General features: G+C 37.4%; 1 protein-coding gene across 1 annotated transcript; it reads left to right on the top strand.

The window, feature by feature from the left end:
• Window positions 1-45,405: 45,405 nt before the first annotated feature.
• On the top strand, window positions 45,406-128,286 carry LOC131060749 (uncharacterized). The gene is made up of 2 exons (XM_057994122.2): window positions 45,406-45,662; window positions 127,651-128,286. Exons 1-2 carry the CDS (start codon window positions 45,604-45,606, stop codon window positions 127,880-127,882), a joined length of 291 nt encoding a protein of 96 aa, XP_057850105.1. The 5' UTR covers window positions 45,406-45,603; the 3' UTR covers window positions 127,883-128,286.
• Window positions 128,287-144,179: the final 15,893 nt, after the last annotated feature.

Here is a 144,179-nt window from a genome sequence, read left to right as displayed (position 1 = left end):
AATATAATTGGAGATTAGCAACAAGACAAGAGATTTGCAGGAACTTCAACTGGTTTTATTACCCAAACTGCAAATTCTTCAGAAGTGCTTTCTAAATCTAGAAGCTTTAACAACAACCCAAGAGATGAGTACAATTGATGCCATGGAAGAATAGGTATCACAGATGCAGACAAAAAGTGAGGTGGCTACCTCATTACTTAAGTCATGGTCATTATCCATGAAGACTTTTATGCAGGATTTTAAATCAGTTTTTGATAAGTTTTACTCATTATTGTCATAAACACTTATTTATTTTAATGATAATGAGAAACATGGGTTATTCTGTAGTACTTTGTCATTGTTGGAAAAGGGGGATTAGTATCAAAATTTTGGTGAATGTTATGTATACTTTCATGTTATTTCTTTAAGGGAGTAGTTTACGTTGTATTTTCTGCAAAAAGGAATAGTGTATATTCTTAGGGGGACTAATTTTGATTAGGGCATATTTTTGTTGTAAAACACTTAGATGTCAAAATTTTCCTAAGTGTTGCCATCAATGCCAAAGGGGGAGATTTTTGGCATTTTGATGATGTTATGATTGTCATTGATGGACACACACTTGTTTTATGATCACTTCCCTATGTATGAGTTATGCTCAATCGGTAGTTGTTCCAGCCGGTATTATGTATTATAGTATTTAGACTATCGGTGTTTTGCAGAAGGTGTTTACTGGTCAAAAACTAACTGAAGACGCAAAGCGGTATGAAGACCTCAAGCGGTTCGAGGATCCCAAAGTGGTTTGAAGGAACAAAGCGGTAGTTAACATTTTTCCAGTCTTCATTTTGACAACCAGTAATTGGTAAAATGTATGAACCGGTAATCGGTAATGAACTGGTACTACTTTGTGATGAGTTACCAACCGATATTTCTGTGATGAGTTATCATCCACCGACACTTTGGCGGTGATTTTGTGCCATGTTACCAAATGTGTCTAGATGCACTGAACCTAGGAACTTGCAATGTAATCCTATTAGACCGACATGAAATCAAATTCCTTTATAAGGACATCATGTCTAGGGTTTTAGTTGATGAGGGTTTTGTATGTGCGATCATAGAAGAGAAGATTAGGTGTGTGTGAAGAAACAAAGTGTGGAGATACTGAAGACTGAAGTAATGCTAAATGGGCATTAACAACGAGATATCAAGGATCTAACCAAGCATATTGTGCTAGTATCTAGTTCACTCACTTGTTGATTACTCGCATCTTCGACAAGTCTGAAACCTTTAACCAGGTAGGCCTAGCAAAGCCTTTGTAAATCCTCTAACAAGGTGATTCACAACTGTGAATATGAAATCCTCTCACAAGGTAGTCTTTAACAGGACTTATCTCCTAACAGAGATCTAGATTCCTAATAGGATTTGTTCTGGTGAAGAACATTGTATGACCTTAACCGATCTGGTTACTATTCTGCAGATAGTTACTTGTGAGTTTCTGCTCACCGTGGTTTTTCCCATTTGGGTTTCCACGTCAAAACCTCTTGTGTTATGGTGATTTTACACTTGTGGGTGAATGCTTTATTTTCTATTTGGTTTGCATTTGTCTTAACTAGTTTGTTAGTAAATCTATTATACCAGTTAACTGCTAAATTGTTTAAGAGTTTAAGTTCAGTAATTTTTGGTATACTAATTCACCCCCCCCTCTTAGTATTCATCAGTGGGGTAGTCCTTAGGGACGAATGGGGTAAATGCAAAATTATAAAATGCATACCCATAGGAAATCAGACAAATCATGTAGCTGAGGCTATGGCTGCATACCATGGGATGGTCCTTGCTAAGGAAGCCAACTGCACCAAAGTTTGGTGTGAAGGAGATTCATTGAATATAATCAATTGTTTGAATAAGAAGTTCCCACCTTCTTGGTCAATAAGCAATGCTATGAAAGCGACTAAGAAAATTAGTGAGGAATTTGAAATGTGTGTTTTCACACATGTGTATAGGGAAGCAAACTCATGCACAGACTAGGCAGCCAACCTGGCATGCCAAACGAAAGATATCATTACTACTTATGGTGAGAGTGAGCTTGCATGTGAAGTGAAATCCCTGCTCGATCTAGATCGTATCCAAACGAGGCAATGTGGCACTATCAACTATAATTTCTAAATGCCTCTTCCTTTTATTTCGAAGCAAGATTATTACAGAGGTAATGAGTATTCATTTACGTGTCTTTTCATAATTATTTGGCACGGATTCTGGGATTTTTTTTCAGGGCATCCACAAAAACGAGAGAAGAAGATTTGGAGCCAAGAGAAGGAAACTCAGGGATAGTGAAGGAAAAATGGGAGGAAATAAAAAAAGGTTTGAACCTACCTCTTTCTCAGAATGGAGGAAGAACAAGGAAGTGTGGGATATCCTTCAGGAGGGGGGTCTGAGTTTGTTTATGGGGAGGCTTAGTGGGAAAGATCTTACGGTTACCAAACATTTTATTAAGAACTGGAAGAATGGAAAGATCTTGGCCGGATCCCAGATGATGACTGTAGATGAGGAGATTATTGCTAAAGCTACGGGGATGATGATTGAGGGCATGAAATTTTATAGGGACCGCAACATTTTTGATAAAGCAACGGACAAATTCCCTGTCATGGATGATGAGAGGAAGAAGATGGTGAAAGTCAACAATTCCTATCATTCCCCAAAACGGATATGCAGGCCATGGAGGTTTGTTTTAATCACTACTATCACCTATATTACTTTGGATGGTAGGTTTACTAGAGCCTATGGACACCACTTTGCTTTGCTCAACCATTTCTGCCATGGGGAAAAGGTGAGCCTGCCATATTATCTAGCTTGCTCCATGGACCATACTATCAAGGAGATTCAGAAAGATCCCAAAGGTGACCATGCCCTTCACCAGGGTCTTATGGATTTTGTCTATAAAGTGCTTAAAGGGAGATGCATTGAAAAATCTATTAAAGATAAATATGCAAGAGATAAGGACATGAAGAGTGAAGCCGATGGCTTTAACTTTGATTCGGAGACTAAGGGCGACTCGGAGGAGACTAGTAAAAAAGGTAGGAACAAGGCTAAGAGGAAAAGGATAGTGATGGATTCAGATATTTCAGAGTCTGAGGTTGAATCCTTTGAGGGGAAATTCATTAAAAAAAAGAAAGGGAAAGTTACAGGAAAGAAAATGCAGAGGAAGAAGACCAGCAAGGTAAGCAATAAAGATATTAGCCAAATTCTGATTGACTCTGATGAGGAGGCAGAGGAGAATAAAAATGATGAGGGATACGATAAGGAGGGGGAGGAGAATCTGGTTATAGGCAACATTAAGGGTTTGAACACCCAAGGTATGCAGAAAGAGGATCAAGAGGACAAAAGTGGTAAGTTTAGTGGCTGTGTTGGTGAAAATGTGACTATAAAGGGTTTTTGTGCGACCTTCGGTACAATGGTGAAGGATATAAAAAGCTTGAAGAAACATATGATGGTTGTCAAAAGAGCAACGATGGGTGAGAAACCCCTGACGAAAAATGTTAAAGAATTGGCAATTGCAATTAATAATGCAGAAGCCATTGAAAGTATGGTGGGTAAAATTATTGGCACTGAAAAAAAGGTTAAAGAGATGGAAGAAAATAAGAAGGTGAAAGGGATGGAAACTGCTATGAACAATCTGGGTAGCAGAATTGTGAAGATGGAACTCACTGTTAATAAAATTGCAAAACAAAACTTCCAGATCCTCAAAGCATTGGTGGATAACATGAACATCTTGATCAATAGATTTGAGAACAACACAGAGAAGGATGGTGACAAGGAACAGCAAGACAAAAAGGTCATGAGAAGAGGACTAGAGCCAATACTAGGATCAAGGGCGACATCAAAGGTCGTGAGTTGGAGGAGTTAAAGACATTGGCAGAAAAAATGAAGCAGATGGTTGTCCATGCTGAGGATATCATGAAAAGTATCTATCTATCTCTGTCTCTGTCTTGGCAGGGGTCTTTTTGCTGTCGTTTTGCTTTCTGAAAGCTATCTTTTTCTGGTTTTTTGCTCGGTATGGATCTGTTTTAGTTTTTGAAGTGATCAAGCACAGATCTTTCTAGTTCTTATGATATCTTTTGCTTTGTAAAAGGTTCGGGTTCCTTTCAAAAACCTGCTTTTACTTAATCAAAACATTAGAAAATGGTTTAAATGATTAAATGAAGATATAATTAAAAATAGAATAATTAGTAAGATGATGAAAAAATATGAATTTAGAAGAATACGATTAATTATCTTAATTAAATAATTAATGAATAGACGAATAATTAGTACATGACCAATGAGACATTTTTAGGTGTCTTCACTTCTAATGCCTTCTTTAGTTATGCAATCTATCCAAATATCCTCTATGAGATGCACATGAGTGTAGCTCTTTTTCAACTTATTCTTCATCTCCCTATAATCAAAATCTTTTCTGGCTCTGAATAACTTCATCATGACTCTTCTCATTTCTTCGTTCATTGCCTTGGCTTTGTAGATAGAAGAAATATAATATCTTCCAATGGTGAAGGTGAATTTGAAACCAGGCTTGTGAGAACCTGATTTCCATTTATGAATTGTAACCATCTATCAAGCTAACTCCGTGAGAATGATTTTATCATAAGGATATCTTGGAAGCATGGAGGGTTGATCATCAAAACACTCTACCCTAAGGTAGGTGAAAGTAGCAAACTATATGAACATGCATCCATACTAGTTGACCACATTCCAAGCTTCATCTGATACTCTTTTCTTTTGAAGATCTTTGTCAAGCATACATATGTAATGATAAAAGAAAGCATCATTGACTCTCCTAAAATCATGCAAGCTGTTATTTAGAACAAGCTTTGAGTAATATTCATGAATTGGAACTTGCCTTATGTCTCCCTCTATGGACAAACCTAGAAAGTGCCTCATTGAAGCTGCAACATACACCAAGTATGAAGTCATATAAAAATTTAGAGTAGTAGGTGTATACACCTAAAAATGGTCTGAAGATAATTAATTAAATAAGCAATTATTTAATTATTCCCCCTTCCCAATTTAATTGAATTCACTAATCAATTTGATTAAATTCCCCCTTTCATCTACTTATTAATAAATCTAAGGATTTATTTTATAGCTTCATTTCAATAATCCCCTTTAATTAATTAATTCCCCCCATCAAATTCATTTCTTCTAAAATCCCCTAATTAATTAAAACAAATCAATTTATGAGTTGTTGAAATTAATTAGCCTTATTTGAATTTTTAAATTCAAATTCTCCTAACTTTTAACCACCTAACCCATTCCATCCTAACCACCATGTCCCCTTTCCTTGAACACTTTACCCTCTCATGAGCCAAGCTTTGTGACACTTGTCACTAAGTGTTCCCTTTCATCCAACCTCTTCTAGAAGCTTCTTGACACTTGTCACTAATAGAGATGACAATGTCCCCTTTCATCCAACCCCTTCTCCTACCTACCACCAATTGTCCCCTTTCATCCAACCTCTTCTCAACCCACCTCCAATTCAACCATTGATATCTTTAGATCAAATCTTGACCGTTGATTCCTGCCACCTCACCCCTAGCCTTGGGAAATCCTATAAATAGACCCCATTTTGGAGCAATAATCATCCCATCTCATTTGCATTTAAGCATTGTTATTATAGGCATATTCAATCTTAGTTTATCATTTTAGCATTGTTATCATGTTCAATTTTAGCTTAATTGCATCTTCATTCTATCTTATTTTCTAGAATAATCATGAAATCATGTAGCTTAATCATGCTATCATTGCTAGATCATGCATCTTCATCATTTAAATCCTCCATTTAAGTGTAGTCAAGTCGTTGGAATTTGTATAACTAGATCTGAGAGCAAAATTCATACTCGCATCTACTAGGAGGCAATATATCGATTAGCTATGGTTTTATCTTTCGTTGATTAATTTTCTAACCATTGCTTGTAATGATTTATTGAATGTTTTGTGTTTTAGCTGTAGGTATAACAAGTACACACTTCATAGGCATGACATTTTGGCGCCCACCATGGGGCCGAAATCATCATTTTTGGCCTCTCAAGCTTCAACAAAACTTCTTTCTTGCCGGATCTGATTCAAAATATCATACGAATTGATTTTCCAACTCGTACGAACTTCCTTTTAGGCTGGGACGAAACCTAATTCTATGTCGTACGAATTTTTAGCTGGTAAATTCCTGACTCATATCAAGTGAATATTGTGTCGTACGAAAGCTAAGTTCATGTCGTACAAAAGCTAAGTTCATGTCGTACAAATTTATGGCTGGTAAATTCTATGTCGTACAAGTCTATTTTGGCTTATGTCAAAAATTTAAATCTTTGTCGTTTTATCTCATAAATAATGTCATACGAATCTCTACATCTGTGTCTTCAAACAGACTATGATTTTTTAGGATTTTCATGTTGAATTTGATCATTTACTAATGCTAACTTTGTTCTGTTTATGATATTTTTGGCAGCCTAACAAGTTTTACAAGACGTTGTCAAAGATACGCTTGTCAAAGACTAAATTCAAAAAACAATCAATGAATACTAACGGATTTATTTTGCAGGTTGCCTATGAATTCAACTAAACTTTGTGTATTCATATAAGTTTTCTAGGCACACTTCAATTTTCCTAAAGGAAATGAACTATCATGTCTTATGTGATTTTGATGATAGGCGAGTATGCTCTCACCTTTCTTAGGTGATCAGAAAGCTAGACTCATCTTCTACTTTTATTAGTGCATATCTTTAGCAGGCCTTCCCTCTGGAGGAGCTTAAAAACTCTTAAAGCCAACCTAAGTGGGAACGGCCTAAGTGGGAATGGCTAATGCCAAGTAATCCAACCCACTATAAAATAAACGTGATTTGATGAAAATCAAGTGAATGGCAGTGCTCAGGAATAGCTCTCCTTCATACCTTCAAGTATATCAAACCTTGGTTTTCAAGGCTAGGAGACCTCTTAATTGAGTTTATACCCCGACGCGCCGAACGGATCCCTTACTAGTGCCGGTTAAAATAGAAGCTACCTGATTCACCTCCGAAAGGGTGATAATCTTTGTGCTAGAGAGATAGTAACTCTCCCAAGACACTTGCCATATCGTGCCCCCATTAGCATTTGGAGTCCGATAATACAGCTTTGAGAATCCATTGTGTGAGACTCAGCAACTGTATTTTGATTAGCTATTGGGTGTGTACCTAAGTCAGCAAGCAAAGGTTTTCATTCTCAACCAACTTCCATAGGGTTTAGCATGCTTGGAGTCACTTATCACATCATGTGTTTGTTGTGTATTCATCCCTAAATTGAAAAATCAGACAGCTAAAACTGAAAAACAAAAGCAAAACATCAGACTTCAAAGATCAAAATTTGAACAAACAAACATTTTTTATCTTTGCTCTATTATCTGTCGTACGAGTCAAGTTCCCTATCGTACGAGTCAGGTTCCCTGTCGTACAAGTTAGGTTCCCTATCGTACGAGTCAGGTTCCCTGTATCGTATGGCCTAGCAAAATGTGTCGTACAAAATATCTGTTTTGTCGTATGGTTCAAAAAATATTGTCGTACGAGTCTCTGTGTTTTACATGAAAACTTTTGCTTTGTCGTATGGGCTCATATCTATTGTCATTCTAAGATGCATAATATGTCATACAAAACTTTGTGTTTACCAGTCCAAAACTGGTGCTTTGCATGACTTTTTTAGGTCTGTCATTTTGCTTGATCAATTTGCAGTATTCATAAACATCTGTTATCTGTTGTCCTGTGCTTAAATTGTCTTCTTGGTTTTCTTGGTCAAGTTATCATCCATTAAAATCAAACTCTAGAACATAAACACCTTAAGATTTTCAAAGTGCTCACCCTTAACAAGTTCAAGATCTAAACATCTCAAAGTGCATTATCACCCTCTTTGATAAACCAATCACTCAAACATAGTTTCTCGTCAGGATCAATCATCCTTTATCACGAAACTAAATGGTTGGTTAGGATAATCTTGTCCCACATCGTAGGATATATCGTTCCTACTAGACTTGGTTCTTATCAAATCATCATCAATGCACTCCTAAACCAAAAATCAGAAAACTTACAAACCTTTAAACACTTGAATCATCTTTTCGTGTCCTACCATTCTAGCGTATATACCTTGACAATTGATCACTTACCCAAAACAACCTTTTGGACAATCAAATTATAGCACAATATCTAACACACGTGTATGCCCATTCTAACTAAAGCTTAGAAATGAAGAATCGCAGAGACTAAAATCGAAACATTGGAAACAACTATAATCATGGAACATGAAGATGCAATACAAGTTGAAGGAGAAATAACATAACAAAATATCAAAGACATCAAGAAAGATCCTCAATTCGACAAATTTATGCAGAAATTATTAGAGGAAGAAAAAGAAAAATACTTCCTGATGTTAGCCAAATCTGGGGCTACACTCCCCCAAGATTTTGATGTGAACAAATTGACACAAAAGAAAAGTGATCCTCCCCCTAATAACGAACAATATGAGGATATTTTTGGTTTCCTCATGAATGACACATCAATTCCTAATAACACCAGAACCAATGAAGAAACTTACATACCCAAAAGAGATGAAGTAGAAATTCTGAATAATATTCAATCAAATGAAGATACAAGAAGGACTAGAGATGACACCAGAAGAGATCCAGATCATCCTAGAATACAAAATCATGGTCATGCAAGAACAAATCATGTTGATAATCCTATCACAACTCTCGCACAACAACTAAAAGCAATGCAAACACAAATTCAAGATATGCAAAGAGGAAATATTAGACGATACTCACTATAAGAAATTTGTCCTTATCCATTCGACAAAAACTTAAACATGATACCATTTCCTATAGGTTTTGAAACTCCTAGATATGAAAAATATGATGGAAGCACTAATCCTCAAAATCATATACGATAATTTTACACAATGAGTATGGAGTTTGCACATGAGGATACCTACTTGATGAGATTATTTCTGAAAAGCTTAACTAGACTAGCTATGGAATGGTTCACCAAACTTCCACCTGGAATCAAATCATTTTTAGAATTGGTAGATAAGTTTGTTTCACAATACTCTTACAATATATAGTATGAAGTAACAATGCTAGACCTATGTAATGCCAAACAAAAGAGTGGAGAACCTTTCATGATATTTTTACAATGATGGAGATTGTTAGCTTCATAATATCAATCTTATTCATGCACCAGCACATGAATTGCAGCCATTCACAACATCCTGGCCCTTTTTCCAGTGGGGACTAGACTTAGTCGACAAAATACATCCTTCATCTTCAAATGGACACAAGTTCATTATCACTACAACATAATACTTTACCAAGTGGATTGAAGCGATCCCCATGACCACAGTGATTGGGAAACAAATCGCCTCTTTTATCCTTAATTATCTGACCTGTAGATATGGCATTCCAAGTTCTATCATCACAGATAATGGACGACCTTTCAAGAACCAAGATGTGTGAGAACTATGTGAAAAATTCAAAATCCAACATCGTTTCTCTACACCTTACTACCCACAGGGGAATGGTCAAGCAGAAGCATCCAACAAAACAATATTGAAAATCTTAAAGAAAATAGTGAATGATGCAGGCAAAGATTGGCATGTACAACTAAATCCAACACTTTGGGCATACGAAACTAGAATCCTCACACCTACAGGAGCTACACCATATTCATCAGTATACGGATCAAAAGCAATTTTACCATTGGAGGTAGAAATTTCATCTCTCAGAGTCTCTTTGAAAGGCCTAATTCCAAATGAAGAGTATCGAGTCAACTGAGTACAAGAGCTAGAACTTCTAGATGAAAGACACCAACGTGCCTACACTCACCTCAAAGCATATCAGCAACGCATGTGCAGAAGCTTCAACCACAAGCTCATTCCTCAAATTTTAAAATTGGTGATTTAGTACTCAAGGAAAATCCTAGAAATCAGCAAGATCGGGAAAAGAAAGGGAAATTTGAACCTAACTGGTTAGGTCCCTATGTCATCATATCAGCCTATGGATTTGGTGCTTATCAGCTAACAACTTCAGAAGGAGATTTGCTCGACGAACCAACTAACAACATTCATCTGAAGAAATACTACACTTGAGCAGTCTAATGCACGGAAAAGTAAAAAATATAAAAAAATATATATATCAAAACAAAATTAAAAAAAAAAAAGCAAAAGCAAAGGTACAATAAAAGCAACTGGTTAAAACCTGGCAACAGGCGCTATTGTGAGAGGACAACTCCTCTATCTACTTTTACTACCATGTCGTAATATCCACAGTCAAGCACTATCAGCCATTGCCCGACATTTTTATCACATTATCCACGACATATTTAGCGTAGTCACTATTCTGGTTTATCCAAGTATCATTTCATCATATCCCACCATGGCTTGGTAATTACTGTACAAATCCAGAGGAAAACTCAGCTAGGGGTAGCATTGATCAGAACTTGTAGCAAACTCAAAACATCATATCCAGCAAACAACTCAACAATCACAAAACCAAAAATTGATCACTTAACAGGATTCACACAACATGATGGATGATTTTCTGAACTATCAAATGTATGCATCTTGCGTGAAGTTTTGACTATCTTTGCGCTTAAACTTTTTGAACTATTGAATCCTCTACATTTTCTCAAAAATGCATCGAGCTAGAGAAAGTCACGAGGACTCCAATATTTTTTTTAGTTTTCTATCTGTGAGGTGATCACTTGTACTATGCAAATACTTGTCTCGAGACATGATTCACGACATATCACTAAAGACATGATTCCACTTTGCACATACAACTATTTTAATCTTATCTGTTTATACGCAATCTGCACTCAGGTCATCCTGCTTCAATTATACCTTGACGCTTGTGTGCTATCTTGCAAAATAAAAAATCATGTAAATTTTTCTTAGGTCATTATGGTTCAATTATACCATTCTGCTTATATAAATTTTCAACATATCCCAACAAATCAATGCTCAATGATGATATCTACAAAGAAAGCAAAATAACATGTGGCTATACAGAGATGACAAACACAGAATGAGGATGCTCAAAATAGTTGCATTTCATCTTACAATTAGTTGCATTTCATTTTACAATTAATTGCATATCATTTTACAAATAGTTGCATATCATTTTACAATTAGTTGCATATAACATTAATCATACATTAGTATCATTATCATACATCTCATTTTCAAGATACATCTCACAGCATATCATTATCATACATCTCATTCTCAAGATACATCTCACAACACATCATATCATACATCTCATTTTCAAGATACCTCTCACAACATATCATATCATACATCTCATTTTCAAAATACATCTCACAACATATCATTTTCATACATCTCATTTTCAAGATACAACTCATAAACATCATGCATTAACACATCATATTCATCAAATCTCAACACACATACATCTAAGCATTGCATCATCATCATAGAATAATCAAAATCATATAGAAAGCATCATCCATAACACATCACACAAGGATAAAGGAAAATGGTGTCATATATATCTCAAAAATGATCAATATACAAAATATGTCATGTTTGTGCCAATACAACAAAATGATCAAAATACAATGGAGACAACCTCTCTCAGGTATGACTATCTCCTGAAGGGGATGGTCTCATTGCAGATGTCCCAACACCTGGATCTCTAGGTGGATCCTATCTAGGAGGCCCTGTCATGCCTCTACTCTCTATCCTCAACCCAGTCTCTCAAGATCGACTCGATCTCGAAGTTGTAAAACTTTGCACTCGGCGCTCCCTGGGCACCGCATCCTCATAATGCCTCCTATAGTACTCCGCCTCATTGGCTCTCAAAGCCAACTCTCTCAAAGTGTCTCTCATCGGGCCACCCATTGCCGCTCTCTCCAAAGCCTCAGCTCGACCCAACCGCTCCAAAACTATATCCCGCTCTGTGGTCAGCTGTATAATCTATCGTTGATGCGCCAATAGCTGTGTCTGCATGTGTTGCACTGATAACTATAGTGACCTAATCTGCGCATCCTCCCAGTGCATTGGAATCCGCATCTGGATGGGTACCTATGAAGTGGTACCCCTTATGCCTCTCCCTGTCCTCGTTGCTGGTGGGGATAACACATCAGCTCTCCTCCTCTGAGCCAGCTATCTAAACTCGTCAGTCCCTCCCACCGCTACTATCACCTCTTCTACTCTCTCCTCGCCGCCATCTCCAATAGCCAAACCTCCTCTCCCTCTATCCACCACAAATCACCGCACAACTCTCTCCACCTGAATCCCTCTGGCACAACCATCTCCACCCCGCTCTCCTCTCCTAGCCTGATGTCCTCTCCTCCCTCTATCCCCTCGCCGACCTCAACCACCTCCTCTACCATCTCCACCATCATCCCCTCCACCATCCCCACCTCCCACATCCAGCTCCTCTCCATCCTCTCTCTGTCTCCCTAGCCTCTCAAGCTGCTCGTCATCCTCATCATCATCAAAGGAATCATCTCCATTGGATCAGATATCCTGGCAACTACATGTGCCACAAATAGTGTGGCGAACTCCTCTGTCATCCCTGCGTCCACTGCCCCATAGGCGTAGTCCCATATCTGGTCGGCTAAGTGAAAGAACTCCTCAACTGTCACCGCGCTATCAATAGTAGGCCCCCACTCTAGTATATCCTGTCTCCGTGGAGCATACAAGCATGCTCCTTGTAGAACCCCCTACTGATGACCATACTTCCGCAACACCTGGCTATGCAAGAATCTCTCAATAATAAAGGGCTCCGCCCTATCAAAAATCGGGTCATATAAACATAGGGCATCTTCATCCCATCCTCTGCCCATACCTCGCACTCCATGTACAATCTCCAGACGACCGTATCAATATCATCTAAAACTCTCCTCCAATGCTCTAGTTTGCCCAGCTTACGCTGGACAACTATCCCTTGATATCCGTATGCATAAGCACACCCAGCAGGCCTATCTATGTCTGCTAGTGCCTTGGCTGCGGGAATATGCTCCCATGCCCATACTTGTAGTAGTGTCACTCCAGCGGATAGACTGCTATAACCCAAGTACACCACCTAATGCAAATCCCTGTATAAGTGGGCCAGCATAGCCGACCCCCATGCAAATCAAAGACCCTATGTCACCATGTCCTCCAGAACCAACCCCCATCCTACTTCCAGTCCCTTCGACCTACGGTTGGGACATAAGAAACCACCTATGAACCCTGCCAGTACTGATGGTAGAGGAGCATAATCCAAATCTATGAACTCCTGCTAGGGGATCTCATATCCATAAACTGTATCATCCTATAGAATCCAATGAAGTGCCTCTGTCCCGCCCTCCTCTATCTGCTCATATGGTAACAATGCACCTACCATAGGAATCCGCAGAATCCGGTAGCAATCCTTTCGTGTCACTGTGATCTCCCCTATCGCTAAATGGAAGGTGTTGGTGTCACTATGCCACCTCTCAGCCAACACTGTCAATAAACCCCAGTTAATGATGAATCAGGGCTTTTGTAACAAAGAGGATAGGCCACACCTCTCAATGATATCCCTGTCAGCCTGTGTCAAGCGTGGTATCAATGACCACGGCCTCAAAAATCACTCTCGCGACTGAACAACTCCAATGCACTCCTTTCAAAAAGCAAAACAAGTCTAATATCAGTTTCCTCATCAAATCAATTCTCATCAAATCAAATTCATACCAACTTGAAACATTGAAAATCTAATCAAGTTCCACATCATATCAATCCATTTCCATATCAAATCATATCAACTTGTAACACAACTCAAGTTTCACATTCATATCAACTTGTAAAACAACTCAAGTTTCACATTCATATCAACTTGTAAAACAACTCAAGTTTCAAATTCATATCAGCTTGTAAAACAGCTCAAGTTCCACAACCATATCAGCTTGTAAAACAACTCAAGTTCCACATATATATCAACTTGAAACAATGCAAATCAAATCAAGTTCATATCAAACATCCATATCATAATCCACATCATATCAAATCAACATCAAATCAATATCAACTTGAAACATTGAAAATCAAATCAAGTTATATCAGAACTCATATTGGACAACTTATTAAAACAATGACAACAGACACGCAGACTGACAATTCGCACCCATCCCAGCAAAACTAGCAAAAACTTACCTATATTTCTTCATCCAAAATCCTACTTTACCTAGTTTTTTCCCTCATGCGCTAAACAATCTTATCTATGCGTTAAACTATTGGTTATGTGCTACCCTGTCCTCTCAACGTGCTACACCATTCACCCTATGCGCTACCCTATCCTATTTATGTGTCACCTAAACTACCCTAAGCGCTACAAATCCCTATGCGCTATCTTATCCTAGCCCTGCACTGCAAGCCTAACCCTATGCGCTAGGGTATACCTACGTGTTATCCTACACTACCCTTGCGAACCCTGACTAATCTTATGCGCTAGGTCTCTCCTATGCGCTACCCATTTTCTAATATGCGCTACCCTGTGCCCCCGACACGCTAACCTATCTTTATGCACCAATTAAACCTACCAATGTGTTGTCCTAATCTACCCAGACGCTACCCTACTTTGTTAAACCTTACGAGCTACGAAGCCTATCATATGTGCTACAGTTTGACCCCGATGCGCTAAACCGTTAAATTCACGTGAAAAAATTCAAAAACATGATAAAAAATGACAAAACAAAAATCCAAAAGGGGTAAAAAAGGATGACTTACCGGTGGTCCATACGTGGTGGGCCTTCGATACCTCCAAACATGCTTGAATCAATGAGAAGCAAAGGGAACCGACATTTTGTCTTTCTCTCCAAGTGTCACTTTCTCCAAAGTCAACAAGCACAAATGAGACAAAATAATCACTTTTTACCTTTTTATAGGGTAAATGAAAATTAGGGTTGCGTGGATGAACATGTAAATTGCTCGTAGGATCATTTTTAACCCTCGCAAACATCATTATCGGGAGATGAATCAATTTATCGCATTCAACATAGACAAAAATTTAAAATGCAATCAAATTTATCAAAGCAAATCAAATTTTCAAATTTTTGATTCATCTCCCGAGGGGGCATTATCAACATCATTTGTCAAATCTGGGGCATCATTTATCAAATCTCGGGCACAACATGAACATCTTGGCACGACATCACATTGATCATAACCAAATCATGACGACACATCATTTTCTTTGAATCAACATGTGCACACACGTCACTTCAAAGAGGGGCAAAATGTAGACGTATAAAAATGACCATATTCCTAAATGAATATTCAATGTTCATTTTATTCTCATTCCTCTATTTAGTTAAATCTAATTTAATTAAATCACCCACATTCTTCTATTTAATTAAATAAATTATTCAATTTATTTAGTTAACTTCACTTAAGCCCTTTATGTCATTTAATTGAATAAATCATTTTATTTAATTAAATCATTTCTCTCTACTTTTTAATTAAATTTACATTTAATTAAATAAGTTTACCCCAATTAAATAAATCTAATGTATTTAATTTCCCAACTTGCAACCAAATTAAAATAAAGCAATTTATTTTAATTAATCCTATTATTCCTCATCCACTTGCATTTTCCTACATCTCCCACTTGCATCCTAATCCCCTTCCTAAATTCTTCTAGAATCCATCTAATCCTAATCAATTAACCCAAACCCATCAATTATCCCCTTTCCCTAAATTTGAGGAGGTCACTTCTCAAATTTGGAGTAAAGCCTTCAAAAGGCATTAAAGCCTTTATGCCTTCAACAAGCCAACTTGTTGAATACCCCCAAATTTGGAAGGACTCTTACAAATTTGTCCCCAAAGTCTTCAAACCATTAATGGTTAACTAACCCTTAGTGGCATGGTTAGAGACTTTTTGCCTAACTTAACCCTCATCTAACCCAGGGGTCTCATCAAGCATTTATTGCTTTGACCATGGTTATCCATTTAACCTTTGCACAAGAATTTATCATTTGGGTAAAAGCTTTATCCATTGGATAACCCTAACCTAACCTTAACCCTTACCTTCTAAGGTAACCATGAGGTCTTCTCAAGCATTTAATGCTTCTTACCTCTCCTCTCAAGCAGTCTTATGTTCAATTGTCACCATTTCATTAGTGAAAATTGTAAACATGGATTGATAACTTTCAATCCTGACCCTTGATTAACTCCTCCAATCTTGACCATCCATTGCCCTATTTTCACTATAAATAGAGCTCTCATTCCTCCATTTTAAGGATCCATCCAAGCTTTTAGTATCTCGTTTATGCTCAAATTTATCATACATCTAGCTTCTCTTTGTAATAGGAATTAATCTAATAAACATTTTAGAGTATTTCCTTTATCATTAGCTTATATCATTAACTAGTATATCATGTTAGGATAGTATTGCTACTAACCTTGTCATCTTAGAATCTAGTTTAACTCATTTGTAGAATCATGCATAGATAGGATGCATTTCATGGTAAAATTAATCTAAAGCATCCCTCATTCTTGCATTCGTCATCCCTAAGTCACTTTGCTCAGTGATCTGAGAGCAAAGGTATTGGCTTGAGGGACCTTGTGAGATAGAGAACCATGGAACCTACCTTGGGAAGTTGAGTCATTCCTCATGACTCCATAACTTGCACCAAGAAGTCCTATGGGTGTGTGGACAAGTCCCTTTGAACATATTTTTCACATTTTAAGTTTCATAGCCCCGCTTTTCCCACACACAACTACCCATCAGAGTGGGACCTTTGCAGAAGGACACAGCATGCCAAGTTCTAGACTTGGACTTATCATATAATGTACTCTTGGGAAAACCCTGGATACATGACTTGCAAGCTGTCCCATAAACATACCACCAATATGTAAAATTTACCTACAATGGGCAAGAAATCACAATATTTGCAAATTCAAATCCATTTCAATACTGCAACAATCTAAAAATGTCCTAAGAAGTCATTGTTCCTCATAATAGAGAGGCAACATCTTCGAGCACACAATCCAAGGAACAATAATTTGCCTCTATTCTGTCAAGTATGGAAAAACAAATGCAGGTAAGTGATAGAGGGAATGGAGAATATTCAATATCACAATTACCACTTTCTCCTAAATCCTTTGGAAAACCATCATACTCTAAACAACATCCAATTGTGAAACATCTTCTGATATTTGATGGAGCATTTGTTAGTGCTAGAACCTTATCAAAGGAGATAGAAGACAAAGATGTGCTATAGTGGCTATACAAAGATGAAGAAGTTCAACAAAAGATCAACAATGTCAGAATACCTATAGAAAAACATGGAAAAGGATTTAACATTCTTAGAAGAATGGGGTATACCGGAACAGGTCCTATAGGAAAAAGAAAAGAAGGTATCTCATAACCTATTCAACCTTACACTTAGCAGACTACAGACAAAACAGGCTTAGGGTATGGACAAGTTACTTTACCAGAAGACACATCTTTTAGTCAACAACAAGAGGAATATGAAAATAGACAAGAACAACTAGCAATTGAAAGGGAAGAAAAATCAGCTAAGCAACAAGCACAAGCAAACACGAAATGGCAAAAGAAGAAAGCTTCAAATCAACAAGAGAAACAAACTAAAAGCATTTCTTAAGAAACATTAAATCTAAATCAAAACGAGAAAGAAGCTAATATAAATCTAGGAGAGATCATAGTAAAGTTGACAGAACTTGATATCAGCCCTGAAGAAGTTGAATATGAAAGAAGAAAAGATATAGCCAGAAAAGCAGAAGAAATGCTATATGACCAAATCTGTAGATTGCAAGCTGCAAGTGATACAGATTCTAATGAATGAGAATGGGATTCCTATCACTCTAAAGAATCAGCTGAATAAAATTGCTTTGAAGGAGATATAGAAGTCAATATAGTTCACATGTATGTAGGACAAACGTCAGGAACTAGCCTACTTGAATCAGAATCACATTCGATTGACTTGGACTTAACCAAGGACAATCAGGAATTTCTTATGCGAGGTCATTCTGACATTTATATTGAAAACTTTGATACATCTATCATGATCCTTGAAACCCTTGAAACATCCCAACCTGAAGATCCCTTACCTCTAATCCACCCTGAGCTTATTGATTGGGAAAATGAAGGACACACCACTATTGATACCTTTCCAAATGACCATGCCATATTTATATATCTTAACGCAATTGAACCCGTAACAACTCTCACCAAGGATATCAGCAACGTATCTTCTAATCAAGTGGGTGTCAAATCTCCTAGTCGCAAAAGTGAAAATAAAGAAAAGAATATCAAGTCTAATACTGAAAACCATTTATTGGCAACATTAGATCAAGAAAAAGTAAAAAGAAAGGATGAATCTAATGGTGAAAACCTCCTTGAGGCACCGAAAGATGGGAGATTTGACACTTTACCTGAGCACTATCAAGAAATGTCATCCATTTTGATCGAACCAACAGAGGCAGTTAACATTGGCACAACAGAGCAACCAAAGATTCTTCATCCAACACCTTCTTTGTCTGAGCAAGAAATGCAACAATATGTGGAATTTTTCAAACGATGACAAATAAATTTTGCTTGGTCATATGCAGACATGCCAGGGTTAGATTCAGAGCTTATTATGCATCACTTGAATGTTAGTCCAGGAGCCAAACCAGTCAAATAGAAGTTAAGGAAAATGCATCCTCATATTTCTCTTCTAATCAAGGCAAAACTAAAGAAATTACTAGATGTCGGATTCATCAGACCTGTAGTATATCCTCAATGGGTATCCAACATCGTTCCTATTTCAAAACCAGATAAAAGCATCAGAATATGCACAGACTTCAGAGATCTTAATAACGCATGTCCAAAGGATGACTTTCCTTTACCTAACATCGACATCATTGTAGATCTAACTGTTGGACACTCCATGTTTTCTTTAATGGATGGTTTCTCAGGATACATCAGATCAAAATAGCACCCGAAGATCAAGAAAAGATAGCTTTCACATGTCCATGGGGTACTTTCTGCTGGAACGTCATGCCTTTTGGATTAAAGAACGCAGGTGCTACATATCAAAGAGATATGACAACTATATTTCATGACATGATGCATACATTCATGGAAGACTATGTGGATGACATATTGGCTAAATTATATAACAGAGAAGAACATATAGAGATATTGGAAAATATCTTTGATAGGTTAGAACAATATAAGCTAAGGCTAAATCCTAAGAAATGTGCCTTTGGTGTAACTTCAAGAAAGCTATTGGGATACATTGTTTCAGCTAGAGGTATCGAAGTGGATCCAGCTAAGGTTAAAGCAATCATGGAAATGACATCTCCCAAGAATATTAATCAACTAAGATCACTCCAAGGAAGACTCTAGTCAATCAGAAGATTTGTTGCTCAACTAGCAAATAAATGTCAACCATTTACTCATCTATTGCACAAAAATGTTCATTTCAAGTGGGACCATCAATGTGAGGACACATTCAACAAGATCAAGGCTTATCTCATACAACCACTTGTCCTAATTTCACCAATTCTAGGAAAGCCACTATTACTCTATGTATCAACCACCGAAGCATCATTAGGAGTTTTGCTTGCACAACAGGATAATGAAGGAAAAGAACGAGCTATCTACTACATCAGCAAAACACTAGTAGGATACAAGATCAACTATTCACCAATAGAAAAAGCATGCTTGGCAGTAGTTTTTGCTTCTCAAAAATTACGACCCTATCTACTATCTCACTCCATCAAGTTAATAGCTAAAATTGATCCTCTGAAATATTTACTCAGCAAAGCAACATTAACGAGATGAGTAGCAAAATGGATCATGATTCTAAGCTAGTTTGATATAGAGTATTTTGACAGAAAATCTATCAAAGGACAAGTCATTGTAGATCAACTAGCAGAGGCACCACTTCAAGATGATCATCCTTTACACATTGAGTTTCCTGATGCTGATATCCTAACAGTCACCACAAAAACATGGCAATTATACTTTGATGGTTCATATACACAACATGGATCAGGAGCAGGTATTCTCTTCATCACACCACAAGGTCATACAATCCAAAAAGCATACAAATTAAGCTTTTCATGCACCAGCAACACCACAGAGTATGAAGCTTTGGTTATAGGTATCAAAATGGCTATAGAATGGAACATAACACAACTTCAAGTCTTTGGAGACTCTCAGCTTGTCATTAATCAAATCAATGATGACTATCAAAAAAAGGACGAAAAGCTAATGCCTTATAAAAAGATGGTTGATGATATCAAGAAATACATTGTAGAAATAACTTTTGAACAGATTCCAAGAAATGACAATAAAGCAGCAGAAGCCATGGCTACACTTGCTTCTCTCCTTCAGACACAGGAAAATCAACAGCGTTATGAATTCCTGGTGGAAGAGTTATTTTATCCTACTCATAATTGTCTTGATTCCCAAACCATCTATCAACTTATTGGACATGATTCCTCCCGCTATGGCCAAACTTACACATACTTGAAAGATAATACCCTACCTCCCGATTTATCGAAGAACCAAAAGAGAAACTTTATTCGTCAATCCTCCCATTTTACTCTTGTCGCGGATACCCTATTTAAATGAGGTCTAGATAGTACTCTTTTAAGATGTCTTGGACAAGAAGAATCTAAGAATGCCTTACATGAAGTCCATAATGACATTTGTGGCACTCATTCAAGTGGTCTTACCCTTTCAAAAAAACTCATATGCTTGGGCTATTATTGGCTGACTATGGAACGAGATTATTTTCAGATAGCTAGAACATGCAAACAATGTCAGATCCATGGGAATTTGATCCATGCACCACCACAAGAACTTCATGCTTTAGCAACATCTTGGCCTTTTTGTCAATGGAGTCTGGATTTGGAAGGAAAGATAGATCCTTCTTCATCTTATGGTCACAAATTCATCCTTGTAGCTACAGAATATTTTACAAAATGGATTGAGGTTGTACCTCTCACAAACATCACAGGAAAACAAATTGTTGCATTTATCTTGAATTACATCATCTGTCGCTATGGAATACCAATGACCATTATCACTGATAATGGGCGACCATTCAAGAACCAGGATGTACAAGAGCTATGTGAGAAGTTCAAAATCCAGCACAAATTCTCCACACCATATTATCCATAGGGAAATGGGTAGGCAGAAGCATCTAACAAAACTATTATGAGAATCCTCAAAAAGACAGTGAACGATGCTGGAAGAGATTGGCATATCCAATTGAACCCTGCTCTATGGGCTTATCATACCAGTATCCGTACACCAACAGGTGCCACACCTTTCTCTCTTGTATATGGATTAGATGCCATATTGCCAATCGAAGTAGAGATACCCTCTCTACGTGTGTCACTAAAAGGTCTCATCCCAGATGAAGAGCAAAGAATATCTAGACTACAAGAGTTAGAACTAATCCAAGAACGAAGACAAAATACCTTTGATCATCTAAAGGTGAACTAGTGCTAAAAGAAAATCCAAGAAATCCGACGGATCGAGAAAAGAAAGGCAAATTTGAACCAAACTAGTTAGGTCCATTTGTGATCACGACGGTATTTGGATCAGGAGCATATCAGCTATCAACACAAGATGGAGATCAGCTTGAGGAACCCATCAATAGCATGCACTTGAAGAAATTCTATGTTTGAAAAGCAAAAAAAATCAAAAACAGTGAAAAAGCAAAAAAAACAAAAAACAAAAAAAAAGTGAAAAACCAGAAAATCCCCCCCCCCCCAAAAAAAAAAAAAAAAAAAGAAGTGAATAACCAGAAAATCCCCCCCCCCCCCCGCCAAAAAAAAAAAAAAAAAAAGTGAAAAACCAGAAAATCCCCCCCAAAAAAATCAAATATGAGAAAAAAAGTGCAATAAAGACAAATGGTGAAAACCTAGCAAACAGGCGCTATCTGTCAGCTAGCCCTTCCATCTATTAGTTCATGCATCTTTCTGCTTGCATTTATTTTCCATCGGCATTGTTCATATCCATCATAAAGCCTTTGTATATATGCAGCCATCGCGACTGCTCTCTCACCATGGTTTGGATCATTGGGTATACCATAATGAATTTATTTCTAGGCTTGGGGCAAAATCCTACACCTAGCTAGGGGCAAAACTTTCGATCAATTCTAAGCTTAATCAAACAGGTAGAACAAACGGTTAGACAACTCTTATCAAGCAAAAACTAAGACACATCCAACAGTGAACACGAGATCAAATTATCAACCATCACAAAGACAGCCTAAACGCATGGATGATATATTTTTGGATAATAATTTTAACATGATTGTTCAACTTTTCTATATTGATTTTCGCTATCATGATTTCTGAGTGACTCCAGGATGTCTTTGACTAGAGGAACAAGGAAGGAACATGATATTTTTCTTGTTTGTTGTCTGAAAATTAATCATTAATATGTGCAAATTTGTCTCGGGACATGATCATTGGAGTATCATCGAAGACATTTCCGATTTACATATTGAAATGATTAATACTGCCTGTTTTATGCAAGCAACACTCAGGTCATCTCGGTTCAATTATACCTTGATGCTTGTGCTAACTTTCTATATCAAAATCTAGGAAAGAAGTGCTCAAGTCATCATGGTTTAATTATACCATCGATGTTTGCACTCACTTCCCACATTTCAAAATCTCAATGATGACAAAAATGCAAAATAATCCAATGACTAGTCCACTCGTAGCTTTGCATTTTAGCTTGCATTTCATTCTTGCATGGGATCCCACAGGCTCCTTTTATCCAAGGTTAAATCTATCACAGGAATCATCAAAGTATCATCACAAGTGTATACGCAATCAAAATAATGACTCATATCTCTTCAGATATTGTCGACCCAACAAAAATCTTATGCTATCTCTCTCAACAGAATCAACAATCAGCATATCCAAATATTTCTGCAACTTGATATCAACAAACAATCAGTTCTTTATCTAATCAACATTATCAAATCAATCAAACCCAATCGACTCTCTCATGTCTTATACAGGATGTATCCTTCCTGAAACCAGACGATCTCATTCATGTCTTATACAAGATGTATCCTTCCTGAAACCAGACGCTTTGATCATCTTTGACTTATACAGGAGGTGTCATTCATGAAACCAGACTGAATCTTGATCTTATCAATCTAATCAATCAAGATTTATCAATCTTATCAATCTAATCAATCAAGCTAATCGAAGAACTTGCATTTTCATCAAACTCAGTTGCAGAAATCAAATCAAATCTATCGGGATATCAATTTCGCAAAAATTCGCAAAACTCCAAAGATCAATTATCTCAATTGATCTCTTGAGGGGGCATCATCATACCAAAACTTAGCAATCAAGAGCTGGGGCATCCTATTAAACCAATATCATCATCAAAATGAGATCATTCTTTGAATCAACGTGTTATCACACCTCTCTTCAAAGAGCGGCAAAATGTATACACCTAAAAATGGTATGAAGATAATTAATTAAATAAGCAATTATTTAATTAATCCCCCTTCCCAATTTAATCGAATTCACTAAGCAATTTGATTAAATTCCCCCTTTCATCTACTTATTAATAAATCTAAGGATTTATTTAATAGGTTCATTTCAATGATCCCCTTTAATTAATTAATTCAAATTAATTAATTCTCCCCATCAAATTCATTTCTTCTAAAATCCCCTAATTAATTAAAACAAATCAATTTATGAGTTGTCGAAATTAATTAGCATTTTCTTATTATTTGAATTTTTAAATTCCTAACTTTTAACCACCTAACCATTCCATCCTAACCACTATGTCCCCTTTCCTTGAACACTTTACCCTCTCATGAGCCAAGCTTTGTGACACTTGTCACTAAGTGTTCCCTTTCATCCAACCTCTTCTAGAAGCTTCTTGACACTTGTCACCATGGAGATGACAATGTTCCCTTTCATCCAACCCCTTCTCCTACCTACCATCAATTGTCCCCTTTCATCCAACCTCTTCTCAACCCACCTCCAATTCAACCATTGATATCTTCAGATTAAATCTTGACCATTGATTCCTGCCACCTCACCCCTAGCCTTGGGAAATCCTATAAATAGACCCCATTTTGGAGCAATAATCATCCCATCTCATTTGCATTTAAGCATTGTTATTATAGGCATATGCAATCTTAGTTTATCATTTTATCATTGTTATCATGTTCAATTTTAGCTTGATTGCATCTTCATTCTAGCTTATTTTCCAGACTAATCATGAAATCATGTAGCTTAATCATGCTATCATTGCTAGATCATGCATCTTCATCATTTAAATCCTCCATTTAAGTGTAGTCAAGTCACTGGAATTTGCATAACCAAATCTGAGAGCAAAATTCATACTCGCATTTACTAGGAGGCAATAGATCGATTAGCTATGGTTTTATCTTTCGTTGATTAATTTTCTAACCATTGCTTGTAATGATTTATTGAGTGTTTTGTGTTGCAGCTGCAGGTATAATAGGTACCTCGACGAGAGAATCACATAGTGAACCACTCATTTGTTTGCCTCGGTATATCTTTTCTTTATTCTACCTAATGACATGAATGTATTGATAGATCCATTCATAGTATGTGTTAGAGACAAGAAGACCTTTTACTCTATTGAGAAGAGTAATCAAATCATGAACTTCCTCAATGAAGTCACTGCAACGGAAGGTCTTAGGCCATCTAGCAATGGTGGGCCTTGGATTATTCAACCAATTATCATTCATATTTCTTCGACACTTGTCTGAATGTTTCTCACAATGGGCTTGAGCTATCTACATGTCTATGTTAGCATGTTTATTATTGTTCAAACATTTGAAGATAGTGTCAAATAAATCTTCATCTAACCTAATAATCTTTTTACCATCTGCACCTTCGATACTTCTGCCCTCAGGGTCAAAGTGGTTAGCCACTGCAAGTAAAAACTTTGGATTATGTGCAGACATATGAAAAGTTGAAACCAAATGAATACCATTGTTAATGGTGGATTCCATCTTATAATTTTGAGGAATATCTTTGAACCCTTTGAGGAACTCTTCCAAGTCCACATGTCCTATTTTTGTCTCTGATGCTATCAATATTTGAAGATTCTAAAGGTGGAAAGATTGGATGTGGATCTTTCTTTTTGAACTTCATGGTTCTCTCACTAGGAGATGGCTCTGTCATTTGTTATGGAACTAAAATTGCAACATTGGGTAGAACGAGCCTTCGGGAGTTAGAAGAAAATCACCATTTCATCTTAAAAAGTAACTTTTGTGAAAAACGTATGGCTTAGAGAAGATCATTAATGGGTTTACAAACCCTAATCTTATTTTAGGAAAAACAGGTGTAACTCGAGTTTGTAAATCAGATTTACACTTAAGATTGCAAAAAAAACATACAATGGTGTAGTTCGGATTTACAAACCCAAGCTACAACTCTCTTTTTTACAAGTGGGAAGGCCTGATGTAGTTCGGGATTGTAAACCCGAACTACACCTTTGTTTGCATTTGGGTGTAGTATTTAATCGATGTAGTTCAGAGTTTAAAATTTGAACTACACCTTTGGGAGAGTATAATCTGGTGTAGTTTGGATTTTAAACTCCAAACTACATCGATGTTATGCATCATGAAAAAGTTTATGTCATGATGTAGTTCGGGGTCATGACTCCAAATGAGACCACAAGGTAGTGTTGTTTGGAGCCATGGCCTTGAACTACACCATTTTGAGGGTTTGTAGGAAAACACACATTGACCATGTAGTTGGGGGTTATGAGCCTAAACTACATGTTCATCATGTAGTGCGAGTTCATAACCCCAAACTACATGGTGAGTACATGTTTTGCAAGACAATGGAAATAATGGTGTCATTTGGAGTTGAAACTCCAAACGACACCACTACGCATTGAGATTTGGTTTTGATGGTGTAGTTTGAAGTTTCAACTCTGAATGACACTAACATAGTGTAAAACAAAGAAGACAAAGGATGAAATTGTAGTGAAATACAATAATGTCATTCGAACTTATAAGTCTGAATGACACAATTAAAAATTTATGGCAACAATCAACAATATCGTTTAGACTTATAAGTTCAAATGACATCGATTGGGAAAGATCTAAAATCACACATATTTGATACAAAACAAAAAATAGGACATAAAAACATCATCCCAAAATATAAATATAAATGAATGAAATAAAATAAAAACAAAAACTTACCCGGATCAAACGTAGAAATCCGAAAATGAGAAATCTCCAAATGCAACAAAAGAGAAGAAGACGATCAACTCAAACACAAGAAGAGGAGCATAAAAATGTCAAACGAAAGAAAGAAGGAAAGTGATTAAAAATGAAAAGGAAACCGATTTAATTATAGTCACTCAACATTTAATGCTATTTGTACCCTACTCAAACACAAAGAGGTATTTTAGGGTTATTAACCCAAAATGCACCTAAAATGTGTATTTCAAATTTGAAACCCTGAAATACACCTAAGACATGAAAATGGGTGCAAAATTGAGGTTAAAACTAAAAAATGCACCTAGGAATAAAAACTAAGTGTTAGTCAATTTTATGAATTGACTCAAATTAAGAAATTTTCATGAAGACAAAAAATAGACAAAGGATAGTGAAATTTTGTCTCAATTTTCATGCTTAAAGCACATGGGCTACAAATTTGGACAAAAATTGTAGGGGTTATCCCATGTTTTCATTGTAGTTGAAAATGGGGATAACACCTTGGTCTAGAGACTTTTCTATCTTTGACGATAAGAAGCTCCATGTTGATGTTTGGATAGAGTTCTAGGTCTTCCTTTGCCTTATTAACACATTTTCTTTTAGCTATTTCTTCCTCACTAGGGAAGGTTATTAGTGTTGAACCCAACCGTTTCTATCATGCTCGACCCAAAAAATGAGTCTATGTCAAAGTGTATTTGTCTTGTGACCTCAAAGGCATGATTGATATTCAGATAGGAGGTCTTCATCACACTCAATGTGTGTTCTATTTGAATTTTTCAAATACGTGCTTTTTGTGCCAATCCTAAAAGCATAAAATTAAGTATTGTTTTCTAGTTGTTCCAAGGTTTAAGATCCCTCCAATGGTTATAGACCCTCTGCATGCTCCTAAGGTTTCTAAACAAAATGAGAAATGGACGATGATGAATCATAAGGGGAAACCTAATACATCTAACAATATGCCAAGCAAACCCCAAAAGTCTGCTACTACACGATTGCAACATGTTGTTTCAAATCATTCTTGAAGGGGAAAAATAGCATTGATTCCATTGATATTGAGGTTATTGTTCATATAAAGTTTGTGTGAACACCTTAGCCTGCTTTAGTTATGTCTTCTTAATCGCATAGTTTGCACTGCTCTTGTAGCCCTTCTAGGAACATGGAGGAATGCAAAATTGTTCCACAAAAATGAAGAAATGGTTTGCCTAGTTTTCAAAAGGCTTTAGACTTCTTGTAGAATCAATATGTTAATCCCAACCAGTGCTAAGAGGGGAAAGGTGAATCAACACTTTACCAGTTTTACACAATTAAAACTTTTAACTCAAGTATGCACTCAATTAATATTCGTCAATATAAACAATTATTGTAGAAGAATATGCATGCATGAAAATATACACAGTGACACCAAGATTTATCTCTTGGAAACCCAAATGGGAGAAAACCACGGTGTGAGTAGGAACTCACAAAATTTGTACTATTCTGGAGTACACCTGGTGAAGACCCATCCATGTTAGGAGATTACAAATATATTGTTAGGTGCCACCCAGTTAATGGATTTTATTTAAGGCCTGTCATTGCCTTTGCCCTGTTAAAGGTATCCTGGTTAAGGGACTTAAAAACATCAATTAAGATGTCACTCGGTTAATGGATTTTACAAAGGGACCTACTAAAGTCCACTCGGATAAGGGATTTGAGTTGTAATGGTTAGACAACAACTGAAAGATGATCTGTTGGAGTAGCCATTGATAGCTTGATTAGATCACAATGAAAATCATACTTTATCTGCACCAGTTGTGTCTGCTATGCACAACTCCTGTTTTCTGCTTATACCTTTGGCTCTACACTCTGTTGATCCTCTTATCCTCGGCTCTGCACTCTGCCGGTCCTCTGACCCTCGGCTCTGCACTCTGTCGGTCGTCTGACCCTTGGCTTTGCACTCTGTCGGTCTACTTCATACACTCACTGCTCTGATAAATCTTTTAGCACTTCCTCTCACTCTACTTTGCACTTTGGATCTCCTTTCACAGGATCTACTCTTTGCAAATTTTAGGATCAAGAATTTTTGAATGAACTCAAAAATACTTTATACACTTTCTGTTGTCACCTTCAGGTATTTCCTCAATCAAAGCAATCATAGATCTTGGAGGATTTCAAATTCAAAATCTCCCACTCTTTCTTTGCGTGCCCTGCAACAATTCTGCCAACTACTCAACTAATTTTGTCACCGCATCCCCCCAAAATAGTGACTTCTGGGTCAAGTTCAGTCTTTTAAATGCGAACCAAAAAACTCCCCAAGTAATCATGGCTTGACTGCATGATGACTAAAGTTGACTTCACCAACCTTTAGTTTGGCATAGACACAAGCTCACCAACTCACCTTTTACCACCGCAACTGAATAACTGATCATCACTCTGATATTTTAGGAAAACACCTATCTTCCTTCTACTTAACCGGTCTACTGGTATACCACCACGCTCTTCATTTCCAGTTCATCCCCTGATGCCGGTTTGTAGTGCTTCTATCAAGTCTCTTCTCCTGTTTGCCAATGAGGTTCCGGTTTGCATACAACCTCAAGCCCTCTTGCCTAAGTCACCTTTGGTGACTTCATTATCATCATAATGACCAACTTAAAGATCTGACCTCAACACCGATCTTCTTGAGTGACAGGCCGATTAGCTTAGTTTATCTTCCCTTGAGTTGATTGAACCTTGATCACTTGTCTCTTATGTTGCTTCCATGTTGCTTACAAGTCATCACCTTTGCTACTGAGATACACCACTCCATCAGTCAGTGTTAGACATCAATTACAAATCTCAGCAAGTATATCGGTTCTCTGTATTAACCAGTTTTGTCAATGCCAACAATCTCCCCCTTTGGCATTGATGGCAACACTTCAAAATCTGTCTTATCAGTTGCTCCTACAAATAATTTCTTCAATTCTTTCTTTATTTTTGTACCGGTCACTCCTTATGCTCTGAGTAATGAATATCTCCCCCTAACACTAGTAATACTCTATTTTAGCAACTTCAGCTCAATCACTACTTACCAATGCTCAAACACTACAATCATATCTCCCCCATTGACAACAATTCCAAAAATGTATTTCAGTACACTTACAAGACTTCTCCCCCTAACCGGATTAGTCCACACTTATCAATCTAGTCTTAGAGTTTTTTCATAAAGAAATCATACTAGATTGATATAGGGCCCTTTTTACTTACTTTACTATAGGTATGGGCATCACCCCTAGCTTACCTCTGAGGTATTCAAAGGTGTCCTTCTGTAGTGGCTTGGTGAAGATATCAACCACATGTTCTTTTGTTGGTATATACTCTAACCTCACTTCCTTGTCTTGAACCTGTTCTCTGAGGTAGTGATATTTGATAGATATATGCTTTGTCTTGGAATGCATCACCGGATTCTTGGATATGTCTATAGCACTGGTGTTGTCACAATGAATTACCACCGGTTCAGTCACCTTTTCTTGGATACCTTCCAATAATTGCTTGATCCATACAATTTGTGTACAGTTGTTTGTAGCAACCACATACTCAGCCTCGGTTGTGGATTTAGATATGCAATTTTGTTTCTTGCTTGTCCATGACACAATCCTATCTCCAAGAAAAAATGCACCTCCACTAATGCTTTTTCTGTCATCAATGTTCCCTTCCCAATCTGAATTCGTGAAGACACTTAAGTTGAAGTCTCCCTTATGTGGATACCAGAGACCATACTCATCAGTCCCTTTTAGGTATCTACATATTCTCTTGACTTCCACCATATGAGTCTCTTTCGGATTTGCAGCAAATCTGGCAACCAAGCCAACAACTTGTGATATGTCTGGTCTACTGTGTACTGCATACTGCAACGTACCGATCCTGAATCGGTAAAGTGTCTCATTTACTTCATGAGCCTCATCTTTTTTGGAGAGCTTGAAACCTGTAACCATTGGAGTTCCAACAGGTTTGCAATCATCCATTCCAAAAGTCTTCAAAATTTCCCTTATGTACTTGGTCTGGCTAATGAATATGTCATTCTTTACTTGTGAGATTTGCAGGCCAATGAAGAATTTTATCTCATTGATCATGGACATCTCAAATTCTTGCTTCATTTGTTCTGCAAAACCTCTGCTCATCTCATCATCTCCTCCAAAGATGATGTCATATACAAATATTTCAACAATTAGATGTTTTCTTTCTTCTCTGGTCTTCAGATACAGGTTATTTTTATCACTAGTTCTCTTGAACCCTATACTTAATAGATATGAGTGCAGCGTCTCATACCAAGCTCTTGGTGCTTGTTTTATCCCATATAGAGCCTTCTTCAACCTGCATACCATATCTCTTCCATATTCTGATGCAAACCCTTCTAGTTGCTCTATGCATACTTCTTCCTCTAAAACACTGTTCAAGAATGTCGATTTGACATCCATTTGGTAAACTTTGAATTTCTTGTAAGCAACATATGCCAAACAAATTCTTACCCCTTCTAGCCTGGGCACCAGTGCAAAGGGTTCTCCATAATCCAAACCTTCTTCTCGAGCATAGCCTTTGTAGACTAACCTTGCTTTGTTTCTTACTATTTTACCGGTTTCATCCATTTTGTTTCTAAACACCCATTCGGTGCCTATCACATTTTTATTTTCTGGTCTGGGCACTAGAGTCCAAGTTTCATTTTTCTCAATCTGCTCCAGTTCCTCCTCCATGGCTTTTATCCAATCTTCATCTTTTAGAGCCTCCTTTGTTGTTTTGGGCTAAATTATGGAGAGTAGACAGACATTCTCTCTTGCTCTTCTTCTAGTCAATACTCATGCATCTTTGTCACCAATGATATTTTCAGCGGAGTGATTGTTTCTGACATACTTTGCTAGTACTAGTTCATTTCTTGGAGCTTGTTCTATTGGTTGTGTAGGTTCTACTTCACAAGCTTCTTCATTTGTCACTACAATAGGATTCTCTTCAGCAGGTTTGACTGGTACAGTGTACTCGAACCCTTTATAATCCTTTGGTTCACTCTTGCTATCCTGTTCATTTTTCTCGGAGAACTCATCTACTCTGACATTTGCACTTTCCACAATCTTACCAGTCCATTTGTTCAAACACTGATATGCTTTACTCTTTGTGGAGTAACCTAAGAAGGTTCCTTCATCACTCTTGGGATCAAACTTTCTAGAGTACTCATCCCTCTTGATATAGCACCTGCTTCCAAATACTTTGAAATTGAAGACATTGGGTGAGTATCCACACCATAATTCATAGGGAGTTTTATTGGTCCCTTTCTTCACCTGTATCTAGTTCAAGGTGTACACAACAGTGCTTAATGCTTCTCTCCAGAAGATATGTGGAATATCCTTATGTATCATTAGAGTCCTCGCACAATCAATAAGAGTTATGTTCCTTCTTTCAGTAACCCCATTCTACTGAGGTGTTCTAGGTGCAAACATCTATCTCATAATCCCCTGTTCTTCATAGTAATTTATAAACTCTTGAGAGGTGAACTCTCCTCCTCTATCTAATCTCAGACATTTCATATTATTTTTGGTTCCTCTCTCTTCTCAAGCCTTGAAGACCTTAAACGTGTGAAAGGCTTCAGATTTTTCTTTCAAGAATATAACCCACATCATTCTTGAGAAGTCATCTATAAACAACATGAAATACTGGTCTCCATAGAAACACTTGGTTCTCATAGAACTACACAAGTTTGTATAAACTAAGTCCAACACATTTTCAGATGAGAAAGATTTGCTACTGAAACTAGACCCGGTCAACTTTCCTAGTTGGCATTCTTTACACATAGCATTTTCAGCTTTCGCAATATTAGGCATACCTCTGACAGACTTCATTTTACTGACTTTTGCTATGCCATCAAAGTTAACATGACACAGTCTTTTGTGCCACAACCAACTGTCTTCTACATTTTCCATTAGACAACTACCTATGATGGTGTCTAGGTGAAACAAATTACCTCTAGATTGTTTACCGGTAGCAATCAAACTTCCTGATTTGTCATTTATTTTGTATATTCCTTCATTGAATTCTAACTGGTAACCCTTATTGTTAAGTTGTGCAACACTTACCAGACTATATTTTAGCTCTTCTACCCAATAAACATCTTCACAATTTGTTTTATCATTTAGGGCTATAAATCCCTTACCTTTTACTGCACAAGGAGCATCATTGCCGAATCTCACTATTCCTCCATTGCAATCCTCCATGCTGAGGAATTTGTTTCTGTCACTGGTCATGTGGTGAGTGCAACCACTATCAATTACCCAATCTACACACCGATTTGAACTAGAAATCAATGTCATATTACCTTCCTTTGTGTTATCTTCCTTTACTACCACAAATGCAATTCCATCTCCATTAGATCCTTTTCATTCTTCATCGATAACTCCTTCTTCTGCAAGATAGCACTCCTTCTTGCTCTTGTCCTTGTAGTTTCTAATATTATCCTTCCTATCTCTATCATTGTCGGGACATTTGGATGCAACATGATCTATCTTATTACAAGAGAAGCACTTTAAGGGTAGTTTACCTTTATACTTTCCTTTGCCTCTTGGCAATCTTATTGCCAATAGAGCTTCAATCTCATCTTGTTCCTGTTCTTCAGATAATAGGTTGTCACTTTCATGAGAATGACTGGTTCTTGTAGTAGAACCGCTTCTAGTTTCTTTTCTTCTCCTTGTTGGTGCATGCATAATGGAAGATTTGAAAGCAACATCAATCTTTGGTACACTGTTATCATAGTTGCTCAGTTCAAAGGTAGTCAACTTAACGATCAGTGAGTTGAGTGAAACACTAACTGTTTCCAAGGATTTGAGTTCCTGAATTGTAGAAACCCTTATGGAACATTGTGGTAGCAAGGTTCTCGGGATTTTGTTGACCACATCATCCTCTTCAAGCTTTCCTCCAACACTTTTAATGGAGTTTACTACATCCTTTATTCTTTTTCTATACTGCTCTATATTTTCTCTTTCTTGTATCTTGATCTCATCAAATTTTCCTCTCAAGTTGTCTACTTTAACCTTTTGAAGATGAGGATCTCCTCCATAAATAGTCTTCAACCTATTCCACATCTGAAAGGTTGTTTTCAAATCTTGAACCTCAACATACTCAATGTCAGATAGAGTTCTAGCAATCAGATCCATAGTAGCAGTGTTGTCTTACCTTTCTTTGATCTGATCTAGAGTGAGAACCCCTGTAGGTTCATTGTACTCTATGATTACATGGTTCCATTGTTTTTCTCCTAGGGTTCTTAGATAGAGCTTCATTCTACCACACCATAAGGTGTAATTCTCCTTAGAGAACTTAGGACCCTCCTTTCGCATCATCTTGGATCTTTCCTTAAGCAGTTAAGCTTCTTCTGAATCTAAGGACCAAAGCTCTTATACCAATTGTTAGTCCCAACCGGTGCTAAGAGGGGAGGGGTGAATAAACATTTTACCAGTTTTACACAATTAGAACCTTTAACTCAAGTCTGCACTCACTTAATATTCATCAATACAAACAATTACTACAGAAGAATATGCATGCATGAAAATATACACAATGACACCAAGATTTATCTTGTGGAAACCCAAATGGGAGAAAACCACGGTGTGAGTAGGAACTCACAAAATTTGTACTCTTCCAGAGTACGCCCAGTGAAGAGCCATCCCTGTTAGGAGATTACAAAGACACTGTTAGGTGCCACCTGATTAAGGGATTTTAGTTAAGGCCTATCAGTGCCTTTACCTTGTTAAAGGTAGCCTGGTTAAAGGACTTAGAAACATCAATTAAGATGTCACCCGGTTAAGGAGTTTTACAAAGGGACCTGCTAAAGTCCACCCAGATAAAGGATTTGAGTTGTAATGGTTAGACAACAATTGAAAGATGATATGTTGGAGTAGCTACTGATAGCTTGATCAGATCACAATGAAAATCATACTTTATCTGCATCAGTTGTGTCTGCTCTGCATAACACTGGTTTTCCTCTTATACCTTCGGCTTTGCAGTCTGTCGGTCCTCTTATCCTCGACTTTGTACTCTGTCGGTCCTCTAACCCTCGGCTCGACACTCTGCTGATCCTCTGACCCTCGACTCTGCACTCTGTCAGTCTACTTCATACACTCATTTCTCTACTAAATCTTTTAGCACTTCCTCTCACTCTACTCTGCACTTTGGATCGCCTTTCACATGATCTGCTCTTTGCAAATTTTACGATCAAGAATTTTTGAATGAACTCAAAAATAATTTATACACTTTTTGTCGTCACCTTCAGGTATTTCCTCAATCAAAGCAATCACATATTTCTGAGGATTTCAAATTCAAAATCTCCCACTCTTTCTCTGCGCGCCCTGCAACAATTTCGCCAACTACTCAGCTATTTCTGCCACCGCATCCCCCCAAAATAGTGACTTTTGGGTCGAGTTCAGTCTTTTAAATGCGAACCAGAAAATCTGCAAGTAATCATGGCTTGACTGCATGATGACTGAAGTTGACTTCACCAACCTTTAGTTTGGTGTAGTCACAAGCTCACTAACTCACCTTTTTCCACTGCAACTAAATAAATGATCATCACTCCGAGATTTTAGGCAAACACCTATCTTCCTTCTACTTAACCGGTCTATTGGTATACCACTGCACTCTTCATTACCAATTCATCCCTTGATGCCAGTTTGCAGTGCTTCTATCAAGTCTCTTCTCCTGTTTGCCAATGAGGTTCCAGTTTGCATACAACCTCAAGCCCTCTTGCTTTGGTGACTTCATTATCATCATAATGACCAACTTAAAGATCTGACCTCAATGCCAATCTTCTTGAGTGACAGACCGGTTAGCTTAGTCTGTGTTCCCTTGAGCTGATTGAACCTTGATCACTTGTCTCTTATGTTGCTTCCATGTTGTTTACAAGTCATCACCTTTGCTACTGAGACAGACCACTCCACCGATACAACTCCAACGGTCAGTATTAGATATCAATGACAAATCTCAGCAAGTATACTGGTTCTCTGGATTAACCGATTTTGTCATTGCCAACACGATGCTCCTCTCTTGAGGATGAGGATGGTAAGAAAGACTTTCAATCATGAATTTTATCTCATGGAATGTTTGAGGTCTCATTGACCTCACCAAGAAGTATCCCAAAATTATCTTGGTATCAATGTGTTATGTCTTTAGGAAATTAAGATTACTTATTTCATACTTTCTATATCATGCCAAATTATTTGGCCAACTCACTTGGTTTTTGTCTCCAAACATGAGGTTACTCATGGAGGGGTTGTCACTTGTGTCACAATGACATTCTTTTATGATTGACCATGGGTCAGATTCTACTTAACTTGTTTGTATCCTCATGTCAATTGACAATAATTTTGTGGGATCATTAATGTTTATGCTCCCAATGATGTTGTTGAGAGATTTTCTCTTTGGTATTATATTGTGATTTCAATGGCTCCTACCACTTGGGTTTTGTGCAAAGAATTTAATATGATGAAGGTGGATTTTAATAAAGAGAGGTCCTTGACATTTTCTTGGACAACTAGCAAGCAAGAGGTGTGGTTCTACATGCGTAATAAATTGGGTCTTTATGACCCCAATACATTTCATTAACACCCTCAAGTTGTTTGGCATACATGGAGTATTTTTGGGGGCCGAAATGATAGAGTCCTTAAATGGCTTGATCATGCCATGGTAATGACACAATCTTTTTTTCCTTTTTCATCATGTCAAAATCTTTTGGTGATGACTCTTCTTGAGGTCACCTTGTTAGATCACTTTCCCATTAAGTTCAACATTAATTGGCAAGTGGTTATGGAATGACCTTTTAAAACCCCTTTTTTTAAGTACTTATTTTCCAGGTCACGAGCCTACATTGGCCCACATTTATACGGTATGAAATTGTAGTGTCGTCATAGTCAATAATTTGGATGGATAGTTTGGTGGAGTCATGCTATTCAATGCATGTATCACTCCCTTTGTATCTATGCCATTTACTGTTGATGGTCCTATGAGGCTACCACCTCAAATGTTTGTCATGCCATGGAAGCACTTGTAGCCCACCCATTCTTTCCTAGTTTACAAGTTTGTGTGTCACAACTTTCCTAAGAGAAGCAAATTGTTGACAATCATGTGGTCAAAGGGACTCAAATTAAAGCTAAATTCCATCCATTAAAGGTGGTTGACCAAGCCTATAAGAAATTTTTTTCCAGCCCTTTGTGCTTGTCACTCTTCACCAAGCATTAAAAAATTAAGGAAAGCCAAGTCATGCTCTCTAAGATACCAGACATTCTTCAAGCTTTTGTCTGCCATCATGAAAAGTTCTTCACTGCTCAGGATACTTCACCTGAGAAAGATAGATATCTTTAAGATTGCCTCCAAGTTGTCCTACACAGGCTTTATGAGGCTCAACATGCCTTCTATGAGAAAGTGTTCTTTGTTAAGGACCTAAAAGAGGCTATCAGTTCTATGACTAATGACAGAGCTCCAAGATGTGATGGTTTCCCTTGTGAGTTCTATAAGGCCTCGTGGCCTTGTGTGGCTTTTGATTATCATAAGGTCTATCTTGAATCTTTTCATAACTAGTCTTTAGGTAAATTGATCAACAAGGGAAACATAAAATTCATACCTAAATTAGGAGACCTTGAGGATATTTGTAACCAAGGGTCGATCACATTGCTAAATGTCTCCTACAAGATTATTGCCAAGGCTTTGGCTCTGAAGATTCAGCATTTGCTTCTCTAGATTATTCATCCTGAGTCGACTGGTTTTATTAAATCTATATTCATTCTAGACAACATCATTATTGTTTGGGAAGACATGAAATGGGCTCAATGCTCTAAGCAACAAGGCCTCTTTTTGAAAATTGATTTCACCAAGGCTTACAACAATATTGAATAACTCTTCACTCAGGCTATGTCGAGTGCTCTAGTATTTTATCCCTCACTTTATTTAATCTGTGAAAATGCTTTTTTGTGATGCCTATACATGCATTGCCATTAATAGCCACCAATCTTAGGATTTTGGGCTCTACCATTCCATTTGATAGGGGTATCCCCTTGCTCTCTCTTTGTATGTTCTTTCTGTTGAAGGGTTTGGTTATTTGATGGCAAACTATATCTCTTTTGGGAGGGTTAGAGGAATCGCATTGCCTAAGTAATCTAACTAGTTGGTTAATAGGCATTTTGTGGATGATTCTTTTCTTATGCTTATTGAAGAGGAGAAAAATATCAAAAGGCTCTTTAATGCCTCAACACCTTTTGTCTGGCTTCTAGGTCAATCATCCAGTGGTGTAAAACTTGGTATTACTGTCATTCCATTCTTCTTGTGCCTTTGTGTCTTCTTAGCTATGTTTGGAAGAGGATTGGTTATGGAAAAATCTTTTGGTTTCGATGCATTCCCTTTGCCTTTCAGAATTCTCTAGTGGACCTTTGGAATGCAGTCCTAGCCAAAATTGAGAAGAAACTCACTTATTGGATTATCAAGTTACTTTTGTTGGCTGGTAACTTTTAGGCATGCTCTAAAATTCTCATGACCACTCATGCGTATTATTCTTCTTGTTGGGCCCCTTCTAAATCCTCTTACATGAAACTAGAAGAGCTTCTTCATGATTTTTTGTGGTCCTCTTCGGAAGACCACAAGGGTTTTCACCATGTTGCTCGGGAATTTTGTTATATCTAGTGAGACTCAGCCAACAATGGGATTCTTTTCACTCAGTGATAAGGGTTGGCTTTTTGTACTAAATGGATTATGTGTGCTATTTTTGGGAATGAGGCTTGGAAAATTCTTCTCAAGAGTTGCATCTCCTTTGGTTTCTCAATCAATTGACTTGCTTGGAAGGGGATGGTTTTCAAACTCTTCTGGTCATGAATGATGTAGTTCCTATCAAGGGCACTTTTGTTGCCAAAAAGAATTTGGCATGCCTGAGAAGTCGTCAAGCCCTAGCTTTGGTGGACTACTTATAACTTTTGAAATGGGTTATTTTTTAACCAACACAACCTTTGGTCGTCTCTGCTTATTCAAATTTGAGGGCTTCATCTAGCTTGTTCGTCATGGGTTTGTGCCTTGTAGTTTCACAAAAAAGGCATTCATACTCCTTGTGATTTATTTTTTAACGCTACTATGAATCTTCGCTCCTGGGAAGATTTAAAAATCTAGTATTGGCTCTCTTGGCCAAATGGAGAGACATTCAACATTTTTATATTGGCTCTTCTTCTTGATATTTTTCATAAAATTAGCATTCACTTTGTCAAATCATGGTGGAAGGACTAGTGTTGGTTTCCCAACACTTCTTTTTGCAATTATAAGTCTCATTTGGGGTATTGCTTTGCACCTTCTTATGGTGCCTACTCTAAACATGATGGCATTTGCAATCACCTTCGTCAATTTGACAATGCTTCTTTCACAACATTTAGTCTCCTGTTTGAGTCGGAGCTCACCCACTTTCCCTGGTGTATTCTTTTCCAAGGCTTGCTTGTGGGCTCTCACTTTTGACGTATGGGTATTTTGGACCCTTGTTGTCCATTTTATGGCCAACTAGAGTTCTCCAAACATCTCTTCTATTTTTGTTGTAGCGCTCAACAATCATGGAATTGGATTCATTACATTTTTTGCCCCTTTTGGCCATAACTTTTTTCCTAGAATATGGCTCTTTTAGAGGATTGGCATCACATCCCCTTTCCCTAGTGTATTCTTTTCCAAGGCTTGCTTGTGGGCTCTTGCTTTCAATGTATGGGTATTTTGGACCCTCGTTCATTTTATGGCCAACTAGAGTCTTCCAAACATCTCTTCTAGTTTTGTTGCCATGCTCAACAATTGTGGAGTTGGCTTCATTAATTTTTTGCCCCTTTTGGCCATAACTTTTTTCTTGGCATATGACTCTTTTAGAAGATTGGCCTCGCATCCCCTTCAAAAATACCCAAATTTGGCATGCTTTCAGGGTGGAAATTCTTTTTCCTTATGGAAAGATAGAAGCATTATTATTTTTTCTCACATCTTTATTGATATTGTTGTTTCACTTTTCACTAAAGTCTCTAAATGTAATAATGTTATGCTACACATTCAAGTTCAAGCAAACAAAATGATGTTGAAGGTAGCTCACTTCCAGGAGTTACTAGGGTAATGCTTTGTGTACTATAGCCAGGGTCCTATTGTGATGTTTTCACACATTGCCTAATTGCAAATGGGGACCCCACTTTTTCTCTTGTTAGGGTTTATGTTTTGCTTAGGTTTCCTTGGTTTAGCAATAGTTCCCTAGTTTTAGCCTTTTTGATGCAGAGCCCTGGTGTAGGTATAGGATAGGTTCCCCTAATCCAAAGGCACACAAAGGACCCTAGAAATCACAAAAAACTACAAGGGGTCAAGGAATATCAGTTTGACAAGTCTCACATCCCTTTCTTCCAAAAAGACTTCCTCACAAGGTCTCTTTCATTGAGCATCTCATAAGACCTTCAATAGGCTCCTGATGATCCTATGGCCAACAATAGTTTGGCCTCTTCCCCAATGTAAAAATAGCTATTAAAGGTTTGGTTTGAAGTCCCTTAGGCTAGGGAGACCCCTTTCAATCATTAATTTAGGTTCCCTCTACCGGTTTGGGGTAACTCCTACAACAAGACCTATTAATCCTAGTAGCCCTGCCAGACCGGTTTTCCACACTTAACTCCTTATTTCTCCAAAAGACCCAGACAACAAATCTGAGATTTGGATACCCTTTTGAGAATTAAAAACTATACCCCAAGGGTTCTGACCAGTTGGAAACACAAGAATCCAAACCCTATCTTGGTTAGGAGACCCAATAGCCCAAATTAGGTCTATTTTACAAATGAGTGTGTAGAAACAAACCTTAAATCACCAAACCAACTCAAGGAAAACTCTTAGGACATGGAAAATACACCAATTCATAATTCTTAGGCCATGATCGGACCTCTAACCCCTGATGTGAGACCTGTTTGCTTACACATACACGATGGCCACATGGAGTTGCCCACCTTAATGCATCAAACCCTCACCTCCAACTGGTCCTAAACTACAAAAGGCCTTCAAAATACTAAAATACATTGGCCATACTTGCATCCCCTCCAAAGCCGTGAACCACCAGTGAAGGATCAACAAGATGAGGTCATTTCTTTGCAAAACCCTAGGCAAAACTGTCAAATCTAGACCACTTCCAGAAAATGACAGGTTTCTCCCTTGTCTTGGTGAATTAGGACCTCAGACTTGATGCATCTGAAAGGTGATTGGACACTCTAACACATCCCATTGCTTTCCTAATTCCAAAATGATCGTACAACACAATACACTATGTAGAATAACATAATTGCAGGAAATTCTCAGAATTGTTTTACTTCAATAATGCCAAATATTTACAAAGTCATCCTCTCCCTCCAATGATGATTGGGAATGACATTTTATACCTTCCTCAATGGTTATCAAACACATTTTGAACTTAGGTGACCATTGGAAGGATGTTTCTATTTGCAACCAAAAGTTGTCATTAAAAGTTGCCAACAAAAGTTGTCAAGTTTGAGCAACTTTTGACATATGTTAAATCCGCCTACCTAGAGATGTTTCGACATGTCCTAAACCTTCCAAAGAAATCTCCAACACATAAAAACCTATAAAATACTCAACTAAATACCCCTAGGCCCATATGCCCATGGTGGCTCATCAATTTGCCAAACCCATGTCATTGGGTGACAAGGTGGGGTTTATTACAAAAATCAAACAAGACTACCCTATTACATAGATTGAAAGGTCACATTCCCATATGTGACCTTTAGCCTTTATTGCTCTTATCATCTTAGTCATGAGGTGCTCCTGTACCACTTTTCTTATGAGAGGGCGTCATGTCAAAATGCAAAAGATGTTAAAATGATCCCAATTGTCAAGTTGCCTTAGAGTGATTTATTCTTGCTAAGTGTTGAATTTCAATTTTGCCTTAGAATGTGAGCGAAAATGATAAAAATGTGCAAATTGGTGTGATTTCTATGTGTAGGTGCTAAAAGTCCCTACAAGAATCATTTTTTCACTAATAGGATGCCAACATGCACAAAATCCCGATGGACTCTTGTTTTCCACCCACTCAAATCTAGTTAAAATGTTAAAAGTCCCGATGGAAATATAATTTCCACTATGCAAAATGACAAAATTTGATAAGTCTGGGCTTTTAAAATGTGAAATTGCCATAGTCTCGATGGGAAATGTTTCTCCCCCATGAAATTAAGGCATAAAATCAAGTTGTCTAGATGGGAGATGTTTTTCCACTAAGTTTTATAGGCAAAATGGACTCTGTCTTGATGGGGGGCATTTTTCCACTAAGTTCGATGTGTTTTTTGGGAAAATCTCGATGCATTTGGATTCTCCATTGCAGTTGTCCCGATGGAGGTCATTTTTCCACCAAGCCTTAATGAGCGAAAATGTACAAGGAAAGTGAGTCCCAATGACTTGCGTTTTTCCATTGGAGGTAAAGTAATGAATTTTGATGACTTTTAGTTGTCCAAATGGAGCTTGAATTTCCCTTAGAAGGTATTTTGGTGAAGTTGACATGTTTTAATGAGATTTTTTGAGTCCAGACGAAGGACGTTTTTCCACTAGGGAGTATTTTTACGTGAAATGATCAAACTTATTTGTCTAGATGGCCATCGATTGTCCCCTAGAGTGGAGTTTGAAGTGAAAATGAATTAAATGATGATGATAATAACTTGTCCAGATGAGGGTCGATTTTCCCCTCAAGGCTATAATTTGCAAGCTAAAATGAAATTTAAGTGAAAACATGTGTCCCAATGGGGTGTGATTCTCCCAAGTGGTTGGAAGATTGAATTTAAGTGGATTTTTAAAGACAAATGTGTCCCAATGAACCCTAACACATATATTTAATGATCAAGCAAACAAAAATGTGTCAAGTGTCGAATCCCAATGCATATTGATATTCCCTTGTGGCTGTTGAGAGGCAAATTTTAATCCCACATTGGTTGTGTGGTGACTTTTCAAGGTAAAAACATGAATAAAAACATAACCCAACCCCTTATATTTTATTATAAAGTGATTGAAGGCGTTGAAGGAGTTGATTTGAAGTTTTTCATTGCTAGAGTAAGGGGCAATTTTATCTAAGGCATCATTTGCCTCATGGTTGAAGGTTGCTGAGTTGAAAGGAGAGGCGCCATGGTTGATTGAAGACTGAAACAACATTCCAACCATCATTTACTTGCAAACTTTGTTCCTAGCTCTCATTCTTGTGCCAAGACGTGGTCATTCCCAACCATCCAAGACCAAAGTTACATCAAAACACCAAGGGCGTCATCATTGCAGGAAATTGTGAGCATTATGGGGAAGAGACCTTGCTAGTCCAGGTCTAAAACATCGTCTCTAGCTATCATTCTCAGACCAAAGACATTGTGGCTAGCCATTATTTAAGCCAAAACATGTTCATTTTCAGTCAGTTGAGGACAAATTGTAGTGCATGTTGGTGTGGCGCTATGATTGTCATTGTTCCTAGCCATTGAAGTTAAGTTGCAGGGGTATCTTTAGACTTCCATCAAGCTTGGAACATTATAAAGACACTGAAATTATTCATTTTTAGACCGTAGAGGGCGTATTCAAACTTGGTGATCAGAAAATCCAATTTAAGACAACTTTCCAACACCTAAATCAACCATTTCAGGGGTATCCTAAAACTTTATACTTAGAAATCAGACTTGAGATTGCATCATACACACCATTTTCTGAGTTTACAAGGGTGTCTTCAAAATTATTTATTGCAATTAGACTTATCTTAAGTCTGAAAATCAGGTTTTCCAAGGACAAATTTTCCAGATTTCGATCAAATCTCTTGTATTTTCTAGAATTTGTGTTACCTAATGTTGAATTTTTTTTATTTTCACGAGCTTACAGGTTTGAAAAATATTTGAATCAAAACCCTATTTAGTTTTGGAAAACTATTTGTGAGGACAAAATGAGGAACATTGGAGTGTCCTAATGGGTTTCAAATTTCCACTCTATCAAATGATGATCAAATCAACACAAAATTTTGAAGTACGATGAGTCTCGATTGGGGTCATATTTCCACTGAGTGAAGAAATGGACAAATATAATGTAGATGTTTTAGGAATTGATCTACCCTTGTAATGATCGATTTTCCACCAAGGTTGAAATAAAGTTTATCCTATTGGTGTTTGATTCAATGTTTGTTTGTTTTACATGTTTGCTAACAAATGTAGACAAGGAAGATCAACACTTCAAAGATTGGAAGAGGATTCCAGGACAAGGATTTTAAAGAAGCAAAGATGTGGACTAGATCAAACATGAAGAAGACTTCACCTTAATGGTGAACAAATGAAGGAAAGCAAGTTCAAAACATAGGCACAAAGGATTTCACATCAAGAAATCATGAACTACATCAAGTAATTTCAATATCAAAGAGTGCCAAAGAAGGAAATATTTCAAGACTAGGAAAATACTCCAAACATGAGGATGAGATTGTTCAAGGAAAATTGATTAAGCCTATGAGGCAAGTTGAGGTGGAATCCTAGTCACCATTCGTTCAATCAAAGGGTACCTAATCAACATTCATTCAAGGAGGGAATAGGTGACACATGGCGCTACATCAAATATTATTTATCTTACCTACCCTCATCTCTCATTGGCCAATGTAATGGTGGTTGTAACAAACTCTAATTAGGGTTTTATCTTGTAATCTTGGCCATTGGTTGTGAATCAATCTTAGTCATTCATTGTAACGAGACCTCTATATAAGGCTCAACTCTCTCATTTGTAAAGGTTAATAGTGAGCAATAGAAGAGTAGAAGATAGTTAGAAGTTAGAGTAGAGTCGAGTAGGAGAATAATTTTTTTTTTGCTAGGGCTTGTAAATGAAGTAGAGTAGAGTAGGAGAAGAAGAAATTGTGCTAGGGCTTGTAAATGGATATACTCTTTTCGTTGAAGGTATGGTGAAATGTGTTATTCAACAAGTTGCATGGTTTCCAATTCTCATTTGTTTTAATGCTGGTTAATTGAATGAAAGATCTTGTGGGTGATTAATGGTGAAATTCATTTAATCCATACCACTAGCTTCTTGCTGATCGTAAGTTTGCCTTGTAGGGTCAACTAGAATTTGAATTGGACTTAACTTCAATTATTTCCCGTCCATTGGTATGCATTATCTTGATGGTATTGATGTTGATGGTAGTAATTTGAACATCATATATTTACCTTAGAAGATTGCATTAGCTTTGTGGAGTTGTTCATTAATGTCAAATCAAAGTCTAGTAGAGTCTCACCAAGTCATTCACTAAATGCTACATTCCTAGGATTAGATTAGACTCTTTAAACCCTTCCCCTTTTTTCCATTTTTACAATTCAAGTTAATTTAGGAGAAAGAGCATCACAAGATTGCAATATTAGATGATCAAGTTCCAACATTATTCAAAGGCCCAAGTATTCAATGTAAGTCCCCTTGTGATTCCAACATTATCACATCAAACCATTGAGCTTATCCACAAGTCAAGACTTGACATATTGTAACCTTGGAGTTGTCTCATTTGATCACAAAGCATAGCATTTGAGAGACATTGTTCAAGAGAGGATAAGATACCTTGGTATTTTATTCCGTGTTCAATTGTGCATAATAACACATCAACAGGTTCCCTTGGATAGTTCAACTTATCACAAACGATCCTCACCTTGCGACTATAAGTGTGCCCAAAGCTTTTCATCTTGGTGTTCCTAGTCCCCCAAATCTTAGGTGCTTTGCTATCACTTTGGCGACATGAGTGACTAAGCTCGACGGTACTTTGGCTCCCCTCTATGTGGAGGTTCTACCTTTGGGTGGCCCTTAGATAGGGTGAGGCCGTCTACTGGTGGTGGCAACAATTGGTTGTCAGCAGACTCCATCAAGTGGCTCCCTCAGTTGACTTTAACAATTTCATTGACAAAGAATGAAGCTAAAGATAAAGAGGAGGGAGAAGATAATATAAATGAAGGGTGGTACATTCCTTACGTCATCTTGGACCTCATTGATATATGAGGAAAACCCTTCCCCCCTACTAGTGTTGCTATTTATGTTATCTTATTTTCCGAATACTTTCCGAATACTGCCCATGTGACTCAAGAGTGACCAAAATTGTGTTAGATGTCAACCCAACAAAGCTTTTGCTTATTATTCTTCTTCTTTCTATATATATTTTTTCACCAAGATAAGTTTGATATTCCTAGAACAGGAAAGAACGCCCCGTCTACACTTGAAGCTGTTCTACTTAATCATTTGTGTCGTGCAAAGGGTTACGGTGAAGTTTTGGCAAGACTGTTGAAAGAAATTCATGTTATGAGTGTTTCACTGGAAGAATTTTTGGGATTTTAAGAAAAAATAAGTGATCAGATTTCTGCATTTTGCAATGGACAAGGGGGGCCTCTCCACCGCTTCCAAGCAATTAGAAGAGTGCTCGGTTGCCAAGTGGGTATCTTAAATATTTTAGTCGTTTTTTAATTTACGTGTTTTCAAATGGATTTCTCAGATTCCTGAGGTTAGCTGATTCAAGCTTAACTGTTTAATTTTACATTTTGCAATGAAGGACACCCAGTTGGAATGTAATGTTACTCTCCTTTTTAAAATAATGAAATTCATTCCGCCATCGAACTGTTTACGATGACCAAATTTTGGAACCTTTATTTTAATTCATTTTTTCTTCAAAGAAAATGCTGTTCTGTTGTAATTGTGATACCCTTGGTAGTGAAATCAAAGTAATAGAAAAGTACCAACCGTCGAAGGAGATGGAGGGTATTAATGTGGAGTGAAATCCTATAATAGCATGTCTTCCTATAGCAAACAGCTAGTAAATTCATGACATCACACAGATAACAACCACAAGCTAGAGAGGGTCCACGTCATGTTGCTTAAATCGCTGGTGATGCAGAACAATAGTAGAAGTAGCCAACTTCAAGGAAGTAATGATGTGATACACATTAAAATTGGTATTAACTCCCACGGTATAGAGTATAGACCGTGTTTGTCATGCCTCCGCCACAAGTACCAGATCGCGGCCCCTTTTAAATTTTGCTCTAGGCGATTAAAATAGCGCCCACATAATAAAACAATTAAACTAAGAGCAGCGAAGGGTTGTAACTCTTTCAAGAGCAATGGTTGTTATGAAAGGTCGTGACTCGCTCAAGTATGAGATATAAAGGGATACCATTTCAGTGTGGAGATGACATCAATTTTTGAATAAATATTATGACTGTTTATGAGTGAACTACAGCCAAGGAAGACGAAAAACCTCCAAAGTAAATTAAGAGTTTTAAAGACGAAACCCTTAAATTCTCTTAGCAAGGTAAGGATGAAAACCCTTTATTGCCATTCCCGGTTTAGGGATGAAACCCCCTGTTCAGGCCATTACTGAGTTAGGGATGAAAACCCCTGATTCATGAAGATCTGAAAGTACTTTCAAAGTAGACATGCAACTGGAAATCATCAGAGTTTGAAGGAAAACTCTGATGAAAAATCAAGATACGTTTTTTTTTTAGAATTATCTCATAAAATTATTAATCTGAATATTATAAGAAATTCATGGTTTTAGACAAATCTATTATTATTTTGAGTAAGGATTATTGTTTTAGGATAAAAATTAGAAATGTTCTAGAAAGGGACTTTACAATGGCATCAGAGCTTTGATCCTGCCAGCCTGTAGGGTAAAACTATAATGTTGGATACATGCTAGTCAAAAAGAGATTTGAAGGTCTATGAAAGGAAGAGGATGTGGATCCTATTCAAGAGTTACTGTACAAACTTAAGGCCCTTAAAATTATTTACTGATATCAAAGTTTGTTATATCATGCAAAAGCTTGTGTTCCCTTTGATGAGTATTTGGGGGTACTCAGGTGCTAGTATCTTTACAAAAAAGGCCTACATGAATACATATGGGAAATGGCTAAGGATGAGATCAAGGAACCAAATCCAAAGGAATCAATTTTGATAGGAGAAAAGAAGTCAGAATCAGAATTAGAATCACAAGAAGTTGGTAGAACCAATGAAGAAGGGCTAGGATTAGAGCTACGAGAAAGAACCAAAAAGCAAGTGGAAGAAAGGGTATCACTTGTCGGATGCAAAGAGACCAAGATAGAAGAAGATGAGTCAAATCATGAACTATCCTTCAATCTAGCAAAAGGTGAACTATTGCTGCATGCAGTTGATTTTCATAATACCCAAGTTGAGAATTACGCATTTGTGGAGGATGTCGTAGTTGTGTCTAGTGCTAGAATTCTAAGTTACGAGGGTGGTTGTGATAAAGTAAGTCCCTCAAAAGCTCCTAATTTAGAAGGCAAGTACTCTAAATACCCTTTTAGTTTCAGCTCTAATTATGAAAACGATAACATAAATCTATTCCAGAATTCTAAGATACATTCAAAAGAGGATATAAAGGATTTAGCTTGTGGTAAATAATATAGGGATCCTACGACTCTAAATTGGTGGTATATAAGGGTGTGGGACTTAGGTGATTATTCAAAATACATAAAGGCTGAAGTTTTTGATAATTTCAATATCATTATTATTTATAAAGTTTTGCAAATTCACCTTCTACATTTCCCAATATGCATTTTGCAAACCTCAAGAATGTAGGAATTAGTAAATGCATATGAATAAGTTGATATGTTACAAGTAGCCAAAATAGTGTTTGAAAGGATTAATATCGACTGATTTTGGATGATCTCTTTCCCTATGAAGGTCCATTTGGAGTCACTTTTACTAAGGATGTGCTAGGCGACGAAAAGCAAGTGTTGTCAAACCCCCTAATACATCTATTGAATAACTCTTTCTCTAGATGGATGTGGCAAGATATAGGAATGGTGATTGCATTAGATGAAGTATCCATTTCTAGTTGAGAATATGGAGTTATTAATGTTGAATATTGTTCAAAAGATGAGGCTTGGGCAGTTGGAAGTAGTGATATTTTGTTAAGGATGACAATGAGGTGGAATTGCAAGATTCTCAAGAAAGTTCCATAATGATACACATTGACTACATGGAGGTTGACCAGGAAACACTTGAACTCTCTCGTTTCAATAAGTTCATTAATATGTTAATTTTTAATTATAAGAGGAAGACTTCCAATTTTCACATGATGAATCTAGGAGAGGCCAACATGAACACCATAGGACAATGGATGCATTCACCAAGTTGTCACTTCATGACGCTTGAACAAAGAAAGACAATTACCTTGAGGTATGTGAAGTTTGATGAAGAGAAGCATTCCAGTTATTCTTACAAGTACAATTCAAAGCATGTAAAAGATGCAAATAGTGTGGATTTACTTTTCGTTATATCCTTTCAAGTTTTGTCATCATGGAAAGTACTCTAAGCATGGAGAAAAAGTGAAAGATATGACTTGTAGTAAAGGACATCTAGGTCCTTCTACTCGAAAACAAAATTGGCTTTGCACAAAGGAATGATTATTTGATATTCACAACACTCCATAATTCATCTTGATGGAGGATGCAACATTTGTTATCATTTTGGTTCAAGATAGGGCAAAAGATCATGACAGTGGATGATCCCATTCAACATGATCAAGCCAATCTTTCTTCTCCTTTGTGAAGGCCAAAATCTAATACCATTCATATGAATGAGAAGAACTTTTATAGCTATTGGGCTAAGCAAAGTACATTGTTTTATAATAGACATCTAGTGCAACCACGTAAGAGAGGATGGCATATGGGATTGAATTTTTGTAAGCAAGGAGAAATTTATGAAAGCTCCCTAGTCTATGGGCAATGGCCATGATACAATATTTCCCATCTTCTTATTATGTTATTCATTGGATGGAACCTTTGTAACTTTCCCCCACAAAACTCACACTAGTGCATGTAAGTTTATAGAAAAGAGGGAAGTTAGTCTATTAGATCATAATAAGAACATATTCCTACCACCTATCTATGAATTGCGGAGTGAAAATCCTTTTGTTATCTTTGGGAAGGAAGAAGAGGAATATGCATTTACCACTATTCCAAGGTAGATAATACCATCTATAGTGTATAAGTGTGATGCTCCTATGTTCTACATTTTGATTGAGCGGGGAGGAAGGCACATATTGGTAGAAAACATCACATTGATTCCTACACAATCAATAGCTGACCTAAAATTCACCTACTAGGGTGTTTGGGTTAATAAACTCAAATGGAAGCCATGTTTCACACTAATTTGATCACAATTAACCAATATCACGAGGCTGAAATAGAAGGCATAGTCACACCAAGAAAAAATAAGGAAAGTGAATGAAATTATCTCATACAAAGCAAAGGAACCATGAAAAGTGTCATTATAGTTCAAAAGAATGAGCTTATTCAATTAAGAGTATTGAGTGAGAACCATGAGAAGTTCTGTATTTAAGAAAAAGATGGGTTGGAAAAATGAAATGATATGATTGAGGAATTACAACAAAAGATGAATAAAGATAGATGCTCATGGGATGCTTATAAGACAAACATGCAGGGAGAAATTGTAAAGCTACAAAATAAGCTTGATTCTCTAGTTAATGAAAGAAAGGTGTTGAAACTGAAACATTAGGAACTATGCACCAAACATAAAAATGATGAAAATCAATTGAGAAAATACAGTAAAGTGACTATGAAATTAAAAGCAAAGATGGTTGTGTTGATGTGTCTTTTGTACACGACCAAACACAAAATAAAATACCTAAAGGTATCTTATCCTCTCTTGAATAAAGCTTCCCCGAATGCTGAAGATCTCGCCGAAGGATCAATCGGAGTAACTCCAAGGTTCTTGTATGTAGGGTCTCTACGTGTGGATAAGCTCTTTGCAGTATGATGTGATTTTGCTGGAATCACAAGGGGACTTACATTTGATGACTTGAGCGTCTGATTTACTTTGGATATCACTGGAACGTGGGTCTTTACTGGTCCTTGATTTTTAAAAAAAAAGGGAAAAGGATAAGGGTTGGAGAAGGATCTAATCCTAAAACTAAGAATGTAGGAGCAATGGATGACCTTTGATGAAACTCCAACTAGGTCTTGCTTTGACATGCTAGGATCATCTCCGCAAGGCTAGTGCGATCTTCTAGGGATGACTTTATGATGTTCAGATCACCGCTACAAGCATAGACATCGTCAGGTTGATGCATATCAATGAAGAAGCGATAATTGAAGTTAAGCTTAAGCTGAATGATTCCAGTTGACTATGCAAGGCAAGTCTGCAATCAACAAACCGCTAGTAGTATGGATATACGAATTTCACCGTTGATCATACAAATTCCTTCCACTCATTTAATAACATGAAATCAAATTTGAGAAGTATAGAGACCATGCAAATTGTTGAATCGACACATAGAATTCACCATTTCTTCAATGAAGTTTACAAGTCTTTTGCAACAATCTTTGCCTTCTCTTTCTACTCTACTCTAAAATGCTACTAATTATTGACTATTCTCTCTAACTATTTCCTATTCTCTGACTATTAACTATTAACTCTTACAAATGAGGAGCCAGGGCTTTATATAGAGAGCCCTTTACAGATTGACGACTCTGATGGACTTAGAATCAATGGCTAGGATTACAAGATAAAAACCCTAATTAGGGTTTGTCATAACAAACTTCCTTAGCCAATTAGAAAATTACATTCCGGGAGTGAGGACCAATAGGAAGTGGGGTAGGTACACCGAAGTTTGTGCCGTCTTCGAGGAGTCAGGTACATTGAATCTGGACATGCTGAGGTGGACCAATCCAACTGGAGGAAAAATGACTGGGATGCCACCTTCTATGACGTCTGTGTCTTGGTTGATCTCTTTTCTGTCTTTTGACGTGATGAATGATGTACCTCCTTGACTCCCATATGCTTGATGAGGCTTCCTCATTGTCAAGTGTTCTTTCTTTGGTAGCATACCTCGCCTTGAAGTGTCATTCTTCTCTGTCATCATGCGGTTTCTTCATGTGGTAGAATGAGGTCTTGAGGCTAGCTTGCAACTCCTCGAACACTTGAAGTCTTCCAACACTTCAAAACATCTTGAGTCCTCCTTTATGCATCTGGGACGTCCTTGATGGTGATGGGCTTAGAATAGGTCGTCCTTGTCCTGGCCTGATTTTCTTTTATCTGCAAAATAAACCAAAGGATGATTAAGCACATATGACATATTCATTTCAACATAGCATTTTCCACCTTAAATCATCAACAAAAAGGCATTAGAATGAAATTCGCTCAAGATCCTCCCCAAGGACAAGCCCTATAAAAAATTCGCTCTGGACCCTTTGGAAGGGTCAGGAGTGAAATTTGTATTTTAGCTCAAATTTCATCTTCTCCTTGCCTTGAACTTTCCTTGACCTTTGAATTGCTTTCTCCTGAAGACATCATTGATTTGACCTCCTAAAAGACCAAAAGAGAGGATTTCGCTTTGGACCTTGGTCAAGGACAGGACCTATAAGGAATTTCGCTCTGGACCCTTTGGAAGGGTCAGGAGCGAAATTTGCATTTTAGGACAAAATCTTCACATTTTGTGACCACAACTTGCTCAAATGCATGTCTAAGGATGCCTTTAATCTCAATCAACACTAGGCTTGATGCGAAATTGGAGCAAAATAGAGGTTTTAAGAATTTTGCTCTGGACCCTTTGGAAGGGTCAGGAGCGAAATTCACATTCTAGGACAAATTCTATCATTTCTCTACTCCAAAATGCCTTCCAAGGCAAGCATACACTAGTCTTCTCTCCACCAAGGCCTGGGAATCCATCTCTTGACCTTCATCATGAGCAAATTAGTTGAAATTGAGAATTTCGCTCTGGACCCTTTGGAAGGGTCAGGAGCGAAATTCTTGACTTGCTTGTTTTCCTTCACCAAGATCTATCCTTTTCACTCTCTATGCTTGGACTCTCATCTTTGGATCCCTCTCCCATACATGCAACACTTGCTTGACCCTCAAAATGGCTAGAAAGGAGAATTTCGCTAAAAATCATGGCCAGGGACAGGACCTATTTAGGATTTCATCCTGGACCCTTTGGAAGGGTCAGGAGCGAAATCCTTGTCCTAGCTCAAAATCTTGGCCATTGGTGGCCACAATACATTCCAAGGCATGCCTAGGGGTCCTTCCAAGCTCAATCTACCTTGATCCACACTTAGCTAGACACAAAAATGAAAGGAAAAGGTGGATTTTAGGAATTTCGCCCTCGACCCTTTGGAAGGGTGAGGAGCGAAATTCACCTTCTTGAGCTTATTTCATCATTTTTCCACTTCAATTCACCTCAAAAGGGAAAGGACATATCAATCTATTCCTATCCAGGCCATAAAAAACCAAGAACTTGACTTGTTTTGAAAGGGAAATAGGTACTCTTAAGAATTTCGCTCTAGACCCTTTGGAAGGGTCAGGAGTGAAATTCTCCTTCTAGGCCAAAATCCCTCACATTTGGTGATCACCAGCAACTCAAAGCCATGCTTAAGGACATATCCAATCCTAATTCACCCTAACCCACACTTGGCTTGGCACAAAATTGAAAAAAAAGGGAGGTTTTGGGGAATTTCGCTTTGGACCCTTTGGAAGGGTCAGGAGTGAAATTCCTCCTTATGCTCAAATCTTGACTTCATTTTCATATTTCTTCACTCCAAATAAGTGTTTTGCCCTAAAAAATGCCTAGGAATGAGTTAGTTCTAAGTTTGGATCAAAGTAGAATGTCCTATAGAGGAATTCGCTTTGGACCCTTTGGAAGGGTCAGGAGCAAAATTTGACATTTTGGTCTCTCCGTCAGGATTCATATATGGAATATAATATTTAAGTATAAGTGACATTTCCTTATATCTTTCTTACTTTAAGTTATATTCCATATATACTGTCAGGATGTTTGAGAGTGGTTTCGGACCTCCAGGAGTTATAATGCAAAATCTAGTTTTTGGAGGATTCTTCAATTTTCCAGACAGTCAAATTTCAGGATTAGGATGACATTCCAGACTTAGCCAAATTTCAAGACATTTGAAGATCAGGATGACATTCCAGACTTCATCACTCACCAACTTGACCTAACTCAGACCTTCAAAGAGGATATTCACTCACCAAGCTTCATTGACCTCCTCAAAGTCAAACAAGACACAATTAGCAACAAGAGCAAAACTTTGTCCTAAGGAAGACTTTCAAAGATGATCCTAACCCGGAGCATCCATTGACTCCCCTTAAGTTAAAACAGAGCCTGCTATCTTAGTGATCCCCCTGGCGACACTCAAAATGCAAAGGCTAACAGACAAAACCCCGAAAGCCCTAGAAAGTAAACCCCAGAAAGCAAAAAAGGTAGGGGTCCCCATTTGCAATGGGGCAATGTGTGAATATGTCACAACAGGTTGCAGATTAAAAAATATGGGATTCTAGTAGGGTGGTGTTGGTGGTGGTTTTATACATGTTCAACACAAGATAAAATACACAAATATATCCTATTCTCTCTTGATCAAAATCTTCTATGTGCTAAACAACTGAACTATGTGATCGCAAAGACGATTCCAAGGTTCCCAAATGTGTATGGATAGTCTCAGTTGGTTTGTTGTGATTTGTTGGTAATCTCAAGGAGGACTTACATAATTGTTAGAGGAGTAAATCAATCTAAGGACTCTGTTGATTGCCGACACTTGTAACTTTTTTTTTTGGAATGATTTTGCAATAAGCTCTTTCCAATCCTACTTCTACTAAGACTTGGAAAAAAAGGGAAAAAGGGGGAGGGTTTAGGAAGATAATTCTAATCCCTGGAGGCAGAAATTGCAAAAGTGGAATTTAAACCAATTCTTATTTCGCCAAATTCAACAACTACACAAGAATGGTGCTATCTTCTAAGGAATTCAAAGGATTTTCATATCACTTATATTCACCAACATATTGAACAATGAATATAGTAATAGAAGTTAAGTTTTCTTTTATTTGTTTAGGTTAACTTTGCAAAATAATTGAAAATCATTCAATTATAAAAAGTATGAACACATCAACTCCCCATTAAGCAATTTTATTAATCCTTCATTCAATCTATCAACTTGGAAATTAAGTCTATTATAATGAGAGCCAAGAAACCATGCTAACTTGCAAAAGTGGACAAAGATTCACCAAACTTCAATGAATTATGTCTATTACTTAAAAAGTATCACTACAACAATTTCTCTAAATCTCTCTCTAACAAATGAAAAGAGGAGGGTTTATATATAGGGCTCATTACATTCCAATGGCTTAGATTGATTCTCGAATCAATGATCAAGATTTTACAATAAAGCTCTAATTAGGGTTTATTACAACAAACTCTTTTTGGCCAATGAGAAAATTACAATATTTTGAAGAACCAATGAGAAAATAGGAGCCATTTAATATCTTCCACTTGTTGAGTCTGGTTCATTGCACTTGGACATGCTTGACTTGGAACCCTTTGATTGGTTGTTTGATGACTGGGATGCCACTTCAACTTGCCTTGTAGATTTGATTTCTCATCATGAAAAAGTGTTGATCCCTTAGGCAATATCTCTTGACATTGAACATTTCCAATTCCCTGATGTGATGTAGATGCTGGGATATATTCCCAAATTGCATCATCTTTGGATGAGCAAGTCTTCTAACTTTGATTATCTCTTCCGAATTTGTCTTTCTTTCTTGATCATTCTTACATTTTACTCTCATATTTGGGAATTTTCCTCCTTTATAATGCATTTCATCCTTGATCCTTGCTTTAGTCTTGAATTCCTTTACTTGATGTAGGGATACCTCCATGTTGCAATATTTCTCAACCAGGATCACCTCTTTGTATAGACTCCTATTCTTGAATTTCTAAAGATTGTTGGAACATTTTCTTCATCTTCATTGTGTCTTAAACTTGTCGCTCCTTGGTGTGGAATTTTTTGTGTTCACCATCATTCTGAAGTTTTCTTTATGTCTGAACTAATCCACATCTTCCCTTTGATTTTGTGCTTCTTGAACAATCCTCCATATTGACAAGTTCTTTCTTTTGGAAATCCAAGGTTGATGTAGAGTCTTTCATCCTTGTATTACTTGATCTTCTTGAATGTCTTGATGAAGTGTAAGCCCCTTCTTCTTTGTTCCATTCATCCTTGGATTCCACCTTGAAGTGTGAATGTTGTCTTTCCATGCATTGTAGAATCATCTTTCCAACTGGTTGCTTTAAACTTTGAGATAGTCCTTTCTGTGGTTGAGTCTTTCTAGTTCCTCCTCCCATGTTTTTTGGTGCAGACATGGTACTTGTACAAAGCTTAAAGTTAATGAATTTAAATGAAAAACAATTGAAATGTCAAGGACGATAGATTGATTCCAAAATTCCTTAAGTTCTGATTTTGTTTATGAATTCCAGACATTTTGACCTCCTAAAATCTGAATTTAAAACTATGAATGCTCAAATCTTAACAAAATCTGGAAAATAGAGTATTAAAACCTGATTTTCACCTTTCAATGAGGTCTGATTATAATTAAAACTTGAAGATATCAGCCTGCTATACTTCTGGAAATTAAATTTTAGACTCAAAATCTGGAGACAAAGGGGAAGTTCTGTGATTTTGCCCAAAGTATGATCACTAAGGCTGAATATTTGTCTGAAACTTCTTTGCCTGTAAAAGATGAGGGCTTTGTTTGGTTGATCAGCCCTTTTCCTTCACTAGTCTGCTGTTGCAAGGTCTGCCTAGAGCAAAATCGAACTTGTGAAGTGAATGATGTTGTTCCCTTCTTTTATAGACTTGTGGTGAAGGTTTTTTTCTATTTTGTGCTTTGATTTTCCTTTAAAGTGATTTTCAAAAACAATAAAGCTTGCTTTATTCGTTTTTTTTTTCTTAGCTCCTTTCTAGGAAATCGACCTCATGAAGGAATTATTCTTCTACCTCTAAGTGGATTTTCCAAGTGGATTTTCAACTTAGCCTTATGTTTACTTGGGAAATTCGACCTCCAAGTGGATTTTCCCTTTTACCTCACAAGGAATTTTCAAGTATTTAGAAACTTTTTGCTCACCTATACTTGGGAAAATTGGACCTCTAGTGGATTTGTCCTCTTTAGCTTTTGGACTTTTCACCACTTAACCTTCAACTTGGGAAATTCGAACCTTAAGTGAAATTTTTCTCTCTTTCCAAGTGGACTTGTTCACTTTGTCTTCAATTTTGGAAATTCAAACTCTAAGTGAATATTCTCTTTCCAAGTGGATCTTTTTACTTCTCTAAGGAATTTATTTTCAACTGGATTTTCCATTTCTCCTTGGTGGATTTCATGCCTTAGACAAGATTTCTTACTAAGGAGGTCGAACTTTATTTGAAATAAGATTTTCTCATTTCCTTGTACACAGAAGATCTCCCAAAACTAGAAACTCCTAAAAATAGAAATTTCTAGAAATAGAAAAAGAAAAAAGAAAAAAGTAGCTTCTCGGATTGGTCCCAAAATGCCAAAAATGAAACTTTTCGAAAAAGCAAAAAGCAGGAAAAAACAACTTTCCTAAAAAATAGGAATTTGTTAGAATTGATCCAAGAAAATTGTGTTTTTACTCCTTTGACCTGTCTGAGCACATCCATAGTATTAGAACGTTCTTTTGTTCATTCTTTCTCCTTATTGATTTGATGACCTCTCTGAATTCGATGAAAAACCCCCAAAAAACTTGACACTTGTAGAGCCAAGAGACCGGAGACCAAAAACTAAGACACCAATGTAATGTCCCTACTTTGAAATATAATTTAATAATAATAATAAAAATTAATATACAAAAGAATAAAAATAAAAAAATATAAAAGAATATAATTAAATATAATTAAGTTAATGAATGGTCAAAAGACATGGAAGGAAAAGTTGTGATTCCCTCAACAATGAGACATAAAAGGGAGAAGAGAACCTCATTTAAGAGGGGGACAATTTGAAAATCTGAAGTGCAGATCTGATTTAAATAAGAAGTGCAGATCTGATTATGAAAGGTTGTGTCCCTTTCAAAAGGCAGAAACAATGAAGAGTTGCACTCTTTCAGAGGGTTCCAATGGTGAAAAGGTGTGTCTCTTGCCAAAGGGCATACATGATGAAGAGGTGTGACCTCTCCCTCACATTGAGAGATATAAAGGAAAGGAATCAAAAGGATTCAGTGAGATCACCATCGATTAGATCAGATCAAAACTGTTATTAAGTTACAGATAGTAACATCCTTACTCTTGGTGGTATGCATGAGGATGTGCTTACTATGTATGCTTAATATATGATGCGTGATAATGTTCTTATGCAGAATTTAGTAGTAATATTAATATAGACTGCAATATGTATGACAGTCATACTTAATTTTATATATAATACATAAGAAGTTAGTATACTTATAGTCTAAATCTGAAAATCATGTTATTACTGTCAGTATTTAAGAAGATGGGGATGAGATGTTCCAAAGAGGGGCAGTCTAAATCCAAGCAATAGGATAAGTCCCAAGATAGGGTGGGGATCAGTGACCCATAAGTCTTGAGGTATAGACTCAAGATAGGTAAGGGCTTGGATCTGTAAACTTCGAGGGAACCTATTGTATTTGGTCTCTAAGCGCTTTAGTAACATACATAGACCCTTCTCCCGTAAAACTGAAGTAGTAGTAGGATCTGATATCTATATTAAGAACTATGAATAGTGAAATTAATCATCTAATGAGGAAAATAAATAAGCACTTGTTAATAACTAATAAATTGAAGAATATCAATGACTGACTTCATGATTAGTCTCTCAATCAATTTTAGTATATTGAAATAGATTAATTATGTTAATTAGATAGGGGACATTACACACCAAAACAATACTCTAAAAAAGCGAAAATTGAGGGTCCCCATTTGCAATGGGGTGATGTGTGAAAATGTCACATTAGGTGGATTGAGAAGAAAAAATTGCAGAACTAAAAATTGAGCTTAATGGCACAAGAGTATTGAGCTAGGGACATGAAGAAATATTCACAAAGCTAAGACAAGAAAAAATAATTTGGAAAACACAGTAAAAAAGTGTAGTGGCATAAATAAGGGATTACAAGAGAGAACAATTGAAAATGGTCTTCGGTTAGATTCTTGTAAGGTGGAATGGGAAGGAAGACTTGCAAGGCTGCTAGATGTCTTTTTGTTTCTGCTCTTTGAGGATGAGAGAAAACTCGTTTTAAATTATGAACCTCACAAGTTTCCAACTATTGGTTATGTTGTTGAGAGTTATTGGGATTATTCACTTTTTGAATTAAAGGCAAAAACATATCTTGGTTCAAATTTTGCATCTTGTTATAATATTAGAGTAGCATAACAGAAGTTGAATTGTGAAATAGATCTTCATAAAAAATAATTCCCAAGAAAGTTAGAAGTTGCAAAGACCAAACCATTAGCGCAGTTAGGTATGACTTGCAAGGCAATATGGATAGCAAGCAAAGTTATTTAAAAACAAGAAAGACATAATTGTTAAGGAACTGCATCAACCAAACGTAGCAACAAATAGACAGATAATGAAATACATTTTATTTCCAAGATTGATTTGGGATCTTGGCAACTATAGAAAGATTTAATCAAGAATAACTAGAATTAAATGAGAGGGGTTGAATGAAGAATTTGTGAATGAAACAACCTACTTGTTGACATGCGTTTTGTGACCACGCCCAACATAGAATAAAGTTTCCCAACGGCTACTTTATCCTCTCTTGATCAAAATCAGATGTATGCTAAGATTGTAGGAAGATCATACATTGACTCCAAGGTTCCAACTGCGTACTAGCGTCTTTACTATGGATATAGACTCGTTTGGCTTTGATGTTTGCTGGTAATCCAAGGGGACTTATGTTTGATCATTCTTTCGCTTCTTTGCTGTGGTTGGAACTTCACCATCGGATATAACAATTCTGTGATGCTTCTGCTTCGAATGAACTGAACTAGAATGAACTGAAATTAAAGGGGAAAGGGTTTAGGAAGACTAAGCTAAATCTAAGAACTCAATAGATAGCAATGCTTCGGATGAGATCAACCACACTTCACTTCGCCACTAGAAGACAACTACATGAAGTGGGTGCAATCTTCAAAGGTTGTGCTTGAAGGATTTTAAACCATTGATGAACACCATCAGAGAAAAATGTTCATCCCATGATTTAGATCAAGCACACACATAAAATAGCTTAATCCAACCTTGCACCGTTGATAAAAATCATCTACCAACAAAAGGTATGAGCAAGCGATCTTCACCTTAAAACACTGCAATCAACCTATTTCATCTAAATGCTTGGAAAATAAAATTATACTCTAAGTGAGGAAGGTGAAACCATGCAAGTTTTGAAAAATAACTTAAGTGAACACCATCAGAGAAAATGTATCACTGTTATTATCTCAATAACTTATCACAACAATTTCATACAATCTCTCCCCTTTACAAATGAAGGGGTGACCCCCTCTATAGGCCTCTAAGAAGAGAATGAACAACCAAGATTACAAGCCAATCAACGGCCAAGATTAAACATGCAAACCCTAATTAGGGTTTGACCAAAAGATTCCAAGTACGACGCAACATAGTGGGAATAAATATTAATGATGCATCATGCCCACTATCAATTAATTACATTTTGCTCAAAATGGCGCCCAAAATACATTAATTACCCATTACTTTCAACAAATTGCCCTTTATGTAATTAATGCACCATCACCTCTAGAATCGACCACTGTGCATTAAATGCACCACTTCATCCAAATTCGTCCAACCTGCAATGATGAGCCACTATCTCCTTAAATGTGTCAAGCCGCCATGCAATTAATCAACCATTACTTCTTGGAATATGTTAGCCGCCATGCAATTGATCAACCACTACTTGGTCAAATATTCCCCAACAATAAATGTGCCACCATGCCACCATGCACTCAATAGACTCTTGCCATGCAAATGGACCCCATCGTCATAAGAACTTTTATAATTTTGCAGGTTGTGCTTCATTAATACGAAATATTCTCTTTGCATGTTGCCAACTCATCCTTGCAAGAATCTTTCCATTCTGGGCTCACAAAAGACATTTTGGAAGATTTTCCTGTCTTGGAAGAATTTTGACAATATTTTCCACTTCTGAAGGATTCTTGTACGTTTGGAATTTGAGGAGAGAGAAAATCTTTCTAGAGAGATTTTTGTCTAGAAGGAAAATTTCTGTGTTCTCATGCACACTTCGTCCTGTAGGGAGATTTTTCCATCAATTGACCTCTTTTTCCATGTCTGGGGAATTTTATCCTGGCTTGAGTCTTGGAGAGAGAAAATTCTCACAACCAATTTTTCTCGTGCTTTGAAATTCTTCACCTTGGGGCGCATTTCTTCCCTAAGGAAGGATTTTTTTTGAAATTTTGAAATTTTCCTCCTTAGCCTTGAATTCCACATTCTGTTTTGTCCTTGGGCACATTTTGAAGGTGGTGAAGAATTTCTTTGGAATTGGCATTTTCCTCCTAGACCATGTTTTTGCATTTTCTACTTGTCTTGGAGCGCATTTGCTAGGAAGTGGAGGAATTATGGAAAATTAGACTTTTCTTCCTTGATATCACTTTGGCGTCCACTCCTTTCCTAGATCACATTTTCTCCATGTTGAAGGAATTTTTGATGTGGAGGAAAATTCCTCCTTAACTTCATTTCGGCGCCCAACCTTGACCTTGATTTTACTTCGCCTCAGAGGAAGGAAATTCTTCATGCCTTAGCCAATTTTTACTATTTCCAAGATTTCTACCTTGAAGGAAGGAATTTCCAACACTTAGTCAATTTTTCACTTTCTTGGAATTTTCTTCACCTTGGGCGTAATTTATCCACGAGAAAGGAATTTCCTTGAGTTTTGAATTCTTTGCTCTCGATCATGTATTACCTTCTCAATTTGTCCTTGGGGGCTGTTTCTACCTTGTGGAGGAATTCTTGTCATGGAGGAAAATTCCTTCTCAACCTCTTTCTAGCACTCAATTCCTTCCATGGGCGCTATCCTCATGTTCTGCAGGAAAATCATGTTTAGGAAGAAATTCCTATACCCCTGTCTAACGCCCAATTCCAAGCTTGGGCGGATTTTTGCCTCGATGGAGGATTTTTTGAAAATCTTTGAGAATTCCTCCATTACCTCTTTCCAGCGCTCCATCCTCAACTTGGGTGTCAATTTCGTATGACGGAGGAAATTTCGCTTTGGAGGAAAATTCCTTCTAGACCTTGTTTTGGCGCTCACCATCTAGTCTTGGGCGGCAATTTCATGTTGTGGAGGATTTTGTCTTTGAGAGGAAATTCCTCCTTGGCTTCTATTTGGCACTCTCTTTCAAGTTTGGGTGCAAATTCCACCTGATGTAGGAAAATAACACTTGGGAGGAAATTCCTCCACTACCCCAATTTGGCGCCCACATTAAGACTTGGGCGGAAATTTCATGCTGTGTAGGAATGTGACCTTTGGAAGGAAATTCCTTCCTTAGCTTGGTTTGGCATCCTGACCCTTGCTTGGGTAGAATTTTGACCATGTGGAGGAATATGCGGTATGGAGGAAAATTCCTCCACCCCTTTGATTTGGTGCCCATTCCCATATTTGATATGCATTCTGATCATGATGAAGGAATTTTGACAAACTTAGAAATTCTTCCTTGCCTTAGACATTTTTTGCTCATCATCTAGATTTCTTTGCCATTTTCGGAATGAAGTGGATTTTTTGTGCCTTAGAAGATCTTTTGTGCTTTTTCCACTTCATGAAAGAACTTCATACTAGCCGTTTTGCTGACCACCTGTCTGCTTTTTCAACTTCTGGATTTAGACTTGGGTTTTCAGGAATGCTCTGCCTTTAGTGTCTTGACCACTGCCTGAGATGAACCTGCCAAAAATAGACTTACTAAAAATAGTAAGTACTTCAAAACATCAAATTAGGGCAAACTGGGACAGGGTGACACTAAAAATAAAAACTGCTAAAATTAGTAAGTTTGATTTTTGGCAAAATTAGGCCAATCTGGGGTGCAGTGAAACTTACTAAAAATAGTAAGTGCTTAGAATTTGCTCAAACTTCATTGGTAGCTTTCTTGAAGGGCCTTGACTTCATTGCAATGCTTTGATTTTCCAAAACCCTAAGGAAATGACCTCAAATCTAAGTCTGAAGGGCAAAACCCTAGAATAGACAAAACGGGTTCCAAACTTAGTCAAATTTGCTCAAAACACTTGCAGACTTGATTATAATTTACCAAAACACTTGCAGACTAGGGAGATGGAAAGAATTGTTGGGAAAAGACATAGAGAAACACAACCAAAAGACCAAGAGGGCCTAAAAGGTAGGGGGTCCCCATTTGCAATGTTTACCAAAACACTTGCAGACTAGGGAGATGGAAAGAATTGCTGGGAAAAGACATAGAAACACAACCAAAAGACCAAGAGGGCCTAAAAGGTAGGGGGTCCCCATTTGCAATGGAGTGATCAGTGATGTGTGAAAATGTCACAACACTACTCTTGCAACATATTAGAAAACTTTCATCCATCAACAATTTTATTGCGCGGGGTGTGGTATTGGTTAGCACACTTGGTTATGATCATAAGTACACAATATTATGATAGAAGAAAAGGCTCATGCAGACTATCCCTTTACTAAACTTCTCCAAATTATGAGCCTTGCAAATAGACTTTTGCTTGATAATGCCAGAAAGTATGTACTTTTATGTCATGCATCTCGTAAAGAATATTGTAAGGAGTTCTTGCATGAGCCATTTCCTATTGAGAGTCATCTGGACCACTCTCTCCATGATCATCCCAATTTAAAATTGCTTGAGGACAAGCAATCTTGGGAAGGGTGGACTGTCATGCCCCTACCACAAGTACAAGATCGCAACCCCTTTTAAATTTTGGTTGAGGTGATTAAAATAGCACCCACATAATAAAACAATTAAAGATGTCGCCAAAGGTATGTAATAAAGTGGCGCTGACTTATAAAATGATTTAATTAAAATTAAACTAAGAGCAGTGAAGGGTTGTAACTCTTTCAAGAGCAATGGCTGTGATGAAAAGTTGCAACTCGCTCAAATACGAGAACTACAGCCAAGAAGGATGAAAACCCTCCAAGGTAAATTAAAAATTTCAAGGACAAAACCCTTAAATTCTATTAGCAAGTTAAGGATGAAAACCTTTAATTGCCATTGTTGATTTACTGATGAAAACCCCTAATTCAGGCCATTGCTGAGTTTGGGAGGAAATCCCCTGATTCAGGCAGATCTAAAAGTACTTTCAAAGTAGACATACGAGAGGAAATCATCAGAGTTTGAAAGAAAATTATTATAGAAAATCAAGAAATGATTTATTATCAGAATTATGTCATAAATTTTTAATCTGAATATTGTAATAAATTCGTAATTTTGTATCAAGCCATTATCATTTTGAGTAAGGATTATTGTTTGAGAGTTAAAAAATAGAAACATTCTAGAAAGGGACATTACAATGTTTGAAAGGGTAGTACTGCGATTTCTTTATTTGTTAGAAAGGGACATTACAATGTTCTAGAAAGGCTTATATAGAAGTGCCATGTTACACATCTCCAAAATAGGATGGAGATACATGGCATCCCACTTGCTTATAAATTTGCCCTCTTACAAACCATACCTCCCATAAGCACTTGCATGGGCACACCATGTCAAGGCATGGTGAAGTGGAGTGTGTTCGACTTGCACATGCTTTGGGAAGAGGAAAGGATTGACCAAGCAACCTCTACATACTTTTTAAATGCATGTTTGCCCCAAGGATCCATTAGATTCAAACTTGAACTTCACCTAAAAAGATGGCCACCCCAAGATACCAACCCATGGGGGTCAAAGGTCACGAAAATACTTAAAGATCATTTTTTACACCCATTTAAAAATAGCCCAAAGCATCAATCCGAGTTTGTATTTTCAAGAATAAATAAAAATTGTAAAATTCATTGACATCCCGAACATTTATAACAAAATAATAACATAAGAATAGAGGTATATAATATAAACATAATCTCAACCATTGTTTCAACTTAGGTATAGAGAAACTGATAATTCATCAAGGCTACTTGGCATACAAAATCAAGCCTTTCCAATATTTAGTTCTTTGCGATTTAACACCATTAGAGGTATGTGATGTTTTACTTGGATAATCATATTTTTTTCCAACACCATGCAGTATATGAAATAGATCCCAAGAATTTTGTCATAGGTGTTGGAAAGAATAGATGCTATATGTTGGATGTAGCCTAGCATTCACATATCAGCACCAAGCAATGCAAAGAATTAGTTTGCTCTGGTAAGAAATTTGGTCTCTTGATGTTGAGACCTAGATATAAGAAAAACATTTTTATAGTATAAGTTGACACTACACCTTCAATGAGTAAACATCAATTGAACTAAGTATTGGAGGAATGCAAGGATCTTTTCTAGTTCCCCATTTGGAGTGGCTAAGCAATGTGTGGTAAAGTACACTATTGATCTGGTTTTAGTATGATCTCTTTGGATTTTGGAATGCCTCATTATAGTGTTATTTATTCCTAGAGAATGAGAAGATCAAATGACACATCAAACAAATCTTGGATAAAGGATACATTAGGGTCATCTCTTTACCTTATAGTAGCCTAATTGTGCTAGCACCAAAGGAGGATGGCACATGGACGTTGTGCATCCACTATGGAACCTTCAACAAAATTACTATGTAGAATTGTTGTGCTTTTTGCAGGATAGAAGATTTATTAGACCAGCTTTCCCTTGCCAAGTTATTCTTTGACGTGAATCTCAAATTGGCCTTCTAGCAGATTCCAGTTGAACTTAATGATGTATAGAAGGCAGCCTTTAAAGCGAAGGAAGGTTTGTTTGAATGGTAGGTTATGCCCTATGTCTTTATCTACTCTCGCAATGTTCATGCAAATGATGAATTACATTCTTCAGCCATTTGTTGTTTTCTATTATAATAACATTGAGCTCCGGCAGAAAAGGAAAAGAATATTGTGTCATGTTCAACAAGTTATCAACATCTTGGCAACATAAATTGTATGCGTATTTGGAGAAATGTTCTTTTGCTATGAAGGACACATAATATCTCAGGTATATTCTTGATGCACTTGAAGTGCATTGGATTCAATGAAGATCCGTGTCATTGAAGAATGCTACACCTGTAATGTCCCCTATTTATCAAGTGCCTTAAAATACTATAATTAGGGTTTTTTCAGTTCTTAGGATAAGGGTTTAGGAAAGTGCCTTAGCCTCTGCTGTGGTCAACCTGCAAAACAAGGTCAGAAGGATACTACAAATTACATAAAGAAGTGACCTAAGTAAAACATAAAAGATATTCATGTGACAGAGTCATAATCTTATGATTGAGACAAGCTCAACACCGTGTGCTATTATGCGGGGTTGATAGGGTGTCTTGATTAGTTGTTCAAGCATAATAATGTAGGGTGTCTTATACAACAGTTTCCCTACTTTTAATGATCATGTAGGGTGTCTTATATAACAGTTCCCCTACTCGATATGATCATGTCGGGTGTCTTATAACAGTTCCCCTACTCGATATGATCATGTAGGGTGTCTTATAACAGTTCCCCTACTCATTATCATGTAGGGATTCTTTCATAACAGTTCCCCTACTCATATGATCATGTAGGGTGTCTTTCATAACAGTTCCCCTACTCATATGATTAGTCTGGTTTATTCAGATTATAAATATTTGAATCGTAACCAGCATTCAGATGTATTACCGGTTGTTTGAATTATTACCAGAAGTTATTATCAATACTCAGATTATTACCAGCTAATTACTTTGTTACCGGTGCTCAAAATTATTATCAGTTATCTAATCTATTATCAGTATTAGAATGGTTATTAAACTCCAGTTTATCCATTATCACTTTAACAGTTACAGAGAACTAGTAATTTTCAGATTATTCCCAGTTTTATTTTCAAGTGTCATTGGTTACTGTATATGAGCGATCATTCTAATATATATGAGTATATAAGGTTATTATTATCATTACTGGAAGAACAAACTTATTATTTGCAGAAGTATTGGACCGATAATATACAGAGATTAATACGGTAGTGGAGAGTAAGTTATGACAGAGAGTCCCTTACGGTCAGTTCAATCTGCTTATTGTAAACAATAACTTCTGTGAATATGAGAAGTTCTGCTGTTGCTTTTTCTATTATCTCTCAATGTGAGGAAGGGGTCACACTTCTTCATCATGTATGCCCTTTGGCAAGAGACACACCCTTTCACCATTAGCACCCTTTGAAAGAGTGCAACCCTTCATTATTTCTGCCCTTTGAAAGGGAGACAACCTTTCACAATCAGATCTGCACTTCTGATTCCCAAATTATTCCCCCCTTCAAATGAGTTCTCACCTCCCTTTTATATCTCATGTTTGAGGAAGTCACAACTTTTCATTTTATGTCTTTTGACCATTCATTAATTTAATTAAATTTTAATTATATTTATTCTTTTATATTTTAATTTAATTTTTTTAATATTTTAATTTTATTATTATTATTATTATTTATTATTAAATTCTGTTTCAAAGTGGGGACATTACAACACCAAAGACCCTCTTAGAACTTGGCAATTTCCTGGGTGGCAAGGTTTATAGGATGTTTTTTGCTTGGTTTCTCACACATCACTTGTCATCTAAACCATGTTACCATGAGTGGCACTAAATCAACTTTTAGCTGGATTTGCACAATAAAAACCTTCAAAGAATTAAAATGAACACTTTGTATTGCATTAGTGTATTTGTTACCTAATCTTAAGTAACCATTTGAGATTGAGATTGATGCATTTGAATATGCACTTGGAGTAGTCTTTACACAATTTGGTCAAGTAGTTGCTTACCATAGTGAGACATTAATTGTCATGGTAAGAACAAATCCCACAAATGAATGAGAGCTTTATGTTATTGTTGAGGCATGTAAAGTTTTGAAACATTATATGTTAGGAAAGTAGATCATCATCTACATGCAAAGGACACTATTGTAAAAGACAACCTTTCTATATTGGGCAACATTTTTACTATTGTTTTGCATTGGGTTGCTTCTGTGATAGTTGGGTTGTCACCAGGATAGTTAGGTCGCCACCAAACTAGCATGGTCATGATTGCGTTGTAGGTGTATCTATTATGGTTCAATCAAAATTTTGATAAAAGTACAAAAAAATTAGAAAACATTCACTTCCCCATTTTTACATCATACAAATACAAGGATGAAAATTCATAAATCTCTTTTTAATTTCAACTCGAAAACAAGATTTTGAGGGAAACAACTTCATTTTATTCCTAAACATGATTTTAGCTCAAAAACCATAATGGATCATGTAATGCGTTCTAATTCCTTTCCAAATAATCCAACACTAATCTCCATTTCACAATCAACATTTTTGAACAGATTTGAACAAGTTTTAATAATAATAAGTTTCCTAAATGTCCATTTCTTGATTCTTATTCGAACCCATTGAAAAAATGAGGATCTTAATCCTTCTTCCATTTTTAAACACAATCTCATTGCAACTATTCCTAATATGTTTAAACTTACAGAAGAGTTACATTGTGCAATACAAAGAAGAATACAATTATGAGTTTACCAAACCTATATTTAAGAACATCTTCGATGAAAATGTTCTAAGAAAACCTTGAGATCAACTAGAGTAGCTACCTCTCGAGTAGATGCTGTCATCAAATCTCATGGAGAAGCTTGACATTCTAGTCAATCCCCTAGCTTGGATGCATTGGTTACTTTTCACAACAATTTAATACAAGGCCAACACAAGTCCATGAAAAATTGCCACTCTCAAAGGGGAAGGAATTCATACAAAGAACCATACAATCTTGGTTCTCATAAGGGAGAGGAAGACGAATGCAACCCATTCCAACTCACCCTTACATTCAACCATAAGAACATGAGGAAAAAGGCTACAATAACAACCATGCACAAGAGAAAGGATTCTCCAAGCCCTCATATACTATTATCCACAAGATCATTAGATAAGATAAATTCTAACACCCATTTTCTTTCAAAAGAATTCCTCAAAACTCCAAATAACACTCTCAACAACCAAGCACAAGGTGAACATTCACATACATTAACAGCACAAATTGCTAGTAAAGAAAATTTCTTTTAAAACTAAATCATTCCCCTATATAAATGCACATTTTACAAAGGAAGATATCAGTTCTCTTTAAAACTAGAGTAATCATCCAACGCAAGAAAATGAAATACAAATATCTAGATGCTTACCTCCTGAATACAAGCTTCAAGAAGAGTGAAAAGAAGTTCCATCTCCTTAACAAGCTTCCAAGGATTAAAAAATCAAGCTGTCTTTTTTTTCTATTCTCATGTTCTCTCCTAAAACGCCAAATTGAAAACGCTTTATGAATGAGAATCCCCTTCTCAAGCCAAAGAGTAGGCTATCAAATAGAGTGCCATGTCACTCTTCTCTATCCAATGGATGAAGTCACTTGGCATCCCTACTCACCTAAGGAACCATTGACATTACAAATATTAAATTAAGTCCATACTTCCCATGTTAATTCACATGGGCACACTGTGTCTAAGCATGGTGGGGTGAAGTGTACTCGACATGTCCTACCCCTTAGAAAAGGAGAAGGGTTGACTTGAGCACCCACACTCAAGCGACCCATGCCTAAAATCCATGAAACACTCACCAAAATCCCCAAGGACTCCAATACCCTTTCCCAAGTGCCCTAACCATAGATGCTTGGGGAGGGATCTCAAAGACAATACATTATTTTTTAAAACCTCAAAAAATGCCTTTAAATGGCAAATGTGAGTTTCAACACTTAGTAATAAATTAAAATCATAAAAATCACTCACATTAACAATTACAACTAAATAATAATGTAAGTTATAAATACTAGAACATATGGCATGGTTCACAAAGGGTTCATCTTGGTCAAGAGATTGTGGTTTTATTGGGAAAAACTCAATCAAGTCCCATTACTCCACACTGTGGAGTGGAATTTATGATTTTGGTCCCTGGCAACCTTTGTGCTTCATTGGCCAATTTGTTATTTTGTGTATATTCATTGAACATGTTAAACCCATTGTGGAAATTAACACTGAGGCACAATCTCTTTTAACTATTATTGCAAATAATACATTATCTCTGTCTTAATTAATCAACAGATAAATATGAATATTGCAATCATAAATCAAGTCAACTAATCTTGATTAACTAAATAATCCATACCTTGAATTGAGCTAACCGTATTTTAAAATCTCATATTATGATTAAATTTAATCTTTATATCACATAAGTCCAGTTCCTGGATGATTTCATCATTCCTGATCAATTCCATAATTACAGTGCATGCATTAATTTATTCATTTCTGATTAATCACATTTACGTGACTTTCTTAAATTGATCTACCAAGCATCATGAATCTCAAAACACAATAATTAACATTTTGATCATTGTTAAAAACTATATTTAATCATAACCTTGTTAACTAAAAACAAATACTGTCTAGCATTTTAATTGATTTCCTAGTAAAAGCATAAAACCACATTATGACTAGTTAAGCAATTGCAATGAATACAGTATAGAATCTACCAAGCAGCATACATCAACTTCTAGGTCCATGAGTAACAATCTAAGAGCCACATCGTGATTTCAAGGAAGACAATCAACATCAATCAAGTAGCTATCACAGGAGGCCACAAGATAACAATTAGCCTTTATTTTAAACATACAGTTAACACAATACGAAAAAACAGATCATCATTGAACATGAAAGGATTCCTACATGCATGCTGGCATACATTCAACATTTTGTATTCAAGTAAATTCACGCTCATGCATCTTTAACACAGTCACCAATACAACCAGGAACAGGGTCAACGATATCCAAATCATTCATTAGGGTAAATCACAACAATATTAATTAACAACTAACAATGTTAAGATCCATGAATCATTAATATTATCAATCAACAGAGTTTACAAGCAATTTATCATTGGCAATAAGATTATGATACATCAAGAGTTAGAAGATCAAATTGCCATGATCTAAATTAAATTATTAATTAATGAGAGTCATTAACCAAGAAGAGTATGACTAAGGCTGCAACAAGGCTGGGCTTTACAAGTGGCATAAAAAGTATTCTTTATATTGCCATCAGTTCTACTTGAATATCATGCATAAGAAGGCGAGTGCCAATACAATAGCAAATTATTTTAGTCAAACCTTGGTCCAAGCTCTTCTCTCTATGGTAGATGCATGTGGACATAAGACCAACTTTAAGAAATAATTATATCAATCAGATTGAGACTCTGCCAATTTCTATTAGCCATTGCGTAGCAGTAAGTAATGCCATATTACTACTTGTATGATGGACTCTTGTAACATTTGGGATACTTGTGTGTATCACACGAAGTAGAATGCCAAAAATTGATGTGTGAGGGTCACTTCAACATTGTTGCAACTAATTTTAGAGTTGAAAGACCCTCTCAGTATTGAAGAAGTATTTATATTGGTCACATCTCATGTTAAATACTGCAAAAACCATCAAATTCTGCATCGAATGTGGTATAGACAAATTGTCGAACAAGAAGCAAGGATTGTACACCTTTTCCAGTTTCAAATAGATCTTGTGAATGAATTTCCATGGACTCACCTTCAGTTTTACTTAAATCCAAGCATTGCAATGATTGGTAAATGGTGGTAGTTAGAATCTTCAAAAATGGTTAATTCTGTGCCTTGTAAAAAGACTATATTGTCTTTAAAAACAATTCAATTTTACTTTCTGTAATACCTGTTGATGGGATCTAACTCGAATCGGATTAATCTAACAGGCAGATTAACATAGTAACAAAATATGCATTGATATTTACTATTTAGTAATAAGTCTGATCTAATTTAAACTGGAAAATCAAACAATCTGGAAGCTGAGATTTTATTGCATTAAGGAATCATAAAGGAATTAGGTGGATTTCAGTGCAATCACCACGCTGATTTTGGTACAATCAATGCTGTTACGATTGTGGTGAGTTTCCTGGATTGCTGATCAAGTTATTCCTTTCCCTGTTAAGGTGTAATCAGATCAGAGATGACTGAAATTTAATTGCCATTATCCCCTTCTGATATAATCATGCCCACGTCTGATTTCTGCACCTGTATTAGCTGGGCGCCAAGTTATGATTGAATCCCGTTGCAGACACCTTGGATAAAGGCAAAACTAACCTGCTATGAGATGTTGCTTGGAAATGAGGGTAAAATTAAGCAATTTCTTCCAGATGATGGTCACCCAAATGCAAGTCAAAGCGGGAGCTGGCAGGACTCTTTTGGAGCGATGATTATCAGCTGACTCACCAGGCTTAGGGTTTCCAGATGAAATTTTAGTGTGCAGGTAATGTTATCTGGACCATCTGGCTACCAACCACAAGGAATTCTCCAATTGATGATGGTCAATGATTGAGCAGGTCATGCGCTGTCCCAGATCTGGTTCACTGCCCTAGATCTGGTTTGTTGTCCTGAAAATGAATAAATTACAAGATTTAGACCAGCTATCTGAAAGATCCCTGACTAGAATTCTTATCCAAACTGCTGATTGTTTACAAATTCAAATTCTTTGACCAGTGAAAAATGTTTTTTGAAGTATATTGTATTTTCAATTTTTTTTGTAGTTTTTTAGATTTTTGACAATACATAGAAAATAATAAATGCAATACAATAAATATAAAACTGATAATAGTTTCCAGACTTCTAATTATTAATTGCAGCAAGTACAAATAAATAATAAAGAGGATTCTTGATAGAATAAAGCCGTTCAAGGCCTACCAGGAGTCCAACGCTGGAGTTTGAGGGTGGAATTTGAGCCTGGTATGAAGCAGTGACTGAACCAAGCACCTCCAGCTGCTACTAATGGCTGCAAATGACTTTATTTAACTCTAGGGTAATTACCAAAAACTAATATTGAAATATTATTCAGACCCAGTTGGAATTCCAAATTCTTGCTTGGCAAGATCCCCAAATTATGTCTCTTTTCCTCAATGATTTGCTGCTGCTGCCCAAATCTGATATTTCCTTCACACCAAACCAACTATGATCACTTATTTATACCCAAACAATGAATTCACACACAAATGGAGGAGTCAAAACCCTTCAGTTTATTTAATGGAAGCTAGAGGCTTTCTTAGGTGGTACGACCAGTTACTTGGAGAGGTATGGCTGCCATAAATGCAATTATTCTGCTGTAATAACCCCTTAAGTGGATCAGATCTGTTATTAATGCCAATATACCCCTGTCACAAGCAATAAACCCTTGAATTATGACCCTAAATGGCCAATTATGAGGCTCCAATTGATGCCGCCCAGCTAGAGATGTATGGGTTTCTGTCCTAACACCTGCAAATTGGAGATTGCCGCCTCCAATCCGATCTCAGACCTCTGCAAACCGTGCAGACCTGCTAAAGATGGATAATTTCACAAAATAGAATGAACATAATGAATCTCCAAACATCTCCCAACACCTATATTCATCCTCAACCATAATTCGACCTCTTTTGGCATCTTTCAAAGATTCTTTTAGAATCTCCATTCCTCTAATAAGTTCGATTAGCCATGAGGGTTGTTAAGTCATTAAAGTGGGGCCACTTTTGGTTAATGAACAACTTAGGAAAATGTGCCTTGGTGAAAACATAAAGTTGTTTAATAACTTATAACTTATTTACTTTTTCTAATTTTAGAAAAAAAGTAACTTTTATAATTTTAAATTATAAAGTTATTTTATTAACTTACCAAAGTCATAAAAATGACTAAGCATAGAACTTCCTTTGGTAAGGAACTCATCTCCAACCACTAAATTCACCTGTGGAGATGAATGACAGGTGAATCTCCATCCTAGTAGATCACTCAAGAAGTGGGGACATTATAGTCCTCCCTTCTCGGGATTGCTTGTCCTCAAGCAACTGAAGAGATGGATGCTGCAAAATAGCCTCACCTTCCCAAGTGGCATCCTCGATAGGTAAATCTTTCCATCTGACCGAATACTCCCGGATTGCCTTATTTCGTAAATTCTTCTCATGCTGATCCAATATCTCAACAGGTACCATAATCTACTTACCCTCCTCATCCAAGGGTGGTAGTACTAATGAAGTCATCGTGTGCTGTTCAATTGCCTTCTTGAGGCAAGATACATGAAACACATTATGAACCTTTCTCTCTGGTGGAAGCTCAATCTCATATGTCACTTCCCCAACTCTCCTCAAAACAGGGTACGGACCATAGAATCGGGGCTTAAGCTTCTCTGCCCCACTCATCTTCATAGAACTCTGCCGGTAAGGCTGGAGGCGCAAGAATACCATAACCCCAACCTCAAATGTTCTCTCAGTCCTATGGCGATCAGCATATAACTTTTGCTGATTCTGGGCTCGCTGAATGTTCTCCTGAGTTCGTGAAGCCAATCTTGTGCCAGTGGTGCTCTACTATCTCTAAGTGCCAAATCCATGAATGTCATAGCATCGTAACCATATAGTGCACTAAAAGGAGACATATCAATAGACATGTGATGTGTCGTGTTGTAGCAAAACTCTCCCAAATATAACCAACGAACCCATGCACGCTGCTGTCTTGACACATAGTTGCGTAAATAGCCCTCAACCCACTTGTTCACAATCTTAGTCTGTCCATCAGTTTGAGGGTGATAGTTGGTGGTAGGTGTCAACTCGGTGCCAGTAAGTCTAAACAACTCCTGCCAAAAAGAACTCATGAACCGGCTATCACGGTCACTGACAATGGTCTTTGGAAGTCCATGGAGCCTAAATACTTCTCTGAAAAACAGATCAGCGACCTGTGAAGTTGTATATGCTGCTGCTATGGGAAAGAAATGAACATATTTTGTCAACCTGTCCACTACTATAGAAGAAGAAGAAGAAGAAGAAAGAATTTTAACGTCCACGAGGCTAAGAATAGCCTATGGGACAATCTGATCACGCTGAATCAGTTTTTTAAGGTCTGATCTCTGCTTATTTAGGCTGATGATGAGAGCACCCATCTTCATGATATGCTCCTCGCTGAACAGGTTATACCATGTGCTGGCAGTTAGGAAATTGGCAAACTTCTCCCGGCTGACTTTAAGCGCTTCACACTCTAAGATAAAATGTTTTTCAGTTTCCACACTCCTGCTGATGCAAAAGAGGCAAACTCTTTCTTCCCAAATCTCTTTTGGCCTTTTCCACCGCCCGGTCTCACACTGAAGTTGGTGAGAGTTGGTTCTAAGCTGTGCGATTAGAATTTTAGCCTTCCATGATATATTATCCCCTATATAGACTTTTTGAAGATGATCATAATTGGAGTTGAACTCATTAATATAGTATTGTTTCTTCCTTCCTAACCCAATACTCCAATTTTTCTTGTAAAACTTTTCCATAATGGAGACCTTTATCTTCTTGCTGTTTGTGGGGCATGAGTTCAAATAAATATCCCATTTTTTCAACCATTTGATGTTTTGTTTCATCCACGTCTTCTTCCTTTTGCACAAAGTGTCGTTGACAACAACCTTAGGCCATCTATCTTCTCCCATTTGCTCGGTTCTTTTTAAATAGCTAATGAGACGCACCATAGCAGCTGCCTCAATAGGGGCAGCACTCGTTTCACTTAACATGATATCATATGGGACCGTGCTTTTAATTTTGAACTTGCTTGTGATCAAACGTTTTTGAATTCTCTCAATTTGCTTCCATTGAGAATCTAAGGTATTGCTGGCCCAAACTTCACAGCCATATAGAATAACCGGCAACACCAAAAGCCTAAAAAGTGTTTGGATGGTATTCCAATCCCAAAGCTCAGCCTCTTTGCATCTATTTTGAAGTACATAGAGTGCCTTCCAGCCGCCTAGAGTTCTCTTCTTCCTGCAACCTTCCCAACTAAGACTCTTGTTGAAATCAATTCCAAGGTATTTGTAATCTGCAACTTCTTCAAGAATGCTACTTTCAAAGTAAAACTTATGTTGCTCTTGTTTCCTTCTACTTGAGAAAACCATGATTTTCGTCTTGCTGATATTAACTTGCATTCCCACAATATTGCAAAAGCGCTCAAGGGCAAATAAGTGCTCTTGCAAACCAAGGGCGGAATTAGCAAGCAAAATGAGGTCATCAGCATAAAGGAGCAGCCTTATCACAAATTCACCCAATTGAATACCATCACCATTCTGCATGTTTAACCATTCTTCAAGTTTGTCAATGTATAAGCCAAACAAGGTAGGGGAAAGAGGACACCCTTGTTTGACACCAATATCACTCCTAAAACTAGTTGAAATGCCATCAGGAGTTCTGATTTTCACTTTAACCTCCTCATAAAGCCCATGAACAACAGCCCTAAGATGAGCCGGGATACCAAGCTCTTCCATTCTGTGCCACAGTTTGTCACGTGGGACTGTGTCAAAAGCTTTTTTGAAATCAACAAAGCAACGGAAGACATCTTCCTTTTTCTCCCAGGTTTTTTCGATGATGTGTCTCAAAGTAATACCATGATCAATTGTGGAATGTTTAGGTCTGAAACCAGCTTGGCCTTTTGCACGTTTATGATTTTCTTCTGCCCATTTGCTGATTCTATTTTCTATCATGCTGCCAAATAACTTAGCAAACAAAGGATTGATCATTATAGTCCTATAGTTGGAGGGGTTATTGACATCTCCACTTTTGAAAAGAGGTATAGCAAGACTTGTAGTCCAATCTTTAGGAAACCCATGAGGAATGATGTTATTGAATATTTTTGCAATATGAGGGGCAAGGACTTTCATGCCCCACTTGAGGAACTTTGCTTGAAGTTCACCTAAGTCTTTAGCTTTACCAACACCCAATTTCTTAATACCCAATTCAACTTCTTGCACGGTGAAAAGATTAGTAGAAATGTTGACCAAGGGTGGGGGAGCCACTTCCAAATCATGTTCATAAAGTTGCCTAGCATAATCAAACCATTGAGTGGCTGTGATACTATTGTCAATCTGTTTCTTTTTTGATTGCAGCTCTTTCCAAAACAGTTTGGGATTATATTTGCTAAGAAAAATTAACTCTTCCCTCCTAGTACACATAAAATCGACTTTCTTTTTCTTTAAAATCTGGTTGTAAGCTTTGATGTGAGTCTCTTTATTATTTGACTTTCTTAAACCTCTTCTAGCCATTTTGCATTCCTCATCAAACCAAGCATTCACCGGGAAACAATTTGTCTTAGATTTTTTGTTTTTTGTTCTTTTGCATTTTGAGAGGGCCACATGGATCAGATTTGTTAACTTATGACTGTTGAGATCATGAAATGTCTTTTTCTCCCATTTAAGAAGTCTCTCCAAAGCAGCCTGGAAGATACAAGCATTTTCTTGCGTCAAAAGAATTTTGCCCTTTGAATGTTGTTGTAGGGAAGGTTGAATTTTTTCCACATAATACCTCTTTTCTGCCCAAACAATACTTAAATAGATCGGTTTGTGATCTGATTTGAGGTCCCATAAATGTTCACCAATCACCATATCTTCGATTTTTTCACATAGGCTATGCGAACAAACAACGTAGTCAACCACACTCGCCCCATTGTAAGTGTTGCAAGTAAAATTGCTGGAATTTGTCCATCTAATCAGACCATTATAGATAATTAAGTCAAACATGCCACAGAGAGTAAGCAACTCTTCCCCAAATTGGTTGCAATCTTTGGTGTCTTTTGACACTCTCTCCCATTGATGATTTTCTTCTTCTAGGAGCCAAATAGGATTACAATCATCTTTACAGCTAAAGATGCAAGCCTGTTCACTTGCAGTTCTAGCATTGAAATCCCCCACAAGGAGGACCTCGCCAAGCTGAGAGAACACATCAATATCTTTTTTTAGGGCAGCAAAGGGGTCTTTGCTGTCAAGACCACATTTCTTGTAAGTTTTGGAGACCTGCGAAGCAAAATAACATGCTGCAATCCTAATAAAATTGTAATTTTCTGAGATCTTAAACCATAAAAACTATTTATTGGAGTCCTCTTTTTCAAGCTGAATGAGACGCCCTTCTTTTTCTTTCACTAACACCAATATCCCACCATGACCCTTGCCATTGCTAGCTGCTTTGTTCCACACTGTCATTTTTGAATAACCTTCGAACGTGGGAGTTTTACAACCTTCGTGTTCATGAGTCTCAACAAGACAAATAACGTCTCTACCTTCCGCAATAGGCCCTAACCCAGGCCCACGTCTCCAAGGGTAGCCTCTATAGTTCCAACAAACTAGACTCAAAGAGGCCTGGGTAGATCTTGATTGCTATTTGCCTTGGGATGCGAGGCTCGGTGCTAAGTCTTCATCTCTATGTGGCTGAAAGGTTTTTGTTGCAATGTACCCAGCTCCATTTGTTGTTGTTGTTTTGCTGCTCTCTTGTTGCTCTGTCCTTTTTTGGGGACCAAAATATGCAATTACTGCTTTGCCATTGAACAACCATGCTCTTTTTCCTTCATCTCTAGCTGCCCTAATCTTTGCCATTTCAGCCCTTCTTTCTTCTAGTTGTCTCATAGTTAGATCTTCATCCAAGAAAAAATGAGTACCCTTTAGAAGTTCCTTCTTACTTAACAAATTTTGCTTGTCGCGAACACTTGGTAAGATAACCTTTATAGGCCTATTTTTCCCATCACATAATTTGCCAACTCTCCAAGATTTAGTGATTTGCCCTTGCCAAAGTAGCATATTTCTTAAGAAGTCTCTTGCAAGGTCAAGAGTGTGTTCATTTTTCCCATACTCCCTCACTCCCTTGATGATTACATTTGTTGCTCTTCTTTGCCTTTCTTTGAGCTCTTTATCTTGTGTTTCGTCTACCTGAATTTTTTTTTTCCTTACCCATGTTTGTAGTCTCTTTGCTGATGTTGGCCCAAGTTTTGGTAACTTCTGGGAAACTGCTTTTACCTTCTATGCTTTCTGCCTTCTTATTTAGGCGTGTTTGATCCAAAGATTCCTCCATCCCACCATGGAATGCCTTGGCATTAAGCCCCTCACTATGTACTGCTACTAAAACCTTTAAAATTCGCCATTCATCTTTCACATTTTGCCATCCATCCTTTATGTTTTGCCACTCAGATATCCCAACAGCAAGCGCATCCTGCAGAAATGATATTTGTTCTTTTAATGCTTTATTGTTGTCTGCTAGGGACTTATAAGCTGCTGTCAACACCTGTATTTTAATCTCTTTTTGTTGTTCTTTAGCCTCCAAAGCCTCCAACCTCCTTTTGGCATTTAATAGTTCTTGCACATATAATTCAGATGACCAAGTTAGAGGAGTGGAAATAGGGCTATAAACGTCAGAGTCGCTGCTGCGAAAGGGCATGTAATTCCCTCTACCTAACCAAGGGGATTTTTTGGTGTGACCTTTGCAACTGAGACTCTGATTACTGTTCTTATGATATTGTTTTTTTCTCTCTTGTGCATATCTTAACCGAGCACGTCTACGTTTCAAGATACCCCTAAACTGTTTGGCATTAACCCAGATCCATTTACCAGTTTTAGTAGTTGAGGCAATTTTCACTTGCCCCAAATGATTTGTTTCAAAAAGTTCTGGAAGTTCAAGAATATTCTCTGAAATTGGAGGAGTTTGTTTTTCCATTGCCAGGAAAGAGACAGAAAAGGCAGCAAAAACAATTCAGAAAAGACAAAGAAGAATCTAACCTGATGGGATGCAGTCCAAATGGGACCCAGAACCAACACAACCTTGTACAAATCCCACAAAATGATCAGAGCCGACAAAAGCCCTTATTTGCGTGCTTGTACTGGTCCCACAAAGCCTCTGTTGCATTCACGTGACTTGCCTTGCACCTTGGGAAGACCCGTAATGAAATCCATTCCTTGCACCTTGGGAAGACCCGTAATGAAATCCATTGAAATACCTGTCCATTTTTGCTCCGGAATGGGTAATGGTTGCAGCAGACCAGCAAGGTGTGTATTTTCAGTTTTATTTTGTTGGCAAGTAATACACTCCTTTACATGCTGTAAAACATCATCTTTGAGGCCTTTCCAAGAGAACCTCTCTCTAATATGCCTGTAAATCTTACCATACCCCTGATGTCTTGCTACAGGAGTGTCATGAAAAGCATGTAAAATCTGATTTTTTAGTTTGGATTCCGGAACTAAATAAATTCTCCCCTTGTAGTAAATCACATCATCCACAACTGTGTACCGGTCATCTTGAATGATCCCATCCATAATTTCACATGCATGCTGATTTTTGGAATACTCTACTAAAAGTTGAGATTTCCAATCAGCTGAAATCTCACACAATGAACAAAGGGCAGCAATGGATGGCTTCCTAGATAATGCATCAGCAGCTACATTATTTTTCCCCTTGACATATTCAATGTCAAAATCATATGCTTGGATCTTACTGACCCATTTTTGCTGCCTCTCATTAAGATCTTTTTGTCCCAAAAAGTACTTAAGGTTGTTATGATCAGTTCTAACAATGAATTTCCTCCCCACTAAGTACTGTCTAAATTTTGTGAGAGCATGCATAATAGCCAACATTTCTTTATCATAGGTAGAGTATAATTTCTCATTGTCTTTCAGTTTTTTACTCTCATACACAATAGGATGATGATTCTGCATAAGTACTGCACCCACACCTTCTCCAGAAGCATCGCATTCAAGCACAAAAGGTTGGGTGAAATCAGGAAGTGCCAACACAGGACAAGTGCTCATCACCTGCTTAAGCCTATCAAATACCTCCTGTGCTTCCTGAGTCCATCTGAAGCCCCTTTCCGGGTGAGAGCTGTCAAAGGTGCTGCAAGCTGAGAATAACCCCTTACAAACCTCCTGTAATAAGCACATAAACCAAGGAAACCACACAACTTTGAAATATTCCTGGGAGGTGGCCAATCAATAATAGCTTGGATCTTTTCCAAATGGACTTTGACTCCAACTCCTATCACATGACCCAAGTATAAAATCTCAGTGAGCCCAAATTCGCATTTGGACATCTTAGCATAAAAGGACTGAAATTCCATAATGCTCAACACCTCATCTAAGTGCCTCAGATGTTCCTCCCATGATCTGTTGTAAATCAATATATCATCAAAGAATACCAATACAAACTTACGCAAATGCTTATTAAATATGTGGTTCATACATGATTGAAATGTAGCAGGGGCGTTAGTGAGACCGAAAGGCATCACTAAGAACTCATAATGACCATAATGGCATCTGAAGGCTGTTTTGTGAATACCAGACTCTCACACCTTAATCTGGTGATACCCTGATCGAAGATCAATCTTCGAAAAATAAATTGAGCCATGAAGCTCATCCAACAACTCATCTATACGTGGAATGGGGTACCAATTCTTAACGGTTTTCTTATTAAGTGCATGGTAGTCAACTTACATGTGTAGGGTCCCATCCTTCTTCACCAACACAACTGAAGAAGCAAAGAGACTAGAGCTCGGTCTGATGAATCCCAGTCTAGAGGTTCCTTGATGGTCTTCTCAATCTCATCTCTGTAGGCCTTTGAATGGCGGTAAGGAGTGGTCATGACTGGTTTTGCTCCATCCTCTAATTCTATCACATGCTCAAAGCCTCTATCAGGTGGTACTCTAGGAGGTATATCACCAAACACCACCCCATGCCTATCTAAAATCTATTGTATATCAATGTGATATGAATTGCCATCCTGATATGAAGGTGCTTTAGATGAAATAAAGCACTGTGTAGCCCAAAGGATATCTCTGTGCTTGATAATAGTCTCCATCCTGCGGGAGGAACCTCCTTGGGGCCTCCATCCGACAATGCCCTCAGTATTCTCTTCTTACCATCAGCTAAGAACTCCAACTGCATTCTGCGGTGATCAATGACATATCTACCTGTTGGTTGAAAATTTTGTACACTCGGAGAAATATACAAAATTGTGGTTTCAACCACAGTGTGTGAGTAAAACTCTCCTAATTAAGGGAAGGCTCCCCCTATCTAACTATAACTTTAAAATAAAATGGGGTGGGACAACAATCTTTCTTCTTCTTTCAAGAAAGGCAATATCCTTTTCTCTTCATAGAAAAGTGATAGCGATTTGATATAAAACAGCAGGAACAACTTTCGAAATGAAATGAGAGAAAGGAAATGAAGTTTCTTGAAGCTCAAAGACTTCCGTCACTTCCTTCGGGACGGGACAACAATATCGAGCTCAAAGTCTTGATTATGTGAAATCCTATCTACCCTTTTCTATACTAATTTTATTAAGAACAAATTATAACAGCACAAAGACTGAAATATCTTATTCTTTCTACATAAAACAATGGGAAGTAGTATAAGCTCAAAGACTCACAGCTATTTCTCACAAAATCAGCTCCTAAATTCTCTTAAGAATAAGTGCAAGCACAAAGACTTATAGCTCCCTCTCAAAATAATATTTATTCTAAATAAATTGATCTCCAATACTTGCAGCTCAAAGACTGCAAATTAGATTCGATTAAGTTCTCAAAGAAACACTTGCAAGAAAGGTAATATGGAACACAAACTCAAGAATGTAGCACAAAGACTCAAAGCTTGAGCAATTTTCTTCTATTCCTTTCAATTCTTCAATTTACACATAAAAAGCTCAAAGACTTCTTTGCTGCAAATTTAGCAGAGTTTTTGCTTGCTTTTTTGAAAGATAAAGATTACAATAGACCCCTCAAGTATTTATAGAAGAGGAGCCTTGAGAAAAAGGTGGGGGGATCCTAACTAACTTGAGAGATTCTCTCAACCACCAAGACTTATTAAATAACTAACTAAGACTTATTCCAACTACAGTCCCAACTGAACTCAACTTGTAGTTGCCTTACATGTAATTACAAAATTGCAAGTAAAGACTTAACTTGCATTTTACAAAAGGCTTTTACATGTAACTTGTCAAAAGAAAAACTACAACTAAAAGATTACAGATCTGGAAAAAATACAACAAAGTGTTGAAAAACACTTAAGCTGCAGTATGTGAAGACATGAATCCTTAGAACTTCTGGATGATCATTTGTAGCTCAGTGGGATTCGGTTCATGGGTGTTCTTGGCAACAACCATGGTCTTCACAATGGTATCATGGCATCGAAGAAGCATAGAGTCGTTTTTCTCCAAGATGGACTGAATTTCGTGCAAAAAGGTTTGATGTTTCATCAGAGCCTAAATTGAAGCAACTAAGAATTGTTCGCTTCTCCATTCATCATGAATCCTCATCTGTAGATCTGTAAGAACTTTTTCTTTTGGTATCAGCTCTTCGTTTTGACTCATTATGTTGCAAGAAGCCTTCTCACAATGGGAAACAATACCTTGAAATACTTCACCCCGCAATCTCATTGCATCATCAATCTCCTCAATGAGGGATTTGAGAACAAGGGCTTTATTCTCTAGAAGTTATTCAAATTCCAAGTACATGACCCTGGAAGAAATAATGGCATGCTCCTGAAGAACACTCAACTGTTGTTGGGGCATGGTGCGCTAGATTGTCAAACTATCTTCAACCCTTTCCAGATTCTGTTTGAAAGTGTCGGAGGTATGATTCAATTTCTCTTCAATGGCCTCCAACTTAGATATCATTTGGAAAATGTCTTTTAGCATTTGTGCACATAGATCATGAAGTTGATCCACCCAAGAATCCAATGCTTGTACTTTCTGGGCAGCTCTCTCAACTCCACGAATCGGTTCTTGGGAACCAGAAGAATTTGTAGGATTACTCCCTTCACCAGCAGGTTTTGTAATTTTATGAACAGCTGCAACAAGTTGCCGGTTCTCCTCTTCTAGCTTGTCTTTCTTTGCTAGAAGTTCGTCATACCGTTGCACTAGTGAGGGTATAGATTGTTGGGCATCGTGATTGACCACTTCATGCGTTTGTTTGCCCAATTCTATCCTTGTAACCCTGTAATCAGCAACTTGCATTTTCTCACTTGGCTTCTTCGCAAGGGGCTCAACAATTTCTTCCACTTTCATCTTATTGCTATCAACAGTCACTCTTGAGATTGTCTTGGCCTTTTTAGCAACCTTGGGCCTAGACTGTTTGAGTTGCTGATAGTCAAAGACATTAGGAGAGATTTCCTGTTTCTTCCTCTTTGGGGTAAAAGAACTAAGCCACGGAGGTAAAACAACTATTTCTCCTTGAGTAGCTACTGAAAGCGAAGGAGAAGCAGTTTCTGTTTGAACAACCGTGGACACCCTGGGAGGAGTATCTGTTTGGATGGCGACCATGGTTTGCTCAGTAACCAATGGACATGAAGATTGACTCATAAATTCTTCAAAGCCAGAAGTGGAGGTATCAATCTCTGACAACTGGATACATGGAGGAGTTCCTCAGGAATTTCCCGCAAACCCTCTTGTTGATGATCAGGAGGCAGCTCAACTGCTGAAATAGGAACGACATTTTGAGGAGACTCTTCCACGATTATGTCAGGAGGAGAAAGAGGCGTCTCAATTGAAACTGAGGAAGGAATCTCATGAGGTGAGTCCAAAGCTAGAGACTTAGGAGCATCATCAGATTACTGTCCTCCTTCTGGATTATCAGGATCGATCACATGAACATGAAACCGAGACTTTTCCTTTCCACGAACTGTCGCCTCCTCAGGAGGAAGCACTACTGCCCGACTAACCCGCAATTTGATCCTGGTACCAGAAGATGATGCACCTTCTTTGTTTTCAATCTGAATCTCAGACTTACGTCTAAGAGGCCCCGTAGAGTCATCTTCTTTCCCAACCTTGATCTTGATGAGTCTAACACCATTACCTTTGAGCCAAGTGTTGGTGCTAGCCAAGATAGGCTGAAATCTTTCAAGAATGGACGTGCACTCTTTATGCGATCATTGGATTAAAGGAAGTGGAACTTCCTCAACCCTTTGTGAAATATATTCAGGATCAAGTACATGCCCATCATCAATCATCCCTTGTGGAATATCCACCAAATTCAAATCAATAACCTGCTCAACAGTAAGCCTGCAGTAATCCATCTTGAGAACCTCCACTTCTGTACGAAGATCTACCCAGATATCCTCAATACGATGCACGTGTATGAAGGATTTCTTGATTTTTTCCTTCATACCCCGGTAATCAAAATCTGCCCTAGACTTAAACCTTTTGAGTTTAATCTCTTGCATCTCAGTCTCTATAGCTTTGGCTTTGACGGATGTGACAAGAGAATACCGACCAATTTTCAATGGGTTTGTTGTAGAAATCCCCATTCCAACCTTATGTCTGACAGACTGATGAGCGTGCACAGCCATGATTTGTCTTCCCAACTCCATAAGAAAGATCTTATCAATCGGGTATCTAGGGAGCATGTATGGCTGCCCATTATAGCATCCGACTCTCATATAGGTAAAGGTTGGGAATTGAAGAAACAAGCACCCATACTCATTCACTCTTTCCCATGCCTCATCTGACACCCTTCTGTTCTTTAGAGTCTTGTCAAACTGGCACATGAAGTAGCCAAAGAATGCATCTTGAACTCTTCTGAAATGCAATCTATTGGGTCTCAAAGGCAACTGATTATAATATTCCCATACAGGTATAAGCGAGCGATCACCCTTGGTAGAAAGACCAGGGAAATGTTTGAGTGACGCTGCCAAATACACTAAGTATGAATTCATGTAGAAAGTCATGGTGGTAGGGACTGCTGCAAGTTGCTCGCACAAAACATCACTGATAATATCTCCCCATGATATATGATGGGATTGCCTTATGAACATGGTAAACTGATACATCCAGGGTTCTAAAACATTGGAGTGTTCAAGACCCATCATTGTGCTGAGGAGAGTTATGATGTCTCCAATTTCTCACTTAAAGTCACAACGGTACAACTTAGCCCACCTTGAGAAGGCAGCTCGTGGCTCATGAATCCACCTGTTAATATGACGTTTGTAGTCCTTTTCCCTCTTGACATAGTACTCGGCTGCACTATCTTTTGAAATTTCCATATAAACAGGTGCTGGTGGTATTCTGAAGACTTTCTCAATTGTATCTGCATCAAGGCGGATTATTGCTTCACCATCATCATTTTTAATGGTTCTTGTCTCTTTGTTAAAGCGATGGGCGCAAGCGAGAACAAATTTAGGTTCTAGGGCAGCCATTGGAAAAACGGATGCGTGATGGATGTGGCTGTCCAACAATCGCTGCATATTACTATCCTGCGTATCCTCCACTCTCTTGACAAATTCTGACATGTCCACATGCCCTATCTCCATATCTTTTATGCGATCCAAAGGAGAGGAAACTTGTGAAGGTGAAACTTTATTCTGGTACTTGTCATATTTATACTTCATTTTCTTTGGAATTGGAGATGAAGGCAAATCTAACATTGAAAGACAACCTGGTATACTGCGATGAAGACTTAAAAGTGTTAAGCCAACATCATAATCAGCTGCAACTAACATTTTTCCTTCTTCAAACGGGAAGAACTCCAACCCTTGCACTTCACGATTTTGTGAGAGAAAGATGGGAAATAAATGGGAAATGCTAGGAATCTTGACTTTGACCAATTTCGGATCTTGGGGAAAATTTTACAAGTATACAAGTTGGGAAGAATGCACATGCAATCAGACTTTTAAAACCCGAATGCAAGTATACTTGTAAAACGGAAAATGGAGAAATGAGTGAAAAATGAGATTTAGATTTGCGGAAAATGACGTGAACGGAAAATATGGATATAGGCGATATGGATGGATAAAAATGGGAAGATTTTGGGATTGCCACTTCCAAGAAAATGGGAGGAACTTTGGACATGCAATCTGGTTCTAAAAACCCGATTTTAGAAGGATGGGTATTTTTCATCTTTACAACTTGGAATTTTGACAAAAGATGGTTAAATTCTTGTAACCATAAGGGAAGAACAATGATTTTCATCCAACTTGTAATTGGGATTTAAAATCCCGAATACAAGTAAAGAGGGAAAATGGGGAAGAACAATGCAATTCAAAAATTGTTTTACAAAGGGGAAAATCTCTCTCACAAAACCGATTTTTGGGGCAAAATAAATATATACACAAATTTACAACTAGAAAGGAAAAACAAGAAGACAAGAAAACAAGAAAATGAAACAAAGAAAGAAAAGAAATCATACCTTGCTTCAAACTGAAAATGCCTCTTCAAAAAGATGATCAATCTTTGAAAGAAGAAAGGAGAGCTTTTAAATAGAGTTTAAACCGTATTTCAAAACCCTTGCCACGTTTTACCAAAACGCCTTGGGCAGCGAAACGTGGCACCAAATGCAAATCAAATGGCACAAGAAGTGGTCTAATCTTCCTCCAACTTCAATGCCTAGGTGAAAGAGGGCAAAACGATTTAGGAGTTTGCAACTTTGTGAAGTTTGAATCCACCAAAACGTGGGTCTTAGGAATCACGTGGTAAACCGTTTAGCAGAAAATCAGCAAACAAGAACCCCAAATGGCGTGAAAGATGTTTGCAAATGCATAAAAATAGGGAAGAATCCCAAACGCCTTGCATCTCCCAACAAATCTCCACAAAAAATGCTTCCAATTTGCAACAAAAACGCCTTCCTTTAGCTGGTCGGGTTTTTGGAAAAAGAATGCAAGTTTAATTTTCATGCAAAAGAGAAAATCGGGTTTTAATTCTCATATAGCAAGTTAAAAAAGTCACTTTTCCCTCAACAAGGCAAAATCGGGTTTTGGAAATACAATTACAAGTTTAAAATTCCCAAATTTGCACTTTATGAAGAAAATCGGGTTTTTTGGGCACAATAGCAAGTTTAAAATTGTCACTTTATTTCATTTCTAAGCAAAATCGGGTTTTGGAGAGAGATGTGCAAGTTACAAAATTATTTGTAAAGGGAAAATAAAATCCCTACAACAAGTTTTAATAACTTAACACATGTAATAGGGGTTTAAAATCCCTATTACAAGCAAAAGACATTAAAATAGGGGTTTTAGAAAAGAATTACAAGTGACTTTTAAATATGCAATTTAAAATTAACTTGTAACTTATCCAAAAAATCCCTATTATGACTTAAAAAGCCAAAAAGCATCAAGGGGGAAATAAAAAGTAAGTTACAAGTTCTTTTTTCAATAAAGTGCACTTGTAATTAGCCAAAAATTTCCCTACAAAGACCAAAACAAAGGGAATCATTAAAACTTGCAATTCAAGGAAAATTTCCCACCCGCAGTTAGGGAGAAAAAACCCGAAATTGAAGGAAAGACATAGCAAACGAACCCAGAATGCGATGAAATTCGAAATGTGGTTCGAGGATGGACTGAGGATTAAGCCTGTCCAAGGATTAGGTGAAATTCTACCTCAGGAAGTGTGCCATAGAGATTTTTTTTCATTTTTTGACAAAAATTTCATGTAATGGTTCTTCATTTTTGAAAACAAAAATGAGGACAACATTGCCAATACCCTATAACCATTGCATACCAATAACTGCATCACAGTCCTCTAAGGGTAAGACATAAAAGTCATCGGTCAAAGTGTAATCCTCCATCTGGATACGGAGCTGAGGAATCCTCCTGGTACAACCCAACATTGTACTATCTGCCACCTTCACACCAAATCTTGAAAATTCCTTTGTCTGTAACCCACGTTTCTCTACCCAGTGCTGATCAATAAAATTGTGGGTTGCTCCAGTATCTACTAAGCACACTATACGTTGTCCTTGAATAGTTCCCTTCAATTTGAAAGCGTGGAACTTAGGATAACTAGAAAGAGTGGCCATGGTGACATTGGCCGTAGCCTGTGCATCAGTAGAATCAAGCTCAATCTGGGGAGGCTCAATATGCTCTCCCTCATCATCAGTGTCTTGTTTATGCTCATCCTCTACATCTGAGCTCACTTCAATGAGATGAGCTTTGCCTTTGCCTTTGCCAAGGCATCTGTGATCCGTTTCCCAAGGTTCCTTACAAGTAAAACACAATTTCTTTCTCCTCAATTCATTTCTGGTCTCCTGATCAATCCTAGGAGAAGATGTGTTAGCCTTCTGTGGATTGAAAGGCTTCTGGAAGGGTTTGGAGTTTTTGGGAAAGTTTTTGTTTTGCTGAAAAGTGGAGGATGGAGGAGTGGTGTCCAAGTCTAACGTGAGCTAAATAGCCTCCTACAAAATCTTAGGCTTCAAAGCCTTGACTAAACCACAGTATCTCTCATGAAGTCCCTCTATGAAGAGCATAACTACCCTCATATTAGGCATCTCCGGTACCATCACTGCTATACGCTGAAATTGACAAAGTTGCCATTGTGCCTATTTAGCACATTCTGCAATGAGTGCAAACTATTCTGTGCAAGAACATTGCTAAATACAAGTTGTCGTATTGAGTGCTATACTTAATAGTTGATGATAGGATATGTTGTTGTTTGTAGAAAGAAAGACTTAAGAACCTTACTACATGATTTGTCTTCTTTAGTATGGCCTGCACACTATTTTAAAAAATGTTGAAGATACTCAAGCTCAATCTTCCAATTTATCTTGATTTTCATTCAATCTTCAGAGCAGAACTCGTGTGCCACTATATTCCACCTTTGTTGGACGTGCCAAATATTGCAGAAAACACTTTAGCCAGCAGAGAGCGATCCTGATTGTAGCATGACAAGGGAAGCAGATCGAGTCATTGCCACAAGGGTCAAGTGCACAAGGATTCATGTAATTCTTGTCTAATATATCATTAAATCAAGTCAAGTTCCTTGCAAGGGAAATGGTTCTCCAGAACTCAAGCTGTAGAACACCATCCACATCTTCTTTCTCAACATGTCACAATGGAGACAATTGTGTTTCAAGGAAGGGTGGTCGATCTGGAAGGATTTGGGTCTTTGATCATCTTTTGTTACAATGGTGGTGCTTTATGCCACATGGTTTCACTACTGCTTCAAGACTATCTCAAACACGCATGGTCTTGCAATAAAGTCCTAACTTTCATATTCTGGGCCCAGCACTGACAGTGTTTACCTTGTTCAACTACACATGTAGAAAATGACAATGCATGGAATGTGTGTTGGCAGAAGGCAAGCGGGTGCATTTCTTGTAACATTTATGATATGTCTGTCTCCCTCATCTATATATCAATGTAACATAGTGATATATATATTAATGTAACATAGTGATTCCCCAAATAAGCATAAGATAAGAGATTCTTTGGTTGACACATCTGATCTCATGGATTGTTTTGTAGAGCTTTGTATATTACAAACTTGCAGTTACAGGTTAAGCACGGTACTCCATTCTTTTGTATTCTCATTGCCTTTGCTCTCTGATTATTGTTGTCACATAACACAGTAGAATCTGTTTTGAGTGTGTTGGTCCTCCATTTTCCCTTGGCAACTGCACCAAAAAATCCAACATTTGGAGCAGGTATTGAAGATCCTCCGAATCATTAGCTAGAGACCGATTCATTTTAAATCTGTAAAGTCCATTCTTAAATTGGGATTTGCTGGTGGTTTGCCAAGCTGAGGATTGAAATAGAAAAGGTAAAAGTTATTGTAGAATGGCCAAGGCCACCAATCTGATGAAAGTGCAAAGCTTTCTTGTAGTTGTAAGTTATCTCCAGTAGATTTCTACTTATTTTTCTTAAATAAATTCACCACTTGTGTTGTGAAGAGGATGGGCATTTGAAATGGTAAGCATGAGGCACCTACATTCATAACAGTTATTTGAGGTTTGAAATGGATGCCTTAGGGTATGCCATGTCTCCAGTATAAATGTAGCATGGGGAATCGATGATGTTATCATTTGAGATCTTCTTTGGAGTGGTAGTCAATTGTTTATTTTATGATAAGGAACTGGTTGCAATTATACAGACAGTCAAACTTTTCAGGCATGTCTTGCTTGAAAAGGAGAGTCATTTACATTGACCACACACCCTTACAATCTGAGATGTGAGGCTACAGGTATGGAAACCTTGCTGGATTATGCAACAGGTTCTTCTCAGACAAACACAAAATGTACCCGGGCAGGGGGAATGGGGTATTTGGAAGCTATATCTAGGGCGCACCCACATGCAGATCAGACTAGAACTGCGATGTGGTACAGCTATGTGCCTGTATACGGCTTCCCTAAGGTGTTGTATAGATATTACCACAAAAACTAAACACTTACCTTGACACAAACTATACCCATTGCATTGTGCACCCCTATTTTGGTTGTCACTTTGTGCCTAAATGCTAGTTAGGGTAATGCAAGGTTTAGCACCTGATTGTGCAGATGGACTGCCGCATGGGTTGTCTAGAATGCACTAACTGCTAACCCCTATGTCGGTTCATACATCCAAATATAGAATTTGGTAATGTTTATGATTGATTTTTTTAGTTGTGTTGTGGGATAATGTGGGGGGAAAGCTAGTAGTGGATCGGTGCCTATATTTAGTTGGACAATAGTCATTGTATTAATACAAAACCATGCAATATTGCAACCAATTGTGAACCCTTAATAAAGGTGTCACAAAAGACAATGTTCTTCAAAGTGCAAACTAGGTTCTACAAGCACATTTAGAAAGGAAACAAATATTTGCAAAATATTAGATAAGTACTTAGTTATTGTCTTCAAAAGATGCCTCCCAAAACTTTTATAAGGATTTTACAATCTCTAGTTGGCTAAGTACTAAGTAGTAACACATTCATAAATACATAGCATACACAGGGAGACAAGCAAGGTTTATTCTTCCTTAGATCATTCACTTTTCAAAGGTTACAAATGCTATTTTAAAATTATGAACCTCGATTTTCACATTGTCAAAATTATGTGCCTGTTGACGTGTATTTTGTACACCATCATACACAGAATAAAATACCTAAAGGCATCTTATCCTCTCTTGAATAAAGTCTCTAACTGCTGAAGATTCGCATGAAGGATCAGTTAGGATGACTCCAAGAGAGGATAAGATGCCTTTAGGTATTTTATTCTGTGTATGATGGTGTACAAAATACACGTCAACAGAATTGGCGCTAGAGGGAGGGGGACGGGAGCTTTCCGAATTTCCGAAAGCTCAAATTTTGAAGAGGAATACATTGCAAACATGATCATGAAGTACGATGGTGTTGCCGCATGAAGGATTGAATCAAGTAGTGCAACCAAATTTGCAGATAGGCAATACTCAAGAAGATATCATTTCGGGATTGAATCAAGTAGCGTGGAACGCAAGGAGAAGTGAAGTTGAGTATAACAGAGTAAGAATCATCTTGGAACAAGAAGAAGATAGAGCCGAAGAACATCAAAGGGTCATAGCTAGAGAACTTCGCAATCAAAGGAATCCACAATAAATCTTTGCAAGACTTCACGCTGGATCGCATTGGTTCTTTCTCGCCCGAGAAACATCAAAGGTTATTGAGGTCGACACCAGGCATCAAGAATCTAGGCGAACTTCAGTTTACTTCAAAGGCGAAGCGAGTCAAAAGAGAGGACACTCCCAAAGAATTTGAATTAAGATTGGAAGAATCTCCTGAGTCATCACAAGTTCTTCAAGAACAAGTACAAGTAGCGATCCAATCCAGTATCCAGGCGATTTCTCAAACAAAAAGCCAAGCTAGTTCATCAAATTCAGTTTCAAACTCTCAAGCTTCAAAGAGTACGATGGCTCAACGGGCTCCGCCTCCTCCTCCTCCTCCTCATATACTTAATGGTGCGACTTGGTTAGTCAACAATCCATCACCGTTGGAGTTTGCAGTTTATCATGATATGCCGAAAAATCCAGAGCATTTTTGTTCTAAGTTCAATGTCAGTGATTTCCATCGCACAGTAGAAGATCATATCAAGATGTTCGAAGACCTTCTTCGTAACAGACAAATTGAATATGGAGATGTGGCATGCAGGCTTTTTCCCTACTCGTTGGGAGAAGAGGCATACTTTTGGTTTATTCACTTGCCTACAGGGTCCATCAGGACTTGGGACGCGATGAAAGATGCATTCATTGCCAAATTTGGTATCCCAACTACACCAGCTGAGTTGTATAGACAATTCGTTGAGGTCCGAAGGAGAGAACATGAACCCATTACTTCTTTCAACAACAGGTTTCACCGCGCATACACAATGCTACGTCCTCCTTATCTCATTGTAGATCCAAGAGAAATTTACTATGGAGCTTTAGATCATCTCACTGCTATGTTTGTAAGGACGCATCCAACCCCGAATGATCTAAATGCAGCGTACGCAAAGGCTATTGAGGTTAGTAAGAACATGGGACAGAATATCACTGGGCCACTACTACACATGGGACCTGTCGCAGCACCGAACCAGATACAGGCAGTTGGTACGGCATTGGCCAACCAAACTCCAGTCATGAATCCAATTCCGCAAGCAACATATCCGAGCGTACAGCCGGCAAATCAGTTGGTCCTTCACCCCGGAGCTCCAATTTCTCAAGCTCCACCCGCACAACCTGTGTACCTGCAAAATGCTACAAGTTCGTCAAGGACACAAGAAGAGAAGGACGAAATGAAAGAATTGATTGAACAAGTCAAGAGGTTATCAACTAAAGTGACTCACCTGAGGAACCAGAATAATCAACTCCAAAGCATGCAAAGGATCAACCATGGTCAACATACAAACAACCAAAATTTCCAAGGAAACAACAATCAAGGGTTCAGAAACAATTATCAAGGAAATAACAACCAAGGCTTTCAAAGGAGACAATGGAATACGGCTCCCAACAATGGAAATGTGATGACGCCTTTAGATAATCCACCAAACTCACAGAATCAAGAAAATCCTTCTACAAGTAAAGTATTTTTAGCAGAAGCAGCCTTGTCCAGTTGGTGCAGACTCCACAATACAAACCAACATTCCGAGTTGCAGTGTCCTGAGTTCAAGATCGCGGCCGATATTTTCCAACAAGAGATGCGCAGCACTGATCCATCTGAAAATCCGCCCACGACAGGATACAAAATGGTCCCAACCATGCAGTACGGTCAAGCCATGATTGTTGAAACCTGCAAGTATTCACAAGAAGAAATTAGTCAAACACAAAACGGAAGATTTCCTCCAGAATCGGCCAATGGACCGATGGTACCACCAGGATCCCAGTTCCCACCTGCATCTGCAAATGGACCTATTGAAGATTCAGAATATTATTTTCCACCATTGAACAATAGTGTCCTAGTTGAAGGAATAAAGGAGGTATTTCACCAGTCTTCGGGAGGTGTGAACCAAAGAGTTTATCACAGAAATCAAAGAAATCAAGAACCCCTAACTACATCGATTCCCCCGAATAATTTCTCTACTCCACCGGATCCTCAAGCTAGCAATAATCCGGAGTACCCGCAGAACACACAAGAATACAGACAGAGGAATATTGCACCCCCCGTGGGCAATGAAATGAAAAGATTGGCCGCGTTGGTGTTGGATGAACTTAAGAAAGTCAAAGTGAGCCTACCACTCTACGAGTTGCTCAAGGTGTCAGAAATCAAAGACGCAGTGATCAATAGCCTAAGTGAGTCTAGTACAGCTAGGTCAAATGTTCAAGCCACTATCAACGTAACCCAAGAGGAAGCCGCTGACCCAGGACAATCCGAACAAAATGAGTGCATGGTCCAGACCATAACTTTCCCAACCAAAAGGGAAGACATGTTGGAAGGAAAGGTATTACTCAAAAGGGGCGAAACTAAGAAAACCCAGCCTACTATCAAAGAGGGCCTCGCCACTAACCAGACTCTTCCAGAAAAGGAAGTAGCAATTAAGAAAGACGTGGTCAAGAAAGGAAAATCCACAAACAAAGCCAATCACTCAAAAGAAGAGAGTCTAGCAAAGGACGATCATTCAAAGATAAATGAAGTCAAACATCAAGAACCAAGTGAGGGAACCTCAGTCCCTTCCCAAGGAAAAGATGAACCGGCACCGTTCTTGCTATCAGTTAGAATATTTGGAAAATTACTACACAATTGCCTTTATGATTCAGGAGCTTCCAGTAATGTGATGCCCCTGGCTGTCTATCAAAGACTAGGTATAACTCCCGCTCCTACTAAGAGAAAGGTCACTCAGCTGGACAAGACAGAAGTTCCAGTCATGGGCAAATTGAACAACATTCATATGCAATTGGCCGCGGACCCAAGAGTTCAAAATTTCATAGATATTTCAGTAGTGGATATTCCAGATTCATATGGGATGCTCCTAAGTTGAGATTGGTCACGAAAATTGAATGGGTATGTATCAACTGATTTCGCACACATGTGGTTACCATGGAGAGGAGTCCTGAATCAAATCAAGATCGATAGCACTCCAAGGTTGAGGTTGATGATAACTGAATATGGGGAAGACAATGAAGTCCTGTTTTTAGAATCCGACCTAGGGACATACAAGCCTAAGGTGGAAGAAGTCTTGATGATACAAAACGTAGAAGATGAAGATAGCCATCAAGAAGTGATAGAGTCTACAGAGATGGTCATTGAAAATGATCAAGGATCCGACCAAGAAGATGATGGAATGTTTGAGAATTTCAGAAGGTTCGTACATAGAAACATCCAGCAAAGTGTGCAACTTGGCAACTTAGCATCCGTCCGAGATTTGCTTCTTCCAAATTGGTGTAGAATTCACAATGTCGTCCACTCGGAACTATCTTGTGCTTTATGCCAGACTGCATTAGAACAAGTATACAAAAGAGCCCCGCAGACACTAATCATAGAGGAGGTTCAAGATTCGGTAGCAGAAAGCTCCTCAGGAGATGAAACTTTGTTCGATACATCAACTAAAAGTCAGGAAAGTCCAGAGATAGAAAACCAAGAAGATGCAATATGGACATTAAGGTTCGACGGATCTAAATCTAAACAAGGATCTGGAGCCGGTTATGAATTGATTAGCCCAACGGGAGAAACCTACCTTGCCGCTCACAGATTGCAGTTCCCTTGCACCAACAATGTAGCCGAATATGAATCCTTGATTCATGGGTTATTATTAGCCATCAGAAAGGGGGCTAAAATACTACAAGTATATGGAGATTCAGAAATAGCTATAAGGCAGATCAGGAAGCAGTATGTTTGCCATGACAAAAGATTGACTAGATATAGAAATCGAGTCTGGGATCTCATTGAGAGTTTTGAAGCTTTCAATATCAATTCGATTTATAGACATCAGAATCAAGTAGCGAATTCCCTCGCACAAGCTGCCAGTTCTTTGATACCATTAGCAATGGAAGGATTGAAGAAATTCACAGTTGAGTTAACATCAGTCCCTTCGGTCCCGGACAACATCACAAATTTTCAAGTTTTCGAAGACGACAAGCACATATTGGATTTCTTAACCAACACAGATGTCTTCCTAGCCCAGATCATTGATGAAGAAGAAGTGGGAGAAGCCGAATTTGATGCCGAAGGTGTCCTGAATTTAAAGACAAACACTATTCCAAGAGGAATGGTAGAATTGGAAAGAATTTTTGATCCTGACAAATTGAAAGAAAAGAAGAACCACAGCATGGAAGGAAACATGTGCGACACGATCAATTTAGGTAATGATATACAAGCTAAGAATGTCTTCATTGGAAAGTCCTGCACAGCGACTGAAAGAGATGGAATCCTGAAAAACATGAGAGACTTCCCAGATGTCATTGCATGGAGTTATGAAGATCTCAAAACCTATGACACTGCGATTATTACTCACACAATCCCGTTGAAGCCAGGAAGCAAGCCATTCAGGCAGAGACAAAGACCGGTTAATCCTTTATTGGAACCCTTGATATACCAAGAAGTGAAGAAGCTGCTCTCAGCCAAGATCATCTTTCCAGTAAGACACTCGACGTGGGTCGCCAACCTGGTACCTGTCAGAAAGAAAAATGGAGAGATCCGATTGTGTGTTGATATCAGAAATCTCAACCGAGCATCAGAGAAAGATAATTATCCGCTACCATCACTAGATGAAGTGTTGCAGATTGTCAATGGATCGCAGATGATGTCCTTTCTAGATGGATATTCAGGATACAACCAAGTCCTAGTTGAACCTGAAGATCGACTAAAGACCGCTTTCACCACCAAATGGGGAACATTTGCATACAAGAGAATGCCTTTTGGACTTATCAATGCCGGGGCCACATTTCAGAGAGCTATGGATATCGCTTTCAGGGACTTAATTGGAAAATGCATTATTATATATATGGATGACATCACAGTTTTCTCCAGGCAGAGAGAAGATCATGTGGATGACTTAAGAAGAGTCTTCCAAAGGTGCAGAAGATACGGTGTCTCTCTCAATCCGAAGAAATGTATATTTGGAGTAACAGAAGGAAAGCTTTTAGGACATGTCATTTCAGAAAGAGGAATATCCATTGATCCTGAAAGGGTAAAGGCCATATCCACTATCAATTTGCCAACAAGCAAAAAGGAACTCAAATCATTTTTCGGCAAGATCAACTTCGTTAGAAAATTCATTACCGGATTTGCCGAGATTGTCAGACCTCTGAATGAAATGTTGAAGAAGGATGCAAAGATTGAATGGACCCCACAAGCCAAAAGGGCATTCGAAGAAATAAAGACCGCCATCACAGAAGCACCAGTATTAATTAGTCCTGATTATCTCAAGCCTTTCTATCTATATTCCTTCGCTTCCGATTACACTTGTGCCGCCATTCTCACCCAGAGAAGTGAAGAAAGGGATGAAAATCCGATTGCATTCATGAGTACTCCGCTGAAAGATGCAGAACTCAGATATTCTAACATTGAGAAACAAGCATACGCCCTAGTAAAGGCCGTTAAGAAATTCAGACATTATCTACTAAGGGCCAAAATTTATGCAATAGTACCAGATGCAGCAGTCAAGACTCTTCTCATGCAAAATGAATTAGGAGAAAGAAGAGGTAAGTGGGTCGCCATTATCCAAGAATTTGATATTGAAATTCAGCCCATGAAACTTGTTCGAGGACAAGCTTTGGCACAGACATTGGCAATTGATGGACCAGGATTAATCCAGCAAGTTTATGAATTAGAAGATGTCACACATGATGAATGGTACAAAGATATTGTGACATACTTACTCAATCACAGATGTCCTGCTTGCATGACACTCACACAGAAGAGAACACTAAGAATGAAGTGTCAACACTACATGCTTCAAGGATCTGTTCTATATCGCAGAAATCATGAAGGAATATATTTGAGGTGCCTTGGCAAAGATGAAGCAAAACAGATAATTGAACATTTCCATTCCAAGTTTGGAACCGGACATGGAGCCAACCTCGCTACAGCTCACCAGATCCTAAGGGCAGGATATTACTGGCCTACACTTTTTAAAGATACATTCAATCATATCAGGACTTGCCACACATGCCAAGTCGCAGCTTTTAGAGAAAAGAATCCTACCATGCCACTGAATCCAGTGATTGATGCCAGACCATTTGCTAAGTGGGGAATGGATTTTATTGGTGTTATCAACCCCGCGTCCTCAGCACAACACAAGTACATCATTACAACTACAGATTATTGTACCAGATGGTCAGAGGCACAAGCACTTAAAGTTTGCACTACTGAAGTTGTAATCAAATTTCTGGAGGAAAACATAATCACAAGGTTTGGATGTCCTTATGCGTTGGTTTGCGACAATGGATCGGCATTCACATTATTGAGATTCTCGAATTGGGCTTTTGAATATGGAATAACCCTTAAGTTCTCATCAAATTATTATCCTCAGGGTAATGGGTTAGCTGAGTCTACCAACAAGAACTTGCTCAGCGTTATCAAGAAATTGCTAGAAAGAAGTCCGAGAGAATGGCATACCCAATTGAGATTTGCCTTATGGGCAGACAGAATCAGGACCAAGAACGCATTAGGCATTTCACCTTATTTTCTGGTTTATGGCCTAGACCCAGTCTTCCCCATGCAACTCAGGATCCCGACTTTGAGATTTATTCAGGAGTACATGGAAGACACTGATGCAGTACAAGCCCGACTGACGCAGTTGATGAATCTGGAAGAAAAGAGAGATCAAGCATTGGAGAATTTTGCAAAACACCAAGGAGTGGTGAAAAGATGGTTTGATCGACAAGCTAGAGTCAAGGCATTCCGGATCTCAGATCTTGTCCTGTACTGGGACAAGGCACATGAGAAACGAGGAGAACATGATAAGTTTGATAAGCTTTGGAAAGGCCCTTATCAAATTTCAGAAATATTGGGAGAAAATGCATTTAGGTTGCAGACTTTAACTGGAGAAGACATCCCGTTGCCTGTCAATGGGAGGTATCTCAAACATTATTTCCAGTCCTGAAATGCCCAAGCCTTCCTTTGTACATAGCTAGTTTAGTTTGCTTTCGTTGTTTTCCGTCCGTTTGTTTTTTTCTTTTCGCTTTGGTTTGCCTTTTTGTTTTGTTTTCGTTTTCTTAGTTTAGGTGTTTTGTCTTAGGTTAGTTGTTTTGTCCTGAGGGGTATCCATTTGAAATTGGGTGATTTTGTTATGTAACGCTCTGACTTCCCGCCAGGTTGTTGGTTGCATTTGGAAAATCATGAGGTCTTTTGGAATTGCAAAGGGAGTTTCTTTTAATAAAAGCTTTGAGTCAGGACGTATTTGCATTGAAGCAAGATTAACTTATTGAACTCACGTATTTTTGTCCTCCAGTTATTATATCTTTACACACTTATAATCTCCGAGTCATTATAGTTTTCAGGCGAAGCTGTGATCAGTGAAAAATCTAAAGTCTGACTTCAGCGCCACCGCAATCCTCAAACCCTAGTGAGTTTCACTACTCACGAGCCAAAGAATTGACAGAACTGAAAAGTAGTATCAAAAGAAAAGATGAAAAAATGAGAAAAAAATCAAAAGAAAGAAGATGAGCTAAAAGGAAATATCAAAATGGCTAAAGGGAATTTACGAGTAACTCCATCGGGGCTATAGATGCCTGGCTGGCAATGGAGCAATGTTCGTGAGCTTGCGGCGATAACCTCGTCGGGACTATGGACGTCTGACTGGCAACGAGGCTCTATCCAGGATGCTTTTGGAGTCTAGACGAACTATGTAGCTTATCACAGGGGAACCTGAAGATCATGATTGTCTTGTTGAGGGGAATTAACGCATTTGCACACACGTAGGTAACTGTGGACTTGATACTCTGTCTCAATATGATGGTCTCTTCTTGTAAGTGTTTCTTAACTCCTGGTTTTGTTGAAGGAGGTTTTCTGAGTTTTCTTCTAGAAAGATTGATTCCCAAATGTTTTTCAACATTTCTCAGTGGTGTCGCCAGATGTTGTGACCATTTCACACATCGCCCCATTTAAAATGGGGACCCCTTCTTTTTGCTCGCCTTTCGCTTTGCTTTTTAGGGTTTTGGTAGTTTGTCAGTTGTCTGGATTTAGGGTCAAGCCTTAGGGTTTCCATTATTGTCTTTTCAGGCCAGAGTCCAGTCAGTTTTGAGAGCTTTTTGAGCTTCCTTCTGTAGGATGCAATTTTGAATGGAACGAATTCGCCAGAGTGGTCTATTTTCAATTGGAATTTTGAATGCAGAGTCTTAATTTGTCTAAGTGTTGATGATGAAATGTGAATTTTATCCAATTGAGTAATTTTGACCAAATTTTGAGTTTTTTGATTTTTGATCCTGAGCATGGGGAATGATTTGTTTTTGCCTTATGAAGTGATTAAACTTGTGAAATCTTGATATTTTGGCCTGTAGGAGCAAAATCGCTCCTGTCCCTCAGTGAAGGACCGGAGCTCGTTTTCAAAAATCTTACTGTCTCTGCAGGGTCAAGATGAATTTCGAATTGGAAGTGATAAAGAAAGGCGTGATCTTTTCGTTGAATATAAATTGAAGATTTTCACGAACACGGAAATGCCTCAGGAAGCAAAATCGCTCCTGTCCCTCAGTAAAGGACCGGAGCTTAAAATCAAATATTGCTTTGTCCTTGCAGGATTTTAACAACTTGACGATTTGAAGAGGTCCAAGGAAGTACATTTTACCCGTTGAATATAATTTGAAGGCACAAACATGAAGAAAATTGGACCTAATTGCAAAATCGCTCCTGTCCCTCAGTCAGGGACCAGGGCAAAATCCATTGTAGCTCCCGTCCCTCTCCCAGGGACCAGAGCGAAATTCTTCATGATGCATGTTTTGGGCAAAGATCAAGCAAGTCTTAGGTTTGAAGGCAAGAAAGGAAGTGAATTGAACCCGTTGAAGACAAATTGAAGATTACAAAACATCAACAAGGGATCCAAATGCCCAAGTTCGCTCCTGTCCCTCTCCAAGGGACCAGAGCGATTTTTGCCTTAGATGAATTTCTTGCCAAGTTACAATGAATTCCAAGGCGTGGATGAGTGAAACAAAGTATAACAAGACCATTGAAGATAAATTTTGAAGTTCGCAAAGTGAGATGAAGCCTACAAGAGCAAAATCGCTCCTGTCCCTTAGTCAGGGACCAGGGCGATATGGTGATTATGTTGCCTTTTCGCTAAGTTTAAACCTCTCCAAGACGAAGTACAAGGGTGGTGAGGATGTTTTAAGGCATCTCAATGAAGAACAAAGCATCAAAGGTCGCCAACATTTAAAGATTTGCACCAAATACCCTAGTTCGCTCCTGTCCCTCAGTCAGGGACCAGAGCGAAATTCCTATAAAGGCCTAGATTTTGAAAGTTTACCAAGTATTAAGCGGCCAAGAAGGATCAAGGGACTATGTTTTACCCAATGAAGGTAATGGCAAGTTGAAGAAGGCAAGGACGAGCTCAGAACCTTGAAATTCGCTCCTGTCCCTCTCCAAGGGACCAAAGCGATATTTACTATATTTGCCAATTCATGCAAAATTCATGCCAAGTCAAGGTTTTGCGAGGTCGCACAAGGTCTAAGGCATCTTAACAAGATGATATACAAGGGTTTTAAACGTCAAATGAATACCAATTTGTACAAAGAAGCTATATCGCTCCTGTCCTTTGGACAAGGACTAAAGCGATTTTTATTAAAACCTTCATTTTCCTTCAAATGCATGTCAAGGCAGGGTCGCACAAGGTCAAGGACGCCATTTGGAAGACTATGAACAAGAGGCAAAGATCAAAAGTTTGCAAATTTGAGCCAGGACACAAAGATCGCTCCTGTCCCTCACTAAGGGACCAGGGCAATAATCCTCCAAACATCAAATACGCCTTGTAGAAGTCAAGTGAGACAAGCATGGAATGAAGAAATAACATTATTGTTCGCCTTATTATGGAGATTTGAGATTTAAAAACCAAGATCAAGGAGAAACTATGAAGTTCGCTCCTGTCCCTCTCCAAGGGACCAGGGCGATAATGGTCATAAGAGGCATTCGTTCACACAAGCAAGTCAATCAAGCTCGAATGACCCAACGAAAATGGCAATTTCAACGTAGGAATGAAGATTTTGAACGTCAAAAGTACAAGGATCGAGACTAAAATGGTAGATCGCTCCTGTCCCTCAGTCAGGGACTAGGGCGATGAGGTTTGAATCTTCCCACTTTCCCAATTTTGGCGCTAAACAAACATTTTGAATTTATTTAAATGCTAGAAAATTCGATAATTTGAAAATTTAATTAAAAATGGCATTTAAAATTTGCGCTTGATCATTAATTAATTATTATTTTGCCTTGTCAAAAAATCGAATTTATTAATTTATAAACGAAGGCATTTAATAATTAATTATTAATTAATTTAAAAATTAAAGGGAGCGCTTGGTATTAATTGGTTTATGGAAGTCGGCCTTGTTATTTATTTAAAAAATCATTTTTTATTGCCTAATTTTAACAAGGTCGGCCTAGTGGTAATTGAGGTGTGAGCGCTTATAAAGGAGAGGTGAGAATCGTTATTTTCACATTATCATTTTACCATTTCACATGCGATTTGAAGAAGACAAAGGAAGGTGCGAATTGTGTGTTAGAGTGCGAATTTCATTTTCAAGCAAGGTGGTGCGAACTATTACCCAAAAGGGGTGCAAACTTGAAGTTTCCATTTGAGCGAGCTTGCCAAGGACGTAAAGGACATCCCAAAGGTGGCGAAGTTGCTATTTTGAAGAGGAGATCACGTTAAAGCCACCTAATTTCAATTTTGCCTAGGCGATTTTATTCATTTTGCATTCTAGAGTTAGTTCTCTAGTGAGGTATGGCGATATGGTTTTATTGTTTTAATTTTAATTTTTGATCGTCATTGCTTCAAATTTTGAATTTTGAAATTTTGAATTCCAGTTGCTCAATCGTTATTTAGGAAATGATAACTCAAAGACTTATCATGAAATTTCCTAAAATTAGTCTAATCTATGTTATGCATTGCAATATCCAGTTACTTATTGTGAAATGTTGTGTAGGTATGGCGACCCCTAAGGCGGGAGCATCCACCAGTCGTCCAGCTCTCATGAAAGAAGATCAGAAGACCGAAGAAGTGGAGACCAAGATCGTGTCGAAGTGGAGCAACATTGGAGATACTAACTTGGGCAACTTCAGCACGAAGAAGTTTCGAGATGTCCCTTACATTGGTAAGCCATCACCTGTCGCCTGGAGGATAATTGAAAGTGGCATCATTAAGGCGGCCGGCTTCCCTCCAGCAGTACAGTGTCATGAGTTGATGATCGAGTGTGCTCGTCATTATGATCCTCAATCCAGAACGATCGTGTCCAATGAAGGAAACACTTTGGCGTACCTTTCAGAGGAAGCTATAAGTGAAGCTTTCCATCTTCCAGAACACAGAGACATGATATACAAGAGCATAGAAGGAGCCAGGTCAATGTACGAAGATGATCCAGATGCTTGTCTAAGCATCATCAACAAGAATTGGTTACTCAAGAGTCGTCCTCGCCTAAGTAAGGTACCGAACACACCACACAGGATTGATTTCCAGGAGGAGTACAGAGATTTGATTACAATGCTCAACCGAGTCACAGGTGCACCTCAAGCTTTTTACTTTGAAAAGTGGATGTTCTACTTCATTCAGGTGATAGTTCAGGGTAAAGGAACAATTCATTGGGCTAGAATAATTGGCCATTGCTTGGATGTACAGTTGAGGAGACTCAAAGCTACCAAGTCCTTCCACATGAGTTCATACGTCATCTATGCCTTGATCAGGAGCTTCGAGTACGCAGGACTACTTCACAGAGGAGTGATTGGAAGAGGACCCGGCGAGGTCAGAGTTTGTGATTCTTATGTCCACTTGCATCATCCGCCAGGAAGCAACTACAAGTTAGTTAATGATACCTTCACTATGAACATCACAAGGACGTTGCAAGGTGGGATTCACGACAGATTATCTCAGGATGCACAGAAATTAATAAAGAGGTATGGTGCTTGGTTTATTCAATTTCCGAAGTTTACTTATATCAGAGTACATGGATGTCCTTTACCTCCATACATGTTGCCGAGATATCCGACAGACAGAATTGTGTTACTTGAGGTAACTAGACAGTTGGCAGCTTATGCGAAGGCATTCAGACACAGACATGGAAATTGAGTTCCGGTACCTATTATATTGGGCAATTCAGTTGAGGTATGTCCTAATGCTTTAGCCATGGATGACGCAGAGAAGGAGTTAGCCTTGTATTCTTTTTCATCCTTTGCTTTGAGAGAAAGCTTTGATCCACATGGACATTTAGAGGAGACAGTCGGTAGAAAGTTTAAGCATGAGTTTCAGATAGAAGATTTTATGATGAATCTCTTAGATGATCTTGAAGTGAAACGAAAAATGCATTCTAGATTGCCTTCAGATTTCATCAAGAAATGCAAGATTTACAGAGTGGCCGACCAAGCTCAGGACAGTGGCAGACATATCCAGTCATCCTATGATCGAGAGAGTAAGTCAGTAAGGTTAGATTGGAATGAGCCCGAGGTTGTGGATTTGGATGCTTTGATGGCTCCAGTCTTGTCTTGTACTCGCAGATGGGTTGACGTACAGCATCAGAAGTTAAGAGAGCAAGGCATAACTATGACTTTCACTTTGGAAGAGAAACCAGCCGAAGGTGGAGCTAGTGTAAGCGAAGGCAATCCTAATCCTAGAAATTCAGGTGAAGGTAACCTTCGAAGTGCAAGTGAAGGCGATCTCCATCCAAGAGGTTCGAAGAGGAAAGAAAGATCAGAAAAGAAGGAATCTTCCAAGAGGAAGCAAGGAGTCAATCATGATCGTTCATCCGGTACATCTTCTAGACCAGAGAAGAGAACATTTCAGGTGGAAGAATCCATCGAGTCGATGGTACAGAACGATAGGCAGGAAGAGGGACAGGCACCGCAAAGGTCACCAGGTGGATCTCTCCAGGATTATGAGCTAGATGAAGATAAAGAAGATAACGAAGTAACATCTCCTCCCAGAGAAGAAGAAGTAGTGCATAAGGAAATTCAGGTTCAAGAGACAAGATCGGCCATCCCAGATTGGTTAAAGGAAAGATTAACTAAGGTGATCGTGATTGAAGATGAAGACAATGCAATTGACTTGGAGAGCCTTGTCGGACATTCCTAGGAAGTGACAGAAAAGAGAAAGGCTACCAAGATGTCCAAGATGATTAGAGATGAGACTAGATCCAGAAAATTACAGATAGCTACACCGGCAGTAGACAAGTATGAAGGTGAGATCTTAGCAGAGGAATATGATGTAGAGACATTTGAGCTAGGTCCATCCACAGCTGAGCAGACACTAGATGATGCCACAGATTCCTTTGAGGCATTGAAGGACAAGCTTAGAGAAGAAATGGAGAAGAGTAGAAAGCTTGAGAGAGAGAGGTCGGTGCATGGAGGACATATTTCAGTCATCTCAATGAACCTTTGGGACGTCAGGATCCAGCTAGATCACCAGTGCAGGCACTTCCCCTTCAATCAATTAATGAGGCAGAAAGATTCAGGAATATGGTCCAGCGTACGAGTACTTGGATGGATAAATCTCATACAGTTGCCGTAGAATTTGTAACAAGGATGATGAAGACTATTCATCAAGCTATCCAGGTTCTTGAGATAATCCACAATTTGATGATAACAGTAGCCGCATTTGCTCATACCAAAGATGTTATCATTCCTGTCTTGAAAGTAATTAGACACACATCAAGGAAGGTCTTAGCGCAAGAAAAGATCATGGATGGAGGATCTCACAGTTTGCTTCAGTGGTCCACCTTACTCCAGATGAAGGAAGTTCTCTTCGAGGACATCAGTACTAGATGTAGTCATGTTGAGGAGGTGATCAACCCGATCCAGGACAGAGTATTTGAGGTACTACGTACCATTCTTGGCAGGAGGATCGAAGTTGAGACAGATGTGGATATGCAGGAATTAGAGGATAGAATCAAGGTCATCTTTTGCAAGGACACTAATATCACAGACGAACAATATGATCAAATGTTTGCCACCATGCTACTGATTGAAAGAACAAAGGAACTTGAATCTTCATGGGACGCAACTCTTCTAGATGCATTCGATCAGGTCATCCACTTGGAAGAAAGTATGAAGAATCTTCCCGAGATTCCAATTGCAGAGATCGAAGGAATCGTATCAAGATTCATTGCATATGCTAAAAAGGAGCATTGGAAAGGGAATAAGATTCTGGATGAGAGGTTGTTATAGATGACATGGCACCTTAATTATTATTGGTTTATGTCTCCTAGGTTTTTGTGCCAAATTTAATATTTGGCTATGCATTTAATATTGTTCAGTAAAAAGGAGGCCATTTGTAACAAACCCTAATTAGGGTTTAGGTGTCATGATCTCGACCGTTGATCTGCTTTCAATCTGGACCGTTCATTGTAATTGAGGATGCTATTTATACCCTCATTTTCATTTCATTTGGTAATCAGAGAATAGAGATAGTTAAGAGATTAGAGAGAAAAGTTTGATGTATTAGAGAGATTAGAAGCAAATTTTTACTTTTGTAGCAAGATTGAGTTTGAGGAAAGGAATTCAAGCAATTGTTGTACATGATGACTTTGAAATCAATGAAATATTGAAGTTATGGTGTTTTGTTGCAACTTTCTTGGTTATCTTCATGGTTGTTCAATTCATTTGAATCATGCTCAATCAAAGTAGTGTGTTAATTTGAAGGACATAGTGTGAGACTTGATCTTTGGTAGGATTCGCTTTCCATACCACTAGCTTCTTGCTGATTGTAGGAACGCCTTGCGTGGTCAACTGGAGATATTTGAATCAATTAACCTTCAATCATTATTGTATCTTGGATATGTACCTTCGTGGTAGTGTCTTTGATCTTTGATGCATTGAAAATCATTTCGTTACCTTAGAAGATCGCACCAATTTCTATTAAGTTGTTGTTTTATGGCGAAATTGAAGTTGGTAGAATCTTGCCAAGTCTTGTCCACATGAAGTCATTCTTAGGGTTAGACTAGATTAGACCTCTTGCAAAACCCTATCCTTTTGTTATTTTTTTGTAAAAGCCTTCTTTAGTTTAGTGAGACTTTCGGAGCGTAAGACCCCTTGAGGATACAGCAAATCACATCATACCACTGGTGCTTGTCCACACGTAGAGACCCTACTAACCAGAACATTGGAGTCATCCTAACTGATCCTTCATGCGAATCTTCAGCAGTTAGAGACTTTATTCAAGAGAGGATAAGATGCCTTTAGGTATTTTATTCTGTGTATGATGGTGTACAAAATACACGTCAACAGTGCCCAAAGCTGAAAATCTGAAAGCCTAGGGCTTTCAACAAATTTATCTCTTTTGCTAGCCTTGTAAATGCTTTGGTTTAATTTTTCATCTTTTGCAAAATGAAACTACAAGCCTTAAATATCCTCTTTGCAAATTGCTACCAACCAAAAGAGGATGAAAGACCTTCATTCAATTTGAAAATCCTTTGATTGGTACCTTATAGAGAATGCTCATACCTCTAGAGGGTTATCTTCCTTGAATACCTTGAAATCATGCCTTATATGTGCTTGGACGTACCTACAAGGAATGGAGGAATGTTCCTCCATTCTGTGAATGTCCTTTGAATTAATGGTCGCTAGGTCTTGAAGTGCATAGAAAATCCTTTGGAGATACTGGACTGTTACTCTTGGTGATTGAAATGTCTTGGAGTAGATGAGTGTAGGTATGTAGCATAAATGCTTCCTTTGGTGTCCTTTCTACATTTTATATGTTTTGCCCTTTCAGAGCCCTTTTATGGGCATTGTTGCATATTTGATGAGTTTGTGAACCAACTCGGCAACAACTCAACCTTCTATTTTTATCTTAGGATTTTTTCTTCTTTGTCACAATTTTGGGCTTGTGGCGAACCTTGTTGATCTTTTGTAGAGAACTCGAACTCACGAACTTTAAGACATTTGGAACTTGGCCTCTTTCCTCCTCTTTTTGTTCACTTTTTTCTTACTTTCTCTTCAGCATGTCACACTCGATGAAATGGTGAACTCATGAATTTTGTGACATTTAGAACTTTGCAACAGTCATTGTCTTTTCCTTCACCCTTTCACACCATTGGCAAGCTTACTAACTTTTAGAACTTGACAACCTAGGTGAATAACTTGGAGAATACAACATGGAGAGGCAATTTTACACATAGGGATCCCTTGCTAATTTCTTAGATTGAGTATAAGTGATTGGCCAAAATAGAGCAAGGGCAACAAAGAAGGACATTAGCAAAAACTGCAAAGTTTGAAACCTGCAAATTTAGGCACCAACACTCAATACTCGCATATATATTGTAGGGCTTCCGTGCAACATGAGAGCCTATGTGGCGCCCCTACATCTATCACCGTCTTTGATGGCGAATGCTTTGTAAATTCTCTCTCAAAACTACCCTATTTGTTGGTAAGTGGTTTTTTGTGGCAATTTCACCTTTCAAACAACTATTTCAACATATAGAGACAAGTTGGCAACAAATTGACAATCCCTATTGTGAACATTTTGGCATGAAGCAAATATTTCATCGACATCCCTGTTGATGTCATCATTTCGATGGTTGATGTCATCCTTTGACTTGGCATTTGTTGACGTCACCTTTATACTCCTTGATTTCATTGTTTGCACAACTACTTGTTGACGTCATCAAACTGTTGCACATAGTATTTTTGTTTGCTGATGTCATCATTCCATTAGTTGATGTTAGCAATCCAATTTAAAAAATTGGGCCTTTCATGGTTAGCAGTTTTGATTTTAAAGTTGATCTTTAAAGCATAGTTCACAAACTTGGTGAGTACTCTTGGGATTTTATCTTGCGTGAGTTTTTTCGATGTTAACTCGTTGAGTCAAGCTACCAAGTTTTTTAGTGAAAATGTGTTGTGTTTTTTGGTGAGTACTCACCAAAACTTGGTGAGTTTGGCTTAATAAATTGCTGCCGCAAATGAAATGTGCCTGACGCAAATAAAACACAAAAAAAATCCAGGGTTAAATGCACTATTTGCATTGTTTCGAGTCCATAAAACTGTATTCACCCTTCCATATCACACATAGCAGAAAGCACGAATACAAGAGCATATTGGGAATATGTTTTAGGTGATTTGAAGAAGAAATTTCCAATTTTTTGGATTTGTAACAGGTTAGTTTTTTTGCATCTAAAAAATTTATGAAAACGGTGTGCATCATGAACATTTGTGTGGTTTTGAAGGTCTTCATTTGGACTTGGTGGTGGGGGCTCCATCCCTTGACCCTACCTTGTGTTGCAACAAAGAATGTAATAGGTTTTTTATAATTTCAGTTTTTTGCAATTTTGCTATGCAGTTTTCATTTAACTTTGAAGGGTTATATCCTTTTTGGGTCCAATCGTTTTTGAAAGTGCATTTTTTCCCAAGTACTTAGCAATTATTCCTTCTTTTTTCTCTGGTCTTGTAATATGGTTGTATTTTTTGCATGTTGTCCTTTTTGGACATTGTAATCATCTGTTGGATGTACTATTTGATTTGTAAATTGACTGAAGTAAAGTGCCACATATTGTACTTGTATTGTGGGGATTTCACACATGATATTGTGCCTTTGTTGTACTCACATCATGTATGAAGTGCCACGGGGGCTCTGTTGTGTGTTCCTTGTATTCACAATGACAACCTTGTGTACCTTCATGCATGTGTGCCTTGTTTGTGCACACCCGTTATAACAATATCATAAGGGGGTTGTTCTATGTGTTTTGTTCTTGCATTCATGACTTTGTCTAATTACATGTGAGTGTTCATTGTTTTTGCATGCCTTGTTTCCACTGCAAGTACTTCTTTGCGTACCCTTTTGATATTGCTTCTTCACCTTCTTGCACTTCATTGTGACACACTTTCAATCAAATTGCCATACTGCTCCCTTGTCAGCATTATGTCGAGCCATAATAATGCTTCCTTGGTTTTGCTTTGGATTGAGCTATGTATCTTCCTTTGTTTCTATATACTAGGTATATGTAATGTCAAGTTATCCATGCATTTCGGTGAGGTTGAATACATATCATATAATGCTTTTGCATTCCTATTTTTGGCGGCCACCTTTCATCTTCTTTAGGTGACCAATATTCTTAAGACTCTTGGTATCTTTTGGTGTGCCATCTGCTTCTTTGACTATCTATTGCTGTCATGTTTTCTGTCCATGCATTGTTCAAGTAGTCTCATTTTGGCCACTCATGCTGATTTGTGCCTCTTTGATCAAAATTTTTATCTTGATTGCATTGGAGGTTCTTCAATTTCAGCAATATAATAGTTGTTTGCAGCTTCTTCACGTTCTTCATCTTTCATGGACAGCTTTTTGTGAGACTTCTTGGCCCTTCTCATGTTTTCTTTCTTTTGGATAGGAGTCTTTCCCTATGGATTTTCTCCTTATGTATTTTTAAGAGACTCTTTTGTACTTGAGATGAACGATGTTGTCCTTGGGGGTTCATCTTGAGTCCATCCTTTCATCGTTTTCTTTTGTACTTGGGTACCTCATCAGGCCTTCTTGCCAGGACCCTCTTTGAGTCATTTGCTTTTTTCCTTTTTCTCCCAAAGTTACACTTAAGGGGGGCTGTTGTTGTGAATGGGGTTTAGTACCTAACTGCTTCCCTTTTAGGATCTATTCATACCTAGTTGATTTACTCAGGGCATTTACTTTTAGTGCCTCAAGTCATAGGATTATAACAATTGTCATAATCGTATGTTGTTCTGTCTCACCCTTGCTTATTTATACAAGGGTCCTCTATGTAGTTTTACATTGCATTGCGGCCTTTGTATAGATTATTGATATTCTACCATTTTGATCTTCTTTGATTCTTGTGATTAGCTCTTAGGCATCTGGATGTTGGGATAGCTATCTCCATAGTTAGTCTTAACATGCACAAAATGAGACTCCCAAGTGATAGCTTGTCCTTGTTGCAGTGTTGCTGAAATAGGGTTTTCCATGACTATCTATAAGTTCCTGTTTGTGGCTTCGCTAGGATTTTTCCCAAAGGCTCAGCTCAATTTGGCTTTTCAGAAAGTGGACAGAGACAAGAATTTAAAGCATAAGGATGAGTAAACCAAGACCATTGTGTATATAAAATAAATTTTGTATGTTCATGCTCAATATGGAATATATTGTAAAAGGTTAAAGCAAATTAAATAGGATGCTGTGATTGGCATCTTGCCATATCAGATTGGAGGCATGGTTTTGTTGTACTTGAGAAACAGTTGCATATGAGAAAGGAAAGGTTCTAGGCTTTAGGCCGGAGGTTATGGCTGATACCGGATAGACAGTATAAAAGATAGAGCATGCTGGGGAAAATGCCTTGAAGCTGGACTTGGCAAACTTTATGGGTTATACTCTGTTGCAATTGTAGACTATTTTAAAACTATCTGAGACGCCAATGCTTGATGAAGAGCCTTCTTTTCCATCAACAAGAAATCTTGTACAAAAACATTCAGATAAAATTGTAAGAGATGGGCCACAGAAACAGAAATAGATTCTAGGAGATTTATTACAGCAGCAGATCTCATGCCAGGCCTAGAGGCAGAGTTAACTTAAAGATCAAATTATGCTGCAAAGATTTAGATAATCGCAAGAGAGGAGATAATTACTTGGGTGGGCATTGTTGATGTCTTTTTTATGCACAATCAAACACAGTATAAAATACCAAAGTATCTTATCCTCGAGCAAAATCTTCCCAAATGCTAAACTTTGTGATCAATTGGAAGACTCCAAGGTTTCTATTGTCGGGTCTCGACTTGTGGATAAGCTCAATTGATCAATGTGATTGCTGGTAATCCAAGGGGACTTACGTTGAATACTTGAATGTTTGAATGTTTTGGATGTTGCTGGAACTTAGATCCTAACTACTTGCTTGGAAAATAAAATGGCAAAAGAGACAGGGTTTAGGGATTCTAATCTAATCCTAAGAATGCAGGAGACAATGAATAATCTTTGGTGAAACTTGACTAAGCCTTGCTTCGACATGCAAAGCAACAACTCTACAAAGCTTAGTGCGATCTTCTAAGGAGAGCAAAAATAATGTTCAAATCACTATCAACGACAAGGATACCATCAAGGTGATGCATATCAAGGTATGAATAGCAATTGAAGTTAAGCTCATTTAAGGATTCCAGTTGACCACACAAGGCAAACTTACAATCAGCAAATTGCTAGTGGTATGGATAAATGAATTTCACCATTAGTTGTTCATAATTCCTTTCATTCAACTAAACAACATGAAAGCAAAATGGGAAGTAGAGACCATGCAACTTGTTGAAATAACACATCAAATTCACCATAGCTTCAGTGAAATCATATGCTCTTTACAACAAAGTCTAGGCAACAACCTTTGCCTTCTAATCTAACCTCTATTCCATCTTTTATCCTATTCTTCTTGCTCTTGAACTGTTAACTATTAACCTTTTCAAATGAGATACTTGAGCCTTATATAGAGGGCTCCTCACAATTCTAAGGCTCACATCAATTTGAGATCAATGGCCCAGATTAGGGTTTGTTACAACAAACTTCCTTTTGGCCAATAAGATCATTACAATGAATTGGACACATGTCCACCTTGATTTCTAACCAGTGAGAGAATAGGTTAGGTACATAAAATAGTATTTGATGAGGCGCCATGTGTCACTTGCTCCACCATGAGATGTGTTAAATTTCAGATCAGAGATGTAAGCAAACATAAATGTTAACTGGGTGCTCGTTTAACCACAGGCAACGACTCAGATCTGTTGCCTTCCCAACCGAAGACGATATCTTGTTATCGTCTCCCTGGAGCACATTTCCTATGTAAAGACCTACTTGTCTTGGTATGCTGACGACTCTTCTATTATTCGATCTGCTCTGCTATTTACTTGGACTGCTCTTGTATTCAATGAATAATCGAATCGTAGAGTGAATGAGGTCGCACCTCATATATATATACATGAGTGTGGTACCCTTTCACAAAGGGTCGGCCCTTAAGAACATGACTCATGCATTAATTAATTAAATTCATTTCATATTTAATATATGAATTGCTTCATCAAGGTCGGTTCATCTAGCAAATATAAAACATAGTGTATTAATAGCTTTGGGATATCTCCCGCTGCTAACCACATACATCAACACTCCCTCTTTAGCTAGGGAGATATCCTTCTTGATATCTACAAGTCACATCACCTCATCTTAATGACTAACACAATGACTACACTCATGTGTATGAAAGAAGCTTATCATCTCATCATGACATTCACCGTGGCTACTCCCAGAGGGTGAATAAACACAATTGCTAAGTCATGGAGTCTCTCACTTGACATCCACCATGCCTACTCGCAGAGGGTGGATCCACCATACTTAGAGGGTGGAACAAGGGTTGGAACTTCAAACTTCTCTCACATAGAAGAATGCACAACAAGGGCTGATACTTCAAACTTCTCTCACAGAGAAGAATGCACAACAAGGGCTGATACCTCAAACTTCTCTCACAGAGAAGAATGCATAACAAGGGCTGATACCTCAAACTTCTTTCACAGAGAAGAATGCATAACAAGGGCTGATACCTCAAACTTCTCTCACAAAGAATGCATTAACCAAAAGATGTGGCTTCTTTTGAAGCTGAAAAGTCGAGCTCCCTCTGAAGCTGAAATGTCAAGCTCCCTCTGAAGCAGATGTCAACCTTCTGACCTCTTCGTCCAAGGTTACTTCTGATGAAGTGTCAGACTCCCTCTGAATTTGATATCAACCTTCTGACCTCCTCGTCGAAGGTTGCCTCTGATGGATTATCAAACTTCCTCTGAATGTTGATTCCTCTTCGAAGAAACGTCTTCAGCCACCAGCTCAGTCTCATGGCAGCAAGCATCAAGTTCTTCCTTCCTTGAATGCAATCTCTTATGCTTCTTGGTCCATCCTGAAAGCATTTCAAAGAGATTAATAATAGTTCATCTAATAAGGCATACATGATTCATTATCAAAGTTATAGCATGAAATACTTATCTCATTTAAATCAGAATCTCTTCAAGTGCTGTATTTAAGCGCTTTTCAGGTATGCACTAGACCCAGCAAACCTTCACCAGAGATGAATTGAAATGCTCGATACCATATGAGCCAAGTCCCCGACTATGGCGAATGAGAGTTGACATTGTAATTGCGTAATTACTATCACTTACCCTTTTTTCATGGTTCCTCTTAAGATCTCCCTTGCTCTTGTGTGGTTGTTCAATTTTCAACACAAAGATTCTTTGATTATTAAAGAAAAGATTCAGCTAAGCTTGATTCTGCTAAGCTTCCAAACCCGAGTTTAAGTTTGCAACAAGTATATGTACAGTATATATATTCCACGAACAACCACACGTAAATGCACAACAGATCATTCACAGGTATCGCATGTATAAGAACAACATATCGCAAACCGATCATATCATCCTTCTTCCTTTGGAACATTGAATAAGTAACAAGAACTTATGTATCCTGCCATTGGAAGTGCTATTATCAAGGTTGTGACTAATGACAATGGCATAATATCCAGAAGCCTTGGCAAGGAAGCCACAATCGCTCACATGTTGCTCCACGTTACAAACCACAACATCCTCGGGAATAGATGTCAGAGGCAAGACATTCCCCACAGTCAGATTTGCCGTCTTATCGCAGTAAATAAACTGGCCAGTATACATACCCTCGGCTGTGATGAATAGCTTAGTTTGCTGCCTGTAACGGGAGGGATACTTGAAGTTGACGAGGCAGAGGGGAGCGCTGCGCCCCGGGTTATGAACGACTCCTGTAACGATGCCCTTCAAGTACTCATATCGTTCGTCGTAGTCCAAACTGCGAAAGTGTGCAGGGCCCTCTCTGAGATGCATGTGGGATTTGAACACGGAGCCTGCTCCCTTCCAACTCCCATAACCGACTACAAGGAGAAGATAAACGACTCAATGACATTCTTTGATTCATGTTCGTATTTGGTAATTCCGGTGTTGGCATAAGATAGTCTTGCATCTCATGGATTGAACACTTCTCGTGATCGCATTAACTCGTTCGAGTGTGACTGCATAGCATAGAGTGTGACCCCCTATCACTGCAACTGGCAGTTGCGCATCATTCGATTCCTCAACATAGTTGCGTCTGATGGCCCACAAATCGGGCAGCAGTGTCCATCTGTCGGATTCCGGGTCGAATGCCTCATCTGAAGTGTGCACGCACGTGCACTATCCATCCTTGTAAGACCCTCCAATTACAACAAGTTTGCCGTCCATGACAATCCCTGTGTAATCGATGTGCGACAATATCATGACGGGTAGGCTTTCCGGTTCACCAGATTCCTCTAGATTCTGAATCCCGACATCATCGCTCCAGGTGTTAACATCCTCGCTGCCTACCTCGGGGCCGTCGAGTTTGGAGATGGATACGTGCAGAATCAAGTTCACATATCATGACCATGACTTACAATGTTGACAACATGGGAAAAAAAAACTCTGAAAGACGCGGATTCGGGCACAGATTCGGCTTCATTTGCTCATGGCGCTGGTCACGTGGACCCCAACAGAGCTCATTTATTTGATCCCTGCATTAAGAAAAATAACTATATTTTCATCGCAAAATGATATGCACAGAAAATGAACCTGGCTCTGATACCATGTTAAATTTCAGATCAGAGATGTAAGCAAACAAAAATGTTAACTGGGTGCTCCTTTAACCACAGGCAATGACTCAGATCTGTTGCCTTCCCAACCGTAGACGATATCTTGTTATCATCTCCCCCGAGCACATTTCCTATGTAAAGACCTACTTGTCTTGGTATACTAGCGACTCTTCTATTATTCGATCTGCTCTGCTATTTACTTGGACTGCTCTTGTATTCAATGAATAATCAAATTGTAGAGTGAATGAGGTCGCACCTCATATATATATACATGAGTGGTATCCTTTCACAAAGAGTCGGCCCTTAAGAACATGACTCATGCATTAATTAATTAAATTCATTTCATATTTAATATATGAATTGCTTCATCAAGGTCGGCTCATCTAGCAAATATAAAACATAGTGTATTAATAGCTTTGGGATATCTCCTGCTACTAACCACATACATCAACAAGATGAATCAGGTTCATTGAACTTAGACTTGCTGATGTGGAAGTCCTCTGATTGGTGGAATGATGACTAGGATGACACCTGAGTTTGCACTTGTAGACTTGATAGATCAACACAAAGTGTTTGAACAATATCTCTTGATACTCGAGACATTATTCAATCTGCTCAATGTGATCATGGTGGTTGATCTTCCCATTATTCATGATCTTAATCTTGTTATTCCTTGGTGTCTTTCTTGACTTCATGTTGTAGAATCCTTGATTTCTCATCACTTCCTTGTAGTGTGAACTTTGCCTTGGCATTGTCTTGTTGCAGAACCTAAGTCCTTCATGCTGATGTTGTTTGCCTTCACCTTAACCTTTTGATGTTGATCCTTGATATTTGATGAACTCTTCACTATGTTGATTTGCCTTGGTATGATTGAATGGTCTTTCCTGTATACTTTGGAGTCTTGACTTCTTTATGTTGTATCAGACCTGCAAGAACAAGGAAAAATACAAATGAGGAGAAATACATGGAAACCCTTAAAGAATGTATATATAACCACCCTTGCTAATCCTGGAAATGACTTTCTTAGGTCTGATTTATGAATTGCATCTCTGATTTTCAGTCCTTGAGATGAATTTACTGAGTCTTTCTTTAATGTAGATTTAAAACAACTTTGTTTGATTGAGGTTGGCGAACTTTTCTCCTTAAGCAAGGTTGACAATACTTCCTGAAGCAATTGTAGATTAACCTGTTTGCTATGCGAACATAGATGAGCAGAGGTGATTTTAATTCGAATTAGTTTCCACGTAAAAGGCTTCTCTTCCCTTACATATATACCTTGAAGTTGAAAGTTGCACCCTTTCATGTAGCATGTAAGTCGACTTTGCTAAATAAAAACATTTTTATTACTTTCTTTAATCATCAAGGAAATCACACCCTTTGACCTTACCCGACTTTGACAAGTAAATTTAATTTTTTTTTAATTCAAATTCAAATTGCCTTATATTTGATCAAACATCTTCCAATTTTGCTTCATCTTCCAGCCAACTTAGTTTTGATGGATTTTAATCTCTTCAAATTCGCTTCATTACTTGTCCAACCTACTTCGCTTCATGTTTGATTTCCTATCAGGTAGACTTCAACTTAGGTTTTTATAAATTTCATTTCCTTGAACTTCACCTTTTCATTGCTTTTGAAACCAAGTTCAATGTATTTGTTTACCTTATAGGATTAGAAGTTAACTTTTACCTCCTTTGTTTGCCCTTCTCATGAACTTAAGTTAATTCTCACCTTTTCATTCTCTTAGGAAGATCGACTTCCTATCAACTTAGGTTAGTGTGCACCTTTTATCTTCTTAGTAAGATTGATTTCCTATCAACTTATGTTGATGTGTATCATCTTTCTCATTAGTGAGAGTTGAACTTGAGTAAGAGAATTTCATTTCCTACCAACCTAAGTTGGTGCACAAGCGTCTTTATAATACTTGTTTATTCCTTACCAACCTAGGTCATTCCGCATGAGGTTCACTATCAGGCTAAGTCGAAATGTGCTTCATTAGTCCTTCAAACTTGATGGTTTTGCTTTCTAGACTTGATCGACTTCTTAGTTTGGAAGAGCTGTGCTTCAATCCGCCAAGAAAATGAAGCCCTTTCAAAATTGACTCTTCTCGCCAACCTAGGTTGATCAGTTTTTGGTCACCTCATTATACTAAGGCAAATCAGCTTCTCTTGCTTCATTTGTAATTTTGTACTAATTGATGTATTTGATTAAACCTTGATTGTATTGCAGCTCCTAGGTAGATCGGCTTTAAGGGCTTGGTTTGCAAGATCCGTTTAACCATATGTGATTGCCCTTCTTCACCAAGACTGATTGGAATTTTGCTCTCACTTGCACAAAGTTGGTGATTTAAAACCCATTCACTCATTCAAAATTGCTCAAATTTGGCTTAGGTGGTGGTACTTGTTGGATCATTTGCACAAAGTTGTTTGGTGGAGAACCTTTCTTATCCTTGTGTGAACAAGAACCTTCATTGTCAAATCGGTCTTTTGCTAGTCATTTGTACAATATAACATTGGCTTTTACCCTTGCATTTGCACAATTGAATCAGGCCTGATTTTCATAACCTTAGGTCTGATTTTAGGATTTTTCACCTCTGACTATCTGTGTTTGCAGGATTGATTCTATCTGAGTGCATTCTTCATGTGGTGATGCACAGATCTTTTCCCTTGTGTTGAGGAGTCCCCATTCTTGGTTTGTCATCATCTTATATTCCTTGTGCTCCATTTTTCATTTGTTTACAACCATACCTGCAAAGACACACAACATGAATTAAACATCATATACTTAATCATATCTCTGAGTATGAAATAATACTAAGGTCTGATTGTGGTCTAAACTCAGAGAAATTAATCCACTGGAAATTACATTTAAATCAAGGGTGAATGAGGTCTGATCACTTCCCAGAGATCTGATAAAATTCAGTGATCTGATAAAATTCCTAGTGATCTGATAAAACTCTTTGATCAGGAACCAGCCTACTTGAGTCTTCTCTTACACAGCTTATCTTTTATAATTCACCTCATTTATGCTTGAAAATCTTCTCTCCTTTGAAGCGAGTTAGTAATTAAAATTTTCTTCCACTGTGAATCCTTTTGAGCAGATATGAACTTGGAAGTTTGAATTAAAATTAAAGTGAAATGCTTTATATCCTCCATCCTAGAGTTTTGGTGGGGCCCAAATATGCCATGGGCGTGAAAAGGGAAGGGGAAGGTGTGATAGTGAAGGGGATATTGTGGCAAGAAAGATGGGGGAATGTGGTAAAGAGGTGCCACGGAGGGGATAAGGTGGAAGGGATGTGGGGTAGAGGGAGGTGTAAGGTGGCGTAATAGTTATGAAAAGGAAGCTTGGAGAAGGTAATAAAGAAGGTGCCGGGAGATGGGATTTATAAGGGATAAAGGATGGTAAGTTAAAGAAGGGTGCAAGGTGTGGGTAATGAAAGGGGAAAATAAGGATAGTATAGGGGTAAGGGAGATAAAAGGGGTTGGTGGTGGGTAGTGAAAGGATAGGTAGGATGGGATGTGGTTTAGGGAAGAAAAAGTGGGGTAAAGGGTAAGGTAGTGTTGGTAGTGGATGGGTAGGTTGATGGGTGTGAGGTATAGGCTAGAAAATGTAGGGAATGGAGGGTATGAAGTATTTAGGGAAGGGAAGTTATGAAATGGAAGGAGATGGGAGTGAAGGGTAGGAAGTAGGAGGTGTAGGTTAGGAAAATGGGAGTTGGGGAATGAAGGTAGGAGATGAAGATAGGTAGGTGGGTAGGGAGGATATGATAGGAAGGGTAGTGAAAGGAGATGGGAGGGAAGCGATCGGGTTTGGGCATCCATTAGTAATGCTGGGAGAGGCAGGTCGGAAGCTTTGGAGGGCCGAGGAAATGGTTTACCTCACTTCATCCTAAAGAGAGAGACTTGATCAACTCCTTACCAACTTCATGTCTCACAGATGATAGGCTAATAGCAAAGACTTGACAACTACCAACGGCTAAGCTAAAACAACTAACCTAGAAAGCAAAAAAGTGGGGGTCCCCATTTGCAATGGGGCGATGTGTGAAAATGTGGAGTGATGTGTGAAAAAGTGGGGTCCCCGTTTGCAATGGGGTGGTGGCAAGTGAAGATGAATTCTCTACCCAAAACCTTCTTCATTGCATGGATTATCAATTCATGTGAGTAGTTGGACACAACTTTGAGCCGTTTCTCCTTGACTTTGTCGAGAAAAGATGTTTGTCTCTTGTTCAAAATGAGTTTGATAGGGGTATCCATGAGCGCCTCCACCAAATTTCCAGTATGAGCTAAAAAGTCTGATAGAATGAGAAAGGATAGAGGGAAGGATATGGAAGATTTCCACCAACTTGCCATTTAATGGAAGAGTTTAGTTTGCCATGATTACATTTCCATTTCTCAACTCAAAAAAATCATCAAAAAGAACGACTGTCTAGGAGAAAATTCATTCGAGCTTAAGCATGTCTTTGGCCACGACAACTATCCTTTGCCATTGAGTTCATCCGTTGTGAGTTAATCCATGGCCGGTTGTACTTGCCTCGTATGCCACTAAATCTCCTTGGGGTGCAAAATCATCATTGCTTTATAATTAATGAGATGTTAAGGTAGTTGTCATGCCCATTCATCTCGCCACCAATTTCAAAATGGAGATGGTGTATTAGAGTTGAGTTTGCGTGGTGCCTTCCAACGCCATGTGGGCAATTGGTGTCCATCGAGGCATTCTTGGCTAGGTCATCTGCCTCCCCGTTACCCTTTCCGAAAATATGAGTAAGCTTAAAATCGTCGAATGACTGGATTAATTCTGGATTAATTCATGAATTAGCTTTAGCCAATGATCAAGTTTCCAATTGGGAGTGGCATTTTGCAAAATTGCATTGACTGTTATTAGCGAGTCCCCTTCAAGATGTAGTCGCTTCACCTTTAGATACTTGGCCATTTGCAATCCTAGGAGGGCGACCTTGAACTCTGCAATGTTGTTCGTGGTCGCCCCTAAATATTCTGCTCTTTCCGCAAGAGTGTTTCCATTATGATCTCGTGCAATACACCCAACACCGCTTGCCCTCGGATTCCCTTTAGATGCCCCCCGTCAAAGTTGATCTTTATCCAATTAGACTCAAGGGCACGCCATGTCACATTGGCCCAAGGGCCCTGTAGGAGATCAACCTTCCTGACCCCATCAATGGGGGGAAAGTTTAATGTTATGTTAATCATATATATGTAATATAAAATAAAATATAATAATAGAGGTGTATATGATTGAATAGGGTGAGATTATTTATATGCATTAAGGTGCACCTTCAATAGGACATATCCCCTCAAGGTAAGAAGTCATGTTGCTTGGTAACAATGATTAAGTACTCATGATTAATTAAGTATACGACACACCCTTCTTCATTAGAAAGCCTTCAACCTCAAAGGACTTTAAGAGTATGATAACCAATATGATTGTGATAAATTTTGACAATAGCTATGCTTGATCAATCCATCTGAGATCAGTCTGATTGGGAGTCACAAAGTGTTGTGAGTTGAATTTGAATTCTATTTCAAGTCATCCTTTGTCTTGCATAAAACAATATTGTTAGCATACTTAAAGAGGATAACCCTTCTAGCATGAGTGAAGTCACATTGTCTTGCCTTCATAATCTGTTTTTCTTTCCACCTCTATTGTGCATCTTTCATGATGTAATTAACTTTTCTACAAGCAAATTGTAAATGTAAATAATCTGAAGTTATAATATTGGTCGAGTTATTCATTTGTTTCTAATAACAAATTATGTTTGCAAATAAAACATGGAGGTTTTAGGTTTAGCTTATAAAATTCTCAAAATATTATAGTTTGTTTTAAATTTATCCCAAAGTGATTTTGCACTTTTTTTTTCACTTAATTTAATAGATAATAAATTAGCAAATTTAGCTTTATCTTGCTTTTGACTTTTATATTATCAATGAACCTTCATTTATGTTTTAAGGATTTCTTTTAAGATTAAATTATATCACTACCTTTACTTTCCTTAAGTGTGAATTACATTTTTTTAATGTATTTCATGAATTCGAAAGGAAGAAGTTGTGACTTTATGAAGTGATGTGGAAAATTAAGTGAAGAAAATGGGGAGGGAAGAATTTTTTTTTCATTATTTTATTCGAGTAGAAACTACATAAAGTTATAAGTAGGTATGATTTCAAGTTGTTAAAAATATATAATCATAAACTTTGTCTTTTCAAATGTACGTTTTTGAATGGTCTAAAAATTTAGAACAGTGTTTTTTATTTTTCCTGCTTCGAGCATTTTTTTTATAGAATTGTTTTTTACTCGAATTCATATTTTCATAAAAGGTGATTCATTTTTTACAACTTTTTTCTTTTATGTAAAGCTTCTTTGAGATTCTTTTTTTTTTTTTGAAGTTCAAATTTTTTCTGTATGATGTGATTTATCTACAAACCCAGGTAAAAGGTAATAAGCCTTCTCTTTGTTTTGAGTGAAACATTAAAATAGCCAGGTCTTACATTATTATTTTCTAAAAAACTAAATGCAAACCAGGGGAAACTGTCAGCAAAGAATCTCATAATCACGAGTCACAAAAATACCAATCACAAATTGGACAAAAAGCTTGTTTTGATCTCACACATGTAAGTCACATGGATGAAGATTCATACTTTTCTTAAAATCAATTGCCTTGGCCAAAATAATAGCAATCAATCTTGCAACCACAATTTACAAGAACAAAGGCTCTAATACCACTTGTTTACGTGCTTGCCGGGTTGATGCATGATAAATATGTAATATACTCATATTGAATTAGATTAAACCTATAATAATAGAAAGGTGTATTTAAATCAACAAGGTGATGTTGTTAATGTACTTTAAGGGGCTCATTTGATAGGATGTGTCTCTTCAAGCTGAGAAGTCATGTTACTTAGTAACAATGATTACGGACTAAGCATGATTAATTAGGTATGCAAAATTGCAGAAAATTGTCAAGCAGGCCTGAAGGCTAGCTTCATCCTTTGCCTTACTATTTTTTCATTCATTGCTAAAGGAAATTGAACAATTTTGCAAATTTACTAGCTAATGTCGTGGTGGACATGGAGTTATATCAATCATATCTAGCACCTCGGTGGTAGATTGCTTTAGCCTTGAGGGATTGCGTGGTGGACATGGAGTTATATCAATTATATCTAGCACCTCGGTGGTAGATTGATTTAGCCTTGAGGGATTGCCCCTTTTGGAGAGACAACTTTAATGTTATTAACATCATCGTTATATTCTCATTTCTCAAGGGGTCAATGACGTCTACATTACACTTCAGTCGTGTATAATCTTCATAAATTATGAATTGAAGGTAAGGATGGAAAAGCAATCACAATTTTTAGGCTATTGTCTTAAATTGAGTGTCAATGACTTTAGGAATGGTGTTTGTCGAATTGGTGATGGCAGGAGGTTTCTTAGCATGTTAGCAACAAGGAAACTCAAAGGAGAGAATGGTGAGATTCCGTTCAGCAGGCCTCTCTTAGCCAAATAGATACATTCAATTTTTGCCATTGTTGACAAACTGGACATGGAATTGGTTAAGGGTATTCTGGAGGAAGAAAAATGGGTTTTTGATTGCCTTGAATGGAACAAATTGCACAATGGTAGATTGTTTTGTCTAATTTGGTGACAAAAATTCTAGACAGGTCTTTTTGTGTGGATTGTTGATGTCATGCATCAAGAATGTTTTGTCCTTGATTTGTAGGATTTGATTGTAAAATGGGAGGCGATGAAGCCCCATTGTGAGTGTTTTTTGTGTGGGCAAAATGTCCTAAATGCTGTGGATGTTTCGTGGGGGGTTTTGGTGCTGAGAGAGCCAAATTTACTGCTAGGTTTTTGCTGTAGAAAATACTTTTGAAGCATGGAAAGAGCATTGCGTTTCCAAATCCGAATGCATTGTTGTTGACAAGCATGGTATACGAAAGATTGCTTCTGGAAACAATTGTGTTTTCCAATCAAATAAGACATTTCGGATCACAGTCAATGATCCATCATAAGGAAGAGAATAGCGAAGAATTGGTTTGTAGACTGTCTTAAACAGAGGTAGGGGGTGGAAGTGATTAGAGGACTTGAGAACGAGGGACAATTATGAGTGGGAGGGGTTGAGGGAAGAGGAGGAGGTTAGACCGTTAGAGAGACAATAGAAAAACAAGAATAAAAAGATGGTGATGATAAACATGTGAAAATAACAAAAATATGAATATGTATATGTACACTTCCATACTTAAAGCCTTGTGTATATATATTTATACATATGAACAATAGAAATCATATATATTCATATATAAATACATATGAGTTATATGTTCTTGGTAAGGAACTTATGAATGTAATTTATTCTTATATAGATTTTGTGTATAATTCATACGTCTCAAAACAACATCAACACATTTTCCCTCTGTCTATACTCCCCTCTCGGATGATACTCTCCCTGTTCTTTTGGTAGGATGAACTTGATGATCTCCTTCCTGGATATCACTTGGACAATCAAAAATGTGATTAGACCACTTTCGTGCATATAGTCATATTCCATAATAAAACATTCTTGCATTTCAAATTCATTGCAAAATGAACAATTCAATGTATGATTTTCATTGCAAGTTTCAAAACACATTGGAAACCAAATTGACATCATAACATGTCATTAATGAGGATTCATCCAAATTCATAGTAATTCTACCTTATAACATAAAAGTTAAAAGTAAAAACCATTTAGAATTGGAATGAAATACTAAACAAAATTTGGGGATGTAACATTTTCTCCTCATGAATCATTGTCCCCGATGATTGCAGTATATCAAGTTTAAAAAGCATGGTATCAAACATGAAATTATAAAATAAGTCTTTTTCACAACCAGAAATATCAAGAAAATAAACAGGGAAACTTTTGATGGATCTCATCAAAATCCTCCCAAGTAGCATTTTCTTTAGAATATTTGCCCATGGGACCTTGCAGTGCAAAACCTCCCTATCGTGCAGGTGAAGTCTATGGGAGTTATGTGTTAGCCCATGTGCACCATGGAAGGTGGCGCACTCTACTCATGTGGTGTATGGGAGTTAAGTGTTAGCCCATGCTCACCTTACTCCCAAGGGAGTATGGGGAATTAAATCTATGAGAATCGCCACCTTTTCAGTAGCATGTGGCCATAGAACGTGGGTGGCATTTTCAGCTTAGGTCAAACCACATTATGTGGTAATTAAAACAAGTTTGTTGAGTAATGCCCTCTTTAATGGAACACGTGGACTTTGACTTGGTTGATCCACTTTATCGTGGCTTTTTAAACTAATTTGTTAAGGGATGTACGTGGGGGATTTAAAATGCATTATTTTTGGCTTGAATTCATAACTAATTACATAGAATTCATCCTTGTCTTTTGGAGATCTATGTTTATCGGAACATTATTTTGTTTGTTTTAAAACAAAATTTGAACTTTTCTCGGGGAAAAGGATAGGCTTTCATAGCTTAATAATTTATCTCCTTTGCATATAAAAGGGGACGTTTTTGAGAGGAGTGGGGACACTTACTTTGTGCTTGGGGGGAAATTTTAGGAAAAGGAGAATTAGTTTTGTTTTGCAAGGGAAATTAGTTAGTTTGGTGTTTTTCTCATTCGTAGTAAGGATAGAGAAGAGAGCTTTTTGCATTCGTCTTTTCTGCTTGAGAATTTTGGGAGGGATATTGGAGGAGCTTACTTTGTGAAGGATTCAAAGGCTCACGTCTTCTCTCATCTCAAGTTTTTCAAAGCATTATCTAGGCATGTTCTCCATTCGCTTGGAAGTCATTTTCTTCATTTTGATTATATAGTTGCACATTATATGCAAAGGAAATGCATCTTTTAATTGAAATACTTATATGATAATATGGAAAAACCTGTTTGGGATTAGATATTATTGAGTTATCAGTATGAACAGTAGCTTGATATGCATGAGGAATCATGTCTGTGTACCTTCTTATGCGAGTCTATATACCTGTATATATTATTCTGTGAGAGTTATAGAACAAAAGAGTTGTTCTTCTCTTTTGAAAGGAAATTATTGTTCTATTGATGAACAATGGATAAATATCATGATAGTATATTTGAGATACATATATACTCAAGAAATTATGGTCTATTTACTAGTTACAGGATAATGCAAGAAGTTACTCTTTTAGACCGATAAGGAATATTTGGTTAAATGGATTCTAGACAAAGAGTTATGTTTCAAGATTACATGTTTGTAATTTACATTATTAAGAAGTCTTATAAATACTTTCACATGGACTAAGGGTGGTAAACCGAGAACCTAGATTGCAAATAGCAAAGAGGGAGTCCTTTTTAGATAAGTGTACTTGATGAAATTCATGTTTGGTTTAAGACCTGTTTTTGTGTCCTGATTAGAGAGTTGAAACTTTCTAAACCCTAGGATGAGAGTAGTCTCTGAGTCAAGTAAGAGGTGAGTGAACTTATGACTGTTTTGGAAAATAAAACTTTGGCCAAAGTGTTGTATTCGTCACTGCATGTGACTAGTCAGTTCACAAGCATCGCCAGAACATAGATCTTCCAGATTGGTCATACTTAGTAGAAGATAGTTGAAAGTAGTATGGTTGGAATGAGATATGTGGCACTTATGACACCAGGTATCAGATATGAATATAAATTTTATGTAACAGAGAAGGAGATTAGAAAAAAAAAATGAAAAAACAAGAAAAATGTGCTAAAGACTTGATAAAAAATAGCATAAACAAGGATGATGACCAGTTGCTAATTAGCGATTTTCCTAGGCTTGTGCTTTTGTACCTGCCCAGGTTGGAAAGGTCTAGTCAGTGTTGGGTGCAATACTTCACAGCTGCTGTGACATCCAATCCATGGAAAATTTTGATTAGTAAGAAGGCTCTTTGGGGCCTTTCCGCTTTGTCTGATATAAGATGCATGGGCATGGATGATGATTTGGCACAGAAAGTACATTTATGCTCACTGCACGAGATGATATGCCTGTATGGAACAAATGGCAAGAGGCTTTCCTTGTGGAACTAAAGGATTCAAGCTGATTTCCACTTGGCAGTTCTCTTGACGGGCTAAAAAAGGAATGGCAGAGGTAATACAGGGGGAAGAGGTAGAGCGTGTGGAATTCAATGCAATTGTGAGGTAATGGAGAAAGGTATGGATTGGCAGCTGGTGGATCTAGAAGAAGACTTGGCAGCTGGGTCCAACGTAGGCCTGGGGGGATGCCCCAACCAATCTGGATGAAAGTCTATGGGCAGCCTGAGGACCCACCTCACCAATGACTTCATTCTTTTATTGCTATGTTGTTGTTTTTGTTATGTCTTTTGCAGCATCTCTTTCGTTTCTTTGTTATAACTATTGTTGTTGCTTTTGTAGTGTTTGCATTGTGGCTGAGTTGTGTGTCCAGGCTTTTATAGCTAATAGGAACCATTATGAGCAAGGGTTCCAAATAGAATCCCTCACTTATCTATCGAAAAGAAAAAGAAACTCTACTTATTTGATAATAGCTATAAGCTATGCACTGTTCTGATAATGTATGCCTAAAGTTAAATGTTTGTTAAAGTGTAACTAGTATTGGGAGATGAGTGCCGAGCATTTGAACTGAAGAGGTTCGTGGCCTTCAAAATGATATCAATTATGTTTGGACTTCGGAGCATATTTTTTCACCTTCAGAAATTGCTAGTGCTTTACTTTTCCCAACCACATGAGCAAGTAACTAACTGAGATGGGTGGGAATCGAATTCATGTTTATCGTCAGTATACTCTTAAATTCAAAAGTTGTTCTTATGATTAGCATGGAATCTACTTGAAATTACAGGTTCTACATTGTGTTGGATTTATTTGATTCCGAACCTAAGCGGAGCTTGTTCTTTTCAACATGTGCCAGCACTAACAGCATGTCCTGTAGGAAGGACTTTATCTGGATGACCAAAATACAGGTAATTTAAATGTGCTGTTTAGAGTCTAGAAGAAACAAATCTGGCTTTATTGATTGCCTCATATAGACTTCAACAGCAATTGAAGAGCACCAATCCTTGTATGCATCCAATGTCTGTTTGTTAAATGTCTTATGAATTTCTCAGATGACCCTAGCACTTAGTATGAAAAGCATTCTTAAAAATTAAATAAGCTTGAGCACCTACCAACATAACTGCATATTCAGCCTGGGAAGACTGGCTTAGCAACTTCAACTCCCAACTATCCTGTGGGAAAAAGGAACTGGCTTCACTACTATGATATTACAAATCCATGAATGACCAATAAAAGTCTCATACTCTAGTTCTCAGATGATCCTAGCACTTAATATGAAAAGCATTCTTAAAAATTAAATAAAACTGAGCACCTACAAAGATAACTGCATATTCAGCCTTGGAAGACTGTCTTCGCAACTTCAACTCTCAACTATCCTGTGGGAAAAAGGAAACTGGCTTCGCTGCTAGGATATTACAAATCCATTAATGATCAATACAAGTCTAATACCATAGATAGGTCAATTTTTACAATCCATTTTTAGGAAATGAAAGAGATTTTAAATAAGATTCAAATATATGGTTTTTTGAGATATACAAGTATATAATACTTTTGACTCCACTTTTTTAAATTTTAAAGTGTTTGTGCATTTTCAGACATCAATTATCCTCAATATACAAAATATATAGTTTTTTTTGGGATATACAAGGTATAGAATAGTTTGAACTCCACTTATTTAAATTTTGAAGTGACTGCATTTTCATATACATAAAATAGACTCAGTAATGTTGCTTTTGTGGTGTTTGTAGTTCATGGAGTACATGGATATTTTCTGCAGCAGGAGCTCTGTTGGCAATTCCAGTTGGAATCAAGAGAAAGTCACTGGGACCACTTGTTTTTTTTGGTACAACAGGTATCATGCTTGACATATTAGTTGGCATAAATGCCTGTGAAAGAGAGTTTGCAGAACGCCAAAAGTTGCTGGATTCTCAAAATTCTGAAAGTCATTCTGAAACAGTGGATGGAAGAAAATTAGAATAATCAAACTGTGGATGCTGGTTACCAATAGATGCTTGTCTCTATTTTGACTGCTGCAAGATCCAAATAATAAGTTTTTGAGTACAGAAAGAATAGCTGCAGATTGTAAATCTGTCAGGATCACTGACATATAATTGGTATCTAAGAAAATGATGTGTGAAGAAAACTATCTAAAGGGAAATTGAACACATTTGCTTCTGCGAGCGTGTTTTTTTCAAGTTATTCATGTTTATCGTTCAACCATGTCTGTGTACAGAGTGATGATTCTGTATATGGTTTGTGTTGAAGGGGTGATTGTTTGGTTCACAGAACATGTATCTGGTGGAAAGGATGCATCAGATAGGATATAATGTAAGATGGCAGCTATACAAGAGCTTAATGTGGGGAATGCATATTCGAGTGCCGAAGATTGAGTTGGCAATGTGTTCATTCTTATCCGAGTGTTCGTGTAAGCTAGAGTTAAATATACCCAAGGCGATCAACATAGAACATAAAATGTTAAATGCTTTTGTAGAGATATTCCTTGTAGCTTTGACATAGTTTAGTTTATCCATAATACGTTTTAGACAAGCATATTGCCTTTGTATCTGCCCATACTTGGCAGCCCGTTCAAAGCGAATGTCTACCATCACTTAAATGACAGCTTAGGAAGAGTAGTGTCAAATTATTCCTGAAAAACACTTTAGATGAAAATTCAGATACAATAAGCAAATAGAGGGGTGGTGAGATAAAGATAGTCAATCATCAAATTTGGTAAGAGGTAAAAACTATGCGAAGAAAATGACCCCCAAAATTATCATCTTGTCTCATTACTAAATTAAGAGGTAGAGTGTTATGTCATGAGAGAGATTATCACATAGTGATGATCAATAGGACAAGTCTGTTGGGAATTTTTAGTGACCCATTTACCTTATCCATTGTATTAACCTGTTCCATCTTATTTGATTATTTAAGCATATCTTTTATAAGGCCTTTCAATTCCATCCAAACCCTGTCAAGCTTAGTTTGGAAGAATAGTGGTATCAAAGTTGGCCTCATGGAGACAATATTGGGTGTAACTTGCATGATCAAAAGGCCTGTGGATGGAAGACCGGCCTCCCATATACCATGGAGATGTCAAGAAGAAAGATTTTCTTTATGTTGTTGATGGCCAACATATAATGTTTTTGAGTGGAACACTAGGCTTGAACTTTGAACTACATTGCTTGGGGCTTTGGCAATCCCTTGGCAACAAGACATTTTTTCGTTTTATTTTAAACAACATAAACCTTAGCCTTGTGAGAACTTAGATTTTAAACAACTAATGACTCAAAGATATATCACAATCATTTATCAATGATACCACCTTTCACTCATTAATTCATGGAAACATTCTTATGAAAAACAATAAAACAGATGCACTAAAATATTATCTATTTATTTTATTTAAAAAGCATTCACTAATTTTGTACTCAACAAATAAAGAGCTTCCACGTTCACTAAATCATATGGACGCATTTTTTTTTCATTAAAAAACTGGCTTTTAAGTTTTATTTAATGTCAAATGCATGATACTTGATTTCATCTTTTAAAGACGTCTTAAAAAAATTAAGTAGTAAGTTATTGCAAGTGATTTATCTAATTATAATAGTTATCGGTGTGTAAATCTTAGTTAGGCTAATGATTTTATGAAAATCAAGTTGTGCCCATCCTATCATTCCCTTTCAAGTCATGAAAATCGCTTTTCATGACATGAGAATATAGAAAAGAAAATGAATATGAATGTGCTCATTGCTTAATCTAATTTTAGATGAACATATTTTCCTAATCAAATATCATGAACATCATATTTTCTCAATCAATCAGCATTTGCATGAATTGTAATGAATGAAATAAAAACCTCTTGCACCCATATAGTCATGGTTTGTTGTATACACATTACTAGTCAATTTTTTTTTTAAGCCAAGTGGAATTAATTGACAGTATTTTACCTTCTTTTTTATGAGTAATGGTTGTTGTGGTCCATTTTTATTAAATTTGACGATTTGTATTATTGTCTGTACATAAACTTGGATCAACTTAGAAGTCCTAATTGATTAGAAAGACATGATCAACACAATGTTTAAATTAGTTCAAATCTTATTGCATTGATATGTTTGGTTTTATTATTTATTTTTTGTTTCAAATATTTGATATCTTTTTTTTTTCAAATTATATTTTGATTTTCACCAATTTAATGTGATAGTTTTTTTGTTTTTGTTGCATTTCTAAAATATTAAATGAAAGTTAACAACAAATTTAATGATATTAGTATCCCTTTTAAACAAATAGTCCAACTTCAAACATTGCCTCCACATTTGCTTTTAGTTTAAAAAAATGTGCTACAATTGTCTCCATTTTAAACCTAAAATTTTGAAGTGGTTTTAATTGACACAATTTTTAAAAAGACAACTTTATTTACTTGTGCCACCATTGTAAGTACAAAATCACCATTTATAGTTGAAATTTGCATAGAAAATCTCTTTCCAAATTAAACATATAAATAGCGCTGTTGCATTTGTTGCTCATAGTACAGTTATATGATATCCACTTGATTGATTCACATTTGATAGGTATTAGGGGGCTCAATTGTTGTATATAACCTAAAAAAATTAAAGTGTGATTCAACTACAACTTGCAGTGAGTTATACAATTCAATTACTCCAATGTCATTGATAACACATGTTTAGTAGTTCATTTTACATTTTCTCATACTATAATATTGTTTTTAAACTAGTGACATGACTTGGTAGTGTATTATCTTCTTTGTTTGTTGTCGAATTTAAACCTTGCCTAATAGTTAATTATCTTTGGAGCAATGTTTGTTGTTTGATCAACCAAACTTACACTTGCACAACATTCAAGGCCATATTGAAGAACACTTCCAAGTTTGGATTTTGTGTTACACTACACAAGAGCATAAACCCTTGATAAAGATAATTGGATCTACGATGAATGATAAACATTGAGATAATAACCTATAAGGAACACACACATGTTAGTAAACATTTAAAGTTTGTATCGTCATATTTTAGAATTTACATCTTGCACAACACAATGCAAGTGAGACGTGCAAATCACATGATTGAAATGTGGATGTAAAAAGTGTTAGAATAAGGCTTGCAAGGTATATTTACTCATTACACAATATTAAGTCTATTGCTAAATTCTTCCAAATTTGCATCTTGTGTAACACTTATGTAAAACACACAATTTAACCATGGATGTAAACAAGTCGTTGGACTAATGGTTTGTAGTGAATATTTTCTCTTTATACAATATTTAGAAAATGTGTGACCGATTTTTTTGGAATATTCATTACACACCATAATTCCAAAGACTTGTTTGCATCCATGCTTAAACTCTCTTTGATATCCTCTTTGAAGCTTGTTTGAAGGCAAAAGGGTGTATTGGGGAGTTGGAGGCCCTTAATGAAGATCTAATAATGGGTGTCCCTTCTTGCTAAGGGAGAGATGGGGTGTATTGTTTATTTAGCTTGAGTTTGTTGAGGGGGGTGATGTTTCTCCTCTTGTTGTTCTTGCTCAAACCCCAAGAATTCTAGAGGATCTTTGAGAGATGGAGGCTTGTGGTGTTTTAAGCTTGTAGATAGATTATGACGATGATGTGATTGTTAAGAGTTTTGGTGTTCTTGTGGCTATTGTTTCCTCTCTTGTTTTTCTTGCTTTGAAACTTAGGGTTTTATAGGAACTTTGCATTGTTGGGAGTTTTGGTAATGAAAATACCATTGATGTTATGAAGGTAGGTTAGATTCAAATTGATATTCTTAAGTCTTCTTGCTAAGTAATCTGCTTGGTTGAGGAGATTGCTTGTTGGGAGATTTTGTGGCAATCATCCTAATATTGATATTGTTAGAAGATGGGTTCATTGGATATTGAAATAAGAGGCAAGGTTGAGGTTGTAGATGCTAAAAAATGGCCAGCATCGGCGTTCTTTATTTTTAACCTAATTGTGCATATAGTCTTTATTATTCACGCGATCCTATCTCGTTTCTCCTTTCTAATTTTTTGTACCGTTGACATCATTTTCTCCCCATTTTGAGTTTATGATATCAATTTGTCCTAAAATGCATCCCATCGATGTCATTTCATCCCCACTTCGATTCTGTGACATCAATTTGTCCCAAAACCTGTCTCAATAAGGTTAATTTGCTCCCTTTTTCATCCTATGGCTTCCTTTTTCCCATTTCCTATCCAGATGGCATCATTTTCTCCCAATTTTGATTTTATAACATCATTTTGACCTCTTCGCCTACCCCATGGCATCACGTCGGTGCCATTTTAGTCCTTTGACTCGCTTTAACCCAATTTACTCATTTTTTCCCAGTTTGACCTAATTTTCCCATTTTGATTCAATTCTTCCCATTTTTTGTCCAAACCTTCCCAATTCTTCAAATTTGACCTAATTTAAGTCTCTGAATGTTAGTTTGACTTAGTTGTCCTTTTAAGGTTAATTTATTAATTAAACCCTCTATCTTACTTACAATTCTTCTAAAGCTAAATGAATAAATTTAATAATTTATTTAGTTGTGCCTTTTGTCCATTAATTAAATAAATTCATTTTATTTAATTAATTTATAAATGCGAATAATAAATTAATAAATTGTATTTATTAACTCATTGTATTTATATTCTTATAAAATAAAAATTAATAAATTTCATTTATTAATTTATTTAGTTGTGCCTTTTGTCCATTAATTAAATAAATTCATTTTATTTAATTAATTTATAAATGCGAATAATAAATTAATAAATTGTATTTATTAACTCATTGTATTTATATTCTTATAAAATAAAAATTAATAAATTTCATTTATTAATTCATCTTTATCTGCTTTTTTATGGTGAGATATTTAATAAATTTTATTTATTAATTATCTCTATTTATCCTCTTATATGAGGATATTTTTTCACTTTTTAAAAATTTTTTAAATTATTTTTCTATTTATCCTCATATGAAGATTTTTTAAATAATTTTTAATTATTAAATATTCATAATATCCTCCCAATTTTCAAATTCGGAAACTAATATCTTTCCTTGTCTTAATTTTAAATTTAAAAATGAGATATGCACATTCAAAAATCAGCTTTCTTCCATCTCTTCCGCTTTAACTCCATCATCTTCATCCTATTTAACGCGATCTCAGCCGTCCTTTCCTCAAAAGTCTTTTCAACCCCGACCGTCTGTCGAGTCTCGAGTTTTGTATAAATTGAGACCTCATTCTTCATTCAAATCATCTAGTCTAAAGCATCCTTACTGTCGAATTATCTAGCAATCATCTAGTTTTTAGTGTTGTTACTCTGTCAATTCCATTTAGCCATCTAATTTCATGCATTGTTACTTTGTCAAAATCATTTAAGCTTAGAATCATGTTTTCTAGTATCCTTGATATCATCCTTGCTTTCATTCATAATTGCACTTGCATATTGAGAGCTACATCAAATTAGAGGAGAAAGGAAGAACAACAAAGCCACATGGAAGGAATGCTATGGTGATATCATTTCATTTCAATGTCTTTGTTGGTTAGATTAGGATGTTTTAACACAATTGTTTAAGAGGTTTGTGATTCGCTTTGATTGTGTTAATGGTTTATTATCCGATTTCACAATCTACAGAGGTAATTACTATGTTGACCAATTTTTCTTTTCTTTTTTCAACCTAGAGGATTGCCTAAGGATTCTTCTTGAAGGTCCTTGGTTTTTAGGGATGCATGACATTTGTCTTAAGAATTGGTTTTTAGGTTTCAATTGTTGGCATTGTGTTGTCATTGATGTCAACCGGTATGGGATGACCACTGGTAGATGAGATGTATGTGCAACACTGCTATGAAGGAGTACCAGATGTGATATCTTGGATATCACCTTGCGTGGCAGAACACCGGTAAGGTAAGGAAAATGATTTCAGGAGTCACCTGCACACAAGTTAATACCCAACTTGTGTGATGAGATAGAGAGGTGTTTGAGCGGTTGTTTATGATGAAGAGGCAGAATGTTATTTGAATCACATCCACACCGAAAGAGAAGATTGAACAGATCACCATTATGTTGTGAGGTTGCAGAACAATAAGACTCCCATCGGATGAAGATGTAGTCATCATGAGAAGCAATGACTGATAGTGTATGTGCTCACACCGGTTCACATATGACTTTGAAGATATGTTGCACAAACAGGGAACTCAAGTGAGCAGATGACAAGGTGTTTCTCCACCAAGTAAGTGGAGCTTATCCCCTATATGCATTAAAGTGCATTATAGTTTGGTGGGATAAGAGTAAATAGGTAAAGGTAAGGACGTGAAGGATCACTCTAGATCCATCGGTAAATTGAGGGAATGCCTTAAGTGCATGAGATCAGGGTTATGCACTGGACCGACATAGAAGGCATGTTGAGATGCTGATACAACAGAAGAGTGGTGTGTTTGTCATTCAGATAAATTAGTTGAGCAGATACAGTTAGAGGTAAATGATCTGACCGATGAAGGAGTCTAGTGAAGGATGATGACTGGTATTATCAAGAGTGATAATCGGTATGTAAAGCTCACCGGTAATATGAGCAAAGTGCATAATGCAGATATGATAAGGTTACTGATACAATGTGTGGTACTAACGAGGTTAATGAGTCGACAGGAAAGAGAAACTGGTTGAGTGGCTGGTCAGTGATCCCATTTGGACCAATGTGAAGTGCTAAGCTGGCAGTTAGTTGGTATGGATGCCACATGGAGTCAACGTGGCAAACATGCGTGTGGATAAAAGATGGAATGTACATCGACAAGGTTGTTGCAGGGTTGGTCAACTTTAATGAGAAGTCACTCAAATCACGGGACATGTCGCAGAGCTATTGCAGGGGGTTTGAGGCTCGAGGTTTGGAAAACAACTACGAGTCAGCTAAGAGTGATTGAGAAGATCGAGGTGACAAAGGAAACAACATGACAGTTCTTTTGTGATTGACCAAGGGATCAACTATTAGGGTAAAAAGCAAGTCTCCAGATATGGAAGGCGTGATCTAGGAGATGCGAATATGGCGGAGTTGTGCAATCGAATGTCAGAAAGATCAGATCATGCAAGATCTGTTTGGATTTGGTTTGCCTCGGGGATGGTGAGGAAACCCTAACCGCCTGGATTTTGAATTGGTTTTTGGAGGGAAAACCTGGCTTTAAGTGTGGGGGCCGTAGAGAATGTTTGTTGCTGTTGAACATAAGAATATTGTGTGATTGCGAAGTTGAAGACTTCTGCAAGTAAGAGCTAATCAGCCAAGTGCTCAACGAGCATCTGTGAAGAGAGTGGGAGTAAGAGAGAACCTGGTTGAAGCATTCAACCGGTTGGAGAGAAGAACCGATAGTATTCATACCGACAGAACATAGGTAAAGGAGATTGCAGAGAAGATAGACAGAGAACCGGCAAAGAGTTGAATCAGTGAAGAGAAGAGCGGTGAGGAGGAGATACAGTGAGAGAAATTAAGAAGAGAGATAAACTGGTAGGGCGTACCAACAAAGAAGCAGCATGTGAAGAGCAACATAGAAGTAAGTTGGTGAAGTAGAGAAGGTATCTCACCGACAAAGTAAGATATGTATAATGGTTGCAAGATTCACTTGTAACAAGATAACTACTTATGTATTTGATGTTTACATTGTGAACACTGAGTTGTAGCTCGGTGTAGGGGTTGTAGCTCCTTAGGTTGGAGCCCTAAAGTCAGGGGTTGGTGCTCCTTGGGTGGTGCCCTAAATTTTGTAACTGTGTTTATTGTGAGGTTGGATTGGAGCAGTAGACTCCAACAACATTAATCACCGAGGTTTTTCCCATCTTGGGTTTTCCTCGTATATGCTGGTGTTATGTGATGTCCCCTTGTGAGTGTGTTTGCATTTAAGTTAGTCTCCTCCATAACCAGTAAGTTTGCATTGAGTTAAATCTATCAACTGGTATGCTCACATAGGATTGCAAAAGGGAAAGAGATTTGAGAACCATTGATTCACCCCCTCCCTCTCTTAGTGGTGCATTGTGTCTAACACCAATCCAATGAGTGATTCCATCTTCAAGTTCCTTGTTTGGGCTTGTTTGCAAGGGTTGCTATTGGAGTTATGGAATGGAAATATTTTATGATCATTGCAAATAGTTTTGGGCAATATTATGCTATTGATTCAATCACCAAATCTAAGAAGCTTTTTTAAATTTCTTGATCTTATGTGTTCGTGGAAAATAATGGGGTTCTCCCTACATAGATTAGGAGAGAGAGCCCTATAGTGGAGCACTCTAACTTTGTGCCTCCCAAAATCTTATGGGAATATTTCAAATCACTCCTAATTTTGTACAACTACTTACTTGTCAAGTCCCCTACTTAAACAAAATGGTTTTGACTTCACATAGTCAAATATGATGCTACAATAAGATGCTTTTTTTATTGAGCTGTCCAAAATGGTCCCAAAAACATGACCCATAGTTGTGCACTAAGTCACGTTTAGTGGTGTGTTGATGTGGCATCACATGGTTTCTTTTTTAGATATATTGAAATCCTTTTTGGGGATAAGTATTGACATGACACATTTTGTGCTACACTATAGGGTTAATTGTGCCAATTACCATCCCCACTACTAGACTGTGCTCCACTATGGGCTCCTCTCATCTACCGTATGTGTAGTGGATTGATTTTGAAGGCTCCCTTGTTGTTTGCCATTTTTGTCATAAATACCACTACTTGCTTGAGGAATAAGAAGGACCATGTTCTTTGGAGGAAAAATAAACAAATGCGTACTACTATTGAGGATTCTAACACTAGTGTTGAGGTGGTGCAAAGGGTTGATAATAAAGGGAAATATCCTATTGTATGTTCTAGGATTGACACCTCTTCCAATGTTTCAAGGTTGGATGAGGGTTCTCCTTGCAGTCAAACTCTCGACTAGTTTCTTGTAAGCTTTTGTAATGCTTTGTCTTTTGTAGTGTCGTAGTTTCTCTTTGGTTGTTGTTTGGTGTCCTATCGAGCTTGTTGCTTTATTCATCTCTTTTTACAAGGATTTTAATCCTTTCAAAATATTTACTTACCTAATAAAAAATATTGAAACAATATGACAAGGACATACTTGGAGAATGGATGTAATAAATTTTAGGAACAATAACTTTAAGTGAAAATTTACACTACCCAACGTTCAAAGGCAGTCTCATGTAGAGTCTCCAAAATTACTTTCTGTAACGTTTCATAAGATTGGGAAACATTAAGCAAACCACATAATTGGAGCATGTAGGCAAGAAGAGATCTAAAACAACATGATGGAAGATTTTTGTCCAACATTTGGAGGTTGTGTTCTATTAATAATTTCAACATCCCATTTTGCTTGACATTGCATAAAGGTGGGAAACATAAGTGTAAATCACACTACTGATGTGACATTGCTAATAATTACTAAATCAATTATTTGTGATATAAATAACTATTTCTTGGAGAATATTGGATTTTTAACAAGTCCAGGTGAAAATAGGCAAACTTGTAATAAATCTTTAAATACTCTATATTGGTGTTTTAAGATTGCTTGCACACATAAAACATCTAGATTATGAGTTAATCAATATATATTACTTGATTTCTATTGTGTTCATAAAATGGGAAGTCTTATGCAAGAAAATGACTAGCCTCATTGATGTAAACAATAATGCCCCATTTTTATATATACAAGATACAAGTCCTTAAACAATAAAGAATCAAAAAGGTGCATTTTCAATATCTATTGCAATGCGTTTCATTTTCAAAAATATTATAACTAGCATACCTATATTTTAAAAAAAAAGAGTAAAAGATGTCAAGAGAATAAATTTTTAAATTTTTAATACTCATAAATATGAAAAAATCACCAAATTTATTATTAAATTATATAATACATTGACATCTCATGTGACTGATACAACATTCCATTGCTAATAAAATGACAGTGCATCCCACTTCTTGTATATTCTGGGAGGCATAATTGTTCAAATGAACAAGAAAAATAACATGAAGAATGTCCACTAGGATTTGAAAATATGCGAAATACAATATTCCCATGTTTTCTCACATGAGCCTCTTTTTGTTATGATACCTATGATTCAAAATGGACCATATTTATGAACAAGATGGCTTGAACAGTGTGTAATCTCAAGGAGGAAGGAGGAAGCTAGGGGTTGAGGATTCTCTTTCATTGCACCTATCAGTTCAAGGAGATGTGCACTGGAAATAACATTACCTGAAGCAAAAACTAAAAAACAATTAAACCAAATATGAAAAGTAATCACGATCGCAACACTAACTTGATATATAGAACAAAAAATTCAATTGGTAAGCATTGAATTGAATTCAAGAGTTCCATAATTGGAATAAATCTTATGGAGCATTATAATTTAGGCCAATACATCAATTAGGTGCTTCTAAAAATTAAATTATTGAATTGAATCAACTTTATAATTTTCACATTGATGAATAAGAAAACCACAAGTCTTAGATCGAAATTCTAGGTTATCTAGGCATTTGATAGCAGTCTTGTGCATATGGACAAGTAAACTTGGCATCAACAATGACCAACTTGTTAATTGGTTAGCCAATATTTCAAATTAGGAATGTATTGTGAAATTGGAAATCATATTCTAAAACCATGCCTACAATTTATCTAGTCAATTTAAAATTATAATAATTGATAAACCAAACCCTAAATTATCATAAAATTAAAAACCGGAGCTATGGGATGTCAATGGCTTAAGGATAAATGGTGCCACAGAAAATATCTTAAAGAATTAAGGGAAAGGGAGAGGCTTAAGAAGGATGGCTTGCTTGAAACCTAATAACAGTTCACTAGCCCAGACTACCAATGGAACATGGTATGAAAATTATAAATTACATCTTGATCTAAATATAAGAGATTTACAACTCAAATCCTTTTCATGTTCTGGGGTCTGCATTTTAACAACAAAAAAAACTAATCATTAGAATTATTGATAAAGGAATTTGTAAAGTTATATTCGTCTATTCTTGTGTGGATGACTAAAATTCATAGTGCCATCTAGGAAACCACAAAATATTCATCACACAACCATATACAATTATAAATGAAGGAAATAACAGATTCCAAATTTTATGAGCCTCGGATCTATAGATTTAATATACCAATATGTTTCTTTTTCTATCGCGTAAGACACACATAGCAATCAAATAATTGAATATAATAACAAATACCATATTTCAAAAATTAAGGGTTGTTTCTTTTGATTTATTAGTGTTGTATCACCATAAAGAAAGGCAACTACTACAATGAACGTAACATAAATGTTCCAATTAAGACATGATTCTTGAGCAACTACTTCTTTCCAATTTATTTTTCTTTGCTCTTTTAGTAAATAATGTGAGATCTTAAGCGTGCCCATTGTTGCACCTGTGAGATTGAAAAGATTTCATTTGCTAGTGTTTAAGAGAGATGGTGGCATGACGGTTGTACCACTCTATGCAATTATATGTATCCAACCATTTCACTTGCAAAGCACCTCACTATTATTTTCACAACTGGACTCCCCATCCAATCACTTGAGAGGGTCATGGCTATTTAATCTCTATAATGCACAATACATAAGCTATGGTATACATCCCAAAGGCTGGACAAACCATTTCCAAATTGAGGGTGTGGAATTCCATGCTACTGTGGTACAATCAATGATGAAATGCAATAGAAAATAGATACACAAAACATGAGCTCTTCGTGTGTATCATTTTTATAGATTTGTTCCACTTGGTGGGCCATAGGTGAGGGGATTGGATTGTGATTAAAAAATAGTTCAAAAAATAGTTGTGGTAGCTATCTCTGCCTAAATATCTCTCCAAACTTATCCCAAGTCACATTGGCGGACTTCAGGCCTATTTTGGCTTTCTTATTCTACCACCAACCGCTAGCCTCTCCTATTAGTTGGTAGGTCCCCCAAACTGCTTTCATATTCCCGGTATAATCCCAGATTTTAAAATATTTCTCCATTTCGGTTAACCATACCTCATTGGAATCATCGTCCTTTGATCCATCATATTGAGGGGGTTTAACCTTTTTCATATCGTCTGAAATGACACTTGCTACATATTTATCCTTCCTATGCTGGGTATGGGATTGTGTATCCCTATACTCACTCTGACGAGTGCACTCTTGTTTAGACTGTTTGTCTCTATATCGAGACTCATGTCCCTTGGTTTGGTTTTTAGTTTGATCCCTTCCCTCTACTCCAAAATTCAAAGCCTAGTCTAACTTGGTTGTTAGAGTTTCTGGTGGTTCAGATTCTCCTCCACCCTCTTGCATATTAGACATCTAATATTATTTTTGTGACCTGGAGATTAAACATTCATCCATTCTCAATATTATATCTTTGTTTTTTATCTATTTGCAAGTAAAAGGAACAAGAATTACACAACAAAATTGACATTTTATTATTCACTCCAAAATTTGCTTTATACATTATATAAATAAACAAGACTTTGTCTAGGAACTAATGCCACTTTTAGTTATGTGCTCTCCTGCCCTTTAAATTTAGAAAATGGAACTAATCGAAAACATAGAGTAGGTACATGAAGTTCTTTTGAGTCAACGAACTCATTTTTGTTTACAATTGGGTTTGTCAGTTTGTTTTTAGTCTAAGGTGCCTTGTCGGTCAGGATAGTTGCTCTAACCGCTTCACTTCTTGAAGCTGTCCATGGTTCTCTCTCTCTTTTCAATCTTTTAAGTGCATCGACAAGGTTTTTGCGTCAGAGGGTGGAGAGCAACATGAATAGTGATGTTTCAGACTTGTTACTCTCCAAAGCTGAGAGTAAATTGGATCTCGAGCTCTGTTGCATTGGTGGTTTGAATCCACATCCTGACAAAAACCAAAATGCTTCGTTTTAGTTTTGCTATCCTAAAATTCTTTGTGGTGGCAAGCCGTAGGTTCAGTGTCAAACCCGGTGCTCTGATACCATATGTAACATGCATACAACTAGCAACTAAAATTGCAACATTATAATTGAAAATCTAGATAACTTAAAAAAAAAAAAATACAAAAAAGGAAATTAAACCAGAAAGAAATTATAGCACTTGCATAAGATCGATTTCATAAAATAACATAGAACGAAACATAATTAAAAGCTTCAGAGAGGTTTAGTGTTTACAACTTTTGGACTTCTTCTTGAACTTTAGATAATCTTGATAATGTTGAAAGAGGGAAAATATCATCAGGGTATTTTTCCGCCCAACCATGGACTTACTAGTCCTCCGTGCCATTTCCAACTGAAAAGGCTCAACCCTTTGCAAGGGAGTAGTAGATGTTGGATCCAATGCCATTTGAGACTGGTATTTGACCCTACACAATCCCTAGTCGATCACATACCATATGCTACTCCTAACTAGTATGACCTCTGTCTGGGTTGCATATCTGGAGAAACAAAATTGACTGACACTTACAATTTATAGCATCACCTTGGCCTAAGGTTTGAAGAGTTTGCAACACATCAATGCGTGTAGTCATTGTTCATCACCCTACTTCGTAAGACTTTAACTCGTGAAGGTTTCCAAGCCATCATATATGTCTCTTATGCTACTGCATATTGACTATTTGGAGGCTTGCTGGGTTTACTTACATATTTATATTCAAGTTAAACATACTAGTAAAACAAGACCGTGGTGACAATCACCCTTATGATTTAACCATTCATTTGATAATTACTTGGATTAATTATTTGCTGGTTTTATGCTTGTGCTCATGTGTTAGCATCCTGCTCGCTCATGTTCACAGGAATGGAATCCTTCAATTAATGGTAATGCTAAATTATCCATTCCTCTTTTTGGTGAGTTGTTCCTTTTCAGTTTTATACAATCTTTAATTGCAGTATTTAAGGTAATTGTAATATGTAGCAGTCTCAATATTGTATGAAAATGATATGCAACCAATAATCAACCACTGTTAACTGGTATTAGAAGTTAAGTTTCATACTGATTAAACTTTTTACTACTATTCTGTTTTCTACCACGAGCCTTAACATTCGAAGGTATCATTCTAGGTTTCTAAGTTTTTATTCAACAGTGGTACTTTGTCTCTGTTTATGGCTTCCTCATGAAAAACTATAATGTTCTTTTTGTAATGAATCATAATTCTCATTATAATTCCCACAATATTGTAATATAAGGACAGTGAGATTGTATACTCTTTAACTCTTATATGATTCTAGGTATATAAATATGCATCTTTTGTCTGATAGTAACTTCTTGCCTATGCCCTAATGGCTAAATTCTAGTATTACTTCCATCATTCTAAATTCATGTTTAAACAACTTTCCTGAAAGCAAAGATGCAGTGCATTTCTAATGAAAATAAGAACACATTTTCTTTTATCGATTATGCCTAAGCATTATATTTTCTTTACATGCAGAATAAAACCAAGTATGTAACTTGGAGATGTTGTTGATTGAATAAAAAGTAGAGTTCTTCTTCCTATTGACAACTATGTCTCCCTTCTTTCCTTGTAGGCTGCCGCAAGGTTAATGCTGGCCTTTCTTAAACATTCTGCTCCTGAAGTATGAGCTCGAAGCTTCTTCAACAACTATATTTTTAAAAAAGAAAAAAGGTTTCTCCCAACCATAAATGATGGTTTTAAAATGTTACTCCTCCTTGTATTATATCCATGGATCTTGCTTTTCTCTCAATTTCCATAATGAAATCAGTTATCAACATTACATGTTATTTCGAGCTGATTTCATTTTAATTAGAATCAAATTTCATTTAACTTCATTGGATTCTCATCCATATGCTGTTTTCCCATTTCTTCATTATGAGGCAATGGTAGATGACACTTTTAAATAGAATGCAAAACCATTTAATTTCTCATCGGCTAAGAGCTGATGACTCTTATGATTTTCCTTTTTGAACTTATTCCAAAGTTTTTGCATTGATAATATTATATAAGCCCACTCAACTATGACATAGCCCACTCAAGTTGTAGCAAGGTAGGCTTTACACACAAGTTAATGTGTGGGAAAAAATTACAGTATTATATATATGTATGTATATGTATGCATATGTATATGTATATGTATATGTATATGTATGTATATATATGTATGTATATATATATACACACACAAACATATATATACGTATACATACATACATACATATATATGCATGTACACATATATATACGTACACACATATATATACGTATACATACATACATACATACATATATGTATGCGCACACACACACACACACACACACACACACACACACACATATATATATATATATATGTATGTATGTATGCACATACCTACATATATGTATGTATGTACCTACATATATATATGTACATACATATATATATGTATGTATGTGTGTGTGTACCTACCTACATATATATATATATATATGTGTGTGTGTTTGTGTGTGTGTGTGTGTGTGTGTGTGTGTATGTAGGTACATACATACATATACATATACATATACATATACATATACATATACATATACATATACATATACATATACATATATAAGAATAAATCAACATCAACAAACTCTAATAGACTCCCCCTAAGATCATGCACACAAAGCGCCAATGATAAGGCAGTTTTTCACATGCTTCTCTCCCCCTTTGATAGAAATGCCAAAGACAAACAGATCAAGTTTCTCTCCCTAAACCAGACAAACTTTCCCCCTTAGGATAAACTCACAAATATGAACAGCATATTGAGTACCCCATCTAAGTAGCAACACCAACTCATCAACCCGGATAAGAAGATAAGACTGTGAAGTCCACCAAATTGATGCATCTTCATGCACCTAGTTCTCATCACGAGGGACAAAGACCCCTAACTTGTTTCTCAAATAAAAAATGTATCTGTAGGCAAAGGCTTAGTGAAAATATCTACAATCTAATCCTTTTTAGATACATACTCCAATTTAACTTCTTCATCACTGAATATCTCCCTCAAGAAATGATACTTAATTGATATATGCTTTGTTTTAGAGTGCAGTCCCGAATTATTGGAAATATTAATAGCACTTGAATTGTCACAATAAATAAGAGTAGACTTATCATATACAAATCTAATATCTTTCAACATCTTCTTCATCCAAACTACTTGAGTACAATTGCTAGCAACAACAACGTATTCAACTTCAATAGTAGATAGAGATATAGCATCTTGTTTCTTAGTTGCCCATGAAACCAACTTATTCCCCAAAAAGAAATCTCTTTCGGTCATCTACATCACCCGTCCAATCAACATCCGTATAAGAACATAGCATGAAAT

Source organism: Cryptomeria japonica, chromosome 10 (genome assembly GCF_030272615.1).
Source record: "Cryptomeria japonica chromosome 10, Sugi_1.0, whole genome shotgun sequence".
NCBI lineage: Eukaryota > Viridiplantae > Streptophyta > Pinopsida > Cupressales > Cupressaceae > Cryptomeria > Cryptomeria japonica.
This window is presented reverse-complemented; position numbering and strand designations above follow the sequence as displayed.

What these genes read in the sequence shown, in the direction of transcription:
- LOC131060749 (XM_057994122.2), top strand. Translation starts at nt 45,604, where the DNA reads ATGGACAAGGGGGGCCTCTCCACCGCTTCCAAGCAATTAGAAGAGTGC. An exon ending in GAAGAGTGCTCGGTTGCCAA is followed by an intron (nt 45,663 to 127,650) that starts GTGGGTATCTTA and finishes TGGTGTTTGTAG; the next exon opens with TTCATGGAGTACATGGATAT.